At 45.3% G+C, this 140,546-nt stretch overlaps 5 protein-coding genes, 1 long non-coding RNA gene, 2 other non-coding genes and 1 pseudogene across 10 annotated transcripts; 4 read left to right on the forward strand and 5 right to left on the reverse strand.

The window, feature by feature from the left end:
• Positions 1–19,410: 19,410 nt before the first annotated feature.
• Positions 19,411–47,615, forward strand: WTAP (WT1 associated protein). Of its 3 annotated transcripts, none has more exons than XM_047733332.1 (8): positions 19,411–19,543; positions 27,651–27,688; positions 29,856–29,911; positions 33,623–33,681; positions 35,718–35,845; positions 39,442–39,620; positions 44,771–44,925; positions 46,357–47,615. In XM_047733332.1, exons 2-8 carry the CDS (start codon positions 27,659–27,661, stop codon positions 46,938–46,940), a joined length of 1,191 nt encoding a protein of 396 aa, XP_047589288.1. In that variant the 5' UTR covers positions 19,411–19,543; positions 27,651–27,658; the 3' UTR covers positions 46,941–47,615. The 3 variants fall into 3 exon arrangements, with proteins under 3 accessions (XP_047589288.1, XP_047589287.1, XP_047589289.1); XM_047733331.1 differs by lacking the exon at positions 19,411–19,543 and adding an exon at positions 19,680–19,872; XM_047733333.1 differs by lacking the exons at positions 19,411–19,543; positions 44,771–44,925; positions 46,357–47,615 and adding exons at positions 19,681–19,872; positions 39,838–40,662.
• On the reverse strand, positions 37,585–37,691 carry LOC125103452 (uncharacterized; annotated as a pseudogene).
• An 8,686-nt stretch (positions 47,616–56,301) lies between the features above and the next one.
• ACAT2 (acetyl-CoA acetyltransferase 2) lies at positions 56,302–70,316 on the forward strand. Its single transcript, XM_047732408.1, has 9 exons — positions 56,302–56,460; positions 56,991–57,125; positions 58,755–58,936; positions 59,839–59,956; positions 66,178–66,321; positions 67,172–67,294; positions 68,718–68,872; positions 69,392–69,502; positions 69,911–70,316. The coding sequence occupies exons 1-9, from the start codon at positions 56,406–56,408 to the stop codon at positions 70,079–70,081; spliced, it is 1,194 nt and encodes a 397-aa protein (XP_047588364.1). The 5' UTR covers positions 56,302–56,405; the 3' UTR covers positions 70,082–70,316.
• LOC125101879 (uncharacterized) lies at positions 62,306–62,587 on the reverse strand. Its single transcript, XR_007127963.1, has 2 exons — positions 62,446–62,587; positions 62,306–62,413 (listed from the first exon to the last, which is right to left on the reverse strand). It is a non-coding gene; the product is annotated as an uncharacterized LOC125101879 (long non-coding RNA).
• On the reverse strand, positions 70,223–81,416 carry TCP1 (t-complex 1). The gene is made up of 12 exons (XM_047732404.1): positions 81,177–81,416; positions 80,216–80,301; positions 79,884–80,012; positions 77,567–77,664; positions 77,062–77,172; positions 76,569–76,750; positions 76,061–76,187; positions 72,294–72,469; positions 71,789–71,912; positions 71,293–71,485; positions 70,997–71,160; positions 70,223–70,520 (listed from the first exon to the last, which is right to left on the reverse strand). Exons 1-12 carry the CDS (start codon positions 81,238–81,240, stop codon positions 70,304–70,306), a joined length of 1,671 nt encoding a protein of 556 aa, XP_047588360.1. The 5' UTR covers positions 81,241–81,416; the 3' UTR covers positions 70,223–70,303.
• On the reverse strand, positions 71,598–71,727 carry LOC125103440 (small nucleolar RNA SNORA20). Its single transcript, XR_007128426.1, has one exon. It is a non-coding gene; the product is annotated as a small nucleolar RNA SNORA20 (small nucleolar RNA).
• On the reverse strand, positions 77,260–77,397 carry LOC125103445 (small nucleolar RNA SNORA29). Its single transcript, XR_007128431.1, has one exon. It is a non-coding gene; the product is annotated as a small nucleolar RNA SNORA29 (small nucleolar RNA).
• Positions 81,417–82,161: 745 nt separating the features above from the next.
• MRPL18 (mitochondrial ribosomal protein L18) lies at positions 82,162–87,429 on the forward strand. Its single transcript, XM_047732409.1, has 4 exons — positions 82,162–82,363; positions 82,646–82,832; positions 86,320–86,551; positions 87,041–87,429. Exons 1-4 carry the CDS (start codon positions 82,312–82,314, stop codon positions 87,110–87,112), a joined length of 543 nt encoding a protein of 180 aa, XP_047588365.1. The 5' UTR covers positions 82,162–82,311; the 3' UTR covers positions 87,113–87,429.
• A 132-nt stretch (positions 87,430–87,561) lies between these two features.
• Positions 87,562–107,994, forward strand: PNLDC1 (PARN like ribonuclease domain containing exonuclease 1). Its single transcript, XM_047732407.1, has 20 exons — positions 87,562–87,838; positions 88,885–89,207; positions 89,641–89,698; positions 90,015–90,088; positions 91,348–91,387; positions 92,140–92,263; positions 92,424–92,512; positions 94,121–94,221; positions 95,888–95,964; positions 96,144–96,287; positions 96,775–96,844; positions 98,378–98,463; positions 99,576–99,631; positions 102,791–102,855; positions 103,246–103,299; positions 103,486–103,528; positions 105,227–105,326; positions 105,823–105,998; positions 106,127–106,225; positions 107,526–107,994. Exons 2-20 carry the CDS (start codon positions 89,132–89,134, stop codon positions 107,587–107,589), a joined length of 1,596 nt encoding a protein of 531 aa, XP_047588363.1. The 5' UTR covers positions 87,562–87,838; positions 88,885–89,131; the 3' UTR covers positions 107,590–107,994.
• The last annotated feature ends 32,552 nt before the right edge of the window (positions 107,995–140,546 follow it).

Genomic DNA, 140,546 nt, shown 5'->3' on the forward strand with positions numbered 1-140,546 from the left:
AGAAAGAAAGAAAATATAAATATTAGACTGGTGAAAAGAACAGAGTCACCCACTTACTTTTGGGAGTACTTTGGTCTCTTAGAAGAAACTCTACTTCCCAAAATTTTAAAGAAAGAAAAAAAATTAGATATATATGTATATATGTATATATATATGTATATCTGTATATATATGTATACATATATATGTATATATATATGTATATCTATATATATATACATACACACACACACACACACACAAATAAGGGTAAACACAATGAAGGGATGGAATATGACTATAAAGATGAAAATTTTTTAAAAATCTAAAAAAGGAGTTGAGAGGGGGCACCTGGGTGGCTCAGGGTGTTAAGGCCTATGCCTTCGGCTCAGGTCATGGTCCCAGGGTCTTGGGATCGATCCCCGCATTGGGCTCTCTGCTCAGCGGGGAGCCTGCTTTCCCCACTCTCTCTCTGCCTGCCTCTCTGCCTGTTTGTGATCTCTGTCAAATAAATAAATAAAATCTTAAAAAAAAAAAAAGGAGTTGAGAAGATAAGTTGGTTGGGAAAAGAAAGAAAAAGAAAGTGGAGAGAATTTGCTCAGGCTAGAGACTAGAACAAAGCCCTGTGCTAGATTTAGGGTATATTTTGATCTATTAGAAGTTGTATCCCAAAATTTTTTAGAAGAAAAGACCCTATGTATATATAGAAAATAAAGTTAGATACAATGAGGGATAAATATGACTATAATAATGAAGGTTCAAAAAGATTTTTTTATGAAAGGTATTGTTAAGATAAACTAGTTAAAAAACGTTAAAAGAGGAAAGAGTAAAACTTAAAAAAATTAGAATAAGAAAAAAATAAAATTAAAAAAAGTTAATTAACTTTGCAAAACTAAGGAATCATGGAGAGAAAGCCATGAATTCTATGCTTTGCTTCCTCCTCCTCTGGAATTCCGCTGTTCTCCTTGGTAAGTGAACTTGGTCTTGGCTGGATTTTCTTGTTGATCTTCTGGGGGAGGTGCCTGTTGCAGTGATTCTCAAGTGTCTTTGCCCGAGGTGGAATTGCACTGCCCTTGCCAGGGGCCGGGCTAAGTAATCTGCTCGGGTTCGCTTTCGCTTTCGGGAGCTTTTGTTCCCTGAGCGCTTTCCGTAGAGTCCGGAGGGCGGGAATGAAGATGGCGGCCTCCCGGTCTCCGGCCCGGAGGAGCCGAGAGCCCGGGGCCCCACTCCTCAGTGCGCCCTCACTCCTGTCTCCCTGGCCCTTGGCCATGCTCCGAGCTCACCCAGCCTGTGACCAAGCGTCTCTCTCTCTGGCACAAAGCCCCGCTTGGAGTCTCCAAACCCAGCAGATCCCTGCCATTCTTCCATGGGTGTCTTCCCAGATCTGCCATTTGTGGGGTCCCTGCTCACAGAGCAGTGGTCTGACTGTGCCACAGATCACAGTTCAAGGTAACCCTGAGCTGAGAGCTCACTCCTTGACTCTGTCTCTGTAGCCAGCTTCCCCGCTCTAATACCTGTGAGCTCTGCGACACTCAGACCCCCGATCCTTCAGTGACCCCGTGGGACCTGAGACCATGCTGTCCCCGCATGGGCTCCACCCTGGGTTAGCCTCTGGAGCGATGTCCCTCAGTGGAGCAGACTTTTAAAAGTCCTGATTTTGTGCTCTGTTGCTCCGCCGCTTGCTGGGAGCCGGCCCCTCCCCCCACGGTCTATCTTCCCGTCACTTTGTATTCACTTCTCTGCCGGTCCTACCTTTCAGAAAGTGGTCGATGTTCTGTTTCTAGAATTGCTGCTCTTCTTCTCTTTGATCTCCTGTTGGATTTGTAGGTGTTTGGAATGGTTTGATAAGCTATCTAGATGATCTCCTGCTACCTGATGTCCTCTCAGCCTGCTACTCCTCCGCCATCTGGACTCCTCCAGAAGCTCTCTTAATCTCAAAACTGACCCTGAACATTCAACTCTCCTTTGAGCAGATATCTTAGTTTTGTCCCACATCAGTTTAGTACTTTTTTTTTTTAAAGACTTTTTTTATTTATTTATTTGACAGAGAGAAATCACAAGTAGGCAGAGAGGCAGGCAGAGAGAGAGAGGAGGAAGCAGGCTCCCTGCTGAGCAGAAAGCCCGATGTGGGGCTCGAACCCAGGACCTGGAATCATGACCTGAGCCGAAGGCAGCGGCTTAACCCTCTGAGCCACCCAGGTGCCCCGATCAGTTTAGTACTTAATTCAGTTGTTATGGACTGCATTGTGTCTCCTCCAAATTTCTCTGTTCCCCCAAATGTTGTATGTTATAACCCCCAGCACCTCAGAATGTGACCATATTTGGAGAGAGGGCCTTTAAAAAGGTATTTAAGTTAAAATGAGAGTTTCGGGGTGGGCCCTAAGCCAGTGACAGGTGTCCTTATAAGGGGAGAGAAAGTCACACACGGGCTGAGAGATGACCATCTGCAAGCCAAGGAGAGAGCCCAAAGGAGAAATCAATCCTGCTGACAGCATGGTCTCAGACTTCCCGCCTCCAGAACCGTGAGAAAATAGATTTCTGTTGCTCCAGCCACTGCATCTGTGGTATTTTGCTTTACAACCCGAGCAAACTAATAATGACAGTTCACAGCTTTCTGTAATCCAATCTGGTTATCAAACTGTCAGCCACAGTTGGGTTTATAATCACAATCACTGGGTCTTCTTTGCACTGGGGACTTCCTCCCGTGGCAGTCCCCTCTGCTTTCCTCCCTGCCCTGCTCCTTCAGAGGGCTGGCTGGCATTCACCTACTGGGAGGGAAAGGGAAGTCTGTATCCAGGAGGGTTGGCCTTTCGCAGCTGGCTCCTGCTTTGGTGTCATCTGACCCCAGGTACCAGCTCCAGCTACCGTCAGGGGCTGAGAGAAGAAGTGCACTTTCTCTCCATTTGCTTCAACTTCATTCTAGTGGCCCCACATATGGACATTGTTGTACAGGTGACATAACCAGCTCAGCTTCCCCCCAGTTCGCTTTTTGTCAGGTAGATCCCCTGCCCCTGCCCAGATGTGGCCTGTCCCTTTTCTGGGTAAATGTTCCTTTGGTCAACATGCAGGGCTGGCGGCCTGGTTCGTGCTTCGTCACCATATGCTCCCTCAGAGACTGGCTGGTGCCTCCACCTTCAGAAATATCCTGACAAGGGGCGCCTGGGTGGCTCAGTGGGTTAAGCCGCTGCCTTCGGCTCACATCATGATCTCAGGGTCCTGGGATCGAGTCCCGCATCGGGCTCTCTGCTCAGCAAGAAGCCTGCTTCCCTCTCTCTCTCTCTCCTCTCTGCCTCTCCGTCTACTTGTGATCTCTCTCTCTGTCAAATAAATAATAAATAAAAAATATTTAAAAAAAAAAAAAAAAAAGAAATATCCTGACAAATGCCGGTAGCGGTGTCCAGGTTCACCCCCAAGGTTCAGGGCACATAGGCATGAGTGGAGAGCAAATTCAAAAAGGATCAAACCCAATACTCTGTTAAAGGCCAGAACACCTCTTCCTTCCCACCCCTTCTGTATTTCCCAGGGGGAAGCCGCCAAGCTCACACAGCCTGTCCACAGCATGAGCTTCTCCACCTTTGATCCAGGCTGGAGGGAACCCAGAATCTTGCTTTTGGTAGCAGCTGACTCCATTCATTGAAGTTGGAGGGTGGGTGAGAAAGGATTTCAACCGGTGCTTTAACCTCCATGTTCTGTTGTTGTTATTTAAACAATGATGTACCTACTGTCCTCTGGAGGCTAAGCTTGTTATAAGCTGTGCAAAGAACCAGCCATCATCCTTATCCCCAGGAGCTCTGTCACAGACCTGGGAAGCCCATCACTCAGGAAGGATGGTGGGATCTGGGAGTGCTGATGGGAAGGCCCCATAAGCCACCCAAACACAGGAGTCTGGAGTCAGAGACCAGAACTCAGAGAGCAGGGTGTCCCCCCAGCACTGTTGACATTTTGGACCAGACAACTCTGTTACGTGGGTTACCCTGAATGTTTAGTATACTTACCCTCCCCCTGACACCATGCACTAGATGTTATGCACCTCCAGCTTTGACAACCAAAAATATCTCAAACATTGCCAAATGTCCCCTAAGGGTCAAGTCCTCTCCAGTTGAGGGCCCTTGTCCTAAAGTAAAACTATTACAAAAATGTGAAACCGAGTGAGTCAGTCAGCAAAGGATGCCAGACCTTGGAAGGCATAGTGGAAAAGCCCATGCTTTTCCACCATACCATGCTGTTCCAGGCAGAATACATATAGTAGAAGCTTTTATACACAGTCCACCTCAACAGCTTTCCAGATTAACAGACATCTTTCCGTTCCTCTGGAGGGCATAGTGACAGACACCAGTAACCCATGAAGGATCAGGGCCAGACCCCTCACTACTGCCCCAACAGTTGAGAAGGATGCTTACCAAGAGGCAGCTGTATTTGTTCCCCCAATTTATGCCTAGTTTCACTTATTTACCATTTATTAAAATTATGTGATTTAATGAAGTCTTGTGTACACTGATAAGATATGAGAAAGCAAGTTATTTTCATGAAAACCAAAGTGAATACTTTGGAAAGTTTCCATAAAGGTGAACTGCTAATTATAATCACTGTTCAATTAGATGTGGGCAAAATGAGTAATATAAGATTGGGAAGATCATTGAACAGTGAAAGGGTTGGAATGCTTTTCTGGAATGCTCCACTCCAGAGAACTGACAACGGAAACCATAGACAATGCATGGTTAGTGTGGTCACGGGCAGCTCCAACAGTTCTCTGGCTCTTCATCTGAGAAGTACTGAATGGATATGCATTTGCATGTTTTAAGTTAAAATGCATTGTTCAAGGTAAGTATATGACTTTTTTTTATGACTCCAACTTTTTTGATCACATGGAATAAGAAGATGTCTCAGTGCTAAATGAAGAACACTTATCTCTGGGTATGCACTTTGGAAGTTGTGTTTAAAGACTGGTCTTTGGGGGCGCCTGGGTGGCTCAGTGGGTTAAAGCCTCTGCCTTCGGCTCAGGACATGATCCCAGGGTCCTGGGATCAAGCCCCACATCTGGCTCTCTGCTCAGTGGGGAGCCTGCTTCCTCCTTTCTCTCTGCCTGCCTCTCTCACTACTTGTGATCTCTCTATCCTGTCAAATAAATAAAATCTTTAAAAAAAAAAAAAGACTGGTCTTTGGACATACGCTCATTTTTGTTAAAATTTGACTTTCTGATGGTCTACTTTTCTTTCTGGTTCAGGATAAAGTGGAGATTTGGTTTTCTTTCCTTATGCTTCTCTGGAACACTATGTGGTCTCTCAGCTTTTTTTTTTTTTTTTCTTTTTTTAAGATTTTATTTATTTATTTGACAGAGACATAGCAAGACAGGGAACACAAGCAGGGGGATTGGGAGAAAGAGAAGCTGGCTTTCCACCACTGAGCAGGGAGCCTGATGTGGGGCTTGATCCCAGGACCCTGGGATCATGACCTGAGGTGAAGGCAGACACATAATGACTGAGCCACCCAGGCACCCCTCTCAGCTTTTTCACTAAGTTCTGGGTGAGAAATCCTCAGTGACAGGTGGTCTACAAACCACAAGAGTCAGTGTCAAACAACAGCCAGACAAAACAATAGTAGTCAAGTTAAGATTCCCCCACGGGCCCCTCACTCCACACACCACCAGCGTGAACCATAACCACACACACCTCCTCTCTCCTGCATCTCAGTCCCTGGAAAATCAGGAGTGAGGGTCAGCCTGGTAAGAGAGCAAGAGCAGGAGAACAAGGTCCGAGACTGGAAGAGCTCACCAGCTTCCCTCTCCTCCTCCCGCTGCAGACTGCCAGCTTGCCAGGGGCCTGCATTGAAGGACAAGTCTCAACTTAAAAGTCCATGACAGAGGTTTGTATGTAGAACTGGGCATTTAAAACTGAGCCTGTGTTCCAACGTAAAGTGATTATATGATTTATCACCTACAATTAAAAAAAAAAAAAAGTCCTAGCCACCAGCATTTTGGTCCAGGGGCAAAGAAAAAACCAAGCTCAGCAGGACAGCATAATGACACAGTGGAGTCACTGTATGATCACATCCCACAAGTCATTGCTACCCCATGTGACAGTGACACATCAAGACCATGTTTACCAGAGGGGCGCCTGGGGCGGGGGTGTTCAGTCAGTTAAGCCTCCAACTCTTGGTTTCTGCCCAGGTCATGGTCTCAGGGTCATGGGGTGGAGCCCTGTGCAGGGCTCTCCACTCAGCGGGGAGTGTGCTTGAGGATTCTCTCTCTCTCCTTCAAGCCCCCGACCAATTAAAAGAAAAAAAAAAAAAAAAGACTATGTCTACCAGAAATTCTCCCAGATATCTGGTTTTTTAGTGTACTTCAGATTTCTGGCAGTAATGTGGATGTTTTCCCCCCATGAGTTTGTCCCATGGGTCATTTCAGTGGGATTTTAGAGGGCAAGCCTGCACGCACCACTTTACTGAAGGGTACCCACCTCTAATCAGCCCAAACGTGACTTTACAGTTAGCAAGTAGTATGAAAAGTCGCAACTTCAGTTCTTCAAGACATGTTATGGCAGCCTGAGTTGTTTTCAAATGTTTCTTGAAAATTCCTTTAGAAAAGTTGAGGCATCTGGGTGGTTCAGTCAGTTAAGCACCTGACTCTTGATTTCAGCTCTGGTCGTGATCTCAGGGGCCTGGGATTGAGCTCCGTGTTAATGCAGGGAGGTGGGGGGCTCCGGGCTCAGTGGGAGGTCTGCTTGAGATTCTATCCCTCTGACCCTCCCTTTGCCCCTCCTGCCTCCCTCCTTGAAAAAAAGTTAAAAATAAAAAAAAAAAACATTTAGCAGTAGTTTGAATTTGACTTAATTAATTTTTTAAAGTATTTTATTTATTTATTTGAGAGAGAGCACAAGCGGGGGCGGGGGGAAGCAGAGGGAGAGGGAGAAGAGAAGAGGACTCCCCACTGAGCATGGAGTCCTACATGGGGCTCCATCCCAGGACCTCTAGATCATGATCAAAGTTCATGAGTCAATGTCAGACACTTAACCAACTGAGCCAATGTCAAACACTTAACCAACCCAGCCACCCCTGTACAAAAGTAGTTATTAAGAATACTTAGAAAGCTAGGGGTGCCTGGGTGGTTCAGTGGGTTAAAGCCTCTGCCTTTGGCTCAGGTCATGATCCCAGGGTCCTGGGATAGAGTCCCGCATCGGGCTTTCTGCTCAGCAGGGAGCCTGCTTCCCCCTCTCTCTCTGCCTGCCTCTCTGCCCACTTGTGATCTCTGTCTGTCAAATAAATAAATAAAATCTTTAAAAAAAAAGAACACTTAGAAAGCTAAATACATTTGAAAACAAGTTGAAGTTAATGAGAGTGTTAAATATTAGGTAGATAACTTTAGGAAGACCATTATATTCTTTTTGAGTCAATAAATGTTTATTTTTTAATTTTTTTAAAAAGATTTATTTATTTGACAGAGAGAGAGACAGAGAGAAAGGGAACACAAGCAGGAGGAGTGGGAGAGGGAGAAGCAGGCCTCCTGCCGAGCAGAGAGCCCGATGTGGGGCTTGAACCCAGGACCCCGGGATCATGACCTGAGCTGAAGGCAGACGTTTAATGACTAAGCCACCCAAGCGCCCCCGAGTCAATCAATGTTCATAAAAATTTAAATATTACACAGAAGAGAGATGTATTTAGCTCTTTTAAAGTTTTTGTGTAATGCATATACATTTATACAACTAACAGAACTTCAGTGAACACAAAACCCAAGATGTTCAACCTATGCTACATCTGCTACATCTATCTATTAAAAAGAATCTGGACAGCACGCCTTGATCCCATGAGTGACGTTGTTACCCCAGTGGAATATGACACTAACTGAAGCTATTACACAATCCCTTGTCTAGCACAAGGCCAGGGATGGTCCAACTGATAACAAAGTGAGCACTTGATTCCAGCTTTCCAAAGGCTGAGGCTGAAGCCACATATATAGTGGGTTTTGAAAAATACCTAAGTCAAAGCCACACCATGGTTTATCCTTTAAAAACTTATTTAATAGGAGTGCCTGGGTGGTTCAGTCGATTAAGGGTCTGCCTTTGGCTCAGGTCATGATCTCAGGGTCCTGAGATCAAGACCCACATCAGGCTCCCTGTTCAGTGGAGAGTCTGCTTGTCCCTCTCCCCCATTCTCTCTCTCTTGAGTAATTAAGTAAAATTTTGAAAAACGTATTAAGTATTTATTATCTTTGTAATGCCTTCTAGTAAGATTCCTATACAAAACACATTTATCTGCTGTGATTCCTCTTGTATATCTTATTCATTCCCCGTTTTCAATGTCTGAGGCCCATGGACACTTCCTGGCCCTTGCCAATCCCTTCTTCTAAAGGCCTGGATCCTGGGCACCTGGGTGGCTCAGTGGGTCAAGCCTCTGCCTTCGGCTCAGGTCATGGTCTCAGGGTCCTGGGATTGAGCCCCACATCGGGCTCTCTGCTCAGCAGGGAGCCCGCATCCCCCTGCCTCTCTGCCTACTTGTGATCTCCCTGTCAAATAAATAAATAAAATCTTTTAAAAATAAATAAATAAAGGCCTGGATCCTAATGCTCTTCTCTGAATCTGGGCTCCTGCTTGGGCTCCCACTTGGCTTATAATTAGCACCGCCACCACAAACTCTGTCCTGCATCACTTTCCACCCTGGGGACCCCTCACTGCTGATCCCTGCTCAGAGAATGGAGCTTTGGAAATGTTTGTTTGCCTAAACAATACCTAAATTTTCTATGCCTTCTGGACATGGCCTTGGACACATGGGTTTTCCTTATTAAGAAAGACCCTGTGGTCACTGCAGCCATTTTTAGATTGCCTCTTACCCAAATCTGCCCTCATTATCATTTGTCTATTCCTCTCTCTGGGGCAGAAGCACTGGTGGTGCTTACTGGTGGTTTGGGACTTGTTCTTCGGCACAGCGGTCTACAGGTATAAAATAAGGGTGTCTCAAAGAGAGACTCTTATTTTTATCATAATATGAGGCTGAGATTAAACATACTTTAAGTTATGTTCTCTGCAGTAGTTTTTACCTTAATTTTGCTGAAGGTTTCTTTTTGTGCATACGTTCCTGAGGAAAGCCTGTTGTCTATGTTTAGGACAGAATCCCTGAAATCAGCTTAACTTTGTCCAAGTTGAGGCTTTACCCCTTCTCACCTGTGCTGTTATTGAACCTCTCTGTGCCTCAGGTGTCCCACACTAAAACAAGACCTCACTTGCCTAGTAGTTGACTTGTGAAAACTAATGAAACAATGTATGTAAAGTATTTGGCATAGTGTTAAGCATCACTTTCCTTCTCTCTTTCTTCCTTATAACTTGCCCCATCTTCTTTTTCCTCTCCAGAAACCCAGGACCTCAGATATCCCTGAGTCCCCCACGGTGTGACACATCTCATACAGAATGTTCCCTCCTCAAGAGGGATGAGCCCAGCTTTGATCTGGAACATTGGGCTTCATCAGCCCCTTCTCCTGAAGGTACATTCCCCCCTTGGGAGTCATTCTCTAAGGGTCCACCTAGACTTGGCTTTGACCAAGGGCTTAGAAGCATGGCATTTAGATTGTTTCCTTTTCTTTCATCACAAGGTGGTGCACTTTCCCAGAGTGCTATAAAGCACTTCCTGTGCTGCCACTTGTTGAAAAGATGTAACAAATAACTGATTCAGAGTGTGAAGGTTGTGAGATAACTCCCGGATAATCTCCAGGATTAACCACATCCTGGCTCACCCATGCTTTTGAAATCAGTATCCTGTGCTGACATGGGTAGAGGTGTTGGCTGGAGAGAGTGGCTGCTGTATAAAGATTTTCTGTCTTGCTGGGATGCCTCTTCCCTGTGCCTTTGGATATAAGGAGCAGGCTTTTCTTGGGGGGCAAGGGGGGGTGGACATGTTTTGTCTGTGCCTGTTGGTATTTCCAGATTGCCTGCTTCTTTTAGCTTCTGAGTTTATGAAGCTAAAAGAAAGCCCATGGAACGTGGGACAAGCTTTATGTTGCTCTCCAGTCCTGATGTCCGTACTCTGTGTGCTTTCTTATGCTCATTTCATAGGTAAAATGCAGGATTTTTGTTGTGCTTAGTGAGAGGAACATGGAATAGTATGTCTGTTCCATAACCCCAAACGTGGAAATCTCCCAGAATTGCCGTGTGGACGATGGTTTTGATGGGTGTCAGGGAACCAACTAGGAGGTTGTTGGAGTTTTCCATGAGAAAAGATAAAGACCAGGATGTGGCCAGTAGCATTGGACACAGATGAGTGGGATAGAGAAAAGAGGTTAAAAAGGCAGGAAAGAGCAATGAAAATAAGTCTTATGTTGCTCCTAATAGATGTCTCTAGCAGGTGTTCAGCATGATGACTGAACAACTACTCTTCTCTGGCAGAAGTACAGATTTCATGGTCAGGAGTGAGTCAGGCGCATGGCTTTTGGATGGACTGTCTCCTGAGCTAGTGGTTCTTTCATTTGTGGGGAATAAAAGGCTGTCCTTTTTAAATAGAAAAATTAGAAGAGGTTTCATTGAGTGTTTGACACAACAGAACTTAACTGTTGTACCCATAGGTTGGCAAGCAGCAAAGGAAAATAGAATGGTAGTTTTGAAAAGTTCTGAAAATAAGATTCTTCAAGATCTTTACACGTTTAATGTAGCTAGGTCTGTGTCTTATACAGCTTGGGTTTCTGGAAGTAAATAATAGTATGTAAATTTATGTATTATCCATAAAACAAAGTGGTACAGGAATAACAACTATTTTGACGCATGGGTTCAGTAAAGCAAACACAATCCATATATTGAGACTTTTAAGTATTCAACTCTCAGCAGGTGAATTGTTTTATTATATTGTTCCCCCAAGAAAAACCTAGCTTTACTTGCTCTCTTTCCATTTTCTTTAACTTATTATTTAAATACTCTTTTTCCCTAACTGCCTAAGTCAGAAAATGTTTGGTGATGTGTTAGCAGGCATCCTAATGGACAGTGGTTTAAAATATAAGTACATTTCTATTTTACTTCATAAAAAGACGAACCCTGGGTTCATGTGGAAGCTTAACAAAGTCATCCTTGGGGCGCCTGGGTGGCTCAGTGGGTTAAGCCTCTGCCTTCAGCTCAGGTCATGATCTCGGGGTCCTGGGATCGAACCCCACATCGGGCTCTCTGCTCAGCAGGGAGCCTGCTTCCTCCTCTCTCTTCCTGCCTCTCTGCATACTTGTGATTTCTATCTGTCAAATAAATAAATAAATAAAAATCTTTAAAAAAAAAAAAAACAAAACCCAAAGTCATCCTTGATCCAAGAACTTTTCACCCCCTACTCTGTATTCTCAGCTGGCTGGCTTCTGTTTTCCCTCTGGGTACTTCCTGATTGTGAGATGGTTCCTACAGATGTAAGCATCACAGCCTCTTCCAGACTATCAAGAGGAAGGGAGGGGGAAAAACACTTTTTCCTCATGAACACCTCTCTTATCAGAAAGAAAAGCCTTTCTCCGATGCGCCAGCAGATTTCCTCTGGTCCTGGCCGCAATTAGCCAACTGACTAATTGTGCCTGCAGGAAGGTGGAGTGTCATGATTTGGTAAAGAAGATCCCAAAACCCCTCATCGACCAAAGTTCTCATCAGGGAATCCTCTCCATATAGAGGTACTGGAAATATAGAGGGGGCACTCTCAGTTGTCACACAAATAGACAGATACTATTGTATTTAGTGGGTTAGTCCTGGAATGCAGAATGCCCTAACTTGCACAGAACACTTTCACACACACAAAAATTCAACCTACCCCAAATATCAATAGCACTCCTGTTAAGAAATATTGGCCCATACCGGCCATAATTCATCCCCTGGGCTTAAGTTTTCATGGCTCAAACACCATCAGGGAACCATCAGCAAGAAGAGGAACATGGCTCCCGGCAGTGAATACCACAGTACCCTGATAGAAGCTGGAAGGAGTACAGGGATGCTTACTCATGCTGGCATACTGAATCCTTTCCGAAAGCATGTTATTTGCACTGAGTGGGTGACAAGGACAGAGATCATGATAAGGAAATTATCTCCAAGGTCGGCCTTTATTTTTTTTAAATAAAGGATTTCCCAGGAACTAGAAAAGCCTGTTTCCTAGAACAAGTGATTCTGCATTCCCCACACCTCTATTATCTCTGCTCCCTGTCCCCATCAAAGATTCAGAATGATTGAAACTCCACTGCAGAGCCACTATTTGGGGGATAAAATTTCCTTTGTACTCAGTGCAGTGTGGCAAGTATCTAATGAATGTTTCTTGGGTATATAACAAATACACTGATTCAAAACAATACAAGAAGGGGCATCGTGGTAGCTCAGTCAGTTAGGCATCTGCCTTTGGCTCAGGTCATGATCTCAGGGTCCTAGGATTGAGCCCTGCATTGGGCTCCATTCCCAACAGGGAGCCCTCTACTCCCTCTCCCTCTGCCCCTCCCCCTCCTACTCTATAAAATCTTAAAAAAAAAAAAAAATGCAAGGAAACAAAGCCTGGAAAATTGTTCAGTATTATATTCAAGGAGAAAGGTATGGTGAAATAGCATTTTTAAAATAATACTGGTAAAAATTATTATATGAATATAATTATTTTTAAAAACTTGTTTAAAGAGTACCAGTGGAGTTTTTTTGTGGTCTGTAAAGAAAGACTAAAGATCACTAGCTCTATGACTATAAATGTTAACTAAACCTGAAAGATTAAATACATTGGGTTAGCATATTGCATTGCTGCTCAAAGAAATACTCTGTAAGAAACTCACTGTAAAACCCACTAGCTTAAAAAGAGAAAATTGGTCTAGAAAGCTTTGTTTAGCTCCCATATGTGTGAAGCTGCAAATCTCTCTGATTGACACACACTAGGCTAAATAATGTCTCTAAAGCTGATTGCTAATGTGTAATAGGAGATAACCTGGTAAGGAAGAGTAGAAAGAGCAAGGCAGATAAAAAGAATGGACCCAATGAAAGTACTGACTCATGGAAAACTTGACACGCTCAGGGTCATGGTCATGCCATCTCTGAGCCTAGAAGAGCATCCATGAAGCACTGCCAACTTCTTTGACTGCCAATTCTGCCCATCTCCAAGCTCCTTGGACTTCTAATGTGCCAATGACAAAGGCCAGACTTACTGTGAATGCCTTTTTCTTTCTCTTTTTTCCTATTCATATTTTATTAGATGGTTCCTAAATCAAAGCAGTAGGAATACAGGTTATAGGCTAACTATAAGGCTGAGGGGCAGGAAGTGTCCAATTTACTTCACATCAATCTAACTCAATAGCATGTGCTATGTAAAACAGTCAAATGCAAGTAACATTCACCATACTTTGATACCTCTTTTAAAATTGTAGGTTGAGGGGCGCCTGGGTGGCTCAGTGGGTTAAGCCGCTGCCTTCGGCTCGGGTCATGATCTCAGAGTCCTGGGATCGAGCCCCGCATCGGGCTCTCTGCTCAGCGGGGAGCCTGCTTCCTCCTCTCTCTCTGCCTGCCTCTCTGCCTGCTTGTGATTTCTGTCAAATAAATAAATAAAATCTTTAAAAAAAATAAAATAAAATAAAATTGTAGGTTGAAGTTGGGTGGATACTGACCCTGAGGACTGGGCTAGACCTAACTCAGGTGTTCAATAAATAGTTACTGCTTACAGTTTCATCAAGGTTTGGGGGACTATTGGCTAGCGCCATTAGATTTGTTACTACTACTCTTTCTCCTGTATTTTCGGTGAATGGGAGATTGTCCCGCTATTACAGATTTTAAATTTGTTCATTTGGTTCAGATGGTGACCACCAGATGACTCCACTATACAAGTGTATTCTCTTTACAATTAGATAAATAATCTGAGAAATGATATTTTGGTTCCAAATGTATACTTTCGTTTCCCAGCAATCTGTCATCTAAATGTTTTAAAGTCCACTGATGACTCTTGCCTGAATCAATTATTTCTTTAGATTTGCATACTAGTGGGGCACCTGGGTGGCTCAGTGGGTTAAAGCCTCTGCCTTTGGCTCAGGTCATGATCCCAGGGTCCTGGAATCGAGCCCCGCATCAGGCTCTCTGCTTACCAGGGAGCCTGCTTCCTCCTCTCTTTCTCTCTGCCTGCCTCTCTGTCTACTTGTGATCTCTGTCTGCCAAATAAATAAATAAAATCTTTTTTAAAAAAAGATTTGCATAGTAGTTATTCGCAAATTTCATTATTTATTCTACCTTTATTTGCTAGCACCCTATTGTGAGGAAGAGGTTTTTCTCATTAACCGGGAGTGAACCACAATTCCTGTTTTCTTTAAAAAAAAAAAAAAAAAAAAAGGTAGGGCAAATACTATGTTCCCTTTAATTGTTCATTTTCAGAGCAAATCGTCCTCCACTCCCTCTCTCATCAAGTGTTACTCTAGGGTCATAGATTTTTATCTATTCAGTATTTACAATTAATTGTTGCCATTTTCCTTTTGATGTAAAAATTGCCCTGAATACGTACATATGAGGGTTAATTTATATGAACTATATGTATGTGATAAATATATATAACTTATATGAAGTAAAACTGACATTAAGTGTGTCCATTTTAGTGATACAGTGTGATGAATGTTTACATATATGTCTATATAATATATCTATAAAGCCTGGGTAAGCATCACCTTAATCATGATGTAGAATATTTCCATAACCCCCCAAAGTTCCCCATTTTCCTTTCTAGTTGATTCATGCTCCTCCCCCTTACCCCCAGCCAAGCACGGATTTGACTTCAATCCCTATAGATCAGTTTTGCCTGTTCTTCTGAGTCTGGTTGACATATCTTTATTAGCCTAAGCACTTCCTCTGCATTCAGACACAAAATGTCTGACTCATCCTGTACTTTCTTTGCCCCAGTATGGAATCAGCCAATTCTCCAAAAAGAGTTTTGGATCTATTTAGTGAGAAATGGAATTTAGAAACCATGATCTGGAGGGCAAGTGTGTTCATGGTTCCTGGAGGCGACCAACCATCTTGGTTTGCCTCTGACAGTTCCAGTTTTAACACTGAAAATGCAGCATCTTGGAAAATCCCTTGGGACAGTTTGTTAACCTAGTGCTTCTTGGCCATTTTAGTGCACAGAACTAGGAAATGTACTTTTAGAATCATGTGCTCAAATTGATACCTATAATTTAAGTGTATTACAGGCTTTTTATGAAATTCCTTGATTTATATTTGTACCTCATTTTCTCTTCTGCTTAAAAGTTATACATTACAATAATACTCCCATTCTCCTATAATATATATAGTTTCAAAACCAAAGCAACAGTATTGCCATTAATTGTAAACCACTTAGAGAAGCTTAAGATTCCTTTGTTTTTCTTTTTCATCCTTAGAACATATCCCACCACAGATGTTGCCTGAGTACTATGTTCAAAAGCCATGGAGGAATATTTCTCTCTGGGTAACAACAATAATTATGTTACCAATTTAACTTAAAATTAAGTTTGTTTCGATTTGCTTTCAATGCTGGGTTTACTTTGTTTCCTTTTTTAGTTACTTTTTGGCTTTGTAAAACTTTAGGTCAAAATCAGATGTCTGGCTTCTACTCCTTTCCCCTGCACCTTTCCACAATCCCCTGTAGGTAACCATTTTTGTTTCTAGGATATCCTTCCAAATATCCTTTATTTATTTTTTTTTTTAAGATTTTATCCATGCTCCTGGAATGGAAGAATAAATATTGTGAAAATGTCTATGCTACCTAAAGCAATCTACACATTTAATGCAATTCCTATCAAAGTACCATCCATTTTTTTCAAAGAAATGGAACAAATAATCCTAAAATTTATATGGAACCAGAAAAGACCTCGAATAGCCAAAGGAATATTGAAAAAGAAAGCCAAAGTTGGTGGCATCACAATTCCGGACTTCAAGCTCTATTACAAAGCTGTCATCATCAAGACAGCATGGTACTGGCACAAAAACAGACACATAGATCAATGGAACAGAATAGAGAGCCCAGAAATGGACCCTCAACTCTATGGTCAACTCATCTTCGACAAAGCAGGAAAGAATGTTCAATGGAACAAAGACAGCCTCTTCAATAAATGGTGTTGGGAAAATTGGACAGCCACATGCAGAAAAATGAAATTGGATCATTTCCTTACACCACACATGAAAATAGACTCCAAATGGATGAAGGATCTCAATGTGAGAAAGGAATCCATCAAAATCCTCGAGGAGAACACAGGCAGCAACCTCTTCGACCTCAGCCGCAGCAACATCTTCCTAGGAACATCACCAAAGGCAAGGGAAGCAAGGGCAAAAATGAACTTTTGGGATTTTATCAAGATCAAAAGCTTTTGCACAGCAAAGGAAACAGTGAACAAAACCAAAAGACAACTGACAGAATGGGAGAAGATATTTGCAAATGACATATCAGATAAAGGGCTAGTGTCCAAAATCTATAAAGAACTTAGCAAACTCAACACCCAAAGAACAAATAATCCAATCAAGAAATGGGCAGAGGACATGAACAGACATTTCTGCAAAGAAGACATCCAGATGGCCAACAGGCACATGAAAAAGTGCTCCATATCACTCGGCATCAGGGAAATACAAATCAAAACCACCATGAGATATCACCTCACACCAGTCAGAATGGCTAAAATGAACAAGTCAGGAAATGACAGATGCTGGCGAGGATGCGGAGAAAGGGGAACCCTCCTACACTGTTGGTGGGAATGCAAGCTGGTGCAACCACTCTGGAAAACAGCATGGAGGTTCCTCAAAATGTTGAAAATAGAACTACCCTATGACCCTGCAATTGCACTGCTGGGTATTTACCCTAAAGATACAAACGTAGTGATCCGAAGGGGCACGTGCACCCGAATGTTTATAGCAGCAATGTCTACAATAGCCAAACTATGGAAAGAACCTCGATGTCCATCTACAGACGAATGGATAAAGAAGATGTGGTATATATACACAATGGAATACTATGCAGCCATCAAAAGAAATGAAATCTTGCCATTTGCGACGACGTGGATGGAACTAGAGGGTATCATGCTTAGCGAAATAAGTCAATCGGAGAAAGACAACTATCATATGATCTCCCTGATATGAGGGAGAGGAGATGCAACATGGGGGGTTGAGGGGGTAGGAGAAGAGTAAATGAAACAAGATGGGATTGGGAGGGAGACAAACCATAAGTGACTCTTAATCTCACAAAACAAACTGAGGGTTGATGGGGGGAAGGGGTTGGGAGAGGGGATGGGGTTATGGATATTGGGGAGGGTATGTGCTATGGTGAGTGTTGTGAAGTGTGTAAACCTGGCGATTCGCAGACTTGTACCCCTGGGGATAAAAATATATGTTTATAAAGCTGTAAAAAAAAATAATAAAAAAAAAAAAGAAAGGATGAATACCCAAGTTTTGTAGCAACATGGACGGGACTGGAAGAGATTATGCTGAGTGAAATAACTCAAGCAGAGAGAGTCAATTATCATATGGTTTCACTTATTTGTGTTGCATAACAAATAGCATGGAGGACAAGGGGAGATGGAGAGGAGAAGGGAGTTGAGGGAAATTGGAAGGGGAGGTGAACCATGAGAGACTATGGACTCTGAAAAACGATCTGAGAATTTTGAAGGGGTGGGGGGTGGGAGGTTGGGGGCACCAGGTGGTGGGTATTGTAGAGGGCACGGATTGCATGGAGCACTGGGTGTGGTGCAAAAATAATGAATATTGTTATGCTGAAAAAATAAAAAAATTAAAAAAAAAAGATTTTATTTTTGGAAAGAGAGAGAGAAGGCAGTGGCATGGGCAAGAGTTGGGGGAGGGGGCAGGCAAGGGAGAGGCAGATTCCCTGCTGAGCAGGGAGTCCAATGCAGTACTCCATCCCAGGACCCTGGGATCATGACCTGAGCTGAAGGCAGATGCTTAACCAACTGAGCCACCCAGCCTCCCTATCTTTCTAATTTTTCTTATAACCTGGGACTCATTCCAAAGCAACCCATTCTTTTTTTATGGCTACATTGTACTCCACTGCATGGTTTTATCATGTCCAACCACTTCCTTATTAAAGGACATTGGCGGGGCGCCTGGGTGGCTCAGTGGGTTAAGCCTCTGCCTTCAGCTCAAGTCATGATCTCAGGGTCCTGGGATCGAGCCCCGCATCGGGCTCTCTGCTCGGTGGAGAGCCTGCTTCCCCCTCTCTCTCTGTCTGCCTCTCTGCCTACTTGTGATCTCTGTCTGTCAAATAAATAAATAAAATCTTAAAAAAAAAATAAAGGACATTCACCTTATTTCCAAACTTTTGTTGTGACAAATGACACTGCAACAAGTAATCTTGCCTATATTTGTTTCTATCTGTGGAGGTGTATTTTCAGAATACGATTAGAGTTAGAAGTAGAATTCCAAGATATAAGAATAGACGCAAATGTCATTTTGGTGCTCAATAGAGCTTGAATCATTTTCCCGTTGCCACCAAGAAATTTATGAGCACGGTTTGTCCAGAGTTTTGCAATTTCAAAGTGTACTTCCATTATAAGTGAGGACAAACAGCTAAGGACCACTGCTATTCTTTTGTGAATTGTCTGTTCACGTTCTTGCCCAAAAAATTCTCTCTGGATTTTTGTCTTTTTCCACTTTTCAAGACTTCCTTGCTGCAAGTTGCAAATATTTTCTCCAAACCGATGTGACTTGCTCGGAATATACCACGAACCCTTTGACCATCAGGAGAACACTTTAATCTTATCTTTATAAATCACCTCATTTCAGGGCAGTTCCTTTAGCGATAAACACTTTCAGAAAAGCCGGGTAAGGAAACATCAGTCAAGAGTTGCCCGACCCCCTGTATTAAGTGTTAGAGATTGTTTCACGTTTAGCAGGTAACACCATAGTTCTTACGCAATGGTCCGGGTGACACCAAGTCTCGCGTAAGGGAGCATGTTCAAATTACAAAACGTATTTCATAAGGTTCATTAACAACTCACTGGGTTCGCCTTCCCCGCGTTTCTGAGTTTGCAAGGTGCCCCTAGAGCTGTTGACAGAGGTACAACCCCCATCAGCTACACAATAGCTCCTCCGTTTAGCCTCGGGATGTTAAGTTGGGGATGAACCAAGAAGCCGGGAGGCTGCGTTTCAGAAGCTAGAACACTGGTTTCTAAGTTCGCAAACAGCAAGAGTATGCGAAGCCCGAACTGACCCTACTCCCCGCACAGCTCCCAGATCCTGAGGTTGCACCTGGCCCGCCAACGCGCGGAAGCATCACCGATGGACGCTGCACCACAAAGCGGCCAATCACGCGCCGCCTGGCCCAGATTCCTCCGCCAGAGGCTGCGCCGCAGCCGCAGGTGGCCGGGCGAGAGCGTTCAATCCGCGCCGCCAATCGCGACCCCCGCCGCCCTTCCCGTGATGCCCCGCGGCTGACCTCTGACCTCGTCGCCCACCCCTCCCCTCGGTCCGCTTCTCCCCCCGCCCCCGACAAATTTGCAGAGCTCCGGATCTGCGGGGCGTGCCACCCACGCGCAACTCCTCCCTTAGGGCCTGGAGCCTCCGGGCGGGTGCCGTCCCTTCGCTTTTCCTCCCTGCGGTGGGGCGCCGTGACGGACCGGTGGCTGCGGCCGCGTCCGGGAGGCGACTCAGTGAGTGGGCCGGACGCGAACATGGCGGGGCGGCGACGAGGGCGGGCGCCGGCTGCGGCGCGTTGGGGCCCGGCGGTGCCGCGGGCGGGGCGGGGCGGGGCGGGGCGGCGGGAGGAGCGGGAAGGGGGTGGGGCGTCGGGGCCTCGCGTCCTCCCTCAGCGCCATTTTGTGGCAGCGAGACCCGCAAATAAAGGGGAGCGCCGGGGCTGCGGCGGGAGGAGGAGCGCGGGGGCTGGGGGTAGTGCGGTCTGGAGGTCCGGCTGGGGAGCGGGCAGCGCAGCCTTGGCCTATGTGACTGGGCGGCGCTGGCGCGGCCTCCGTCTGGAGAGGTAGGTGCGGGCCGCCGGCGGGAGCGGCCGCGAGGACCTTGGGGTCCCTAGGGCTGAGGCGCGGTCTGCCGGGGAAGAGGCGGGCAGAGCTCCCAGGGCGAGTCGGGGCTCCTGGGCCCGCAGGCCTCCCGTTAGCTGCATCTCCTTCCCGCCTGTGGGGACACTTCCGCCGCCCCGAGGCCATTTTGCCTCCATCCTCCGTCCTGGGGGCGAGGTGGGCGCACCCGCGGGCCGGCCAAACCGGGAGGCCGCCCCCTCGCTGCGCGTCGTGTCCCCGCCTCTCTGTGGCCCCCTCCCATCTCTGCTCTGGACCCGAGGGTTGGCGGCACTAACGAGTTCAGCAAGGGAAGGAGAGCCGTGTTCGCTGACCAGTTTTCCCGTCGCGCAGTAGGTTATTACTGCGGCTGCATCCTCCTGAAGACTTCCATTTTTAAATGATGGCATACGTTCTGAGTGAAGAAAGAATTCTTTACAGTAGAGGGGGGTTTTCGTGCAGTTTTAAAGTCTCGCCTTGGGTCTCTTTAAGGCTGTTACTTGGTTTTTGAAAACCGTATTTCATTAGTCAGTAGAGGACACAGTGGAAAAGTCCAAGTTTTTGTTTTGATGAAGTCAGTTTGATCTCAGAGGACTGTGTTACAATCCTAAATAACTGTTTCGAAAGTAAAGAGACTGTTCTTTTGCCCTGAGAAGAGTATTTCCATGAGTGTATTTATAGTCGTGAATTCTCCCGTCTAGTTTTGTATCTCTTAGAATTTAGTTAATTCTGTTACTGAGAAAGGTAGTGGAAGTCACGAGTCAATCACGAGTTCTCGTTTTTTAATTTTTAAGTTCTGATCATTTAAGTTTTTTACGGTAGGGGCATATATCGTCGTCATTCATGCCCCCATTAAGGAAAAAAACCATGTGGGAACATCCTTTCAAGATAACCTAAATTTTATTTAATACGGCCGTTCAATAGCACCTGATGAGGCAAGTCGGGGAAAGAAATTGCAGTCCACCAGGTGGCATGAGATAAGGGTGAAGTTAATTTTAAGGGTTTGGGTGGGTGTATTTGGGGAGTTCTTTCAGAGCTTACCTTGTGTGAAACAGATGGCTATAGCCAAGTGGTCAGTATTTTCAATTCTCAGTGGCGGAACTTAAGAATGAATTTCCAAGTCCCAGAGGAGGAAAGTAGTAATAAAAGTGTGTCCCAGCCACTGCTGGTGTTTTACTGATCAGCTCATCAGAACCTAATAATACCTTGTTTTCCTGATTCAATTTTGGGTCATGCCTGCTCCGTATTTTTGTGTGTTAGAAATGAGTTGGTTTGTATGATATAGAAAATCTGTAGTAGCTCTACAGTGTGGAAACAAGAGGTGTAATAATTATATTTGTACAGGATGTTACAGCTTTCAAAGACCATTGTGTTCTTGTATGTATGTAGTATAGAATCCCCTTGAAAATATCCTGTACTTGGTGATCATAGCATTTTCATATAATTGTATGTTATCTTGCTTGTGAAAAAAGTAGTTTACTCTAAAAATTAAGTTGATGGGTGTTTTACCAAAACTAGACCGAGGTAGTGTTTGGTTTTATGCTTGTTTTTATTTTTTAAATTATTTCCTACATTTTTGCCTCTAAATATTTTCTGATATTCAGCCTCTTAGAACAACTTTTCAGTGTTCCCATAACCGTATATCCCATTGGATATTAAGCTGGTTGATCAGGCTAGAACTGGCCGTTATGAATAAATACTCTTTGGTTTTAATTTTTTAAATGCACATTAAAATTATCTCTTGATGTTGATATTTTATTTGCAAAATCCTTTGTATAACATTTTTATGGCTCTGGAGCGTTGAGATTTGCAGCACTTTGTAAGGCAGGCAAAATTGGTATCTTTTTTTTTCCCCCCTCACTTGGAGACCGCAGCCCAGAGTTAAGTGACTTGCTCAAGATCCATTGACTGATGATAAGAGTCCGGAAAGGTTGGGCATCTGATTCCTAACCAGAGCCAAGGTTATATGCTGTCAGATTATTTTCTTGAGTTTACTTAAAATTACTTTCAATGAGGCACATGCTTTCTCAAATTGTGTTGGCTGGTGTTCACCTCTCTAAGAGAGAGCTGAGTTGCGTAACTTAGGTCATTGTGCTAAGAGCCGTGGAAGTACTGGGATCTGGGATGCTAGGCACCTAGCCAACCAAATCCAAACTCTCCATCATAAAGTATTTCTCAGTGTCAAAAGCATCAAGAGTACATGGTGATTCTGAGATCTGAATTTCAGAGATTATCTGAAATGTGAATAACTGAAACCTTTGAATAATTTTAAGACCATGTTTTAACGAGTCCTAAACCTCCTAAAAGGTAGCCAAATTGGCCAATTTTAAGTTCTTTTCTCTTTTGCTTTTCTGTTTTTTAGCAAAGCTTATTCATTATTGAGAATGAGAGAGTAGAAGAATAATACATCTCTATAAGTTAGCAACTTTAGAGAGATGCTGTGTTTGGGATCCTAACGGCCGATTTATTAATGGTGTTTTGACCAGAGTTAATCATTTAGTGACTCATAATCATTTTCATCATCTGGAAAATGGAGGCTAACTTCGACTTTGAAAAGTTGTGATTATTAAGTGTGTGACTCAGTAATGAGTGTATACTCCTTCCCCCCCCCTCCCCTTTTCAAGATTCAGGATTCAACTCAATATTTTAGTTATTCAATTTTTCTATTCTTTTCTTTTTTTTTTTTTTTTAAAGATTTTATTTATTTATTTGACAGATCACAAGTAGTCAGAAAGGCAGGCAGAGAGAGAGAGGGAAACAGGCTCTGCTGAGCAGAGCGCCCAATTGAGGGCGTGATCCTAGGACCCTGTGATCAGGACCTGAGCCAAAGGCAGAGGCTTTAACCCACTGAGCCACCCAGGTGCCCCTCTTTTTTCTTTTTTAAGATTTTATTTATTTATTTGACAGAGAGAGACACAGGGAGAGAGGGAACACAGCAAAGGGAGTGGGAAGAGAGAGAAGCAGGCTACCCGCAGAGCAGGTAGATGCTTAGCGACTGAGCCACCCAGGGGCCCTTAGTTATTTGATTTTTCTGATATAAAAATAGATCTGAGAACCTGGGATATTCACTGTCTTCATGAATCTGGAATTGATTTTAGATGATTATTGTGCTTTCAGTTGTAATTTAAAGGTTGCCTTGGAGTGCCTGGGTGGCTCAGTGGGTTAAGCCTCTCCCTTCAGCTCAGCTCATGATATCAGGGTCCTGGAATTGAGCCCCATGTTGGGCTCTCTGCTCAGCAGAGAGCCTCCTTCCCCCATCTCAGTGCCTGCCTCTCTGCCTACTTGTGTCTCTCTCTGTCAAATAAATAAATAAAATCTTCAAAAAGAGTAAAAAAAAAAATTGCCTTGGGGAATAATTTTCTTAGTATACTCATGCAATGTGAAAATCAGATTTGAGAACCAAGTTCTATTTTGACTAAATAGTTGAGTGTTGATACTTTTAAATTTAAACCTGTTCTAATTTGCCTTTTGCCAAACTGTTTATTTAACTCTTACAGCATATATGGGCTCTGAAGGAGAGATTGACTTTGAGTGGCTAAAAATCAGGGAGGAATTTTTCGAAATGCTTAACCTTTGAATTCCCATGTCACATATTCTATAACGTGTGAAATGACATGACTCAGAGTCAACGTGAAATGCAAACCTTTATGCAAAAACTGCATTTATCTTTGACATATGTCACAAATCAATAAATTTATTTTTATAAAGAAAATATATATATCCTCAGAGTGATATGTAATTGAAGTTTGTCCACCATCAACCTTTTTAGAAGAGAATATAAACCAATGTTTAAAAATTTTTTTTTAAATTTTTTTTTTTTTAAATTTGATAGACAGAGATCACAAGTAGTCAGAGAGGCAGGCAGGAGAGAGAGGAGGAAGCAGGTTCCCTGCTAAGCAGAGAGCCCAATGTGGGGCTCGATCCCAGGACCCTGGGATCATGACCTGAGCCGAAGGCAGAGGCCTTAACCCACTGAGCCACTCAGGTGCCCCCCAATGTTTAAAAATTTTAAAAACGTGCTCTTTAGAGTTTTAAAAATTCGAGCTTGGGACACCTGGGTGGCTCAGTGGGTTAAGCTGCTGCCTTCAGCTCGGATCATGATCCTGGGGTCCTGGCATCGAGTCCCGCATCGGGCTCCTTGCTAGGCGGGGAGACTGCTTTTCTCTCTGCCTTTGCCTGCCACTCTGCTTGCTTGTGCGTGCTCGCTCTCCCTCCCTCTGACAAATAAATAAAATCTTTAATAAATAAATAAATAAATAAACAAACAAACAAACAAACAAACCAAACTCGAGCTTACCAAGAGTTCTGCAGTGGGACTTAGAGCAGTGGGGCTTAGAAACAAAGACAAGAGCAGGCAGGTCATGATCCCTGGGGTCCTGGGATCAAGCTCCACATCAGGCTCCCTGGTCACCAGGGAGTGTATTTCTCCCTTTCCCACTTTCCCAGTCTCTTGCTGTCTCTCTCTCTCTCTCTCAAATAAATAAATCATTAAAAAAAAAAGAAAGAACGACAGGAGCAACAGGTCTTCATTGTTATCTCTGCTTTTGAATTCTCCCTTCACTTTCTTCAAGAAGTAGTAATTGAGAGTCTTTGTTTTTTGATGGGGAGAAGGAAACTAATAATTGCTTATTTTGTGCTAGTCACCATGCTAAAGATTAATGTTTATCTTTAGAAGTAGCTCAGTCATTTTGAGCCTTGGTGATACTCCTTTTGGGGTTGGGGAAACTGAGGCTCAGGTTTTGTGGCTTTTTTTTGTTTTTAAAGTATGCCACCCTCTTATAGAAAAGCAGGATTACTAGAACTTCTTTCCTGTGTTTCCTAGTCCTTTCAATGCCTTTTAAAAATAGTATCTTACTTGTTGCTAATTAAGCTTGCAGTTAATTTTATTTTAGTGGAATAACCTGAATATGTATTAAGAAAAGAATGAACAAATAAACCTAGGGAAAGTGTCATGTTATAGAAGCATTTACTAGTTTATAACTGGAATTTATATTTCTTAGGTTTTATAACTAAAATTTTGAGTAGCTATAGTGCCCATTAACTAGTTAACAGGTGGACTATCTGTAGTGGAAAATTTAACTGTTTATACAGCATTCTTACCACAGTATTTGTTATATTAGGTTTCACATTTATTCTCAAAATTTTACAGAATGTCATCTTCTTTATTTTGGGGGGAAAATTAGATTGGCTTATTTAGCTTACTATTATGATTTCAGTAGTAACTGAAGCAAATTCGTTTGTTCATATTTCCATTCAGCATATGTTTGAGTGCCTACTGTGTACTGTGGCATCAGCAGTGAATGAAACAGCTCTCATGGAGCTAATTTTATAATTGGGAGAAGCAGATAAGTATGTAAAATATCAGATAATTATAAGAATCTGTGAAGAAAAATAAAGCATGATGTGAGGGGATAGCAGAGGATTGGCATGCACTATTTTGAGTGAGATGGGGAGTTTAGTTTAAGAAGGATTTAATCAGATTAGTGGCATATTAAATTGGATAAAAGTTCCAATGGCTAGAATCCATGTTTACCTAGTATATTTAGCTCAGACAAGTGGGTTATTCCAAGGAAATGCCAAGCTTGATAGCTGGGTTCCAGTGGGTTGTGGTAAAGTAGAGTGAATGTACTTTAAACATACTAAAACAGAAGTAGATCTCTGTGGGGATAAACAAGGTGAAGGTTTGTTTCCCAAATGATTGTAATCACTGGTGTCATGTTAGGATAGTCACTAAGTAGCTGTCCATTATTTCCAACAGAGAATATAAACTGGGCAATAAGAAGTCTAAAGTAAACAGAGACCCATTTAAAGGAAAAAAATTAGGAAAATGTACAGACCTTAAGTTGTGGAGATACGGTATGTCTTCATAAATACTGGTCAGAGGCTTGATCAGCTTCATTAGCTCAGAAGAAAATGACATACTCAGGTTTTTGCTTGCTGTATCCAATGATAAGATTATTAAAGATGGAATAAGCCAGTGATGTATGATCAATTTATGGTTTTTTTCCCTAAAATGTACAGTATGTCTAGTCTGAAAATGAGGTTTTAGTGGCAGTATATGATTGGAATTTCTGATTTACAGAATTGGGACAGTATGTAGCATAAAAAATGGTATCAGAAGATTGTCTTCTTTTGAGGAATCTCAAATAATACGAAGTCCATTATCTTTTAAAAATTCAGTTTTTCACTCTTAGTTCTTTGGCTAATTTTTTAAAAGTTCCGGTATAATTGACATGGAAGGTCAATTAATTTCAGGTGTACAACATAATGGTTGGATATTTGTATATTCTGTGAAATGCTCACCACTTTAAGCCTGGTTACCATTTGTTACCACATTGTTAGAAAAATTATTTTCCTTCTTTCCTTGTGAAGACCTTTAGGATTTATTAGCAACTTTCAAACATGCAATACAGTATTACTAATTATAGTTACTATGCTGTGCATCTCCTTGACTTATTTCTCTTTGGTTAAATGTTTAATAGTTTGGGATTTGTGATAAGTATGAGTAAGCAAAGTGAATATCAAGGAAGTGTAAAAAATAGGAAGATTCATCACAGTGCTGTTGGAAATAAAATCTAGGAATAAATTTAAATTAGCTTGTGTTCTTATTTGAATATTAGGAAGTAGAAGTGTTTTCAGTGAGCATAATAAAGTTAATGATAGTTTTTCTATTGTGTAACGTATCTTTTGCAATAGAGTTAGTAAATTTTGTATAAAATTACAGAACTAATTTGAGATACAGATTCTGCAGCATGAAATTAAACAGTATAGGAATTTTTTTTTAAGATTTTATTTATTTGACAGATCACAAGTAGGCAGAGAAGCAGGCGGGGGGGGGGCGGGGGGGGGCCTGGGGGGCGGGAAGCAGGCTCCCCGCGGAGCAGAGAGCCAGATGCGGGGTTTGATCCCAGGACCCTGGGTCCATGACCTGAGCTGAAGGCAGAGGCTTTAACCCACTGAGCCACCCAAGCGCCCCTAAGAATATTTTTATAAAGGTTAAATATCATATAAGTGTTGCACAGTAGTGAATTATGATGATAGATTCTATCTACCTTACTATAACAACATGATGCTGTAAAAGGAAAGGCTTAGCAACTGGAACTATACTTAATATCCTTTCAGCATGATGCCTGGGATACTGCCTGAGGTAATTGTCTGACTTTAGCACAGTGATGTCACTTATGTAAGATTTGTCTTTCTCATGGGGCGGTTATAAGAATGCATTGAAAAGTTACATTTCAGTCCTTTATAGAGCCATCAAAAGGAATGATTAACTTTTTTACAAAGGAATTTTTTTTTTTAAAGATTTTATTTATTTATTTGACAGAGAGAAATCACAAGTAAGCAGAGAGGCAGGCAGAGAGAGAGGAGGAAGCAGGCTCCCTGCTGAGCAGTAAGCCCGATGTGGGGCTCGAACCCAGGACCTGGGATCATGACCTGAGCCGAAGGCAGCGGCTTAACCCACTGAGCCACCCAGGCGCCCCACAAAGGAATTTTTTTTAATAACTTAAAAAAACAGTGGTAATGTGTTAGCAAAGGAGAAAGTGGGTGTGGAGTATACAGGAACCCTGTAATATTTTTGTAACTTTTTTGTAAATCTAAAACTATTATTAAATAAATAATCTAATGATTTGGTTCATACTGAGTTCCCTAATAAATTGGTTTGGAAAAGCCAGTATTTCTTGTTCCTGCCTTAACTGAAAGAACATCAGTTGAACCTCTTCTCTCTGCCCCTTTTTCCTAGGATTCAAGATGACCAACGAGGAACCTCTTCCCAAAAAGGTGTGTTTTTTTCCTGTAGTTTCTAAGTCCTTGGGGGGGGCAGTTAATAGAGATGAAAGGACTGTCTTTATTTGCTTATCTTTCACTCTCTTGGTTTATAACACTACTAACATTGTGGGTGTATAATGTGTTAGACATTGTATCTTGTATACAATGTATTTTTAGAATATTTTCAGTTTTTGAAAAACTTGTATAATTATATCTCTGTGGTCTGCTCTTAATCTTTGCCATGTGAATATTTCCACCTGCATAACTGTAAACGTGAAAAAAGATTTCTTCACAACTTAGAAGTTACTTATTCTTTTTTTGTACTTTTTAAATCTTTTTGGTTGTAAGGTAAAACCACCTCTTTATATATCAACAAAGGGTTATATAGCTAGTTCTTAGATTCTGTCTTTTCCTCTGAAGTTTTTGTTTTCTAGTCTCATTTTCTCCGTTCTAGTTCCCTAACTTAACTATTTCCCTAACTTAATTTACTGTAGTCACTGTTACACACACACATGCACAAAATTGCAAAATAATATAGTTTCTGAAAGTAATTTATACTTCAAGTGGAGGGTATGAGCTTATTAACCAGTGAGTATTTAAATGAATAGTTTAGATGATAAGTATTATGGAAATTTGTCTTAAGTTTTGGAGTCCAATTATTCATGAAATAGAGTTTTACTGTGTTTCAATAATCAGAATTAACTCTGTGCTTTCTTTTAGACTTTTAATATATTTTGGTACAGGGATTTTCCCTCTTCCGTCATAGTACTATGTTACAGTTAGTGTTGTAATTTGAAACAAGTTTCTTACAAAGGAAACCTAGGAAATGTTAATTTCATACTAAAGCAAGAGAGGTGCCTCGCCTTTACAATCTTCATTTGGTATAGAGAAACACTTAATATTTCTCAATTTACAGAACAGTTTCAGCTAGAATATTGTACCTTTTTTTTTTAACTTTTTATTTTGAAATAATTGTTGATATACCAGCAGTTGCAAAGAAATGTACAGGGGGGTTTTGTGGCACTCCTCATCCAGCCTCCTTCAATGTTAATCTTGCATAACTATCAGACATCTCATATAACAATATCAAAACCAGGAGCTTGACATTGATACAATCCACATGTGTGGATTATATGTGCAGTGTGTGTGTTTGTGTATGTTAGCTTGGTGTAGTTTTATCATGTGTAACTTAGTGTAACCATCACCACAATCAAAATAGGTAATGGAAGCATTACCATAAGCTTCCATTTTGCCATTCCTCTGTAACCCCATCCATCGCAGACCCTTGGCAACCACTAATAAGTTCTCCATTTCACTAATTAATGCTATTTCACAAATGTACAAATGAAGTCATACATTATATGTAACTTTCTGAGATTTTTTTTTTTCTACCCAGTACAGTTTCCTGGAGGTTTATCCAAGTTGGTCCATAGGCTGTTTCTTTTTAATGGGGAATGTAGTATTCCAAGGATATGATTAAATAATAGTTTAACTACTCACCAGTTGAAGGACATTTGGGTTGTTTCCAGTTTGGGGGCTACTACAAATAAAGCTGTAAACATTTGTGTACAAATTTCTCTGTGAAAATATTTTTTTTTATTTCTTTGAGATGTATCCTTATGAATGCAACTGCTGGGTTGGTTGTATGGCACATCCATTTTTAGTTTCAGAAGGAATTACCAAAATATTCTCCAAAGTAGCTGTACCATTTTACATTCTCACCAACAGTGTGTGAAAGTTTGGTTTCTCTACATCTTCCCATCTACAGCATTTGGTGTTAACACTTTATTTTTTTTTTTTTAAGCCATTCTAATAATGTGTATCAGTAGCTCATTGGACTTTTAATTTGCATTTCCCTAAGAATGATGCCTGTATTAAAGATAAGTAATGTGCCTTTTAAGAACAATAAGAATTTTTTAAAAACAGTAATATATACTGAGCCATTTAACCTGGGGCTCTGGAGAGGTTTCGTATGATTCAGCACGGTGGTCCTTTGGGAGGGACTTTGTGTGTCTTCAGTAGTTAAGGATATTCCCAATACCAGAAATGAGCAGTTAGGGGACAAAAAGGTTAAGATTCTGTCTATAAAAATATGAAGAACATAAGAGCCAGTGGTATTTAATATTTTAAAGTTTTAGGAAAAGCAGTCAGTTCATATTTTAATTCTCTTTATATATAGGTTCGGCTGAGTGAAACAGACTTCAAAGTTATGGCACGAGATGAGTTAATTCTAAGGTAAAATGTTCTTTTTATCAAAAATATAAAATACTTTCTATAGAACATATTGTGGTTCTATCCTATAATTATTTTTAAGTTATATTGTTCTGTTTTTAACATTAATACATTCTCAAATCATTTAGTGTACTTTTTGACCATGTTTTCTATGGTCTGTCTCTTTGTTATGTAAACATTGAGGAAAACATAACACTTTAAAGAACTAAAAAACATTTTTAACACTTTAAAGTACCAGCTTGGGTAACTTCTAGGTGGCTAGGAAAACCTAAGTTTTTCTTGCAGAGGGAAGATACTCAGAATTTTAACTTTAAGCATTGGTACTTCATGTGTAGAACTTGCTGTGGGGAAAGACCCTACTCTCAGAAAGCTTTCAGTTGATCAAAATGTAGACTCGTTTGGATGTCATTATTTTTTCCTTTTCTCTTTAATGTGTGAAAAAGTTGTAGTCCTAAAGGGTGCCATGTTTAGTTATGGAAGAAATACATTATTTACTGATAGCAAAGTTACTCTTTCTTATAACTGTGACCTTGGTCAGTTCATATAACTTTGTATCATTTTCTCCTCTGTAAGTTAGGGAGTTGAGTTAAATTACTTTCAAAGGTTACTCCAAGCTCGGAATTTCTATGGTTAACTTACAAATGTCTTGAAAAGCCAAGAATCAGGAACAGCATTAACGTTATTTATTTCTTTAGCATAAAACGGGATCAATGCATGTTTTGTATTGTCTAACTTAAATTTGTTCTTTTTACATTTTATTACTTTGGGTGATAAATTTTTTAGATGGTAATTTTTAGATGACCAAGTCTTTCTGATTTATTTATTTTGAGAAAGAGCGAGCGAGCATGAGCTGGAGAGGGGCAGAAGAAGCAGCAGACTCCCTGCTGAGCAGGGAACCAGAATCTGGGCTCAGTCCCAGGACCGCGGGATCATGACCTGAGCTGAAGGCAGATGCTTAACCGACTGAGCCACCCCGGCTCTCCAGAAGAGGTGTTGTAGAAAATAGGCAGATGCAGATGGCATGTTCCATTGTTAACTGGAGTTTGATAATTTCCCACCTTCCTAGCTGTTCATATTGTGGACAAGCTCTTTATCTTCTTCATGCAAAGGACTGTTTTTTCATTGCATGCATTTATTTTCCCATACATGAAATTTAAATTCTTAGTATTCTAAAACACTTGTCCTCCTGCTGAAGTGTAAACCCATGCTTGTGCTATACTGTCACTCACATGTTGATACTCTCTTTGTATCTCTGGTTAGTGTGCCCAGTCTTTTTCTTGACATACTTGTAGGGAAAGAAATCAGTAATATAATAAATAAAATTCATAGGAGTAATTTTTTATATTAATTTACCTTTAAGGTTTTTAAGTTCTGCAGTTTATATTCTGGAGGTCAGTTCAAATTCTTTTAGGGGATTCTCATGTATGACTTTAAAGTGTGTTTTTTTTCCCCCTCATTAATTCTCTTGGTGATTTTAAATCAAGTGCTACTTATTTAACTGTTCTTTGTTTTCTGTCATCCTGATAAGGATGTTCTTGGTTGAGGGATGCCTGGGTGGCTCAGGTGGTTAAGCGTCTGCCCTTGGCTCAGGTCATGATCCTAGGGTTCTGGGATCAAGTCCCACACTGGGCTCCTTGCTCAGTGGGAGCCTGCTTCTCCCTCTACCTGCTGCTTGCCCTGCTAGTGCTTTCTCCCTTGTTCTCTCTCTGACAAGTAAATAAAATCTTTAAAAAACAAAACAGGGGCACCTGGGTGGCTCAGTGGGTTAAAGCCTCTGCCTTCGGCTCAGGTCATGGTACCAGTGTTCTGGGATCGAGCCCCACATCGGGCTCTGTGCTCTGCAGGGAGCCTGCTTCCCCCCTCCTCTCTCTATCTGTCTGCCTCTCTGCCTACTTGTGATCTCTGTCTGTCAAATAAATAAAATCTTTAAAAAAAAAAAAAACAAAACTGGTTGAACTTTCACGTTTTTCTGTTCCTCTAAACGCATAGTTCTTCCTTTTTTAAGATTGATTTATTTTAGAGCGAAAGTATGCAAGCGAGAGCAAGCACGAGTGGGGGAAGAGGCAAGGAAGAGAGAGCGAATCTCAAGTAGACTCCCCATTGAGTGGAGCCTTACACAGGATTTAGTCCCACAGCCCATGAGATCATGACCTGAGCCAAACCAAGAGTCAGACGCTTAGCTGACTGAGCCATCCAGGCATTCCTGAAATAGATCTTAATTTAGCCTCCACAAAAGACCTTTATTCATCCCAAACACTGAGTGAAATTCCTGTTTTGTGTCCTCGGGACCATAAAAGTAAACATGCCAGTGTGCCTGGGTGGCTCAGTTGTTAAGCGTCTGCCTTTGGCTCCCAGGGTTCTGGGATCAAGTCCCACATTGGGCTCTCTGCTCAGCGGGGGTACTGCTTCGCCCTCTACCCTTACCCCTTGTTAATGCTCGCGTGCGCGCACTTTCTCTCTCTTTCTCAGGTAAAAAAATAAAATCCTAAAAAAGCATGCCTTTGATTGAACAGTCTTTATATAAAAGGTGGATTAGTTTGGTATTATGGGAATTTTTTTATTATGGTATAGTATTAATACATCTCATAGCAAAGTTATCAGAGTTATTGAAGTTTTATAGAAAGATTTTCTAAAATCAGAGGTACGTTGACCCTTGAACAACACAGGTTTGAACTGTGTGGGTCCGTTTAATGTGCAGATTTTGTATAGTATAGTACTTCAAGTGTATATCGTTTTTTTTTTAAATGTTTCCTTTCTCTAGCTTTATTGTAAGAATGTAGTGTATAATATATATACATAAAATATGTGTAATTTAAGTGTTTATATTATCAGTAAGGTTTCCTTCTGGTCAGTAGTAGGCTATTAGTAGTTAAATTTTGGGGGAGTCAGAAGTTATGCACAGATTTTTTACTATAGGGTTTGTCACCTCTAAGCCCCCACCCTACATGTTCACAGATCAACTGTAAATTTTGATAGCTGTAACGGAAGAGCAGCTGAAAAGCATAGGTTTTTCAGGAAGCAGGATAGCAGACATTCAGGGCATGTTACTTTCTGTAAGTTGCTTAAACATAAGACTGGAGACCTTGTTTTCAACAGTAATCACCAGGCTCTAGCATAGCCTGTATTTTGAGGGTAGAGGAATATAACAAGGAAGAAGGATTCCTTCATACTCAGATAGTATACGTCGTTTATGCAGATTGTTTCTGCCAAGTAGGTGTTTAAAGAATTGTCCTGGAAAATAGTATATTCTCCCTTTTTTACAGACAAAAATAAATACTGCTTTGAACCACTGCTTCGGTTTTATGGTATTTTCATGAAAGAGCTAAGATAAAGAACCTTTTAGTCCTTGATAATTAAGCATGTTTCTTAGGTGCCATTTGTTTGAGGTAGACAGTATATTTGAAAGTAGTAAGTTTTACTTCGCTTTTGTAATCAAGGCATCGTGCTGAGACTCAGTGATACAAAGTCCTGTAAGGTGTGTGAAGTGACCCAAAGGAGCATACTTGGTATATTCTCAGCAGAGGATACTTTTTTCTGTATTTTCTTTTACCTAGTTCCTGTAAGTTGAGAAGGAATAAAGAAGTGGCTAATTTTATTATTGGTTAAAAATCATAGTGAAATTCTTGTCATTACTTAAATTTATAAGTTTAGGTGTGGTGATTTTTCTGGGAGTATTAATGTGACAACTAATGTACAAATTTATCTTTGTACTAGATGGAAACAATATGAAGCATATGTCCAAGCTTTGGAGGGCAAGTACACAGATCTTAATTGTAAGTTTGAGTTTTACCTTCCTAAAGATTATGTGAATATCTCCTTTTAGATTTTTGTTATAGACACAGGGTAATTGGTTTTACTAAGCAGTTGTAATGTCTGCACCCGGTGTGGGTCTTAAACTCATGATCCTGAGATCAAGAGTCAAGCTTGGGGAGCCTGGGTGACTCAGTCGTTAAGCTTCTTTCTGCCTTCGGCTCAGGTCATGATCCCAGTGTCCTGGGATCAAGCCCCGCATTGGGCTCCCTGCTCAGTGGTGGGAAGCCTGCTTCTCCCTTTCCCACTCCCCCTGCTTGTGTTCCCTCTCCAGCTGTGTGTCTCTCTGTCAAATAAATAAATAAAATCTTATTTTAAAAAAGTCTCACGCTCATCCAACTAAGCCAGCTAGGTTCGCCTAAGCAATTGTAATTTTCATTGAAGCATTTTGTTAAAGAACTCTCCCAAGCACTCACTTTTATTGCTGCTATGAAATAGATGAATGAACCCTGATCCCTTTTCTTGAGGAATTCCTACCCAGTCATTTGGGGAAGACCGATATATAATAATTGTATAATAGCATAATTGTTTTAGTAGAATTACATACAGGTGTCTGAGAGTAGAGATGAGGAAATGTACAACTACTTGAAATTTTCCTTGATGTGTCCATAAGTCTTTCCACAGAAGAATTGGAAGTGAAGCATGAGTTATTAGTTTAAGAAAGGAGATACATAGAAGCAACACAGGATAAATTCTGAGAGTTTAATGTGTAACAGTAGGGTATAGGCACATATATACAGATTTTTCAAAACCTGATGAAAAATAATACCAACAAAGTTTAATAATTTCAAACCATTTTAGTTTCTGTCACTTTTCACTGAGTTAGCAGTAATATACTATTTGTGAGTATACAAAGCAGTATTGTTTTCCAAGTTCAGAAAGCTTAATACCCTGAAATTTCAATTACTATATGACTATATTATAATCTATAGGTATTAATATTGTGAAAGGTTTTTTGTTTTTTTTGTTTGTTTGTTTTGTTTTGTTTTGGTAAGATTTATTTAACCGACTCAGAGAGGGAGAGAGCAAGCACAAGCAGGGGGAGTGGCAGAGGGAGAGGAAGAAACAGACTTCTCTGCTGAGAAGGAAGCCTGACACAGGGCCTGATCATGACCTGAGCTGATGGTAGTTGCCTAACCAACTGATCCACTTAGGTGCCCTGGAAACTTTTCTTTTTTTTTTTTTTTTTTTTAAGATTTTATTTTAGGGGTGCCTGGGTGGCTCAGTAGGTTAAGCCTCTGCCTTCAGCTCAGGTCATGATCTCAGGCTCCTGGGATTGAGCCCCGCATCAGGCTCTCTGCTCAGCAGGGAGTCTGCTTCCCTGCCTCTCTCTCTGCCCGCTTCTCTGCCTACTTCTGATCTCTCTCTCTCTGTCAAATAAATAAATAAAATCTTAAAAAAAAAAAAAGATTTTATTGTAGAGAGAGAGTGCCTGTGCATGTGCTTGAGCAAAGGAGGGAGAGAGGGAGAAGGAGAGAATCTCAAGCAGACTCCTCCTAGAGACCTGAGTCCCATGTGGGCTCAGTCTCATGACCCTGAGATCATGACCTAAGCCAGATGCTGAACTGACTGAGCCACCCAGGTGTCCCAATATGGTGAATGCTTTAAGTGATAATTGTTTATGCAGTTATTGGCATGTTTTCATCAGATAGGTTATGAACAATATAGTCAGCACTTTGTGGACACACTATGGTATAGACAGATACAGATAATTAAGTTCCCGTGTTCTGTTGGAGGTAGATTGTATAATAACATAATTCTACGTAGTATTAGGTGGCTTTAAACCTCTTAACACCACTCTCTCCTAAAAACACTAATGATCAAGAACAAATTTCTTTGTTATAAAAGTAGGATAGAAACAAAAGACTCAATGAATTTTTTTTGCCTTTGTTTTTATTATTCTTGATAAAGGCAGTCAGAACTTTATTTTGGGTATGTCATTTTGATCCTGAAATTATATTTCATAATATTCTGGAACTTTTTTTTCTTTATTCATCAGCTAATGATGTCACTGGGTTAAGGGAATCTGAAGAAAAATTAAAGCAACAGCAACAAGAGTCTGCTCGCAGGGAAAACATCCTTGTAATGCGACTAGCAACCAAGGAGCAAGAGATGCAAGAGTGTACTGTAAGTATTTCAGATGTTTCAAGTCTTTTTGAGGAATTGGATTTTAGTCTGCATTATTACGTGTATTGGTATTTAGCTAATTTTACAAACTTAATGTTATAAGTGAATATCTCTTAAACTATAATTATGCTAAAATTTTGGTAGATCACCCCATTGTTGGATTTAAAAATACTTTTTTTGGCCAAGAAGTTACAAATTTTAAGTTATTCTCTGAAATTTCCATGATAGGAGAGTTAGTATATCGATTCAGATATTTTTCTTGATGCCTGAGGGTATAAGAAGCACTTGCTCGTGGCTAAGTGGACTGTCTTCTTTCTCTTCTGTCTTGACCTCTCTGTGTATAAAATTTTTTTGTTAGTATCAGTAACTTCTTCCATATCTGCTTTTAATGTTACAGCTTTCATTTGTAGTATTTGCCATGTCTACATGGATCTGAAGTCCAGTGACATATTTGGTCATTCAGCTCTGGTTGAGTCTAGGTTCAGTTATATGCTATCTTCAGTAGTCTTATCTGTTCTTTTTTTATTAGTGTTTACATATATGTAAAGTAGAGGTAGTTTTATCTATTCTAATTTTGAAAATCTGAGGTTTAAAAAAAATTTATTTCTTTAAAGTTATCTCTATACCCAATGTGGGGCTCTGCATGCTTGCTTTTTTTTTTTTTCTTTAAGATTTTATGTACTTATATGCAAGAGAGATCATAAGCAGTGGGGCAGGGTGGAGGGACAACAGACTCTGCTGAGCAGGGAGCCTGATGTGGTACTCAATCCCAGGACCCTGGGATCGTGACCTGAGCCGAAGTCAGACGCTTAACTGACTGAGCCACCCAAGGGACTGAATTGCATGCTCTTTTGACTGAGCCAGCCAGGCACCCCAAAAATCTGAAATTTGCTTGAATTCTTTTGTGTAATCTCCGTTGGTCTGATACATTGTTTATTAAATCTAATGCAGAAGGCAATGTTCTGGTCATTGGAGACTGATAATATATGGGACACAGTCTTACTCCCAGTTCATTTCTCACCAATATAGTGCTCTTTAGGGCTCAGTCACAGTCCTTTTATTTTTTATTTTTTTAAGATTTTGTTTATTTGACAGAGATCACAAGTAGGCAGAGGCAGGCGGGGGTGGGGGAAGCAGGCTCCCCGCTGAGCAGAGAGCCAGATGCGGGGCTCAATCCCAGGACCCTGAGATCAACCTGAGCCGAAGGCAGAGGCCTAACCCACTGAGCTACCCAGGTGCCCACAGTCCTTTTATTTCTTAAAATTACTTTTCTCAGTAATCACATACCTTTACTTTCTGCAATTTCAACTCTTGACCATCCCAGCCTTTGGTTATTTTTTTAATCTGGACATACGGTTCTAGGAAGTCTTGCCCAGTAGTTTGAATATAGTTTTCTTTATTTGTAATACCCACTCTATCCCTTCAAAAGAAATTTTTTTTCCCTCTTAGATTTTCATATCTAATGGAGTGGGCACATTGTCTCTAGAGTTTCACATTTCTTTAATTCTTTTCTTTTTCTGTTACTAAGGATTCTAGATTCTACCCAGTTTTAGGTGTCTGTTTGCATGGCATTCTGCTAGATGCTTGTCACACATAAAGGATGGTCTTACTTTCAAAGGGCTGACTGCTGATGAGAGTGTGAGTGGATTGTGCCAATAGTTACATCTCATAGCGCCAGTGTCTCTTGAATTCTTTCTTCTTGAGTCCTACTCTTGCTCTCCTAGTTCATTTCTTTTTTTTTTTAATGATGGTTAGATACCGTGCAGTGGATGGCAATGTTACCCCTATGTCAGGACTGAGGGCCTGTTGGATCCTTGTCAAGAGGGATGCTCCTTTCAAACAACACATAGTCCTTAGACTTCTTAACACTTACCTAGACAGTGTATGCTGTTGATACACTCTGTGATTCTCCAGCAATTTTATATACACTCTGGCAGTTTTGATCATATCGTGCCTGATCAGAGCCTTTGGTGATGCTCTATCACCCTTTGTCTTCTCATCCCAGGTTTTTAAGGCTATTTGAACTAGAACCTAACCATTTCTAGTCACATTTTTTACAGCTTTTCCCTGCACAGATAAGCTGAACAACTCATTTTCAGTTACAGAGAAAGGTTTTGCAGAAAGGGCAGCAGGAGCAAAAACACAAGGAAAGGGCAAGATTATATGTGCAGATGAGAGCAGTTCACTTTGTAAGCCTAAATACTAACTATGTCAGTGTTGTAGAGTTGTGTTTTCTTTAGGGATCCCAGCCTGTGGTGTATATAACTCCATGACATGCTTTATCCCTATTCGGTTATCTTCGAAACTGGTCTTACATTGAATAAACAGTTGTAGTTTTTTGTTTAAGATGAGTTACTTAAGAAAATCTCATTAAGCTAAATAAAAATTACTTCTGTTTGCTCAGCGAAACAGTAAATATATTCCCAATCCAGATATTTGTATTTTTTACTTAAATTTATGGTAGAAATTAGCAGTTTATAAATTAACTTTAATCCTATTTAAGCCTTAGTGTGTAGCAGGATGTTGAACCAAATCTACTGTGGGTGTGAAGAAAGTGATGCATTTAATGCTAATAAACTGTATTTCATATTTTAGAAATGTATTTTTAGTGTGCTAGTAAGTAATACAACTGAAGTGGAAATTGAAGGTTTCATATGTAAGTAGTGGGGTTGTGGTGTGGTGGAAAAAGCCCTAGATTGGGAGTCAGGAGGCTTGAGAACTATTTTCTAGTCAAAGTTCTGGCACTGAATTAACTGTATCCTTGGACAGTTAGCTTATGTAATTTCAAAAATAAGCAGTTTGGACTTGATCAGGCACCTTCCACCTATACAATTCTGTGATTCAGCTCCACTCAGAAGGAAAAATGGAATACATACTTTTATTTTGACTTAACAGTGCTTTTATAATGCTGTAATGGCAACTTACATAAATATAAGTATTATGTATTTTTAAATTTGGAAATACAGATATGTATTTTAAGTACAGTGTGATACAACTAGGTGTATTTTTAGAAGACTTATACATAGAATAATTTCCATAGATACGAACTGGAAAGAGTAAACCACTGTATTTTTTTCTGTTTTTAAGACTGACTTTGAGAGAGTGCGAGTGCACAGTAGGGCAGAGCAGAGAAAGGGGGAGAGAGAAACTTCAGTGGGGCTTGACCTCATCACCCTGAGATCACAACCCTAAGCCGAAACCAAGAGTCAGATGCTTAATCGACTGCATCACCCAGGCACCCCTCCCTGTACTCTTATTTATATAATATTTTATATATGACTTTTTTCTAGTGGGTATCAACATTTTTAGTAAATATAACTGAATTTTGGGGGCGGGGGGTATCGTTTTGGTTGCAAAGTGGGATGTAGCCTCTTTAAAGATTCCATATATGGAAATGCAATCATAGCCTTGATTCCTACATGGATAACCTTAAATAGTTGTTTGTAATTTGTACTTTTCCTAGAGGATGTTAAGCTCAAAGAGGGAAGGACTTAACAAGTTGGTAAATTCTATGAACGAAAGGGATTTTATCCCACCTTCCTATGTATATATTTTTCTTTGATTTGGTAGTAATTGTGTTTTTTTGCTTTGTACAGACTCAAATCCAGTACCTCAAGCAAGTCCAGCAGCCTAGTGTTGCCCAACTGAGATCAACAATGGTAGACCCAGCGATCAACTTGTTTTTCCTAAAAATGAAAGGTGAACTGGAACAGACTAAAGACAAACTGGAACAAGCCCAAAATGAACTGAGTGCCTGGAAGTTTACGCCTGATAGGTAAACAAATCATACTCCCCAGTCAAGACTTCCCTGACAGTCCCACTACGAGAAAGCTGTGGTGGGACAGCCAAGTACTCGTTTCCACACCAAGACTCAGACTTTTTGAGCCAAAAAAGCCACATTCTTATACTATCCAGCTTGTAATGGTTAATGTAAAACTTACCAGATGAACCTTGTGTTTCAGCTTTTTTCTCTTCCCCTCCCCTTGCTTCAGAGGCCTGATGGCGTCGGACTATTCCGAAGAAGTGGCCGCCTCCGAAAAATTCCCCTTCTAGAACATGTAGACACTTGAGAAATGTTTCTGTTTGAAGAAAATAGAGAGAGAAACAGAAGTCTTAAGTCTGTGGCACACTGTGTCTTCAGACAGTTTGGAGGAATGAAAACCTAGAGATTTAAAATCATGAATTGAACATGTAAAATTCCAGTAAAATGTAAAAATGGAATATGCATCGCTCTTAACCTTGAGCATAGTGACTTAGAGACACTGTATATCAGTTTTGCCAATAAGACTGTGGACTTCGTGATTGTTGTTGAACTTCTGGGTCAAAACTCAAATGAGGTGAATTTTGCCTTTAAAGAGTTTATTTGCTAAGAACCAATTTAATAGTCATGAGAGAAATAAGGGATTTCAATACAAGTAGTTCATATATTTAACCATTTAGTTTGGGGCTCTATATTACTTGATTGAGCCTTAAATCAATGCGGTTTTAATCAATGGTTTGTTCTTTGAATGGTTGCTATTGCTGTAGATCATCTTACTGAGGACTGTACAAACAAAAAGGTGTGGTATCAAACTGCAGGTTGAAACTGTTTGAAGCATTATAAACATTCATTTCACTACTAGATTGTATAAGGATATTGGCTGTGAAGAGACTCACTGCATTATTTTTTTTCAGTAGTGAAATTAAATCCCCATTCCATTCAACAGGCACATGTTGAAAGAGCATTGTCGTTGGTATTAATGGGGGAATGTGTTTCCTTCATTGTATTTGGGGCTTTTGTATTGCACTCTTGATATTAAATTAAATGTGCCTTGAAATAGTTGTTTTTTTTTGTTTTGTTTTTTTGTTTTTGTTTTTTGTTTTTTTTTTTTTTAAGTTCAAGGAATACTATGATGATTTTGTTGTACTTTTAACGTTTTGATTTTCGGGGGCTGTGCAGAGCAGACTGATTTTGGGAAAAATTGTTGCTGTGCTCATCAAAGTGAAGGAAAAGGCTCCGTGTCTCATTTTTAAAGACCTACATTTTTCCAGCTGGTATCGTAAAAGACAAGGAGACTTGACACTTCTTACTTTTTGACACCTTGTCCCAGGATATTGAAGTAGAAATTAATGTGGGACAGCTTCACAGGGTGCCTGCCAGAAGATTGGGGAACTCATGTACTGGAACTGTGGGCTGGGCTAAGTGAGATATTTTGTGAATTGAAAAAAAGGTATAGTGATCATTTCTAGCAAATTCATTTAATCATTTAGATAAATGAGGCATTATTTTCTTCATGCTTCCATCCAATCGTGGAGGTGAATTTTTTTCGTCAGATCATTCTATAAGTCACCAGTGCGAATTTTCACTTGGTGATAATGGAGTCTAAGATGTGTGGAAGATATATGTTCCAGATTGTCCCAACGTTTAAGTGCAGTTTTAACAAGGGTGACTTAAGTTCTCTCTTAACCATTCAAATCAATTGTAAGTATCTTGTATGTTTGTGCTCTAGGGAACTGATTGTGGGGCAGAGGGTGGGTTGAAGAAGTGGTTTGTGTGACTTTACAGCAAGAAATCCGCTTCTCAAATTCTCACTATTTGTGGGGTTGGAGGGTAAGTAACCAAATCTGTTTGAAATTAGCTTATATTGCCACATTAAGGCATTTGTTTATATTTTATGCCATTTAAGATTACAGTAGAAATGGCCTACGTATTTTTAGCAGGTCAAGAAATAATTCATAAAATGTATTATTAACATGTACTCAGATTTGTTAGCCAGCATCTTTCTTTGCCACGTAGGTAAGAGTCACTGTGAGGTCTGTGGGTTTTCCTCTTCTTACTGTTAAAATGTTTTTTAATAAGGTAATACATGCTCATGTATAAAATTGGAACAACATGAAGAAAGATGGAGACAAAAAGTGAGAGTCACTCCTGGATGTGACCTTTCCTTCCCCAGTCTGTTCTCTAAGAGCAGTAGCCACTGTTAAATTTCTTGGGTATCATCAAGATAATTTCTATGCATATACAGTCATCTTATATATATTGATTTTAAATGTGAACATACGTAACATAGATGATTGAAGTTTGGCGTCCTCCCCCCCCCACATCACCACCATACATTTTATCCCTTGCAGTTTTTTTTAAGTACATTTAGATTACTTCATTTTTAATGGTTATATAATATTTTCTTTGTATTAATAAATCATAATATATTTTAATCACCTGTAAATGGATTTTTGTTCTGTAAAGAATAGGTTATAAACGGTATGATAAATACATCGTTAACTTGAAACAGAATAGTGCTCAATCAGTATTGTGTTTGGAACAATTCAAATAGAATGGGTTGTGGGCCCTTCCCACACACTTTCCTATTCTGTTTTAATTTTGAAAGAGAAAGATTGAGTTATCTAATCTGCTTTAGTTAAGATATCCCATACATGTAACAGTGAATATAGTTTAAGAGTATTTAAGAGCAATCTATTTCAGTTGTTTTGACAGTTCTGTTTTGCATTATAATCATTTAGGTAATTGTGTGTACACCTCTCAGATATCCTAGCCCCCTTCCTTGTGATCGGAAAGCAATGTATAGCGTCTGTTCTTTTTTATAAATCTTTCTCTCAAAGTGTTTTCTTTCATATTTTCTTTGGAGTTATTTGATTTTAGGAATGGGTTGGGAGGGTTGTAATTAAAATTATTCCAAAGACAGTTACTTGTAATTGAACTCTTCTCATTTTGGGGGATGTGATGAACACAACATAAATCTTACTACATGACATGATAAAATGACAAAATGTGTAAAGAACAGTTTTCTTAAGACTTGTTTGAATGATCACTAATTTTAGAAGTGATAGGATTGTCTTAGAACAGGCATTTGTGAAAAGGTATAACTAGGAATGAAAAATTCTGCATTCAGTTTATGACATACTTTATATGAGATTAAGTCAGGTCACAAATTAATGTATTGGTTTTATAGTATTTTTTCTAATCTCTGTTAAATTCACATAGAAGGATTTTCAGGTTAGTTGGAAAACACTAATGCTAAATAGATTTTGTAAGGAAACAAAATGTGGGATCATGGACAGGAAGGTGGGAGGAGTGCCACTGCCTGACAGTGGTACCTATCTCTGAACTCCTCATGGGATTTCTAAACTCATGTTCATTGAGGCCAAAGTGTGAGGATGCTAATGGGAAATGGTGGGGAGGGCAGGTGTCTGGAGCTACAATTGCAATGAACAAGAACACCCGTAAATAAATTTGCCATATAGAGAATAAAACCCTTAGCGAGTGCTTTCACCTGAGGCTGCTTTGAGCAGCAGTAACCAGGTTTTACTGTACAACAAATAAATTTAAATTACAAACTTCTGCTTGAATTACATCAGGGTAGAATATGTACTATGGGTTACTATGGGTTAAAAAATATGTACTATTTTACAACACTGAGTGAAAGAATGAGAATTAGTTACAAAATGCTCTCATTTTAATTTGGAAGGCCTTGCATCTGAAGTAATACATTGTCAATTGAAAGCCCTAGTAAGTGAAGAAAAGAACAAAGTGTCAACAAAAAAATTTTTTAACCAGTTAGGTTAGATCTTTCTGAACTTCATGCCATCACGAGAATATCAGACTGTCCCCGATGGAGCATGTGACTCTTGATCTCAGGGTCGTGCATTCAAGCACCATGCTGGGTGTAGAGCCTACTTTAAAAAAAAATTTTTTTTTTTTTTTTTTTAGAGTATCAGGGTGTCCCTACTCAAGTATCAGGTCAGATCACAATTATGTAATCAGATCCCTTTAAAAGTGATCATTTCTCTTGTTAAGGCTAAAGAAAAGACCTAAGCTTCATTAAGGACTGTTATCAAGGCTTTTGATTGCATTTTTGCCGTTGCTGTGTATGTGTGTGTAGGTTCTGTAGAAGGTTGCACTAATACTTGGTAACTAATTTGTGGAAAGTTTGGTGCTCCTAGTTTGGTGCTCCTAGTTGGCAGATACTTAACATATTTGCATTATTTGTGACAAATAACCCTAGTCTTATTTTTCTGTTCTAAAGATAATCTTTTATAACATGAATAAAATCTTAACCACATATCAATATTAAATTTTTAAAAACTTGTGTTACAGTTTAAGACAGCTCAAAAGTATATAAAAAAATGAGGGGAATGAAGACTACCACGATAGAACATATTAGCTGAAAAAGGACAAAAAATTAACTGCATCTACACAGATGATAAAAGGACAATAAAATTCAAAAAAAATGAGGGATTAGTGGATGGAAATAATCTTAAGGCTCTTTTTTAAAAGTTTCTTTAAGGGTGTCTGGCTGGCTCAGTCAGTAGAGTATGTGAGTCTTGACCTCAGGGTCATGAGTTCAAGCCCCATGTTGGGTGTAGAGATTTCTTAAAAAAAAAAAAAAAAAATCTGTTAAAAGTCTCTAAATAAACAATTACTGAATATGCCTCACTTACTGCAATAAACATTCTTATGACAACTGCCTGTGAAGAGGCACCCTCATCAAATGCTACTTTAGCAACAATAAATATATTCTACGTTACTGCTTTTACCTTTTCAAGAACTTTCCTGTTCTATGAAGTTAAGTACCTTAGTGTTTTATTAATATCAGTATATCTGAGGTTTGCATTAGTTAACTAGCTTGTTTCCATTTCAAATGATAATTTGGGATGAAACTAGATATCAGAATCCATTATTAGTGTAGTAGAAGGTGTGGCCATTTGGGTACTTTTTGTTAAGGGTTTATTTTTGCTGCTGTATTGGCAAAATACTGAAATGCAGAAGATGGACGTGTTCCAGAAAAGAAGATGGTAATTATAGGGAGGCATCTGCTGTGACAGTTACATTCTGTACGTGTTACATCTATTGCTGTAATAATTGTAAGCAAACAAGGTTGTAGACACTTGTCTTCATTTTGTGATGGATGGCTCTTTCCTTTGCAGCCAAACAGGCAAAAAGTTAATGGCGAAGTGTCGAATGCTTATCCAGGAGAATCAAGAGCTTGGAAGGCAGCTGTCCCAGGGACGTATTGCACAACTTGAAGCAGAGTTGGCTTTACAGAAGAAATATAGTGAGGAGCTTAAAAGCAGTCAGGATGGTAAGGGGTTTTTTGGAAAGTTTGGTTAACTTTGCACTGGCTTTAAAAAACCTTGCCAGGCATGAATATTACAGATGAGGTTCTGTATGTACTAATCTGTGCCAGTGGGTCTGAAAAATTACAAATGAAATATTTCCAGTTGACTCAGCAAAGCCATTTAATTTTAGTGGATCCCCCCCACGCACACTCTTGTTTATTGTACAAATTTTGTAAGTTTTTGGTTTTGGGGGCATTGGAATTTGGTGAAAGATAGGCTGTTTATTACTAAGGCATTACATATACAAATTTATATTCAATATTTAAAAGGGGATTATCTTCATTTAACCAGTTTCTGAGTGTAAATCTTGAAAGTATTAGGCTATCCAGTGGTCTAAAAATACAGAATTAATTGTACCTGTTATGGTCCTGTTTAGTAAATAAGATGTAATGTTTAAATTTGCTAAAGATAAACTGAACTGAACTGTCTGCCCCTTTTGCCCTCCCCACATTTTTGGGGGGCAAGTATAGCTGCGTCCCTTCTGTTTCTCTTTTTGTGGAAGATGAATAGTAACTAAAATATCCGAACTCTGGAAATTAAATTGAAAGTTAAGGGGCGCCTGGGTGGCTCAGTCAGTTAAGCATCTGCCTTTGGCTCAGGTCATGATCCCAGGATCCTGGGATCAAGCCCCGTATTGGGCTCCCTGCTCACTGGTGAGCCTGCTTTTCTCTCTTGATCCTGCTGCTTCTGCTCTCTGTCCAATAAATTTTCAAAATAAATGGAAATTAATATATTTGACAATTGAAAAGATCAATCAATAGAATACCTTTTAAAGTACCTTTTCAAAGTGATAGTTATTAGCTCTTAGTATTTGTTAACATAGTGACTAGGAGATTTTGTGTAGTAGCGAAGGACTTTACCCTCTGTCAAGCGTTTTTTTTAAGGACTTAATGGACATGTGTTTTTTATCAATTTTCAAGAGTGATTTTTCTCTGATTTTTGTTTTCATTATAGCATGGGCCTCTTTTGAGTGTTAGATTAGAGGACCCACTGCTCCCTAGGGCTAGACCTGCTGTGGAGCTGAGACAAACACTGGCTGGGGGGGTAAGGAGGAAGGGGACCAGCATGTGGGCCCACAGGTAAACATGTTGAGTGGATTTGGGGGGCTATAATCGGTTATATATGGCTAAATGGTTTGAATCAGTTTTAACTTGGTTGCTTTAAGATAATTTAAGCGTGCCCCCCCCCATCAGTCATTCTTCAATGACTATTTTTTAAATTCCAGGCCAAAAAAAATTAAAAATGTTTTGTGATTTTCAGAATTATATTCATTCACTTAAACATTTATTGACTATCTGGCTTTGTGACAGACACTAATATTTTAAAATATAAATCTTTAAAAAGTACAATATGTTTAAGAGATATTAAAGTAGGTTTGACTCTCCTTTGCACAGAACTGAATGACTTCATCATTCAACTTGACGAAGAAGTAGAGGGTATGCAGAGCACAATTCTAGTTCTTCAGCAACAACTGAAAGAGACTCGCCAACAGTTGGCTCAGTACCAACAGCAGCAGCCTCAAGCTCCAGCCCCAGGTACCAGCAGGACTACATCTTCCGAGCCTGTAGGACAGGCAGAGGCCACAGGTAAAGACTGCAGTCGACTGGCCAACGGACCAAGTAATGGCAGTTCCTCCCGGCAGAGGACGTCTGGGTCTGCATTTCACAGGGAGGGGGACACAGCCGAAGATGACTTTCCTTCTTCTCCAGGGAATGGTAATAAGGCCTCCAACAGCTCAGAGGAGAGAACTGGCAGAGGAGGTAGTAGTTACGTAAATCAACTCAGTGCGGGGTATGAAAGTGTAGACTCTCCCACGGGCAGTGAAAACTCTCTCACACACCACTCAAATGACACAGACTCCAATCATGACCCTCAAGAGGAGAAAACAGTGAGTGGGAAAGGTAACCGAACTGCGGGTTCCCGCCACGTTCAGAATGGCTTGGACTCAAGTGTAAATGTACAGGGTTCAGTTTTGTAATATTTTTTCCAGCAAATTTTTATACAGTGTCATTTAATTTGGGAGAGGATGCTGTCCAGAAAATTAACGCATACTTTTTGTCACAATTTGCCTTTTTTTGTGGGTGTGGTTTTTTCCTCCGCCCCCTTTTTTTTCCCTTCCCCTTCTTTGCTTCAATACCTCTGCCACTTTGGAATTGTAACAGTTAATTACCTTGAATGTTGCTAAAAGGACATTTTGTGTAGGGTCAAGTTATTTTTATATGAGTTAATGTGAAGTTGTAAATGGAAATCTTTCCTTAAAGTATAACACAATGATGTCTGTATGAATCTGTGTCTCTCCTAGAACCTGTGCTGTGTAAGGGCATTCTTACTCATGCTGTTAGTATACTTATGCACATTCAGACTTGTTAGAGTAGTAGATGTGGGTTTATGACTGCCAAGTTTGCCCAGTACAGTAGTTTTATCACTAAAAGTTGGACTTGCTGATGGAGTCCTATAGTAGTTTCAGTGTTAGATACAGTTTTTCCACCATACATCTGTGCATTTTCTCTTTAGGTGACTGAATGTTTAAGAAATTTGTGTGCATAGTTACTCAGTTTTTATGAACTGTTGTATCCTGTTAATGCATATTGCTCTGTGACTCCAGTATATCTTATCTGTACTGACCAAACCTAAATAAAGATTTTTATTGTAACCACTTGCATTAGTTTTTTTATTTGCTTGTATCTATAGGTTTAGTATTTGTCACTTCTCTTCATTGAACAGCTGAGTTTCTACTCCTCATCCTTCAACATACCACAATGGTGAAGCTTAAGTTCACGCATCAGTTTTGATTGTGCACTTAATTTTTAAGGAAGGTATGCTTTGTGGAGTGTGGCTGGCTCAGTGGAGCGTACAACTCTTGATCACAGGGTTGTGTGTTACAGCCCCACAATGGGTATAGTAATTACTTAAAAAAATAAAATCTTTTAAAAACAAGTATGCTTTGTTTTTTTTTTTTTTTCAAATGAACATGGAATTTAGGACTATAAATGTTTTTTCTGACTTGTAAAAATAATTATAAAATACTCAAATATTTTAAATATAAAGAAAAGTATAAAGAAGAATAGTTACGTATTAGTGTTTAGTTGAAAAGTAGATTTATTTTTGCGAAATGATTTCAGGTAACTAGGGCATCTGTATAGTCAGTGATTTTTTTTTTTTTTTAAGATTTTCTTTATTTGGGGTGCCTGGGTGGCTCAGTGGGTTAAGCCGCTGCCTTCAGCTCAGGTCATGATCTCCGAGTCCTGGGATTGAGCCCCGCATCGGGCTCTCTGCTCAACAGGGAGCCTGCTTCCTCCTCTCTCTCTGCCTGCTTGTGATCTCTCTCTGTCAAATAAATAAATAAAATCTTAAAAAAAAAAAAAGATTTTCTTTATTTGACAGCACAAGCAGGGGGAGCATCAGGCAGAGGGGGAGAACTAGGCCCCCTACTAAGCAGAGAGCCTGACAGTGCTTCATCCTAGGACCTGAGATCACGACTGGAGCCGAAGGCAGATGCTCAATCGCCTGAGCCACCCAGGGGCCCCAGTGATGTTCATTTTAAAACACTGGCCACATTCAGGTCATGATCTTGGGGTCATTAGATCAAGTGCCACATTGGGCTCTGCGATTACCACAGTCTGCTTGGAATTTATTTCTTCTGCCCCTCTCCCTGCTGCTCGCTTGCTTACTTGCTCTTCCTCTAGAGTAAATCTTTAAAAAACAAAAACAAAAAACAACATTGGCCACTGCTATTATAATATGTCTGCTGATACTACCGGTAAGGCTGTGGGGTGTTAAAATGAAGGAGAAAATGATTTTGACTCAAGTTTGCTTCATTGTCTGATTTTATTTTTTTTTTTAAGATTTTTATTTGACAGAGCAAGACACAGCGAGAGAGGGAACACAAGCAGGGGGAGTGGGAGAGGGAGAAGCAGGCCTCCCGCCGAGCAGGGATCCTGATGTGGGGCTCAGTCCCAGGACTCTTGGAATCATAACCTGAGCCAAAGGAAGACGCTTAAGGACTGACCCAAGCAGGCGCCCCATTGTCTGATTTTAAACAAAGTCTATGGTATGGAATGGCTTTAGAATCTGTAGCTCTTCGTATATGTGGTTGAGATGAAATGTGATTTATGCTGGAAGCAAAATACTTCCTTGTTTTAGGTATTGTAACATAGGGCACCTCAGAAGTGGAATTATGATACTTGAAACTGAGGTACAGCTTATTTAAAAATAGCTTTTTTTTTTTTTATGATTTTTTATTTATTTGACAGAGGTCACAAGTAGGCAGAGAGGCAGGCAGGGGTCGGGGGTGGGGAGCAGAGCAGAGAGCCCAACTTGGGCCTTGATGCCAGGCCCTGAGATCATGACCTGAGCGGAAGGCAGAGGCCCAACCCACTGAGCCACCCAGGTGCCCAAGTCCTCTTTTTTAACAAAAGATTTTATTTATTTATTTGACAGACCGAGAGATGGAATACAAGCAGGGGGAGTAGGAGAGGGACAACAAGGTTCCCACCGAGCAGGGAGCCCAATGCGGAGCTCCATCCCAGGACCCTGGGAACATGACCTGAACTGAAGGTAGATACTTAACGACTGAGCTACCCAGGTGCCCTCCTGAGTTTTTGCTTGTTTAACTGGCATACAGATATATCTTGTCTTCATTGATGTGTTTAAGATACTGCCCTCCCCGACTCTTGATTAGCCTCTCCTGTAGTCTCAAGTAAATAGATCCTACACAACTTTAAATACATTTATTTAGGATAATTTAACGATTTGGTGTATATTAAAATGCTAAATATTCCCTTGATTTATGAAGTACTTTTGACTTTGGTTTTTCTCACGTATGTCCTTTTTTAACTTGCCCAGTTTAAACAAAAATGGAATTTCTTTCCTTCTATGTTCTGTAATCTTTGGTGTACAATAGGAAATTTTCAACAAGCGATAGAAGTTTTATGACTAAATTTAATGTAGACCTGTTGTATGTCATTACCAATTTTCAAGTTTCTGTTGTATCTGTGTTAGTTGATGAGTAACTTGGGCAGAGAACTTTGGATTGTACAGAGTATTCTTCATTTTTGGAATTGGATACTTTTTTTGCTAGTATGACTGATAAGAGAGGTGGTAAGTCATAATCCAGGATGAGAGAGTGACCTCTGGAACTAATGGATTTAAATCCTGGCTTTACCACTTAACCTGCTTTATGGCCTGCAGAAACTCCTTTCTCTGTCTGTGGCTCAGTTTTTTCCTGTAAATTGCATTACGTGAGTTAATACATGTAAAACGCTTATGACAGTGCCAGACACAGAGTGACTGTTCAGTAGATATTAGGCATTACTATTATCTCAAAGTTTCAGTCCTGATGACAGGCCATCTCCCTTGATCAAACTACTTCAAATATAAATTTGTATTATTGGATAGAAAAGAAGCTTACTTTAAATGGATTGTGATGTCTTGGATGTAATAGTGAAAAGCTGTTAAAAGTGTATTACTTCTGGGGCGCCTGGGTGGCTCAGCGGGTTAAGCCGCTGCCTTCGGCTCAGGTCATGATCTCAGAGTCCTGGGATCGAGCCCCGCATCGGGCTCTCTGCTCAGCAGGGAGCCTGCTTCCTCCTCTCTCTCTGCCTGCCTCTCTGCCTGCTTGTGATCTCTCTCTGTCAAATAAATAAATAAATAAACTTAAAAAAAAAAAGTGTATTACTTCTCTTCAAGTGGGGCGAGTGGGAGTGCTGAGGCATTCTTTAGATGACTCCTGGAACTGAGAACCCCACCATTTGGCAAAAGCTTGAGTGTACTGCCAAAGAAGGTTAATTTTAAGGGCAGTCGATTTGGATAAAACCCAAAAAGTTAGATAGTTTCAATGTCTCTACTTTAGCATCATTCCAGGGATATTTGTACTATGAAGATAGTAAAAACAACAACAAAAAAAAAACTTACAAAATGCCAGAAACTGACACATACTTTATATTCAATTTCACTATCACCCCCTTGATAGGAGGCACTTGGGTGTTTTACAGAAAACAAAATGAGTTTCAAAAGGTTAAGTGATCCCCCAAGGGTTGCTAAATGTTGGGTCAGCCCTTTAGGTGCTGTCATCAAAGCTTCCGGGACAGTACCCACCTCAGAGCTGGCAGCAGAATCGTATCTGATTCCAAGAGCCCAGGCTTGGTGCTGTGTCCTCCTGTCTCATCCGCTGGAGTAGGAGGAGGAACTGCTGGAGCTGAGCGTGACATCTCGCAAGCAGTTTGAATGGTCGCTGTGCCAAACACGTAGGAGCTGGAAACAGCCAAATGAACCAGCAATGCGGCGATGGGGAAAAATGCAAATTATAAAAATTTTGAATATATAGTTGAAGATGCTGGCTAAAGTAGGAGGCTTTAGTTAAGAATAGTCTTAGAAGTGGATTGACTTTGGAAGGATGCACCAGTTTGTGGACGAGAGGGATGAGAACATTTCATGAGGGTCTGGCATGACGGGAGGGTGGTGTACCAGTTGCCATCTCTTCACATAAGGTTCAGTGGATGCTGCTGCCGGGAAGGTTGTAATGAGAGCAAACGTAACCATGCTTGGTGCAGAGGGCTCTCTAGATGTTTGTTTCCTTGGCCTCTCAGTTATATTTGATGCAACGGAGCCCTCTAGCTTCTGAGAAGCTAGAGGGCTCCGTTGCATCAAATGAGTTGCATCAGTTGCATCAAACATAAGGCAAAGCCATTCTTTCTCACAGTTTTCTCTCAGATATTCTTTTTTTTTTTTTTAAAGATTTTATTTATTTATTTGACAGAGAGATCACAAGCAGGCAGAGAGGCAGGCAGAGAGAGAGGAGGAAGCAGGCTCCCTGCTGAGCAGAGAGCCCGATGCGGGGCTCGATCCCAGGACTCTGAGATCATGACCCGAGCCGAAGGCAGCAGCTTAACCCACTGAGCCACCCAGGCGCCCCTCTCTCAGATATTCTTTATTTTTCATTAGCAGTTTGTCCTCTAGACCATTGCCCCCTCCTTTGTTGTCTCTTTCCTTGGAGTTCGTCTATCCCCGTGGTTATAATGAATACTTCTTACAACCCTGGATAATGTTACTTTTGATCTGGAGCCACCATGGGGGATGTGTGCCAGGAAAGAATGGAGCTCCCACTACTGTCAGGAGTGCACCGCAAACCAGCTGTGGCCAGTCCACAGTGTTGAGTCACTGCTCCCTCCAGACTAACCGGGGAGTTTGCTACATGGGAGGTTGTGGGAATTTACCTCCCTGCTTAAATCTGGCCAGTACTCCTGCAACCCTATTTGTGAAACTTAACCCAGAATGGTTGCAAGGCTCCTTCAGGAGAAACTGGCACAGTAGCCCTGCTGTAGCCGTGGCCCCTCACTTGCACTTGGAGATGATGGTGGCTGCCCACCCACTCCACCAGCCTAGGTAGCATATGACTGTAGATCTGATGCCATTTTCAAAATGATGCTCTACTTTTGCCTATTTATTGTTCTTCGTTCCTTTCTGGCCCATACAGAGCTCTGAATAGAGCCTGATGAGCTACAATAATGACGAACCCCCTGCCACAGATGCTGTGTAGCCCCTCAACAGAAGCAAGCAAGTATCCTTTCGGTTTTGCTCTTAACTTGGTTCTTGATCGAGCCTCTAGGTAGGAAACAGTTGAATACATTCCTTGCATCCAGAAGAATAAATTCATATTCATTTGTGTTAGGCACTGGGCATAGAGAATACATTATATTCATTCATACTCAATTCCTGCAATGTTTTAGGGGCTATGCATAACACAGTGTAACAAGATGATCTTGCAAAGCTTATGTAGTCTACTAGAGGCGACAGGATGAAACTACGAATTTTAACATCTGGTAAGAAGACAAGTTAGGTAGATGATGGCAATGGGCACCAAATGCAGGAGGTAGGAAGGCTTCCTGGAAGAAGTGATGCCTTAGTGGAGTGCTTGCTACCCAGTAGGCTGGTTGACAGGAGATAAGTTACACCTGAGATTTTGAACAGAGATGAAACAAAGGCTAGAAGAGGTGGATATATAATGAGTTTGGTTTAGATGTGTTAAACTTGATGTGCTTCTGGGAGATTTTAATGGAGAGGGCATCTGTTCAGGAGACAACTAGATGAGAGAGATTTCAGGGTGATCAGCATATAGGGGTAACTGAAGCCATGGGAGTGGCGGGTATTACCCAGAGTGCTGGTGCAAAGTAACAACCTGGGGAAAATATTAAGGGGCAGTCAAAGTAAGCCCACAAAGGAGACTGAGTAGCCTCAGATGTAAGGGGACACCGCGGTAGAACAGAGCATGAAGCCAAGGCACAAGTTCCGTACATTCCTTGAACTCGTATGTTTCAGAACAGGGAACACAGTTCAGACAGAAGGATCTTAGATTTGCTGCTGAATTCTTAGGGAGGACTGCTGGTAATCACTATTCCAGACCAAGGACCTTTTCCAAAGAAGACACTTAACCAAGCTATTCCTACTGCGGGGCCAATGCTCTAGCTGTCTTCTCCGGTTCATTTGGCCCGTCCGCATACCTCTGCAAAGTCTTAATATCCATTCCTAGGGCCTAATGAGTTTTCAATCTGCTTGAAAGCTCTTCAGGAGGAGGCTTGGCAGCAGCTTCCCTCACACAACCTTGTGACAAATTTCTCTTGTCCTAGTGTTCTCAACAGGTTGCCCTGCCTGCCAAGAAACCCCTTTCCTTCCTCCCATATCCAGAAATCTTACCTTCCTCCCAGGAATTCAGTGTGGATAAATCAGGATGCTCTCAGTGGCATGTGTTAGTTTGTCTAATTAAAGCTGGCTTGGACAAGGAGGAATATTTGTCTCACATAGTTGGAAAATCAGAGGTTGGATTCAGACAACCTGGGTTGACCAGGTTGGGTTGGGTTGACCTCAGAGAGATGCCCTCAAAGGCTGTACTCTCTCCATCTCTGTTCTGCTGTCCTCAGTGTGTTGGCCTTGCCAAGGGTCATGCTTGTAACCGTCCTTCAGAATAATACACTGCTTAAACTATAACTTTAACCAATGAGGAGTTGTCCTGGTCACGCAAGCATACTTAAAGATGACCTTGAGAGGGGCACCTGGGTGGCTCAGTGGGTTAAGCCGCTGCCTTCGGCTCAGGTCATGATCTCAGGGTCCTGGGATCGAGCCCCGCATCGGGCTCTCTGCTCAGCAGGGAGCCTGCTTCCTCCTCTCTCTCTGCCTGCCTCTCTGCCTGCTTGTGATCTCTCTCTGTCAAATAAATAAATAAAATCTTAAAAAAAAAAAAAAAGATGACCTTGAGAAAAACATGTCCTAGCAGCAGGCCTCTAGTGGAGGGGATGATACACGTCTTGGAAGCCGAGTAGCTGGAACGCCGGCCGCTTCCCTTTATCGTCGTCTCCCCCACGTTGTCGGAGAAAGCCTCCTGTTACAGTTACCCCTTTAAGTGCATTTGCACAACTGTGAATCATGCTGCTGGACCAGACATGCCCTGCTTTTCTTGTTTACTTCGTTTACCTCTAAAACTTGTGACCTACGTATGACTCACATTCCTCCTTGCTTACCTACTAGACATATGGCTAATGTATAAACTTCTTTTCTTCTCCTTTGTTATCTTGTATCTAATAAATACGGGATTGAGGAGTTGTTCAGACACAGTCCTTCCAGCTGTTGTCCCCTGCCTCCATTCTCTTACAGCTGACTTGTTTGTACCTCATTCTTCCCCCGTGTGCTGTTAGCAAAGCAGCAATACTGGCTCCCCTCTTGCTCAAGGCCTCGCATCCAGACACTGTCCAAAGGAAAGAAGGATCCATCCTCCTGTTTCTTAGAAGTGAGAATATTGTTCCCAGAGCCCAGCCAGCCAGCTTCCCTTCACCCTTCTGGGTCACGTATCTATTCTGAAACCATTGCCCAGGGCTAAGATTGATTGATTAGAGTAAAATGGATGTTGGGAATCAATCACTGCTCTGGCCAGTCAGTCTGACTTCTAATGCTTGGCATAGAATAGAGCTTTGCATAACTTTCACCTTGTCTCAGTCTCATTCCCCTGACCGATCAGTCTAACTTCTAATACTTATCATAAAATAAAGCTTTAAATAACTTTCACTTTGTCTCAGTCTTGTTTCGTTTAATAAAGGACCTAACAATTTGAGAGCCCGTGGGCGCACATGAGCAGGGGAAGGGAAAGAGAATTTCAAGCAGATGCTGTGCTCTCACCGAGCCCAACTCGAGGCTCAATCTCACAACCCTGAGATAATGACCTGAGCAGAAACCAAGAGTCAGATGCTTAACCAACTGAGCCATCCAGGCGCCCCTAAGATTTTATTTTCAAGTAATCTCTACCCGCAATGTGGGGCTCGAACTGATAACCCAGAGACTGAGTTGCACACTCTGCCAAGGGAGCTGCCCCAATTATTATTCAAATATTTAAGTTTCCGTATCTGTGGCTGACTCTAATCTCTATATGGGGTCTTAGGCAACCCTAGGGGATTGTTAAAGCTTTTGGATAATATCATGAAAATTCATTAATATTTATTAATGCATTAACCCCTTGTGGGTCCAACACTGCCCTGAGGGCTAGAGAGGAGACAAGGCAAGGTCTGTCTCTGGAAGGGTGGGCTATACTGTGGGGTGTGTCTAGAAGAAAACACCCAAACCGGAGGCTGAAAAGTGAAGGGGTGGGGGAGGGGTGGGTATTAAGGTCCTAGACAGCTCTGAGAAAGTCTGAGCTTTGCCGGGTAAGAGGAAGTCATAAAGGGCTTGAAATACGAGTGGTCCGGCTTGCTCCATGTACCCGCTTTTTGCAGATTTCTCCAAACTGTTACCTGGAGGAAATCCTTTTGTCTGTGGGATTAAGACACTCCGACCTCCTCACACATCAGCGCTGGAGCTGATCTGCCAGCATGATTATAAGGCAAGTGGTGCCAACCCCACAGGAAGGCACGGAGAAGTGTTTGCCCAGAGGAGAACCCAGTTAACCCCTAATGAATGGATGATCACTGGCGCCCGGTCAAAATGGAGAGGCGCTTTCGAAGCCACCAGAGCAGAAGCACACAGAGAACCGCCTGCAGGCCTGCAGCTGTCAGGATTAGTAGCCACATTCTCGCCAGTGGGATTTGAGTCCTGGGTTGAACGTGGGGTATTACTGTCACCCCCACTTTCCAATGACTCGAAAAACACTGGGTTCAAAAAAACCCATCCCCGGGCCCCAAAACAAAACACCAAGATAAACTACAAGGCGAGCGTTCGGATAAAGGCCTGGTGGGGGGGGGGGGGGCGGGGCCCGCGGGTCCGCCCACTGCTTCGGTCCGCACCCAGTCCACCTCATCCCCGAACGCCCCGCCGTCGCGCCTGCGCACTAGCGCCCGCGGAGACGGAGGCGGGGCGGCCTGCGGCTCCGCCCCCCGGCGCGGCCTGTGAGCCGCCGAGCAAGGCTTTGCCTCCGTCGCCCACAACTGCAGGCGGGCAGCAGCTCGAGAAGTGGTCGTGCGGCAGGATGAGTGCAAGCTCTGATCCCGTGGTCATCGTCTCGGCGGCGCGGACCGCCATAGGTAAGTGGCCGGCGTTGGCTCAGCCGCGAGGACCCCGGAACCTCTGGGACCTCCCGGAACCCGCACTCCGCGCCTTCTCGGGCCGGCCGGCCGACAGTCCCACCCGTCCTCGCCCGCGGTGCCCACTCCGCCTCGCGTGCTCTGATTCAGTCCGCGGGTAGAACCACCGTGCCGCCCTGCTCTCCCATTGGCTGGCGAAGGGAGGTGCTCTCTTTCGAGTCCTCTGGTTGGCCAGCTCCTGGAGGAACCATGTCAGCCCTATGGCCGCAAGGGCGGGGTCGCTGGTGGTCCGAGCAGGGCCGCGCAGCTGAATGGAGGATTCCTGAGAATTGCCTCCCGGTGCTTAGTGCGGCAGAGATACCAAAGCCTTGGGCGCGCGGGACTGTCGAGCCCTTTTGTTAGGGAAGTGTGGGCCGACCCGGTCTGCTGGCGCTTAGGAGATGGATGCGAGGGTTTCCCCGCGGGTCCGCTCCGTACCCAGAAGAGCGGCCTGGGCGCCCTCGTCGTGCCCGCCTTCCCTTCTGCCCTAGGTTCCTTCAATGGTGCCTTAGCCGCTGTCCCTGTCCGTGACCTGGGCTCAGCTGTCATCAAAGAAGTCCTGAAGAGGGCCGCTGTGGCTCCCGAAGAGGTGTCAGAGGTCATATTCGGACACGTTTTGGCAGCAGGTAACTCCTCGGAGGTCAGGTTCATTGGAAGCAGCCCGCCAACACCCCTCTCACACCTCCTGCTCCCGAAACTCAAGTGTTCAACTCCGGAGATCTGCTCCTGGAGTTACCTCTGTTGGAATTCTTCCTGTCGCTCCCCTGCCATGCCCCTGTCGATAGCTTCTGTCCAGCTTGATACCCTGCGACTTTCCTAGGCGTTTCCTGATGAGCCCAGGCTAGACCACCGCCCTCCACTGTCTTTTCATTCTTCCTTTTTTTTTTTTTTAAGAGTTTATTTATTTGACAGACAGATCACAAGTAGGCAGAGAGGCAGGTAGGGAGAGAGAGAGGGAAGCAGGCTCCCCGCGGAGCAGAGAGCCGGAGGATCATGACCTGAGCTGAAGGCAGAGGCTTTAACCCACTGAGCCACCCAGGCGCCCCTGCCTTTTCATTCTTTAGAACCAGGCCCATTGGAGAGTATACACAGCCCTCTATGTGCGCCTAAAGTGTCACACATTGAACAAAAGTGGATGAATTCCTCCTTTGTGACCTGCACTGTGCCAGGTGCTGGGAATAGGGCTCCAACAACACAGGTAAGGTTCGGGCCCTTAGGCCTGGTAAGGCTCACTTCCAGCTCCTCACAGGGCTGTCAGTCCCTGGATGGAGGCAGGTAAGTCACCAGAGTGCTCCAGTCTCACTTCCCACTGAGTTTCTAGATCCTTGACCACTGACAGTTCTTAGACAGTTATTAATAACTAGGTTCATGCGCAGGCAGCAGCATAAATTCTGATCCTCGTGGTAATTGGAAATGCCCACTTACGACCAACTTTTGTCCTTACCCTGTCTGAGACCTGGCCCTTTTTTGCATATATTCATTTTATAGTTTTGTAGTTCTAATTCCTGATTCTCCTTTCTCATATTGTCTTGAGGGGCCATAAAGTTGGAGCCTACCACTTTCTCATGACTCTCAAGGGCTTTAAAATATGTAATATTCTCAGACTGGCTGTCTTCAGCCCACATCCTCCTTCCTTCTCAGACCCATGATTTAGACTTACTCAGATGCCATAGGGTCCATCATGCCGGATGGACCATTATCTCTTCCACATCTGTGCTCCCTAGTATCTCCACATAATTATAAAACAAATAATAGCTATGTTCATTGAGGGCCTGCTGAATGCTGGGCCTTTAAAGCACTTAGTGCTTTTCACTGCTTTACTGAGTCCTGTCAGTAAGTGCGTTGAATAGTATTATCTCCGTTTTGCAAATGAGTAAGTGAGCTTTTGAGGGGCACAGTTTGAAGTGCAGCTAGTATTTGAATCCTCATCTGTCCTACTCCCTAAGCCTAGGTACACTCCACAATCTTGTTGAAAGATCACTGGAGGAACATTTCCTCCTCCTTATGATATTAATAACTTCCTTGTAGAAAAGAAAGCTTGTATCCATAAGCACAGACTAATCCGTATTCAGGGGCTAGACTGGCAGGTATAGAACGAACACGGGCCTTTTTCTGTCTGGTTGGGAGTGTGGCTTGGTTCAGCTTGGCTGGGAAGTGATAGGAGCCCAGTTGCTAATCTTATATCTGTGCACTTTCATCTAAATATTTTCCCCTTCTGTTTGATTGCTGAGCTGTCTCTGTGTTCCCTCTGCCAGGTTGTGGGCAGAATCCGGTTCGACAAGCCAGTATGGGTGCAGGAATCCCTTACTCTGTTCCAGCATGGAGCTGCCAAATGGTCTGTGGGTCAGGCCTAAAAGCCGTGTGCCTTGCAGCACAGTCCATAGGGATAGGAGACTCCAGCATTGTGGTTGCAGGAGGCATGGAAAGTATGAGCAAGGTAAGGCCTCTGGAGAGATGGCTGTCACTGACCTCTTGCCAATAGACTCACGTCCGTGCCATAGCAGAGTAAACTGACACATAGCAGAGCTGAAACCAAACAGTAAACACAAAGAAAATGGATTCAACCTTGATCTCTATCTTGATGGTTTTATTTTTATATTTTTAAAGATTTTATTTACTTATTTGAGAGAGCGAGCAAGAGCATAAGCTGGGTTGGAGGCAGGGGAAGCAGAAGGAGAGGGAGGAGCAGGCTCCCCGCTGAGCAGGGGTCTGACACATCCATGGTTATACAGTCACATAGTCACAACAGCTCTTAGAGGGTAGGAGGTATCATTCCCAGTTTACAGATCAGGAAACTGAGGCCCAGATCCAGAATTCGAATTCAGATCTTCTGACTCCAAGTGTTTCCTTTCTATTATAGCTGCTATTGAATTGGTAGGAGTTAAAAAGATCCCCACCTAGAAATCCCTTTCCATTAGTTAGTTAGGCCACCTGATGATTCTCACTATAGGCATTATGTCTTTTATCAGAGGAAGTTACACACTGTTAGCGTCATTTATGCCTTTAGATGAGCTCCTCATTTAACAGATAACTAGTTGCCTCTTTGGAAAGAATAAATGAGGTTTTTAAGGAAATCAGAATGGAGAGATTTGGTGATAAATGGAAATAGGGTAGGAGAGTAACAGCTTTTCAGGGGTAGAAATGATAGAGTAGTCTGCTGATTCCAGGGGTCTCCAGGCCCCAGACCTGGGTGGGGCAGAGGATGGGCCAGAACTGGGGAGAAGGGTCACAGGGGGGTCTAGGTAAAGACTGAGTAGCCACTGGGTAGTTTTGAGTGGGATCACAAGGACAGAGCTAGTGACAGACAATCCCGAATCCATTTGTATTTCTTGTGTCCAGGCTCCTCACTTGATTCATCTGAGGGCAGGAGTCAAGATGGGGGAAATGCCCCTGACAGACAGCATCCTCTGTGATGGGCTTACCGATGCATTCCACAACTATCACATGGGCATGACAGGTAAGGCACCCATGGCCGAAAACACACTGAGTGCGGACAGGTTTCCAGAAGGTCCTATAACCACTGGCTTTGCAGGTGTTCTCTTCTTGAAGGGCAGAGACTGTGTCCTGATCATTCTGTCTTTCTCTCATATGGAATGTAGAACTCAAGCACAGAAGGGACACTTCATTTTAGACTTGAAGAAACAAGCCCTGAGATGTTACGTGCCCTTGCGTAAATGTATGTGGCAATGGCTCTGGGTCTAGGAGCAGTAGAAATCAGGTGAAAGTCCCATGAGAAAGTGGGGGAAAGAGCAAGAATCAAAGGAGAGGGAACAGTGTGTGTCAGGCTGAGGCAGGGCAGCATGGAGCCGTGGGGAGCAGTGAGAAAAATGGGCATCTTGGCCACCGCGAGCGAGAGTGGCAGCAGGGGTGGCAGGAGAGTGTTGCCACACACCAGCAGCCTCTGTGGACGCCGTGCCGGGATCTTCCTGGTTGTCGAGTCCAGGCCAGAGGTTCTCAAAGTGGGACACGACAGCCGACAGTCTCGATGTCACCTGAGGCTGTCACTGAAAATCCAGCTCCCGAGCCCTTTCTGAGGTGTTCCGGGCTGAATTATGACCTTTGGAAAGTCCTGTGTTGAAGCCCAAACCCCAAGACCTCAGAACATGACTGAATTTGGAGTTAGGGCCTTTTTTTTTTTTTTTTTAAAAGATTTTATTTATTTATTTGACAGAGAGAAATCACAAGTAGGCAGAGAGGCAGGCAGAGAGAGAGGAGGAAGCAGGCTCCCCGCTGAGCAGAAAGCCCGACGCGGGGCTCGAACCCAGGACCTGGGATCATGACCTGAGCCGAAGGCAGCGGCCTAACCCACTGAGCCACCCAGGCACCCCAAGTTAGGGCCTTTTAAGGAGTAATTAAGTTAAAGTGAGGCCTTTACCGTGGCCTCTAATGCCGTCTAACTGGCAGCCTTGTAAGAAGAGGACAGAATACAAGAGATGTGAGCTTGGGAGAAAGACCATGTGCGGACACAGCGATGAGGCAGCCGGGAGGAGTGAGGCCTCAGGAGGAAACAGACCTGCTCACCGGGGACTTCTATTCTCCACAATATGAGAAAATAAGTTTCTGTTGCTTAAAAAAAAAAAAAGGCCTCAGGCTGCCATGATGTAGTAATTAGTAAAGACTAGACTCCCTAATACAGACGAATATACAACTGGCCAAAATCTTTCAAGCTACTGCTTTCAAATGTCGACCACCAACAATCACGTAAGACTGAGATTCCTTTTTTTTAAAACCCTGCTGGGGCCCTTATTCACGAGGACCTTCAAGAGCCCTCCATATTCCCACTCAAGGCTCAGCCCGCAGCACCCCGCAGCTCACACTCCTGCAGGCGCCTGGTGGGGGGTGTCTGGAACAATCCAAATTAACAACCACCCCCCACCCCCATTCTCTCTGGCTTTAGACAAAGTCTGTCACTCCTGGGAAGATCCAGCATGTTCTCCACAGTGGTGTAGGCATCGCCAGTGGCTTGGCCTCAGGGGCAGGTTGCAGGGGACGGTTTCACTGGCTCCTCCCCCATCTCTTGCTGGTACCTCCTCTGCTCCTGGGGCGCTTGTTCTAACAGGGGTAGATGCATTCCTTCCACACAAACCGGTACCCAGGCCTTCCCCATGGAGCCCCCATCTGATGCCTGTCCACTCATTCCTCCTATCAGCCTTGGGAAACCCTCCCTTCTAGATTTATATGGAGGAGTGTGTTATGTTGTTCCTCCACTTCTGGTGTTCTAGCTCCCCAAGGACAAGGTACAGGGAGTCCACCTGGAACGGCTCTGCCAACTTGGTGCGGACCAGGATCTTGTGCTTCGGGTCCGTGCTGAGGCCTCAGAATCACTTGGGATTGAGTCATGTCAGAGCCACAGTCTGCCGAATGTTCTCAGTGTGCCCATGTCTGGATCTTGGCCCACGGGACGTAATAGACCCCAGGTTTGGGCAGGATCTGAAATAGTTGAGAGGGATGTTGGAAGATTCCTAATGGGGCATTGTCACCTCAGGTTCCCTCTTTCTGCCCCACAGGATCCTGTGATGAGGAAGGGGCGGGTTAACAGAGCACCTTGCTTTCCCCTACCCAGGGCAATTTCTTGCTGTTCTTCTGGGGTCCTCTCCCCAGGGGACCACTCTAGAGCTCCCCTGAGTGAGAATGGGGGTTTTACCCATGCCAGCCCCACCTCTACCTCAAATGCAGTCAGTCGTAAGACAGATTCTTCTTCTTCTTCTTCTTTGCCTTCTTCTTCTTCTTCTTCGTCTTCTTCGTCGTCGTCTTCTTCTTCTTCTTCTTCTTCTTCTTCTTCTTCTTCTTCATCTTCTTTTTTTTCTAATAGGCTCCACACCCAGCATGGAGCCCAAGGTGGGGCTTAAACTCTTGACCCTGAGATCAAGACCTGAGCTGAGATCAAGAGTTGGATGCTTAACCGACCAGGTGCCTCGAGATTCTTGAAAGAAGGGAAAACCCCACTGTCACTGAGTTTCTACCTGGGGGGGATAGTGGCCACTGAACTGGGGAGGCAGAGATCAGAGTTTGGAGCTACTGAGATGCCTGGAGTCTGTGGGGCAGAGTACTGGACAGAAGGCAGCTAGGAAAGGAGCTCCGGAAATCTCCATAAGGGTCCCCTCAACTCTTGGGTCAAATACTCAGCTGTAGAGGACAGCACCCTACAAGGTCTAGTAGAAACAGCTGTAGAGAGTTGTGAATTGATTACTTGGAGACCTAGGAGTTCTGACCATGCAGAGTAGAAACTTTACTGAACCCACTGGACACTCTACTGACATCTCAAAGAACCCACAGTTTAGTGGCAGGGGCACTCTAGCCCCAGAGTAAGGATGATGCTAGACCCAAACTAATAAGCTTAAAAAATAAGCTTCGAAAGGATCCAGATGATCTGCTAGTAAGTTACTGGGAACGAAATTCAATATACTTGCTAAGGATAACAAAATCCAGATGTTCAACAGTATCTGCATACCTAATACACTTCAGTATAGCAACTGTAATGTCCAGCATGCAATAAGAAATTTCTAGACATTTACACAAGTAGGAAAATGTCGCCTATAAACAGGAGAAAAAAAATGGTCAATGGAAACTGATCCCTGCAATTACAAATACCGGAATCAGCAGACAAGGTGCTGTTTACCTGTGCTTAAGCATATAAAGGAAGACATAGGGGAAATCTCAGCAGTAAAAGGGGAACCAGGTGAAAATTAGAACTGCAAAGCCCACAATCTGAGATGAGAATCCCACTGGATGGCCCTCAGGGGAGACTGGAGGCAGAAGACAGTCTCAGTTGATCTACAGATAGAGTAGGTCTTACAACCTGAAGAACATAGGGATCAAAGATGGAAAAAAAATCGAGCCTCAGTGACCTCTGAAGCAAAATACACACACGGAATGGGAGTCTCGGAAGAAAGAGATAGGAAACAGAAAAAATATGGAAGAAATAACAGCTGAAAATGTCCAAATTTTGTGAAAAACATAGTTCAAGCACCAAGTCCTGGAAGAAAATCAGCAGCCCTGGGGTGGTCTCATACATCGAGGCATAAAGTGGTCCAACTACTTTGGAAAAGATTGGACAGTTTCTTTGCCAAAGACCCATGAAAACATGATCACTGAAAGCTTTGCACGAGCAAAGCAGTTTTATTCATTAGAGCCAAGACCTAGAAATGGCTCAGGGAATCCATCAGCAGGAGAATGTGTAACAAATAGTTCTGTATTCTTACCACAGAATACCACTCTGCAAGAGAAAGGAACAGACTTTAAGTGATCAACTTAATGGTATGAGTAAATATGATAAACAGAATGCTGAGCAAAAGACACTAAGTTGCACTTATAATTTATGCTGAAAGAAATCAAAACATTTGTTTTAAGGAGGGCGAGATAGGTAAGGGGCATATGAGAACTTCCTGGGTGATGGAAATATTACATATGTGGGATATGTGGTTGCGTGCATTTGTCAGAACTCATTGAATTATACACTTCAGGTTTTTGTTTTTCACTCTGTATAGGTTTTACTTAAAAAAAGAAAAAAACTGTAAACAAGTACTGAGCTCTAGTTATGTTTGCTTTTCCCAGTGTTGTGGGACAGCTCATTCGGAAACTACCTTGTGTGTATTATAGATTCAAGCAGATGAGTGAATATATTGAGGCTAATGGGAGCCAGGTTTCTCACTACTATAGAAGGGAGTTCAAGTACGGCAAGTGGGAAGCGTGCCCTTGTGGCGTGAGAATGTAAGCCGAGACATCATTGTGAATGTGTGTGAACAGTCCTGAATTACATGTATAGAATTCCCTGCTAAACAGGCATGGAAATGGTGACATGCCAGGCATAGTGAGCAGTCCTAACACCCAGATCTTTGTCTCTAAATACTTTCTCCACTAAAGGAAACTAAGGTTCCTTTGAGAAGTGGTTCATTCCAGGGTGGGACAAAATAAGTCTCTTCCCTAGCATGGCCTGTGGCGGTGGCAGCCATCTCCCGCTTGGCATCTTGGCTGCCCTCAGACCTCAGGTCATTAAAAAGAGGCCCAAGACGGGGGCTTGGGTGGCTCAGTCTGTGAAGCATCTGTCCTCGGCTTAATCATGATTCCAGAGTCCTGGGATCGAGCCCCATGTCTGGCTTCCTTCTCAGAGGGGAGTCTGCTTCTCCCTCTATCCCTCACCCCGCTCATGTTCTGGCTCTCTCTTTCTCAAGTAAATAAATAAAATCATTAAAATTGAAAAAAAAAAAGAAATGACCAAGAAGTTCACTGGGCACCAGTCAGACCAATATGTCAAAGTTAAGTGCAGCAAGTAGAAACCCAGAGGCACTGACAGTAGGGCACACAGAATGTTCAGGGACCAGATCTTGACGCCCAGCTCTGGTTCCAGAAGTAGCCGGAAGACAAAGCCCGTGCTGCCCAGTGGCTCCCGGAAGTTCCTCGTCCAGTAATGACAGTAATGGGTTATATGATTTGTTAAATGAAGTGAAAATACTTGAATCCATACTAATGTCAAGATGATAAATGGAGAGAGGGAAAAGCTCTTTATAGTAGATGCCAGAACAGAGGAAGGCTGGAGTTGGAAAATCGTGAATGCGAAGAGAAGCGGGTAAAATTGGGTGAGGAAGACATTTCTTTGTAGTGTCAAAATAACTTCCCCTGACTTTCTGATTAATTATAAATGGAGGGTCACCTGGGTGGCTCAGTCAGTTATGCATCTGCCTTCTGCTCAGGTCATGATCTCAGGGTCTTGGGATTGAGCCCCACATCTGGCTCCCTGCTCGGCTCAGCAGGGACTCTGCTTCTGCCTTTCCCTCTGCCCCTCCCTTGTTTGTGCTCTCTCTCTTGCTTGCTTTCTCTCAAATAAAATCTTTAAAAAAATTATAAATGGAAAAGTAGTAACTTTACAGTGTAGAGAGACTTTAATCAAGTGGTCAAAGCTTGCACCAACCACCTGAGATAAACCAGTGAGGTTCATCGAGATGGTCAGGTCAGTGGGATACCTGCTTTTCTGCAAAACCTTAATCTAATCTTGAGGAGACCTCAAACGTAAATTGGAGACGTTTGATAAAAGAACTGGTCCCTTCAAGAGTATCAAGGTAAAGAAACACAAAGGTAGTATGAGGAGCTGTTCTCAGTAAAAGGCACTGATGAGACTGGCAGTGAAGATCCTGGTATGAACATACGAATGAGCCACAAAGGACATCACTGGGACACCAGGTGAAGCTTGACGATGGACCAAAGATTAAATAATAGGATTGTGTAAGTGTTAAATTTCCTGATTTTGAGAGCTGTGCTCATGTAAGAAAATGGCCGTTCGGGGGAAAGATACAGTGAAATTAAAAATTGAGGGATAAAGAGCCATGATTATAACTTTTTCTCAGATGGTTCAGAGAGAGAATGATGAAGTGAATGGGGCAAAACCACAAACAGTTGGTGAATCTGCATAAAGGAAATTTCCCAAAGTTTATAGTTCCGTAGGAAAAGAGAAGGCAGGAAGGAAGCAAAGAAAGCAAATGACTTCTTAAGAGTCCCTGCAGCCTTCCCAAATTCATCGCCAGTGGGAGGCCAGAACCATCTCAGACTGTCATTGGGCCTGCTTGGGGCGCGGCGGGGCGGGGGGGGGGCAGTGCTGGGTTACAGGTGAAAAACTTGAGCTTCTAAAAGCCAGTTCCTGAAAATGCTTATCTTTTGCTTTATTATTACTATTTTCTTTCAAAGCTGAAAATGTAGCCAAAAAATGGCAAGTGAGCAGAGAAGATCAGGACAAGTATGCAGTTGTGTCCCAGAACAGGACAGAGAGTGCACAGAAAGCTGGCTATTTTGACAAAGAGATTGTACCAGTTTTTGTATCTTCTAGAAAAGGTGAGTATATAGAATACAATGGTTTGAACATTGGTGTACCTATTTATAGATAAGAATGATCCAAAAAATAATATACAGGAATGTTTATACATCATGTCTTAGGTCTTTCAGGTTGCAAAGAAAAGGTTGATCTTGGGTACATCTGAAAATGGCGGGCTGGGGGCCATGTTTATCGGGTGCTGGAGGGTGAGAACATGGGGCACTGTGTTGGCTCTGAGCACTCCTGGTCCCAGAGTGTCCACACTGGTCTGTAGATAGAGCAGGTTTTGTGTGAGAAACTGGAGCATTGGCTTATCATTGTTAGGAGGCAACAGCTGACCTTTTGCCCCTACAGGCTAAATCTCCTCAGAATCGAACACCCACTACTTCCTATATATGTCTGCATACAATTCGTGTTTCTTGAGGGTGCATGTTTTTGGGTGCTTTGCTGTTATCTCATATGGAATGTTCCGGTCAAAGAGCTCTTACTGATCAACTGTTCTGTTACCAATAACTGCCACTGCTTACGTCCACCCTTATGAGATTGGCTTTGACGTTCCCTGATCCTGTCAGTTGTAACCAGCTAAGTCCTACACCCCACACCTTTATCACCTTTTGCACAAAGAACTGCCTTCCTCAGAAAGGGCTGTGGTTGTGGAAAACACAACACTCATGTATCTCATGAGGACAGTGCTTATAAAATCTGGGAACATGCACCTTTTATTATGTGTACTTTCCTGTTGGAATGAAAGTATTTTTTAGTAAACCTTCTTTCCAAATTTGAAGCCTCGTGTCTGAGGACTGCACCATTCCTGGCACACTCACTGCCATCTTGGTACTAATCTTGGTTAATTCATTTTCCTTTGCTCAGGTCTCACTGAGGTGAAAACAGATGAGTTTCCTCGCCATGGGAGCAACATAGAAGGCTTATCTAAGTTAAAGCCATACTTTCTTACAGATGGAACAGGAACAGTCACCCCAGCTAATGCTTCAGGTTTGAGTTCCCAAAGGGCAGTTGAGGGGATCCATCTTCTGCTAGGCCTACCAAATTGATGACTTTTTCATTTCATTTATTATTTATATGCAAATTATGCTAAGACCTTTAGTTGCTTGAAGGGAAGATGTAGTTTCTCTATATTTGATCATTACTAGCATCGCCCAATTTTTTTTTTTTTTAAGGTTTTATTTATTTGAGAGAGAGAGAGACAGAGATCACAAGCAGGCAGAGAGACAGGCAGAGAGAGAGGGGGAAGCAGGATCCCTGCTGAGCAGAGAACCTGATGCAGGGCTCGATCCCAGGACCCTGAGGTCAGGACCTGAGCTGAAGGCAGAGGCTTAACCCACTGAGCCACCCAGGGGCCCCTAGCATCGCCGTACTTTTGACTTAACTTATAAAGAATGGATTTGACTTCTCAACATCCGAACTAGACATATAGATGAAAAAGCAAATTAGGGAACCACAGAGTTTGATCTTGTCTCTCGATGCTTTTCCAAAACCAGAAACTCCCGATGCCTTATATGAGAGCGAGGCTATTTCTTTTTTTTTTTTTTTTTTTTTTTGAAGATTTTATTTGACAGAGAGAGAGACAGCAACAGAGGGAACACAAGCAGGGGGAGTGGGAGAGGGAGAAGCAGACTTCCTGCAGAGCAGTGAGCCTGATGCAGGGCTCAATCGCAGGACCCCAGGATGATGACCTTAGCTGAAGGCAGATGCTTACCCGACTGAGCCACCCAGGTCCCCTGAGCAAGGCTATTTCTTCTTTTTCTTTTCACTACTGTTCCCTCCCCCAGTCTTTCGATCTTTCCACTTTCCTCAGTTAAAATGTTCTGTGGTCAATTATGTCCTATTGCCAAACTTAGCATTTCTTTTTTTTTTTTTTTTAAAGATTTTATTTATTTATTTGACAGAGAGAGAGATCACAAGTAGACAGAGAGGCAGGCAGAGAGAGGGGAAGGGAAGCAGGCTCCCTGCTGAGCAGAGAGCCCGATGCGGGACTCGATCCCAGGACCCTGAGATCATGACCTGAGCCGAAGGCAGCGGCCTAACCCACTGAGCCACCCAGGCGCCCCAAACTTAGCATTTCTAATTACACTGGAAAATAGGAATTATGGGGGCGCCTGGGTAGCTCAGTCAGTTATGCACCTGCCTTCAGCTCAGGTCATGATCTGAGTCCCGGGATTGAGCCTCGTGTCAGGCTCCTTGCTCCACGGGGAGCCGGTGTCTTTTCGCTCCCCCGCTTGTGCATGTTTGCAGTCAAATAAAGTCTTAAAAAAAAAAAAAAGGCATTATGGCAACTGACTTTGTCAAGATTACGTATAAAGAATAATTGAACACGTGTCTTCAGGTGTTTGAGAAAGTAGGCACAGGTATAGAACTCAGTGAGCATTTCAAAAGCGAGGACGTTCGTATTTTACAGGAATAAATGATGGTGCTGCCGCTGTGGTGCTAATGAAGAAGTCGGAGGCCGCTAATCGAGGGCTCACACCGTTAGCACAGATCGTTTCCTGGTCACAAGTAGGCGTGGAGCCTTCCATTATGGGGACAGGACCGATTCCAGCGATAAAGCAAGCTGTGAGTTTAATTCTGAATGTTGGCACCAGTTCTGTTGGGAGAACGAACGTCTTTGGGACCAGAACACCACGCTGTAATTCACTTTTCAGTTACGCCTTCTCAAACCTTGGCTCAGATCCTCCACCCCAAAATGCCAAGGTTGAGCTTTTGTTTATTCCTCTCAGATTTCATTTTTTTCCCCCTTTTATGAAAGTTTCCCCATTAGTCTTCAATGAGCTTTTTCATGTTAGTTATATCTCTATTCTGCTTCCCTGCCACAAAGAACAGCCAAGAAGATTTGAATCTTGTTTTTTAGCGGAACCGATAAATCACATAGATCATCTCACCTACACTTAACGTGTTACTACTTCAAAACTTTGATTCAAGAGGGATGTTTTCTCTGTGTCTTAGAATGGTATCACTAGGTTCATGGAGGAACCCTTAAGAGATCCTCTGATGTCACATAGTGTATGTTCTAGTATCTACAAGGAGGCGGCCACGTGGGTGTTTAGGCCTCTATTCCATTAATCTTCCCCTTAGGTTGCAAAAGCAGGCTGGTCCCTGGAGGATGTGGACGTATTTGAGATCAACGAAGCTTTTGCTGCCCTCTCCGTGGCAATAACTAAAGAACTTGGATTAAACCCAGAGAAGGTAAACCCGAGTGAGCAGTCCGGTTAGCAGATGTGCGTTTGCAGTGCAAACCTCATTGTAAACAGCAAACCCCAAGCACACGTAGCTCTGTAGTGTGGCAGGCAGTGGCCATACTGTTACTGGGTGGACACTGGGAAGCTCCACTGGGACTTAGGAGTTCTTTTATTGCTTCCCAGGGCGAAACCCCTGGACTCTCTTCATTTATTTCTGTCGCAGAGCAGCCTTGACTTTTCTGAGCTAGTAATGTAGTCAGGGTGGACGTCACAGGGTATCAAGTTCCTAAGCAGTTAAAATGAAAGCGGAACTTGAAAGGATAGTTTACTGGTGTTAACGTTAAAAGGGAAAAGATAATTTAGGATTTTTACTCTATGTCCACAGAATAAACGGTATATATCTTTTTCCCCTTAGGTCAACATTCAAGGAGGGGCTATAGCCTTGGGCCATCCTCTTGGAGCATCCGGCTGTCGGATTCTTGTTACCCTGTTACACACGATGGAACGGAAGGGTGGACACCGTGGTGTTGCTGCCTTGTGCATTGGGGGTGGAATGGGCATAGCAATGTGTGTTCAGAGAGGATGAAATTACTTAACAATTAATCATGCCTAAACACAACTGGACCTTACCCTCCTTTTAAACTAGTACGGTACTAAATTACAGTATGTGAGATCATAGGACCAACCAAAGTGAGGATGGAAACCATCTTTCATGAGAACCCAAGCCTTGACAGTTTACTTTTTTTAATGTGTAATACTCAACAAGAGAATTGCATCCAACATTGTTATAAATAAAGGATAAAGCAGATTAGTCATCAAGGGCTCCCGAGTGAACGGCATCTTCGTAACCTCCATGCTTGTCATCTTTGCTCTCAGGGTGTAATTTGATGAGATCATCAATTCGAAGAATGGTAATTGCAGCTTCTGTTGCAAACTTCAAACTCTTCACTTTCACTATGGTTGGTTCGAACACCCCTGCTTGCTTGTTGTCTCGGGGTTTACCATTAACCAAATCAAGACCAATCCTGCAATTTAGAAAAAACTATTCAATGGCATCTTATATAACGTACACCTATCCCATTCCAGCTCTTTAAATCTGGCCACTCCACTCCAGTGTTCATCTTGGGAAATGTTGGGACCTTATGGTAGACCCCTGAAGACTACAGTAGCTGATTACCAATAATGAGAAGTACTGAAAGAGTTGTAGAAAGGTTAGAGGATAGTGAGGACACGGTTTCTAAACATCATTTAACATCTTAAACAGGGACTGCTTAAGAAGATTCAGATCACCCCAAAACAATCCCCCCTGCATCTGTGGGACCCTTATACAGGTAGAGGGATTACCCAGAGAAGCAGGAAGAGATCTGGGAGTCAGAGATGCTCATTAAAATACACCCATGCGAATATAATCACTAGCTATCAATCTTTCTGGAGTTTAAAGTTAACTACCACACAGGATACACAGATGACCATGAAAGAGACAAGGAAATTGTCTGCTTACCATTTTAGATTTTTGCGTTCTGGATTAACCTGAGCCTCATTGTGGAAAGCTCTTAACTTTGCAACCAGATCTGTGGAGTCCTGGGCGGCGTTAACTGCCAGTGTGTTCGGAATAACAAGAAGCGATCTGGCAAACTCCGCGATAGCAAGCTGTTCCCGAGACCCCTGGGAAGAAAGACAATGCACTGTCTTCACAAAACCCGCAGCAGCAGCGCAGGTCTCAAGGGCATAGTAACCAAATGCCAAAGATGGGGTCCCAGGCCCTTCTTAAAAAAACATGTTATTAGATGTTCTCACCATGCTGGTTGCGTAGTTCTCAAGGTATATGGAGAGGGCTGCTTCCACAGCGCCCCCACCTGGAACCACGGATTTTGACTCCAAAACTCTCTTCACCACACAAAGAGCATCATGTAAAGAGCGCTCCATCTCGTCACACATGAAATCGTTTGCCCCACGTAAGATAATTGATGCAGATGTGCGAGCCTTGGTGCTATTAAAAAAAAATAAGTTTTGTATCAGTATTTTTATAAAATAAATCTACCTACAAATTCACTGTAAGCACCTTAACTGAATCCTGCTCACAGTTCATTCAGACACAGAAGCAGTGTCTGGGCCGGGCAGAAGAGATGAAATGGTCACTCCACCTCCATTTACCACGGCCTAACATTGTTCTCTCCCATGCGTATAACCGCTCCTATCACTGCAAGACTAGAGCAGCAAATCAATGGGAAGGCCATCTACTTCTACTCATCAATAAAATCTGTACAGCTTCACAATTTAGAAAGCAGCTTACTTTTTGATCAAGATCAGCTCATCATCACAAATTCTCTCCTGTACCACCTCTTCTGCTTGCCCCAACATTGAAGCTTCAAAAGTTTCTTCTCCCTCCAAATTGGCCAGGGTTGACAGAACAGTTGCTATTAAAATAATGACAAAGATATGTAAGTACTGTTTTCCCATGAACGTTTTCATACCTGGTCTTAAATTCAGAAACATTTATGATAGAAGTAATACACAGATGCAAGTTTAAGGTTTACAGTTAGGCATCAGACAAACCACCGTCCTTTTATCCTGACAAGGAACTATGTCATTTTGAGGTAAAGAAATTCAGCAGAACTTTTCCAGTAACATGAAAAGTGACTTCATAAGATCTCTCTGTCACATGAAGCGTTAAGGGAGTAAAAAGTAAAAACTTGATGTTTTCTGAAGCTGCTTAGTGAGGACTTTCCAACGTAAAGACACACACTGATACTTATGGTAACGTGACACACCACAGCTGGAGCCAGCAGAGGCCCTACCTCCAGAAGCTTTAGCGATGCGTTTAAGGTCCCTTTTTAAAACTCTTCTAACTGCCATAGCGCCTGCCTCCACAAAATACTTCAGACACATGTCATCAATTCCACCGGTGGTTAGAATAACGTTGGCACCAGTAGCCAGGATCTTCTGGATCCGCTCCTTGGTGATATCGGATTCTCTACAGAGAAATGAGAACCCAAAGTCATCTTCTGTGTTTATCTAGTTCTAACTTCCATTACGTACTTCCCACAAAATAAATGCACATTAAATTACCTCATTCTTTCCCTTCTGTGGCCAAAATTTAAATCAATTTACAGAAAAGTTCAAAAAATTTAAAATTACCACTTGTGCCCTCCACCCCAATGGGAGTTCCTAACCAAAAACTGTGGTTAGAAAGGAAACAGTGGGGCGCCTGGGTGGCTCAGTGGGTTAAGCCACTGCCTTCGGCTCAGGTCATGATCTCAGGGTCCTGGGATCGAGCCCCGCATTGGGCTCTCTGCTCAGCGGGGAGCCTGCTTCCTCCTCTCTCTCTGCCTGCCTCTCTGCCTGTGATCTCTGTCAAATAAATGAATAAAAAAAAAAAAAGAAAGAAAGAAAGAAAGAAAGGAAACAGTGACCCTGTCTTTAGGGATCTGGCAGGTGAACACTCAGCCATGCTCTGGACAAGACGTACTACAATGGAATGCAGAGATGGTGAGAGGCCAAACTCTAGCCTGCAAGGTGACATGAGGAAAGCCCGAAGGCCCGGAGTTAAGAAGGGTGCAGCACTGAAAGGGCCAGTAGGACCAGAAAATGGAAAACCTTTTGTAGGGATGCTAGTATGTGGACTGCTAACAAGTATAGTATTTTTTAAAAAATTAATTAATTAATTTATTTATGTTTAAAGATTTTATTTATTTGACAGAGATCACAAGCAGGCAGAGAGGCAGGCAGAAAGAGAGAGAGAGAGAGAGGAGGAAGCAGGCTCCCCGCCGAGCATACAGCCCAATGTGGGACTCGATCCCAGGACCCCGGAACCACGACCTGAGCCGAAGGCAGAGGCCTTAACCCACTGAGCCACCCAGGCGCCCCAAGTTTAGTATTTTTAAATAAGAGTATTATCAAATCGGTGTCTTCAAAAGGGTCCCCTGACATCAGGGTGGAGACTGCACCGGAAAGATGGAGGAATGAGGCAAAGAGGAAGTAACCTGGAGATCAAAGACCATGTCTGATGAGAACAGATGGTCTGAACAGAAGTCTCGGTTTATGGCCGAGGTGATGGAGAGAGTCAGCCAATGACTCCTGGAGTAAAAATGGTTCAGATGACAGAGAATTCAGTTTTTGAAAGGAGCATCCTTCACGCGAGCTGCCAGGAGGCAGGCAGAACAGGACGGAAATCATTAAGCAAGCTATGAGAAAGGGAAACAGATCCCAAAGAGGCAAAATACCCATCACTGAAACCATCTCACTTACCATTCAAAGAATTTTTAAAGTAGAATGAATTCAAGATGACCTCAAATTAACCTCCCCGTGCATACAGAGCTAGATGCCACACTGCAGGCAGGAGCTGCGAAGCCAAGCACATCCTTGGGGCTCCGCCTCTGAAGCTTAAAGTCTGAGTCCTACAAACACACACAAAAACTGTGCAAGGCCCAGGAAGATCAAGTGGAGGAACTCACAGCAGAACGGAATTTAGACTGACGGAGAAAGAAAAGCTTTTTTGAGAGATGACCAGCTAAAGAGTAAGTAAAAAGTTAACCAGTCAAAACCAGTAGGGAGAGGGTAGGTACATCACAGTGCAGGGAAGAACATTGTTAAGGACCAGTGGGGGAAGAGTCTGGTGGATCCTAGTTCCAGGTGTGGCCAGACCACAGAGGAAAAAAAAAATTGAAGAAATTAAAAAATCTGTTCCAAGGCAATAGGAAACCTACAAAAAGCTCTGCCCTTGGAAGTGATGAGGTCATTGTAGCTGCTGTGTAGAAAAGTCTGGGAGAGGGGGCAAGAGTGGAAACCAGGTGGCCAGCTTGGCTGCCCCAACAACAGTGGGCAGGAGAATGGAAAGTAGATGAATTTGAGATTTAATTTGATGATAAAAATCAAGTGGTTTTAAGTGAGAGATTAGAAGAAAAAAGGCATGAGGTAAAAAAAGGAGTTAAGAATATTTCCTAGTTTTCTCCAAGGGTCCTCATCACTAAAGCGGCACTAGCAGATTTATGTTCAGTTTTAAACACCGACTCTGCGATGCATACAGTGTTCATAGGTGTTTGAAGCTCTGAGAAACAGATTTGAAGTTTCCAGCACAGACATAGTATCTGCAATCCTAGAAGTGACAGGGAGTTATCCCAGGGACAGCAGAGCAGAGCCCGGGGTTGCCCAGGCATACAAATACCGAGGGGGCAGTACCATAATGCCATGGCCGTCTCTTCAAGTGTTTCAAGAAGCTAGTGACTACTGTCACTAGCTTGATGATGGTCAAATGAAGACTCAAAGTGTCTAGTTTTCTAGAATTTTACTCTAGGGGCCAATAGTGACCTTAGCAAATGGTCCTCCACTGGAGAACAGATTAGAACTGAGAAGGAGATGAGAAATAAAATACCAGCAAACCATTTTTATGTAAAAAACTTGGGACATCCAGCAGTGAAGAGATGGGGAAGGCTAGAGAGTAAGTGGAGCAGGATGTGAGTAGGAGGCTTTTATCTCTGGTTAAGAGAGCTACAAAGTGGCTGCAAGTAGAATTTAGCAAAAGAATGAGAAATGAAATTCGTAACTGGAGATGCAGCTTGAGTACACTTACACTAGAGGGACTGGCCTTTGGTGAAGAAAGGATACTTTGTCTACTGGGAAGAAAAAAGTACATATGCAGATCTAAAGGAGAGAGCCACATCTTGGCAAAGATTTCTTGTAGGTTTGGGTCAGTTACTGTGTTTTTTAACAAAACCAACTAATCATTAAAATATGTGAACGACAGGGGTCCAGTGGAAGCAAGCAGTCAAACTGAACTCTAGCTCTCTAGCATGCTAACTGATCAGTAACTATGTAGCATCCCCGAGCTCCTGGCATACAGGAAGCATTCAATCAACACTACGCTGTTTATTTGAGAAATTTTGTTTGTGGATATATCTTTAGCGATATCTTCATGCATCAAATCAAAATTTTCATCGAAGTTATATCACCAAATCGATCTTAAAACACCAAGTCACCACCGCTTTCTAACTTTCCAGAGAAAGTTTGACTTTGGTAAAGATTAAGTTTTCGGGACACTTAGGTGGCTCAGTTGGTTAAATGTGTGCCTTCTTTGCCTCAGGTCATGATACTAGGGTCCTGGGATTGAGTTCCACGTTGGGCTGCTTGCTCAGCAGTGAGCCTGCTTTTCCCTCTGCCTCTCCCCTATACTCATTCCGCCCCCCCAAATAAATAAGTAAAAATTAATTTTTCAAGTCCTCCAAGACACCCACACTTAAATAATCCCATTGCCCTATCACCGTCCTCTGCTACCTGGCAGCTGGTTGATTACTTGCTGTTATCTAAAAGTGTAACATTCCTTGTTTTTTTTTTTTTTTTTAAAGATTGCAGAGGGAGGGGCAGAGGGACTTACAGACTCCCTGCTGAGCGCAGAGCCCATCATGGGGCTCCACCTCAGGACTGAGATCTCCACCCAAGTCCATGTCAGATGTGTAACTCACTGAGCCACCCAGGCGCCCCACTCCTTGTTTTTGTATACTTTTTTTTAACTGTCACCTGCTCTAATAGAAGTCTAATTTACAAACACCTCTTTCAAAGGTCAACATACCTCTGTCTAATCTGGTCCAGTTTCTCAGGGTCTGTAATAACCACCTGTACACCAAGCTTCATTTTTGTTTTCTGCAGGCTGAAGTCAAGGCAAGCAATTTTTGCATTGACTATTCTCTTGGTCATGCCTATAATTGAACACATTAAATTCCTTTATAAGAACTGTAACAATGTTACATTTTATAAAATACAACTATTCTTAAAGCATAATGAAAGTAATAAATATTAAATTATACCAACTCTAAAGTTAGATAAATTTACATTTTTATTACATTTAACCTTACAAATTTTTATGGCCTCTACCTTTCCTTAACTTGCATTTTTCCCAAGTTTTATGTGCTTACATTACACAAGCGACACTGAAAACCTGGATGTATACTTTCCTTTTCCCCTGGGCTTTCCTAAAGAACAGTAAGTGCTGGTCTTGGATAGATCACCTAAAGGATATATATAGTACACAGTCTATAAAAAACAAATTTTAGCCTATAGTATCAAATCCTAGGCCTTACCCTGGGATCCCACCACACAGTTGAGTGCATAGCCACTGATGAGCAGACTCTCCGTCTGACTTCTCCCATGGGCTTTCAGAATATTAACGGAATTGACTGGGTAGCGAGGCTGGCCTCTTACATCTGTGTATTTCACTGCCAGGACAGCATCTACTACCATATTGGCGAAGAAATCACCATTTCTAAGCCAAGAGTTAAGGAGAACAAGAGCATGGAATGGATAATGGGTGCACACAAAAATCAAGGGACTTCAAAGGCACTTCCTTTCAGCAATCTCATCAAAGAAACAAGCATTAACTATGTCTTCAAAATGCTGGAATAGTATTTATCATTGCTTGCAATTCGTATTACTGTGACACTTTATTATTATCTCTCCCCCTAGAAAAGCAAAGAAGGAAGCAAACAATTTCAATACAGTATCACTCAGCACAAAAACTAACCAAGATCTTACTTTTAAAAAAGCCTAAACTTAACTGAACAATCACAAGGATACATTCCAATGATTTTGGAAGACATCGATGTCTTAGCAGCATTGATCAGGCAATCTCTTCCAAGTTCATCTGTGTTAATAATTAGATTTTCACTGATGTATCGCACTGCCTCCCTGTTTGAAGTGTATGGGAGAAAACACTTATAAGTTCACTACTCAAACTTTTTTGTTTTATCACTGTGTCAAAATGTCTTAGGCACCCATTTTCTGTTTGGCCATTTCATATAGGAGGAGGACACAATAAATCCTCCCTCTTCAGATCATGGCAATTTTATCTATCCCATAAGCATAGCCAACAAAATCTATTATTGGGAGAAAATGTGGTAGTCAAATGGGAAAAAACAAAGAACAAAAAACAAACCACCAGCCCTACTTCTTACTTCAAATATTACTATTAAAACAGCACTTTTTCAAAATAAAATTTAGTCATTAACAAGATTTAAAGAACACTGCTTACAACTATAACATCGCATAATGTAAAATTTTCTCTGACTGCAAACAATCTTACTTGCAAGCAAGTCGATAGCCACTAATAACTGATGTGGGATGAATTTTCTGTTTGACCAGTTCATCTGCATTTTTAAGAAGTTCGGCTGCAATAATAACCTGTAGAGAAAATATTCATTGCTCTTGGTCTGACAGCATGTGAAATGCATATGTAAAAACTACACAAAAATCAGCTATTATCAACCAGAATGCTACTGATGGTGAATAACTGGTTATTGGGAATCTGGAAAAAAAAAAATTGTGCATTTGGTTTTGAGAGGGAGAGAGAATCTTAAGTAGGCTCCACGCCTAGCATGGAGCTGACATGGGCCTTGATCTGATAACCCTGAGATCATGACCTGGGTCAATTAACCGACTGTGCCACCCAGATGCCCTATACACGTACACAGTACTTTACATGCAAATGGCCAAAGGCTGATAGCCAGAAAAGTGTTCTTTTACAAACCAGTTCTGTGGACAACAGCAGAGAACTACACATCCACTACCTTTAAATATTAAGTGCTCAACAGAAACCAACTGAAGACTCTACTCCTCCTATAACCTATACTATTTTAGATTATTATTTGATTTTAAAAACCATCCTTTTATGTAGTGTATGTACACACACACACACACACACACACACACACACACACACACGAATATTACTCAGCCATCAAAAAGGGAAATCTTGGGGCACCTGGGTGGCTCAGTGGGTTAAGCCACTGTCTTCGGCTCAGATCATGATCTCAGGGTCCTGGAATCGAGTCCCGCATCGGGCTCTCTGCTCAGCAGGGAGCCTGCTTCCTCCTCTCTCTCTCTGCTTGCCTCTCTGTCTACTTGTGATCTCTCTCTGTCAAATAAATAAATAAAATCTTTAGGGGGGAAAAAAGAAAAAAAAAAAAAGGAAATCTTGGGGGGACCTGGGCAGCTCAGTGGATTAAAGCCCCTGCCTTCGGCTCAGGTCATGATCCCGGGGACCTGGGACTGAGCCCCCATCGGGCTCTCTGCTCAGCGGGGAGCCTGCTTCTCCCTCTTTGCCTACTTGTGATCTGTCAAATAAATAAAATAAAATCTTAAAAAAAAAAAAAAATTAAATCTTACCAAGGACAAGGACATGGATGGAATCAAAGGGTATTATGCTAAGTGAAATAGCTCAGTCAAAGACAATTATCATATGATTTCACTTATGTGGAATTTAAGAAACAAAACAGGATCACATGGGAAGGCAGGTTAAAACAAAATAAGATGACAAAAAGAGGGCGACAAACTATAAAAGACTCAATCTTAGGAAACTGAGGGTTGCTGGAGAGGAGGTGGTGGGTGGAAGGGGTAACTGGGTGATGGGCATTAAGGAGGGCACGTGATGTAATGAGCACTGGGTGTTATATCCAACTGATGAATCCCTGAACTCTACTTCTGAAACAAGTAATACACTATAGGTTAATTAACAGAATTCAAATAATCATTCTTCTAAAGACATTAACAAATCAAAACTCTGCTTCTGGGGAAATTATAATCACTTTATTTTTAATATTGTGAACAAATTACTTAGAAATTGTATCTGTCATTTCAGAAGAAGTAGATTCCGTTTTTTTCATGGTTTGGAGTTTAATCTAGAAATATAAAAATTTCCTCCACAAACTACTGCCTGTGTCTTTAAACCAAACTATTATTTGTTCCTTACCAAATAATAGTGTTTCTATACTACAAAACACACTACATCAGTTTGTTGGATGATCTGAGAAGTTTGTTATTGTTCACATTTACTTTCTTGCACTCCTGTTTTGAACTCACGAGATTGCCTATCAGCATTTGACATAAAAACATCTTTGGAAATAAAAAAAAAAGCCAATAATATTCTTCCCCTAGCTAGTTATAAAGAAAAGATTTTAAGTTATAAAGTTATAAAGTTATTTAAGTTATAAAGATAAGATATAAAGATAAAATAAGATAGGATTTCTGGGTTTCAGGTAGTGGCAGAAGAAAACAAAACTTTTTTTTTTTTTTCTTTTTAAGCGAGGGGCCTGAACACAGGACCCTGAGATCAAGAGACAGATACTTAACTTACTGAACCACCCAGGTGACACAGAAAAAGAACTTAAAAACAAAAACAAAAACACAAACCTCTGAAAAAAACAAAAACAAAAAAACACAATCCCTCTGTATGTGATATGTGAATATTTTTATAGCTGAAAAACTCATGAAATTTTTCTCCCTCCTAAGTATGGAGCTTATTTGTGACTCAGAAACAAATGACTTACTTATGGCTTCACTTTATCGAAGTTTAATTTTAGGAAAACCATCTACAGCCATCTACCAGGTGACAAACTACCTACCACTGAGGTGGTCCCATCTCCCACTTCTTTGTCTTGCAGATCAGCTAGTTCACAAAGAACTTTAGCGGCAGGATGTTCTACCTCCAATAACTTCAAGATGGTTGCACCGTCATTAGTAATAGTTACATCCTAAGAAATTTACAGGGAAGAAAAAAGACAACACAATCACCAGCAAACACAGCATCTCTTAAGTTAACAGATACCCATCAGAAACCCATTATCACCTTTACTACACCTTCCCGCACCAGCACTGCGATAAAAACAGAGAATTCACATAGCTCAATGTTTAAGCACTGTTATTTTCCTGTAAAGTAACAAACAGGCGTACTCACACCAATATCATCCACCAACATTTTATCCAAGCCAACTGGACCAAGAGAGCTTTTTACAATATTGGCAATGGAAGCTGCAGCCATAACTGTAGAAATGAGAAAAAAAAAAAGAAAATTAAATCCACTGCTCCAAATGACAGCCATTCCGGCTTAAAGTAAGTAAATGACACCCAACAGCCTCCGGATTTTCCAAATCTACAAATCTATCCTAATTACTTAAAATAAGATGGACAGACATCCATAACTTCCAGGTGCACACACTCTCAAGAGGTTCAACAACAACAAATGTCTTAATTCGTAACGTTTGTTAGGATAAACTCATCTTAAGTACCACTAAGGCTAACGTCCAACCGAAATTTCCTCATCCAACTTCACTGTAAAAACCTGTCAGCGATGGGTGGGATCAGAATGGGAACTGGACACGGAGCAGCCGGCATCTACTGCAGGTTCTAACCAGTGGTGTACAATGGGCAAGTCATCTGGATCGCGGCCATTCGCTCATCCGTAAAATGAGCACTTAGGACCAGTCTTTTCTGGGTAATGGTCCTAAAACGAGGCGCAAAGGTGGAGATACACGCTTCCGCTAGTTAGAATCGGAACCTAAGACCCGGACCAAAGGGGACACGAGGCGTGACCGGCACGTGTCACTGCGGGGAGCTGGCTCTCCAGGCCCGGGAGCGCTTTTCCAGTTCCAGGGCCTGGGCATCCACGGCTAGCCACGCGCAACGGGACAGATCCCCAAACCTGCAGGACTCTCGGGAATTCCTCGCCAGCGGGGAGAGGGCGCTGCCGCCCCGCCCCGAAGCTACGAGACCCGCGCGGTCGGACCCCGGGCCCTCTCCCGGGAGAGAAAGGGAAGGCGCGGCGCCGCGGCCGCGGCCCGAGCGGGGCGGGGCCCCGCACCGCCCTCGGCTCGTCCCCGCACCGCCGTGGGCTTGACCCACGCCTCGTTCGTCCTTACCGTTCTGGGAGCGGATCGCCTCCCCAGTGCTGCGGTCTCCGAACACCGACAAAGGCCCCTCCATCTTCGCGGCGGGGTACACGTCGAGTTTCACTCTCACCGCGGACAACCAGTGTCTTGGTCCCAAGGCCCGGTGGCGGCCACAACGGCGGCGGCGGCTAAGGCGTGGAACAGGCCCGAGCGAGGCCGCGGGGACTGCTGGGAACACCGCTCCCCCGGCCCGGCCGCGGGGCAGGGCGGGAAGGAAAGAAGAGGTCGGGGGGGGGGGGGGAAGCGAGCAGTGCTTAAGAGCAGGAAGTGAGGTGCCGAGAGAGGGCGGACTCAGCATTTTCGCCCAATTAGAGAATGAATAAGAAGGGCGCGAAGGCAGGAGAACGGAAGTCAAGGTCTTGCACTGGAGAAGGAAGGAGGTGCTCGGCTGAAGCTTCTCCTCCCCTCTTCCAGGCGCGGGTTGCGCGTGCGCCTTTGCACATTCTAGTGCCTTCTAGAAAAGGGGGACGGTAGGGCGGAGTTTGGAGTTGGGATGTGACGAGAGAGGGCGGGCTCTTCACGGGAAAGCTGGGCTTCTGAGTGAGTTCCGCGTGTTTGCTTTTAACGGTCTTCGGCGAGCACGTGGCGAGTCACGAGCTTGGTTCCTGCGCTCACGGGCCTCGGCTTGTGGCCCGGAACCTGGGTTGGACGGGAAGAGCTTTATATGGGCCATATGGGAAAAATGGCAATTACGGTTTCTGAAAAGAAACTCCCATTGTCCCCCATTGTCCAGCGGGGCTGCATGTGGATCCCACAGCGACCGGCGGTCGCTTTGCGACCAGACAAAGCAACTCGACCCTGGCGGAACACGGAGCCCGAACTAGCGGGTTGCGCCCCGCCCGCAAGCGCGTCGCTGAGACGTGGTTGGCGGGCTGCAGCATCACGTGGACGCCAGCGCAGGCAGTGATTGGAGGAGCCTAGGTAACAGATCGGCAGGTCAGCCGCTGGGCGGCGGGACTTGTTAGTTCCGGGTCGAGGTGCAGGTGACCTCCGGATTCCAAAAGCTTTTCCCGGAGTTAATATGGCTGCTGCCGGCGAGCGGCTGGGACGCCGATGAGGGAAGGGCGCGAGGCTTTTCTGAGGCTTCGCCAGCGATCCCTCAGCGATGGCGCTCCGGTCGCGGCTCTGGGAGTGGCTGTCGGTTTGCAGGAACCCTGGTAATTCTCGCTTCTCCCAGATGACACCCCCCCCAGGGCCTGCACATGAAGTGTGCGTTTGCAAGCCGTGTTTTCTGTTAACCCCCCGAGCAGGGAACTGGCTAACAGCATTGCAGAGACAATAGGAAATTAAGAACCAGGGTCTGTGATGACTGTACTTTGTGACCAGACTTATCTCTTCTCTCCCTTCCGGGGCGTGGATGGGGACAGAGGTGGGGTCATAGTCCTGTTTTGTCCGTGTTTGTCGTTTCTCAAGATACGTGTGGTGGTTCCCATTCTTAGGGTGTGGGGTCGCAGCGTTCTCAACCAGTTCCAAGCCAGCGCCGAAGCCTGACGTGGACCCTCTGGAAAATGCAGCTGTTGCCCCAGAGTTCACCAATCGGAACCCCCGCAATCTGGAACTCTTAGGAGTGGCCAGGAAAGAGCGGGGTTGGGGGACCGCGTGGCCCTCCCGTGAGTTCTGGCACAGGTAATTAAGGCGGCTGTTTAATCGATCCTACAGAGCAGTGCACGGTACCCTACAAATTGTTTTCATCAGTTCAGTCAACCGGCCAGGTATTTCTGGAGATTGTCTTCTCAGGAAGCAGCCATTTGGTGGCGGAGGGGTTAGTGGGCGGGGATGGGGGTCGGGGGACATTGCGGGGAGGCGGGGATGGGCCCGGAGAGACAGACAATAAATAGGTGTCAGGGTCAGGGAGAAAATTTAAAGAGGGTGATGTTCGGAGGGGGAGACTGGGCGCCTGCTAAGGTCCCTTCTGAAAGACAGTTTGCCAAGAAGAGCATTCCCGGCAGAGGAGATGGCTAGGGTGGGAATGGCTCGTGTGTGTGAACCACAAGGCCAGTGTACCTGGAGCTCAGTGTGCACGGGAGTGAACAGTGTAAGATGGAAATGGTGAGGTAGGTGGGAGACATCATAAACTTTGTAAATTGAAGTAAGCACTTCACAGTTTTTCACAATAGTGGGAAGCTGAGAGAATTTAATAAATTTTGAACTTGAAGACCATTCTCGTTGCTCTGGGGAGAAGTTTGTAAGGGGGGGAAGAATAGAAGCAGGGAGACAAGTGAGGAGTCTGTTCTTTGTTATAAAAATGGTTATTTATTTATTTTTTAAGATTTTATTTATTTGACAGAGAGATCACAAGTGGGCAGAGAGGCAGGCAGAGAGAGAGAGAGGAGGAAGCAGGCTCCCTGCAGAGCAGAGAGTCCGATGTGGGACTCGATCCCAGGACCCTGAGATCATGACCTGAGCTGAAGGCCGAGGCTTAACCCAGTGAGCCACCCAGGCGCCCTAAAAATGGTTATTTATTGAACACTTTGTATTTACCAGGAACCCTTAGTTGCTTTTTGTGCACTTCCTCATTTAACCCTTAAAATTACCTTATGAAGCAGGTACAGTAATTTCCTCCATTTTGTGGGAGCAAGAGAATCGAGGCTTAGGGGAGACAAGGTTAATAAGCTCTAGAGCTAAGTTATAAGCATGTTTTTGTCTGACCTGCCTGAGAGCCAAGACACTATAAATTGTTACTAATGTGCTGCTTTATGTTATTTACTTGGTTATTTACTTAGTAAGCATTTGTTAAGAATGGAGTATTTCTTACAGACTATATAAAATTGTAATTGGAAGTTACATAGAAGTCATAACTGTGTGACACATTCATTCAACAAACCTTAGGCCTGTGGCACTTCAAAGGCATTGCATGTCATCCTTGTTAGCAAAAATTTTATGTTTTGTTGTAGAAGATGGAATTAGGTTAATAAAATTTTACAGTTGCTATGATGCATTTTTACTTAGTGTACATAGAAAGGAGTCAAAGGGAGTAGTAGGCAGATCACTTGAATTAATCTAAAATTCTTTTGACACATTCAACCTATTTACTTAATATTGGATCATTTAAGTAATTAGAGATCTATTTTCCCACTTCTTTTTTCCTATCTAGTATATTCACAGTATTATCAGTATAGAATTTTGGCATAATAGAAAGTGACCTTAGAGAGGATGAGTCCTATGCCTTTGTTGAACAAATGGTTTAAGACAAGGATTAGCAAACTATGGCCCATGGGCCAAAGTTGGCTTGCAAGCTAGAAATTTCCTTCCTTTAAAATGTGAAAAAGAATCCCAAAGAATAATATTTTGCGATGTGAGAATGATATAAAATTCAAATTTTATTATCCACAAAGAATGTTTTATTGTAATATACCACCACTCATTTTCACCTGGCTGTTCTAGTATTATTATGGCTGGGTTGAGCAGTTGCAGGAGACTCTAGGGCTTACATACCTAAAACATTTACTATCTGAGTCCTAATGGAAAAGGATTGTTGACCTTTGATTAAGAAACTGTGATTTTGGGGGCGCCTGAGTGGCTCAGTCCTTAAACGTCTGCCTTCGGCCCAGGTCATGATCCCAGGGTCCTGGGATCAAGCCCCACATCGGCTCCCTGTTCGGCTGGGAGCCTGCTTCTCCCTCTGCCAACCGCTTCCCCTGCTTGTGCTTTCTCTCTCTGTGTCTCTCTCTTTCTCTCTGTCAAATAAATAAATAAAATCTTTTTTTAAAAATTAACAAATATTAGCATACCACGTACACTCTTTTTCATCTGATCTTTTTCATCTGAATCCTCTCTGCCCCCTTCAGAATACATCTTTGTGTTGTTGAGGAACAGTGGCTCTGGAGCCAGACCCCTTGATTGAAGTACTAGTTCTTTCACTTACCATTAGTTGTAATCTTGCTGAAGTTCCTAAACCTTTCTGTGTCAGTTTCTTTGACCTTAAAAAAAAGAGAAAGAAAAAGAAAAGAAAGGAAAACCGTGAGATCATTTTGAAACAGGAGCTCTGCCTGTAAGCAGGAGGACAGTGCCTGGCACAGTAGGTGCTCAACGAACGGCAGCAGAAGCACTGCTACGTCATTCTTTCTGGTGGCTGTATAGAATACCACCGTATGGCTGTCTTAGGGAGCTAGCTTCTTACTGATGGTTACCTTAATGATCCTAAACAGGGTAGCAATGAATTGCCTAGTCCATGCATCTCATCAGTGAGATGGGCGTATTTTCATGGGCCCAAGAGTCTTTAATATTTTGTTGCTGTGAACGGTCTGTTCAAACCTTTTGCCTGTTAAGGTATTTTTTTTTTTTAAACTAATTCTAGGAGGCTCTCATACATATGGAAATTAGCCCCATGAATAATATGTGTTTAAAGTATTTTTTGTTTCTTGCTGCCTTTTGACTTTAGTTTACTGTTTTTTTAACTGTAGAAAACTTGGTCGATTTTTTCTTTATAAAGGTTGGATGACATGGTTTGATGTCCTATTTAAATAGGCTTACTTTAGACTTAATCACAGGAAACAAACTGAGCATTGCTGGAGGGGAAAGAGGTCGGGGGATGGGATAACTGGGTAGTGGACATTAAGGTGGGCACATGATGTAATAAGCACTGGATGTTATATAAGACTGATGAATCACTTTGAAACTAATGTTACATGTTAATTGAGTTTAAACTAAATAAATAAATAAGACTTAGCTTGACGTTGTAAAAAAATCTGCTTGCTAGTATTACAGTTTCAGTTTTTAATTTAAATCTTTGATCGATCTTACATTTATTTTAGTGTTAGCTGGAAAGTAGAAACATAACGTAAGTAAATATCCTTACTCACTGGAGGGTCACAGAGCTTAGCTCTGCCTCCTGAAATCCTTTTTTGAAGTGATGCTGTGTAATTCTCACATCTCAAATACCAGAGTTCTCCTGGATATTTGAGGTTAAGTGGAAATGTTTGGTTTATTGTTATTGAGGATATGCTCATAAAGACAGAGGAAAAACAGCTTTTTCAAGTCAAATCCAGGTTAACTATGTTGAAGTAAGTGAAACAGACATTGTATTCTTGAGAAATATGTAGGCATTTATTCACCTGAGGCCTTTTACCTTTAGGACCCTTTTGTGATTTTCTTCTCTTCTCATCTCACTTAGGTTGCGAGTTATCAGGACTCAGCATCACGTAGAAGCATGGGTTGAGCATTGCAGCGGCCGGGTTGTGGTTTCAGCATCCACTCGGGAATGGGCTATTAAAAAGCACCTTTACAGCACCAGAAATGTGGTGGCCTGTGAGAGTGTAGGACGAGTGCTGGCAGAGCGATGCTTAGAGGCAGGAATCAACTTCATGGTCTACCAGCCCACTCCTTGGGAGGCAGCCTCAGACTCGGTATTTTGGTTTTCATGTACTTATTTTTAAAAAAGTAGGAATTCCCGACAGCAGGTCCTTACACAGTAACAATAGTCGCATTTATTAAGTTCTTTCCATGTGGCAGATGCTGAGGTGGGTATCCTGACATGCGTGACCTCATTCCATTCATTGTAGCCCAGAGGTCAGGAGTCGTATGCCCAGGTCACTTGAGGCTGGGTTGTCCAGAGTGAGTCCGGGGTGACTGACTCTATAACTGTGACGTCCCCCACTGTGTTTCCCTGTCCACGTGTTAACATCTTGTCTGTATGATGAAACGCTGCTAATCTTTGACATCTCTAGAGTCTCTTATCTGTGTCATTGTTACCACTTTCTGGAAGAATCCGTGCAGGCTGAGAGTTAGCAAGGAGCAAATCAGCTCTTCTAGTTCTCTTGGGAAGTGAACTGCTTATTGTCAGCCTCCTTGTTGTGCTGACTAACTTTTTCCTCTTTTCGGATCTTCAAAACCAGATGAAACGACTGCAGAGTGCCATGACAGAAGGTGGTGTGGTGCTGCGGGAGCCTCGGAGAATCTATGGATGAGAGAGGAGCATTGTTCCGAACCTATGAATACAAAAGCTGTGAGCTGTCCTGTCCTCCAGAAGAGAGCATTTGGAAGAGCATCCAGTTTGGAAGTTTTGTCTAATCATGTTACTGTGAAGTGTTGTCACTAGTTAAGGTCCTCCCCTCCTCCCCTTGTGTGTGTATTGAGGGGGCGGTGGTTTAATCAAGGGCTAAATTCTTCCCCTCTCTTGGACAGAAGTATCTGAGAAAAAGCTGTTGGCAGTTATGATTAACTTTGCAAGGACAAATTAAATGTTGTTTATAAGTTAAAGAATAAACACAGATTATGAGCTGTTTTTGGTTACGTGAAATCTTTGCCTTTGAGCCCTCTGTGGCGCGAGTACACATACGAGGTTTGTACAGACTGCTTGTTACCATGTCCAGCTGATAGTGGTTGATCTGAATAAATGAGAGCTATTGCTGCAGAGTGTGGACCTTTTTTTAAAATAGGAAATGTCCTTTTCAGTTAATTATTATAAACAGTGCTGTGAAGATAAAAGGGACAAATCATGACCTTATTTGGGCTCTTGATCCCTGACATGCAGGACCAGATGCGAAAGAAGAAGGAATGCGGTGAGGAACCGAAAGTGGAGGTGGACGAGAGCAGGGTTGGCTTATGCTCAGTTCGGCTTGAAGTGAGAATTTGCTGGGTAGGAGAAGAAGCTTGAAGTGCATTCACCGGAATCTAAAATGAAGCTGGGCTAGGTGGGCATCACTGCAGCTCTTTGATAGGATTCAATTAAATCAAAAGAACTGTTTCTGGCTATTTAAGCCCGGTGCGATGAGAAAGAACCTGTAAGCAGTTAAGATGGCTTCTAGAGCTTTCCGAATTTTTAAATGGGTGGCCTAATCTCATATTTATCCAGAAATCAAATAACATTTTTATTTCTAATCTGAGTGTTTGGTATTTTATTTTTTTAAAGATTTACAAGTGTTTGATATTTTAAAAAGATGGGTATGCACCAACATTTTTTTAAAAAGTATGATTGGTTCTGAGAGGCCTTCAGATCATATTTATCCAGAAATCAAATAACATTTTTATTTCTAATCTGAGTGTTTGGTATTTTATTTTTTTAAAGATTTACAAGTGTTTGATATTTTAAAAAGATGGGTATGCACCAACATTTTTTTAAAAAGTATGATTGGTTCTGAGAGGCCTTCAGAATGCAGTGACTTAGTGGTCCCCTTGTGACCAATAAATACCCCAGTGGAGACATTTAAAAGTGTTTCTTAAAGGCCTGATATATCCTTGCCTCATCTTAAAGATTGGAGCATCTCACTTTGAAGACTGTAATTGTAGAAGGCTTTTCAAACAAGTCTGGTGTCCAAGGGAAGATGTAAAGACCAAAGACTGAACTAGTGATTTTGGAAATTGGCAATGACAAAAATAGGATTCACCTGGACATAGGGGTTTTCTCTGCAAGGAATAGGATGGCCCTAGATCATCTCTTCACCAGATTCCCTCAGTTTGATAGGCAGTTCCTGAGGGTCTTTGGGGCAAGTTTGAGAGAGGGTATTACAGACGATGTTGCAGACCAAAGTGAAGAAATAGGTGGGGTGTGGGGGAGGGGACCGGGCCAGCTCACTAGGGGCGAAGTGCCAAGCTGCGCTGATTTCAATGTGGATGAGATGCGGCCCCTCCCCTCGCCACAGCTGCTGTGATTACCTCCCTACTGCTGTTCGGGTGCTGCTGGCCGGTCTCGCGCACCCTTCTCCTGCACTGTTTTCTACCACCCCTCTTGATACCTTAGGTCTACGTAAGTGGCCCCTTCCAGCAACTGCAGAGAAATCGCTGCGGCCACGGTAACTGGGCTCTGGCCGTGAAGGCGGGATCTCCGGCAGCCCCAGGGGGCGGAGGTGTGCAAGCAGACACCTGTGGGCGGGCAGGTGGCGGCGCGCAGCCAATCGCCGCGCGAGCTCCTTAAGGCCGGCAGCGGCGGAAGCGCGTGGCAGCGCGTGGCCGCACGCACCCGGCGCCCAGGGCGGAGCTGCGTGGCCATGGATGTGGGCGCCGACGAGTTCGAGCAGAGTCTCCCTCTGCTGCAGGAGCTCGTCTTGGGCGCTGACTTCGTGGGTAAGGCGCGGGGAGTCCCGGCAGTGTCGCCGCTCAGCTCTGGGGGCTGTGAGCCTGCGGGGAAGGGCAGGGGCGGGGCAGGACAGGGCAGAGAGGTGTGAGGCCCAGTAGGGACGGGCGCCAGGCCTCGGGAGGCTCCAAGAGGGCCCCTCCGAAGGGCGGGAGAGTCCTCCTCCCGGCTGGGCGGTGGGACGTTAAGCAGCACCTACGGCCTTGGCCTTGCTCTGGCCCCAGTGGAGCCCAGCCCATGGGATGACCGGCCTGGCGTGTCCTTGCTTTGGCTTTCTCCTTTTCGTCCCCTTGACCCCGCCTGGCCTCTTGAGCACCGACGGTGAGCCCAGCACGTTTGCCACCTGCAGCATTGACAGCAAGAATAGTGGGGCACTGGTCAGTGTCTGGGACTCTTTTTTTTTTTTTTTTTTTTGGCTCTCAGGTCTGGACATAGAGTTCACGGGCCTTCGCTCTAACCTGTCGCGTCCCCAGCAGATCAGGTAAAGCCAAAGCTGCCTTACAGCTGGGCTGCGGGGGGGTGCGCTCACCTGTGCCCTTGAGACTAGCATTCCAGCCATGTCCACTTCTTTCTCAGCAGGCCCCTTATTGGCTTTGAGGGGGCAGGATGGCACTTTGGGGCAGGGAGGGGTGTCTGGGGACCTGACCTTTGTCCTCAAAATGCCGGTTAGTCTTCCCTAGTGGTCACAAGGTAAAATGCTCCCTCGGGCTGAGAGGTGCCCATCCAACGGTGAGGCTGTGGCACCTTCATGCCCTCTCCTTGCGTGTGGAGTGAAATGCCTGTTATTTTTCCCACAGTCTCTTTGACTTGCCCTCGGAGTGGTATCTAAAAACCCGCCACAGTGTCCAGCAGTTCACAATCTGTCAGATTGGTGAGTGTCCTTTTCAGCCGTTTGCTAGGAGTCCCTGCAGGAGGTACCTGTGTTGTCTTTGTGTTTCCTGCTGGTAAAACAGCCTTGACCCCTTTTGGAGCGACTGGCTGTGGTTTAGGATGCTTGTTTGGTTTTTGCCTGTGTTTTGCCGCTGGGCCTCCCACTGTGCAATGCAGAAACCTAGTGTAGCAGCTCCATTCTCCTGCCTCAGTTTGTCAACATGAAGGAGTCTGTACCATCTTTCAAGAAAAACTGTGTATGATTTTTGTTTACAGAAAACTTAAACAAGATAATGTTATAAGTATTTTGCCCTGCAGCCTTTTTTGTTAATGGGGCTTAGAGATCTTTCTCTATGGGCATAGACCGCTCTCCATTTTTAACAGTCACTTACTATTCCAAACTGAATGTATTGATTGACTCCGTTTCCTGATGATGCACATTTGGGTGACCTTTTGTGTGTAATAAAACAAGTTGTATTGATTGTCCTGCTGTGTACGTATGTATTTGGTATACTTCCAGCAGATTTTACCGACTCTTGCTTTTTCTATGAATGGTGAACATCTGTGTGTGTGTGTTGCTCTCTCTCCTTGTCCTTTGCTATTCTGTTGTGGTTTTTTACTTAATAGTAAAATCTCTATGGAAAGTATATGAAACAGCATGTGGATATGTTTCTGTTGTCCTCCCCTACTTTGAAGCCTTCTTCACTTTGTGTAGGGTCTCTTTAGCAATATGGACATTTTGAAGCCACTAATTGTATAGATTTTCATGGTTTTTTAGCATTTACTCTGGTTAGTTTTTTTAATTTTTATTTATTTATTTTTTTACTCTGGTTAGTTTTAAAACTAGAAAAAAGGTCAGTATTCTGTGTTTGAAGAACCATTCACCATTCTCTTTTAATAATTTCAGTGTGAATTATAATTTGACAGTTCTCCTGTTCCAAGTCTCTGTTTTCTTTTTTTTAAATTGTATTAGAGCATGAGTCAGGGGAAGGGCAGAGGGCAAAGGAGACGTAGACGCCCCATGAGCAGGGAGCCCCATGAAGGGCTCACTCCCTGGACCCTGGGATCATGACCTGAGTGGAAGGCAGTTGCCTAAGCAACTGAGCCACTCAGGCTCTATGTTTTTTTTCTTTAGGAGATAATCTTATTCTAAAGGGTACACAGTATCTTTAAGTGCAAAGTATTGCTCAAAGTGTTTCCTTTCTGAAGCTCACTTCTGGGACGTTTTCTTTGGTATTCATTTCCTCCTCTTTCTTCTAGGATTGTCTGTGTTTTCCAGTATTGAAGGAGAGTCAAACAAGTACGTGCAAAACACCTGGCTCTTGCCCACTGATCTTCTCCACCTGCTCCCCTGCAACTTCTGCCTCAGGGTCTGAACCAGCTGGCCCTGGACACTCCATAGTCTCCTCTGTTTCTGTGCCCTTCCACACCGCTGTCTGCTGCAGCTTCTGGCTCATCCGAGTCTCTCCCTGCACAACATCTTTCCTGGGGGCCTTTCCCAGCACTTAAGTGCTCCTCTCCCCATTTCTGTGTCCGTGCCCTCAGAGTAGCAGTTAACATGGTGTCAGAATGAGGGCGTTGTGGCTCCAGGCATCAGCAGTCAGAAAGCGTGCTGAACGGTGGCATCAGGATGGGGGCTAGACTCTTCCCTGTTGGCAGGACCTCTGCCTTTTTCCTTTGGCCCCAGGGCTAGTTAGTGCTAGAAACAGCCAACATTCAAATACTCTTAGAATGAAAGGAGCAGCCTGCTCCAAAGTCAGCTCTGTGAGCTAGAATTTTAAAAATTGTTTCAGCTTTTCATTCTTAACATTTAAATTTTTTTTTAAAGATTTTAATTATATGACAGAGAGAGACACAGTGAGAGAGGGAACAGAAGCCGGGGGAGTGGGAGAGGGAGAAGCTGGCTTCCCACTGAGCAGGGAGCCGGACGCGGGGCTCAATCCCAGGACCCTGGGATCATGACCTGAACCGAAGGCAGTTGTTTAATGACTGAGCCACCCAGGTGCCCCTCTTACATTTATTTACTTATTTATTTATTTTATTTTTTTATAGGTATGTAGCCCATTCGTGTAACTTCTTTCTCTTCCCGACGACATTTGGGATATTGGATTCAGAATTCTCTTTCCAGGCTTCTAGTGTTCAGTTTTTGAATCAATATGGCTTCGACTACAACAAGGTATGACACAGAGGAGGGAAGTGGGAAGGTTTTAAAGGTTCTCTGGTCCAGCTGGGCTGAGTCCATTTCCTGTCCACATGAACTGTACAAGGAAGGCGGCTTTTCCCTCTGCTCCCCTGCCCAGAGGATGCCTCTACTAGTCTCCTTGTTCCTTGTCTAGTTTCTCAAAAACGGGATCCCGTATATGAATGAAGAGCAGGAGAAGAAAATTAAACACAACATTCTGACTGGAAACTGGAAAGTTCGCAGGTAAAGCTTGTTTCTCTGGGGCTTCGATAGTCTCTGGGCCGCTGTTGTTCTGAGCTTTCTGTGGGTTGGTGTGCTGGCCAGGGTACGGGTACGGTGGCTTCAGTCCATCCTCCTTAGCTGTGGCTTTGGCAGCGTGCGATCCGCCCAACACGGCAGCTCAAAGTGCTGATGGTTCTGTTCCTCACCTGAGATGAGAGCCGTCCTTCTGCACTGAGTGTGACTTTCATGTTGAAAAGTGAAGGGGAGATAAGGAAAGGCACCGGCTTTTCACTCCGTACTCAGATGAAAAAGCAGGAGCTTCATTCCAGTGCTGCAGGGGAAAAAGCAGGCTCTGGTGGACTCCCTATGAGAGGTTGGTCTGGCCTTCAGTGCCATCTCAGGGATGTCTTGGGGGTAAATTAGAGGTAACCTTGATGACCCCGGTCATGTGCCTTGGCCCGGACGTATTGCCCTGTGTTCTTGAATCTGTATGCTCCTGAGGGTAGGTCTCTGCCTTTAAAAAAAAATCCTTTATTTATTTTTAAGGATTTTTATTTGTTTGACAGTGAGAGACCACAAGCAGGGGGAGCAGCAGAGCGAGAGGGAGAAGTAGACTCCTTCTTGAGCAGGGAGCCTGATGCAGAGCTCGATCCCAGGATTCTGGGACCATGATCCAAGCCAAAAGCAGATGCTTAACCAATTGAGCCACCCAGGCACCCCTCTGCCTTTTTTCTTGAGCTCCCAGTGCCAGTTATCCTACTTAAAACCACTACTACTACAGAGCTAGGACCAGGTGATGGAGTGACAGCATTGTGGTCCCCTGGGCCCCAGGCAGGTCGTGCTCACAGAGTCTGGAGCTGAACCAGTCATTTCAGCTCTTTGCACTTTAGATTTTTTGCCTTTATCAGGAGGAGAGGTTAAGTTAGACCAATTTTAAACTCTGGAATGTTATGATCGAATATTGGGTCCAGATAGCTATGTAGTATTGGATGGTTTCTTTTTTTAAATAGGCTGTACGACCAATGTAGGGCTTGAACTCAATCCCAAGATCAAGAGTCATGTGTCCCACTGACTGAGCCAGTTAGGTGCTCCTAGAGGTGACTTTTAAAATTTTTTCCTCCCCTGAAATCCTTATTCTTGGGTTTTCACATAAAAATATAGCTTTTTGTAAGAGAAGATCTATTTGAATTTTTCATCTTCTGTTATTTTCAAATGTTGGAGAAAAGTCTTTCCTCATCTCAAAATAACACCGTTTTCTTCTATTTCCAATGTAGAAGACGTGCTTACCAGAGTTCTGTCTTTTCCTTATTCCACCAGACGGTGCTTTTTCACCCCCAAAGCTGAATTAAGCACAGGCCTGACAGTAGTGTTTAGTGTTGGCTAGCTCCCATGCAACCCAGTGAAGCAGAAAGGGGTGAAACTTCCTCCCGCGTTTGGATAGGAGAGAATCGGCCGAGTGTTTGGTTCACTCTTGCAGACAAGACTCGGAAAATAGTCTTTTCTGGGTCTGTTTTGTTGCTGAGATCCCAGCGTTAAACCTAGAGTCCTCCAAAACTCTTGTCGTGTTAACATCGCTTGAAGGTTCTGGTGGTTTTCTCTAGCATCCCACTTTCATGTGCCTGTTTCCAGTTCTCTGGATAAAGACCAGATCAAGGTGGTGATCGATGAGGTGACGCGGTGGCTGGACTTGGCAGAGGAGGGCGACTGGATGACTCTCCCTGGTATAACTGGTACGGAGGAGGCTGCTCGCCCAGCCTGGGGGTGTTGGGGCTGGTCACTGGCACATGCAGGTGTTGTTGGATGTGTACGCTCTCCTTCCTGGGGATCCTGGGCATTGGCTCAGCACACGTGTTGTCCCTGGGGTTAGATAAAGCCCTGACCCCAACTCAAAAGCGGGAGGCTTTTGACCTATTTTGACTTTTTTTTTTTTTTTAAGATTTTATTTATTTATTTGACAGAGAGATCACAAGTAGGCAGAGAGGCAGGCAGAGAGAGAGGAGGAAGCAGGCTCCCTGCCGAGCAGAGAGCCCGACGCGGGGCTCGATCCCAGGACTCTGAGATCATGACCTGAGCCGAAGGCAGCGGCTCAACCCACTGAGCCACCCAGGCGCCCCAACCTATTTTGACTTTTAAGGTTGAAGACGTCCAGTCCTATTCAATGTCCTCCTTTTATCCCAATCCTGAGAGCCCGAGTTACTCTTCTTTACTTGTGTTCATCTCTGGACTTTTTTACCCTCCTGGCACAGTGTAGAATCACAATGAACCTGCCCTCAGTTAGTGGTTCTTGGGCCTGGTCTCTGGACCCCTGGGGTCTCAGACCCTTTCTGAGGGGTCCACCAGCTCAAAAGTATTATCAGAATCTCACTCTGTGGTCCCTTGCCATTGTTACCAGGCATTTGCACGGATAGTGCTGTTGGGGGGGGTGGCGGTGGGTAAAAGTGCACGTTGGAGCAGGTCTTCCCAGCGGTCCTTTTCTTCATCACCACTTCCGGTTTAGAAACGTGAAATTTAGTTTTTATGAACTACTTTTGTGGTGCAGTAGTCACCTTTATTATAAAGAAGAAGTCTTTATTTTATTACATCTCAGCCTTTGCTCATCATTTGATTTCACTGGGTCCAAATACATGTGCGTAAAACCTTGCTGTTGTAACCGCAAGGCAGCGCTGCTCTGGAGGAAAGCGCTCATGCACGTCTGAGCTGGGAGCTCAGTCTGCGCCTTTTCTTTGAATGGAACGTCTTTTTTTATAGGAAAGAAGGGACTGTGGTTATTCTGATTTGGGTATTTCAGTCCTTTTCTCAAGTGAGAAGAGTAAGCCTGTCACTTGCAGGAAAATAACTCACAGAATTTGCTAGTGATAAAATTTGAGCTTTCCATCAAACCCCCAAATTTTGGAAAACTCCGGTCTGCCACCATGAGCTTGACAAGCTTCCCAATACTGAGACCGTTCTGATGGTCCGTGGCTGTAGGTACAAGTGTCTTTGGTTGATCGTGTATAACGTGTGAACATCAGAAGATTCCAGTAACTCCGCAAATCAATATTTTTCATGTAACCAATGCACAGCGTTACAAAATCATGGGCAGCAGCATAATGGGTTTATTATTTTAAAAGAGAACTTTACACTGTTCAATGTAATTGTTCTAAGGCAATGAATGTCAAAAGCTCTAACCCCCACACAAAGGGTCACCAGGATCATCCATCTCTGAGTGGCTCTGGGATAGACTTCCAGAATGGACATGAATCCTGTGCTGTCTCTCTCGTGGGGGCTCCTGGGCTTGGGTACACCTAAGATCTGTCTCTCCTTTATCTCCATGCATCTCTCAACTTCTGCTTCCTGAGAGGAAGGTGAACCACCATCTAGGTGGTTCTGTGCCAGCCTTGTGTTTCCTTGCCACAGGCTTCCAGGCTTTTGAGGTCCAGCTGGTGCTGAGGCAGGCCCTCCCCGACATCTGGACGGTCCCAAGAGACCAGGGGGTGAGTTCCCACCTGTGAGCGGGTGGTCCAATGGCTCCTTTCTCACTCATTCCACCAAATCTGGCTTCTGTGAAAGGTTTTCTCCCGTCTTCTCCCCTCTCCTTTCGAGGTGAACCTCTTCTTTGGCTTCTTTCCCAAGAACCCAGGATTCAGAGAACTTGTCTCTACTCTTGTCTCAGATAATAGTGAAAAAAGTGAGCAAACAGCATCGGTGGTATCTTGAGAACACCTCCTGTGATCGAGCGAGCTGTTGGAAGGAGAAGATTCTTCTCTCTGCCAGGGGTTTTTCAGTGTTTTTCCAGATGCTGGTGAAAGCCCAAAAGGTAGGGAAAAAAAATCTTTTTCTTGCTCTCTAGCAAGTATTTTTGACCATAAAAATAGGCTGGGTCCTCCAACAAAAATAAGATTCCTTGAGATAAGTAGTTCTTTCCTGTCAGCAACTGGCTTCCTAGATCTAGCCTTGCTTTCCCCAAACAGTGACGGGGAAAGTTCCTGGGACAGGAACGCTGCATTCCTTCCCCCGTTAGGCACACGGCCACTGCACTACTAGCCGACCTCGGACTACTGGGGGACGGTCTTCAGTTTAGAACCTTGGCAGGGACACCCTGCCCCACATCCCTCCTGCGCCCCACTAGACATCCTGGCACTGGAGGCACTGGGCCACCTCTCATGAGGGTGCGTGAAGCAGGGGTGGACTGCCGTGTGCTCGGATCGCCGTGGGTTCTAAAGATACCCCCTTCACGGGAGTGTGTTCACCTTGGATGTCTGTTTTTACACCTCGTCTCTGCACCTGTCGATTCCTCCAAGTAGCCCTTAGTGGGCCACAACATGATGATGGACCTGCTGCATCTCCACGAGAAGTTCTTCAGGCCACTCCCAGGTATGGGCACACCTGCCATCCCCCTCTCTGTCTTCACTTGCCACCTTGCGAGGGGGTGTGGGCCAGAGTCGTCCTCTGCTGTCTCCCCACGATCCGTCGGCTTCTGCAGAGTCCCAGCACCTCTGTGCCTGTTCCCATCTTCCCGGAGTGGAAGTCAGGTGCTTTTCTGGCAGAAAAATATACTTTTGAATGGATACTCTGACCCCTGTTATGGATGGTGTCCCAGATCCTTCTTTAAAACCTTATAAAATCAGAAATGTGAGCAGGAGAGAAGCTGCCTTCAGTCTCTGCTATAATCCTAACTCTTTGCTTTTTTCTCTGAGTTCTCACAGATTAGATCACACTATATAGTCGATTTTGTTTGGGTATATTTCCACGTACCCAAAGCATTTGTGTCATCGACCTAATCAATGCCGTGTCAGGGGCTGTCTCGTGGCTGGGCCGTACTCTTCCATGACCAATAGTTCCCTGGCTGGATGCACGACAGGGTCGTGTAGCCATAAAAACATGGACTTGGGAGCCATACTTGGGTCCTCGTTCCAGCCCTGGTTACGTTGTGAGCTCCAGCAAGGCACTTTCTCTGCTTCCTTGCCTATAAAATGGGTCATAACAGTACCAACATCCTAGCATCAGGGGATTAAAGGAAGAAACGTACACTATCTAGACGAAGAGGGTGAGGTGGTTCTAAGATTTCCCCAAGAAATGAATTGACAAAACATCTTAGTTGGACCACATTGAGAAAATCAGGCGAGAAGTAGGAATAAAATTCGTAAGCTGTGACCCGAAAAACTAAGATGACAAAACAAAATTGCAGGGAGAACAAGAGCTGGGTAAGAAAGGGAAGGTAGGGAATGTGGCCTGGTCCATGAGAGCGAGGAGGTGTGGGCCCGGGGCTGAGTCAGGAGTTAAGCTGTCCCCTTATGCAGTGGGAAGCCACACGGAGGTGCCGAAACCTGGGGAAGTTGTCCACAGCACAGCCCTGCCCGCTGAGCAGTCTGGGAACACATACCCAGAGAAAAGCACTGGGAAGTTGCTTGTTTAGTGAGTGGAATGAGGAGAGCAAGACTTGTGTTGGTTGGTTTCGCAACAAACTTCTTGAAACTCTATCTAGGCAGGACTTGATAAGTCAATCGATAGCTTAATTCCTTATTGGGTCACTTCCCTCATCGTTTCTAGCTGAATTTTCTTGGATCTTCTCTCAATAGTCCCTTGCAAGTGACGATTTCATGCCTGCCTTTTCAACAGTACTTCTTTCTCCCGTTTTCTGTTGGCTAGAACCTTGCGAGCCACGTTAACGTTGACCGTAGACAGTATCCCGAATTGGATGGGAAGCTGGTTGGCCTGGACCACCTTGAATGGCGATGGCAGTTTGGCTTGATCTATCTGTTCTCAATAATCAGGGGAAAGGAAGTTTTTCACTCCCGTTTTGTTCTATTTGTTGCTTTATTTGTTAGTGTTGGGGACAAGCTAGGTTGGAGACTCTCCCTGCCCATGTTTACCAGCCAACTCCTTTCTCTCTGGTCTGTCAATCAGAAAGCTATGATCAGTTTAAGCTGAACATCCACAGCCTGTTTCCTGTTCTCATTGACACCAAGAACGTGACCAAGGATATCTGGAAGGTAACGAACGGGACTGCTTTGGGTGAAGGAGTGCTCTGTTCCAGTCACACTTTACTTTGTCTCTTTTTAAAAATCGTTCCTGGAACCCTTCTCTCCTATTTTACAGCCAGTATTGGCTTCCTTTGTGTGTTAGCATTGGCTCGTCCTGTTAGCTTCTGTTTTCCTTCCCTCATTCAGGCTCCCATGTTTTGAATGAGTTACATGGAGCGTGTCTGATCTAAATCAGCACTCCGCACGACACCTTGTGCGGGAGCTCCATGTAAGCGCGAGGACTGTTTGCAGCCCGCTCCAAGAGCATCAGGCTGGAGGAGGCCCCGAAAGATCTTGACCGAGGCGTAAGGTCATGAGTTTTCCACCCTGAGCGCATTACAGTCCCCCAGGGAAGCCAATCCTGACACCGGGGTCCCACCACCAGCTCCCTGTGGTTTAGAGGGATGGGGGAGGGGTGGTATTTCAAAAGCCCCCAGGTGGCTTGTGTTGTGCAGTTAGGGAGTGAACCACACATGAAGAAGAGCGGCACCCAACTGGATTAAATGCTTCTTCGAAGTTAAACTGAGGAACAGAGAAAGGGGAATCAGATCAGCATTTTAAAGCATCCTCGCCCAGAGTACGTTCGTTACCGCACTGCCCGGGTGTCTAGCTCTTGCACGCTTCTGTGACGCTGCTCGGGTAGCAGAGTCCTAGCGTGAGGCAGGAAGGACATGGACTGATCTGAGGGGACCCAGGTAGACTCCTTGCCACACAAGAGATGAGCTCTAGGGTGACCTGGCATTGCCCAAGACTCTCTGGTTCTTGGGGCGCCTGGTGTCCTACGTGTGTGTCCTTGGCCATGGCCTGGCACCTCAGAGGCATACGTATGTGGAACCCCTTAAACACTTTTTGAAGGAAGGCGGTAGGGGTTGTTGCAGTTTTTCTAGCTTCGGTTTTTGGGGACCTTCTAGGAAACCCAAGATTGCTAGGTGCCTGGACATCCTGATCAAGGAACGAGGACCCTTAGAAAGGGGTTTGTAGGAATTATCTTGCAGGTTCTTTTAAGGACCATTTGGTGATACCCAAAGCACATAAGAAAAGCACAAGTTTTATTCTCCCTGATTTGTTTTCCATAATTTTAGGAACTGAATTTCCCAAGGGTTTCAAATCTTTCAGAAGTTTATGAGGTCCTAAACAGGTAAGGAAGGATTGTTTTTGTTTTGTTTTGTTTTGGAGCTGCCTGTAGAGCAGGGTTCTCATGCTGGGGGAGGATTCATTCCCCAGGACACACCTGCCAGTGTGGGGGCATTTTGGGTTGTGACAAGTGGGGCCGTACTGGTATCTGGAGGAAAGGTCAGGATGCACAGAACAGCCCCCCACGGCCTAGAATCCCCCAGCCACAGCGTTGCCAGTGTTGGGGAGGGTAAACCCTGTCTGGAGGGCCAGGAACCCGTGAGATACCGACAGCTGTTGACTTGGGTGGTGGCTTCATTTCTCTTGGATCTGTGTCTGCTTGCTGGCGGGGTAGGCTCCTGCAGATTGGACGGTTTCCTTCCGCACCCTGGTGTGTGTCATGGGCCTGCCGGCGGGCTGGTCGGTGCACCCCGAACACTTGAGTGACTGAATGACCCCAGTACTAGGGGTGACCCTGACCTTTTTGTAGGAGAAGCAGCTCCTACCTGTCCTCACAGCCCTGACTGACTGAGGCCTGGGTTGTCTGATGGTGGGGGTGGGAGACGGGGAGAGGCACCGTGCCTGGGAAGCACCAGGGTCGGGGAGCTCAGCAGCTTCCTCCCCGGCTGGGAGGACCCGCAAACCCAGCAGCAGAGAGAGCGGGCGCCACATCGCGGCAGCTGAAGGGGGCACCTCTCTGCAGGAACAGATCTCATCCTCTGGTGGTGGTGGTGGTGGTCCTCTGACCTCCCGCGTGGTGCTCCCCTCCCCGCAGTCGTCTCCTCTGGGGCCTCGTGCTTCATGTTCTCCTCCCTACAAGGGTCCCCCGAGTCCCCATTTCCTGAAGCAAATACAAGGCCAAGTGCTGGTGATCTCTACTCCCTGCTCTCCCCCTGGAGACATTCACGGTGTTATCTCTGTCCGGGTCTCTCCCAGCAGCCAGCACACACAAGCACCTCCTGCGGGGCCCAAGGGAAAGGGCTGCCCTCCGCCTGCCTGTCCAGCATCCTGCCCCGTGGTCCTCCCTCCCCTGGCTGGGCAGTGTCCCTGGCGGGGCCTCCAGGCTGGCCCTCTCCCCTCCCTCACCATCATCCTCGTTCTCTGGGCCCAGAAACCGCAGAGCCTCCCTCCCGACTCTGCTCCCTCCCTCCCTCCTCAGTCTTCGTTCTTCTCTTTGTGACACGCTTCTTCAGGGGCCTCTATGTGGCCTTGGCCCTCGGAGGTCGGGTTATCTTCCCTCACGGAACTCGCTCTCTTGATCTCACCTGGTGCAGGCTGCTCCGTCGTCTCAGTCAAGGGCCGATGCATGAGGCACGAGGCACATGGAACAGGCCTGCTGACTGCTCTCTGGTGCCTGGCACCCTAGCCTCTCCCCACCCGTGTTTTGGTGGTTCCCCTCCCTGGACTTCTGGTGGGTTTTATAGTTTTCAGCCTGTTCCTTGTGGGCGCTTGTCCTTCTAGCCATTTCTTAAGTCCCTTCAGGGTTGCTCCTTGGCCCTCTTCTTGCTCATTACTGTGTCCCTTGGTGACCTAAGGTGCTCCCTTAGTGTCAGCTACCACTGCCCGTGACGGTGACCGTTCAGATCTCCAGGACACCCCCCCCCCTTCCTGCCCACACGGCCATGCGCATCTTTAACTTGGCATTGTTCTGGTCCCTCAAACCCACCTCTGTGCCTGGAGCAACTCACACAAAGGCCTCATATATGGCCGTATATGGCCATGCTGAGGGCTGTGTGCAAATGTGAAGGTTTTGCTGGAAATCCACAGGATCTGAATCCAGATGTCCTGGGTTGAAAGCCTGGCTTTGCCCCGCCCCCCGCCAGCTCATGAGCACCCTTGAAAGAATGACTGCATCTCTCTGAGCCTCCGTTCTACCACCTGTGACCTGAGGACGTGGCTGCAGGGAACTCGCAGGTGCCGTGGAGATGAGCGTGCTCGGCCACGGGAACGGACTCAGACCACGGCCTGCACTCAGCCCGTGTCTATGCGGTGTCTGCTGCACACACCCTGGTTCTAAGAGGTTTTGTCAGGAAATGAAGGGAAGCTTTCCTCACTGAGCGCCCCCACCCATGCCAGAGCTGGGAGCAGGCCAGCCACGCCTTGTAGTCAGCGGACTCCTGTCTGTCTGGGCGTTCTCAGCGTCTCTGGCGTCTCTCCGGTCTGCCCTTCCCCTGTGCGCCCAGCATCCTGGCCTCTGCCCAGCCTCTTTCATTCCAGGGATGGTAGAGGCCCCATGGGTATCCTGTGGCCTGTCCTGGCTCATCACCCCTGCCGCTGGAGTGAGGTTTTATTTTTTATTTTTTTATTTATTATTATTTTTTAAAGATTTTATTTATTTGACAGAGAGATCACAAGCAGGCAGAGAGGCAGGCAGAGAGAGGAGGAAGCAGGTTCCCCACTGAGCAGAGAGCCAGATGTGGGGCTCAATCCCAGGACTCTGAGATCATGACCTGAGCTGAAGGCAGCGGCTCAACCCACTGAGCCACCCAGGTGCCCCTGTAGTGAGGTTTTAAAATGTGAACCCGATTAGGCCAGGTTTCTGCTCTGTTTTCCTGATGTTCCTGAAGATCCTCTTTTCCCGCCCGGCCCGGCCCTGCCCTGCCCTGCCCGTAGGGGCTTCACCGCACCTTGTGCCTCAGCCTCGCCACCGGGCCTTGCTCCCTTTCCCTCGCTGCCTTTGCGTGTTCCCCATGCTTGAAGTGCCGGCCACCTCCACATGGTTTCAGTGGCCCGAGTTCCTCTGGTTTGGGACTCCGGGGGTACCGCCTGCGTCGGGAAGCCCTCCCGCCCTCCTGCCCATGACCTCTGTGTCCTGAGTGCTCCGTGTGGGCCTCGGGCACTGCAGCAGCGGGCCGAGGCTTGCGGAAACCCGTTGGACCGTGGGGTAGCTCTGTGGTCCCAGCTGGTGTCGTGCATGTCCCAGTGCCTCGGCTCAGCTCGGCATGGGGCAGGTGCCCCGAGCGACCCGGCCGCAGCCTCTAGCCCTGCTGGGCTGCTCCACCTGCCCTGGTGCCCGCCTACCAAGACCCAACCTGCCTGGTCCCGTTTGTCTTTTGTTTAAAAGGCACCCCAGTCCTTTTTGCTTATATGAGGACCCTTTTTGCTTATATGAACGCGGTGAGGAGAGACCAAGAAGGGCTTATTTGCAATGAGTCTTCTTTATCCTGTTTTTCTTCTCTACCAGTGACTTGAATCCTACCAGAAATTCCGGGCCAGTGGTCATTCACGCGAGCAAGTGTGAAAAATACGGTACGTTCCTGTGAGCATAAGCCACGCCACGGTCAGCCAGTACTGAGGTGGCAGAATGAGGCCTGGCCCCACCGTGGGCAGGTGTGTGGGAGGGTCATGGGGGGGGCTCCGTGTACCCCTCCTCACAAAGGAGCCACCCCAGAAGGCATCGCAGCTCCTGGGCTCTTCTGATCCCCTTGGGCATGTGGCTGGCCTGCCGGGAGGCTCTCTGCCTCGGCTTCCTGCTGCTGCGGGGGCGCCGGGCTGAAGACGGGTGTGTGTGCCCTTCTCCCCACCCGCATCTCTGGAGGAATGAGGGTGGTCGGTGTGCAGCTGGGTGGGGAGGAGACCCCTTGTCCAGGCCGTGTTCTGATGGCTGCTCTGCTCTCCTCTTCTGGGGCGCCGCTGCAGTGGAGACCAAGTACCCCCACGAGGCCGCGTACGATGCCTTCCTCTGTGGATCAGGTGAGAGTTGCTGCCCTCTGAAAGGGGCCTCCCTCTTTATTCATGGTACTCCCCCACCAGCCCGAGGCTCTCCATTTACTTCCAGGTGGGTTGTGCGTCACGGAAATAAAGCAGAAGTTGGCATCTTGTGATGAGGTGATCTGGTTGAGCCTGGACGTGTATTACATCTCTAGCTTTTCCCCCCAGTTCTTCTGAAAGTGGCCCACTTGCTCGCATGGAGAGTACACGGGTGAGTGTTCTTCCTTCCATCCTGCTCACGGAACGGCGGTCTGAACCCCTGAGCCCTTGCTGTCAGCTAAGCCCTCGGGGCTCCTGTGGCTCCCAAAGATGGGAGGGCACCGAATGTTGTGGTGCAGAGACCGTCGCTGACTGGGCAGCTGGCCTCCTCCTCGGGATGGCATTTCCTACCGTCCCGGCCTGCTCTGTGCTGGCGCGGGGCCCTTGTCTCTGCATCGGGAGGGGTCGTGTGGCGGGAGGCCAAGGCAGTAAGGTCAGGTGCAGGGCCTCCCCCTGCCTCGGGCCTTCCCAGTGTGGTATGCTGGCTTTGTCTGTCCCCCCCCCCCCCGCCGCCCCTGTTTATCATAACCACGGAAATCACTGTGAGGTGGAAGGACACCTCCTTGGGGTCCACAGAGTCGGGCTGGGGAGAGGGGTAGTGAGGCGGACTAAGGTGGATAAGGGAGAGATTCTTAAAATCCCAAACTGAAATCGCAAATGCACTTCCCTCATGGCAGCATCACCCCTGATGCCCGCAGCACCGGGCCCTGAGGCACCAGGGCCACACTTGGAATATGAATTCTAGAGCATAATCCTTGGTGTACGTGTTTGTTAAATAGGATTTAGGTCTGATGGAAGAGCAGATCAAAATTGTAACAGGGTCTTCAAGGCTGATTTGGAAACCTTTTCAGACTAATAAAATTAGTAATGATTGTGGACTTATTTATTAGCTTTGGTATTGCTTAGGTTTTTTATTCTAGTGATGGCTATTATGCATAGAAATAGCCTATGACCTACTGATGTGAGACTTATAGCTTACATAAGGAATCAAGCTTAAATAAGAAATCTGCCCCCTCACTCTTTCCTGTGCTTTGACAGCATCCGAGTGCTATTGGGGAGGCACATGTGTGCCTGACGGGGAGGGCCACTAGCTGCAGGGGAGCCCCTATGCCCTGCACCTGGCGCCTTCCATCCTTGCGTTCTAATCCTCCTGTCCTAAAAACCCTCCTAGGTGTAGTGAAGTTCCGTAGCAGCCCGGACCTGCCTGGCTGTGAGGCTTATGGTTCCCCCCCCCCCCCCCCCCCGCCCAGACCTGGGCTCTGGTGTGTGGTCGTGTCTGCACTGAGGCAGGGCACGCGAGGATGAAGGGTGAGGGACAGCCATTCGGGGTGGAGGGCGATGTCCTGTCACGTGGGCCTTTGGACCGTGTCCTCTCACTAACTGTCTAAACCACTGCTGATGTTGGTCAAGGAGTCTTTTTTTTTTTTTTTTAAGATTTTATTTATTTATTTGACAAACAGAGATTACAAGAGACCGAGAGGCAGGCAGAGAGAGAAAGGAAGGGAAGCAGGCTCCTTGCTGAGCAGAGAGCCTGATGTGGGGCTCGATCCCAGGACCCTGCGACCATGACCTGAGCCGAAGGCTGAGGCTTTAACCCACTGAGCCCCCCAGGCGCCCCGGTCAAGGAGTCTTTACCCAAGTGTCCCCGACGGGTGGTGACCACCTGAAGCTCTACTGTGTCTGCGGCCCCGGAGAGTGCTCTATGGGGTCGGTGGGTTGGGGGAGGCCTGCAGATTTGAGGGAGGGAGGGGGAGAGTGGTCTGAGGTGGCACCCGCCCCTGTTCCATCCCCAGACCCTTTGCTGTGGCTGAGGACGTGTGCTTGACCGCTGGTGTGTCTGAATGCTTTGGGGTTTTCTCTGTCTCTGTAGTGCCAGCCCCATGCCAGAGCCCTCCTTCCCTCTGTACCTCAACGTGCTGGCTCCCTATGTGAACCAGGTGAATCTGATCCGAGCCGGGGTCCCTAAGATTGTGAGTAGCATTTCTTTTGCTCCTTTGCCCTACTCAGGGAATCAGCCTGGTTTCCTTGGGGGCCTTTCCAAGGTGGACTGGAAACCAAAACCACAGCAAGAGGAGCTCCCGTCCTGCTAGGCTGGCTCTTTCCGTGTGTTTCCTGCCTCAACCGCCGTGGCTGCGCACCTTCCTTCCGTCCCTTCCCAGCCCAGACACCGTCTCTCTTAGCCTCTTAGGGTTTTCTTTCTTTTTTTTTTTTAAGATTTTATTTATTTATTTTGGCATACAGAGATCACAAGTAGAGAGGCAGAGAGAGAGGGGGAAGCAGGCTCCCTGCTGAGCAGAAAGCCCCATGTGGGGCTCGATCCCAGGACCCTGAGATCATGACCTGAGCCGAAGGCAGAGGCTTTCATCCACTGAGCCACCTAGGCACCCCCTCTTAGGGTTTTCAAACCAGGAAGGTTGCCCGTAGGGATTGCAGAAAATCTTCTCTGCTCTTCTCCTCGCCTTCTAGAATTTCTCAGGTCCAGATTGCCCCAGTATCCGACCTCCCATCCTCCTCCTCCATGTCCGGAAGTGGCCGGGGGTCAGCGAGCAGCAGGTCTACCGTGAGTTTCAGAATCTCTGCAAGTTCGATGTGCGGCGACTCTCGCGGAGCCAGTTCCTGCTTTTGACCAATAAGTTTAAGGAGTAGGTGCCTCTGCTCTCCGCATGTCCCCGCGCCCTGCGGCTGCCCCTGCCCTTTGCAGCCGCTTGGAGCCTGCTTGGAGCAGCAGGCCTGACACTCGCATGCCTCACCTAAGAACGTCTCTCGGCAGTGCTCGGAGCATCCTGAAGGAGTACCGGGGCCACCCCACCCTGCAGGTGTCCCTGTACCGGTACTGGAGGCACTCCCCGAACATCAGTTGCCTGTTGCAGTGAGTGACCTGGAGCACTGTGCGGGTCCTGCCGGGGCGGAGCAGGGGCGGAGGTCACTTGCTGGGGGCCTGTGTGTGTTTAAAGATGGGTTTACTTGAGAGTGCACAGGAGTGGAGGGAGGGGCAGAGGTGGAGAGAATCTGAAGCAGACTCCCAGCTGAGCGCAGAGCACACGTGCCGCAGGGCTCGACCTCGACCTGAGATCACAGCCTGAGCTGAAACCAAGAGTCAGATGTTTCTCTGGCTGAGCCAGCCGGGCGCCCCACCAGCATGTGTTGTAACGGAGTCCTCGTCAAGCGTGGTGACCTGAATGTCCTTCAGTAACACCAGACGAGCATTGACTGAACGTCTGCTGGGTCGGGTACTATCGCAGGTTCTAGGCTTCAGCGAGTAAAGCAAAATCCCTGCTCTCCTAGAACTCACGCTCCAGTGGGGGGTAACCGCGAACAAGTGAATTGCAGGATAGGTCAGGTGACAAGTGTTTATTAAAAACAAGAACAGATCAGGAGGTGGGTGTGGGGGGTGGGTGTGGGGGGGAGAAGGAGGATAAGGGAGAAGTGGGGACCCCATTAAGTCTCTAAGGAGGTAAGGGAATGAGCCAGGGAGAGCACTGGGGAGCCCTGTCCAGGCAGTGGGGCAGAGGCCCTTGTGGGGAGGCGTCCGGGTGCCATGGGACTGTGAGAAGACCACGAGGAGAGGCTGGGGAGGAGCGTGGGCCCGAGGGAGGGGAGGGCCGTGGGCGAGGGCTGCGGGAGAAGCTGCAGGTGGCCAGGGATTTTCCTCAGAGGTGACTCTGCGTGAGGCAGACTGCACAGGACGCAGAGGGCCACGGAGGCAGGCGGGTGGGCGGTCCGGTTGGGGCTTGGGCTGTGTGGTCTGAGAGACCCTGTGGTCAGAGTCGGGTGCCGTAGGGGGTCACGGCCCACCAGGAGCAGGGTCGAGTTTGAATCAGGGTTTTTGGCCTACATAACTGAAAGATGGGATTGCTCTGAGGGTTTTGGCCTCCTGGTCAGGAGCCATATCTATAGAAAACTGGACGCTTGAAGAAAAATGTTTGGCTCCTAGGCAGTCTTTTCTCCGTCTGTCAACCTCTGATGTAAATCACTAGGAAAATGACTTGTGTGCGTGTTTCTGAGAGCCATTCTGCCCTCGAGGCAGAAGTTCATGCTGGGAGAGTGAAGGGAAGACAGGAACATTCGGGTGAGCTGCTTGGGGGCCTGTGCATGTGTCCGTGCTTTCGGACCTGCCCGTTCCCCAGCAGCCCGCTGCCGTCCAGGACCGTGACACCTCTCTCCTGCAGGGTCTGTGGCGTGGTCACCACCTGGGCCCTCCTGGCGCTTCTCCTCGGAAGACCTGGCCACTGAGGGCAGCCGGCAGCCCTTTCCCATCACTGCACCTCCCTGGGACAGCCCTCCGTTTGGGCTTTTTGCGGGTTTTGTTTGGTTTGCAAGTAAAATAGGATTTACACAATCTGTGGTCCTTATGAGGAACTTTGTTTTGAAGGTGAAATTCTGTAATGATTATCAACGATAAAGAAATCCTTAGATGTGGTACTTTTGTGGCCAGAACTTTTCTTTCTATAAATGGAGAGATGTCCGCATCTCTGGGAATTTCTCTAGACCCCCGGAGGGTCTCACGTGCAGACAGACTAGTACGGGAGCTGGACAACAGGTGAACCAAAGGCTCTGTTATTTCTGGGAGAGAAATTCTTGGCCATTAGGCCATTTTCCAGACCTAAACCCCTACCAGCCTGAGTTTAGTAAAGAGGAAAAAAATGAAGCTAAGTGTCCGTGTGCATTTGTGATATTTTTGGTAATGTTTTTTGGGATATAATATTTAACATGCACCTCAGAAACAAAGATTACCCGTGCCACAGCTGTGTACCTTGCCAAGGCCCAGTGTGATCTGGTTACTGTATTCCCTTGTGATGGGCCATGCTGGGGGCCACACCAGGGCCATGCCGTTCCACACCTCACCTTGTGTTTTGTTTTTTTTTTAAGATTTTATTTATTTTATTTGACACAGAGAGAGAGAGATCACAAGTAGGCAGAGAGGCAGGCAGAGAGAGAGGGGGAAGCAGGCTCCCCGCTGAGCAGAGAACCCAATGTGGTGCTCAATCCTAGGACCCTGAGATCATGACCTGAGCCGAAGGCAGAGGCTTAACCCACTGAGACACCCAGGCATCCTCAGCTTGAGTTATTGTAGCTTTTCTCTATCGGGAGCTGAACTTGGCTGGGCTGTTTGCTCAACTGTGAACCTCACTTACTGACTTAGCAAAGCCTCCGTAAATTTGGGGTGAGGGGTGGGGTATAGAGTTTTTCTCTGAAAGACAGAAGCATTAGTGGCAGCAGCCGTCCCAGTGGAGGGTGTGGGATCCACCATTCCAGAAGTCCCAGGCCCGTCCTGAGGGACAGGTGACCAGCGGGCTGCTGTGCCTGGAGGTTCGGGGCAGCTCGTGGTAGGACCAGTGAAAGCACACTCTCGGGGGTCGGTGGGGGGAGGAAGTTTTATCCTTTTGTCCAAATGGCATCCTAGTGGGGTCCCCCTGCCCCCCATTGAATGTAACTTTGTATGCACTGAGGAGCACCCCCTTTGCTCTTGTGGGCTTTTGGGGCTCGGTCTCGTTAGATGAGCTCCGTGTGCGGTAAGCAAACGTGAGGTGTGAACACATGCTTGGCGGAGTGTACGGAGTGACCCTTTTAACTTCCAGGGTTGGAGCAGGACCTGAACCCTAGGAGCTGGTTTGTATAGTTCTGCAGTGAAGGCTGCCCTGAGGGACTTGATGGGACTTGACTCCTGTAACCGTCTTACCAGTTTGCGCGTCTTTACCGGCCGCTGCTGCACACACCCGCAGTGGGGAGTGTGCTGGCCCAGATGGTCTGGGTCTGCCGGTCGCCCTGTGGGGACGCTGGCCACGCTGGCCACGCTGCCTCTTGTCCCTGCTGCAGGAGTGGGGTGGGGAGGGCGGGCAGGGGTGGCTGAGCTGCTGAAAGCCTGTGGTTGTGATCAGCTTCGTGTGCTGAGAGTGGGGAGAGCCCTAGACTGCCCTTTGCCCCCCCGGCCCCGCTTTCCCCTCGTCTTCCTGGGTCTTCATCCCGTTGCCTTCGTGCGGCAAACCCCTCCCTCTGTCTGCCTCCCACTGTGGCTCTCGCCCATCCTCCCCTTTGGGCCGCCTTTCCCTTCACCATAAGCTGCCTCCAGCCGCCTGCCCTCCCTGCACCTCTCTTGCTCAGGGTCCTTCCCCGGACTCTGCACCCAGGTTCCCGAGCCCCTCACCTGCCTGCTGGCTCCTGTCCTGGAAGCCGCGTTGAGCACCCTTCCTTGTCCCTCAGCCTGGCTCATTCCACTCATCCCTGCGACTCCATTCAGCTGGCGTCTCCTCTGGGTTCTGGATCTGTGCTGTCCTGGTGGCCCCCTCAGGGGTCGGGCTTCTCCTGCCTCTGTTGGAATGCCTGCGCTGTGTGGCCGGGCGCCTGGTCTGTCCCCTCGCAGGTGGGCACTCTGCTCTCTAGTCCACAGAACCTCTGGGGCTCTCTGTGTCCTCATGAGCCAGTGTTCCTGTGCTACGGGAATGGATTTTGAATTCTTTGGTGCTGCTCATTGAGGCACCTGAAAAATGGGGAGTCGCCTCATTCTGCATAATTGACTTGGTTCTGCCTCTACAGCTGAGGAAAAGGACACATGGCTGCTCCTGCCCCGTCCCGGACCGAGGATGTCCTCATGACCCCTGATCCTATAGAAGTGACATGACTCCAGGCCTTGCTCTTAAAATGTCGGAATCCTTTTTGTAAATGTTGAGATTTTTAGTATTAGAAAGCTCATAGTGGAAATAGCAGTCCTAAAATGGTCATCTTAATGTTAGCCTTTTTGTATCTTCCAAGTACCTTTTCTCAGATAAAAGTTCATGTCATTTGGGCACCTGGGGTGACTCAGTCGGTTAAGTGTCTGACACATAGATCCTAGCTCAGGTCTCGATCTCAGGGTTGTGAGTCAAGCTCCATGCTGGGCATGGAGCCTACCTTAAAAAAAAAAAAAAAAAAAAAAAAAATTCATGTCATTTGTGATCACTTATGGAATCCTTCCTAAGGACCAAACAAAGCCTGTTACTTTCTTTTTTTTTAAATTTTTTTATTTTTTTCAGCATAACAGTATTCATTATTTTTGCACCACACCCAGTGCTCCATGCAATCCGTGCCCTCTACAATACCCACCACCTGGTGCCCCCAACCTCCCACCCCCCACCCCTTCAAAATTCTCAGATCGTTTTTCAGAGTCCATAGTCTCTCATGGTTCACCTCCCCTTCCAATTTCCCTCACTCCCTTCTCCTCTCCATCTCCCCTTGTCCTCCATGCTATTTGTTATGCTCCACAAATAAGTGAAACCATATGATAATTGACTCTCTCTGCTTGACTTATTTCACTCAGCATAATCTCTTCCAGTCCCGTCCATGTTGCTACAAAACTTGGGGATTCATCCTTTCTTTCTTTCTTTTCTTTTTTTTTTACAGCTTTATAAACATATATTTTTATCCCCAGGGGTACAGGACTGCGAATCGCCAGGTTTACACACTTCACAACACTCACCATAGCACATACCCTCCCCGATATCCATAACCCCACCCCTCTCCCAACCCCCCCCCCCCATCAACCCTCAGTTTGTTTTGTGAGATTAAGAGTCACTTATGGTTTGTCTCCCTCCCAATCCCATCTTGTTTCATTTACTCTTCTCCTACCCCCTCGACCCCCCATGTTGCATCTCCTCTCCCTCATATCAGGGAGATCATATGATAGTTGTCTTTCTCCGATTGACTTATTTCGCTAAGCATGATACCCTCTAGTTCCATCCATGTCGTCGCAAATGGCAAGATTTCATTTCTTTGATGGCTGCATAGTATTCCATTGTGTATATATACCACATCTTCTTTATCCATTCGTCTGTAGATGGACATCTAGGTTCTTTCCATAGTTTGGCTATTGTAGACATTGCTGCTATAAACATTCGGGTGCATGTGCCCCTTCGGATCACTACGTTTGTATCTTTAGGGTAAATACCCAGCAGTGCAATTGCAGGGTCATAGGGTAGTTCTATTTTCAACATTTTGAGGAACCTCCATGCTGTTTTCCAGAGTGGTTGCACCAGCTTGCATTCCCACCAACAGTGTAGGAGGGTTCCCCTTTCTCCGCATCCTCGCCAGCATCTGTCATTTCGACTTGTTCATTTTAGCCATTCTGACTGGTGTGAGGTGATATCTCATGGTGGTTTTGATTTGTATTTCCCTGATGCCGAGTGATATGGAGCACTTTTCATGTGTCTGTTGGCCATCTGGATGTCTTCTTTGCAGAAATGTCTGTTCATGTCCTCTGCCCATTTCTTGATTGGATTATTTGTTCTTTGGGTGTTGAGTTTGCTAAGTTCTTTATAGATTTTGGACACTAGCCCTTTATCTGATATGTCATTTGCAAATATCTTCTCCCATTCTGTCAGTTGTCTTTTGGTTTTGTTCACTGTTTCCTTTGCTGTGCAAAAGCTTTTGATCTTGATAAAATCCCAATAGTTCATTTTTGCCCTTGCTTCCCTTGCCTTTGGTGATGTTCCTAGGAAGATGTTGCTGCGGCTGACGTCGAAGAGGTTGCTGCCTTTGTTCTCCTCGAGGATTTTGATGGATTCCTTTCTCACATTGAGATCCTTCATCCATTTTGAGTCTATTTTCGTGTGTGGTGTAAGGAATGATCCAATTTCATTTTTCTGCATGTGGCTGTCCAATTTTCCCAACACCATTTATTGAAGAGGCTGTCTTTGTTCCATTGGACATTCTTTCCTGCTTTGTCGAAGATGAGTTGACCATAGAGTTGAGGGTCCATTTCTGGGCTCTCTATTCTGTTCCATTGATCTATGTGTCTGTTTTTGTGCCAGTACCATGCTGTCTTGATGATGACAGCTTGTAATAGAGCTTGAAGTCCGGAATTGTGATGCCACCAACTTTGGCTTTCTTTTTCAATATTCCTTTGGCTATTCGAGGTCTTTTCTGATTCCATATAAATTTTAGGATTATTGTTCCATTTCTTTGAAAAAAATGGATGGTACTTTGATAGGAATTGCATTAAATGTGTAGATTGCTTTAGGTAGCATAGACATTTTCACAATATTTATTCTTCCAATCCAGGAGCATGGAACATTTTTCCATTTCTTTGTGTCTTCCTCAATTTCTTTCATGAGTACTTTATAGTTTTCTGAGTATAGATTCTTAGTCTCTTTGGTTAGGTTTATTCCTAGGTATCTTATAGTTTTGGGTGCAATTGTAAATGGGATGGACTCCTTAATTTCTCTTTCTTCTGTCTTGTTGTTGGTGTAGAGAAATGCAACTGATTTCTGTGCATTGATTTTATATCCTGACACTTTACTGAATTCCTGTACAAGTTCTAGCAGTTTTGGAGTGGAGTCTTTTGGGTTTTCCACATAGAGTATCATATCATCTGCGAAGAGTGATAGTTTGACTTCTTCTTTGCCGATTTGGATGCCTTTAATTTCCTTTTGTTGTCTGATTGCTGAGGCTAGGACTTCTAGTACTATGTTGAATAGCAGTGGTGATAACGGACATCCCTGCCGTGTTCCTGACCTTAGCGGAAAAGCTTTCAGTTTTTCTCCATTGAGAATGATATTTGCGGTGGGTTTTTCATAGATGGCTTTGATAATATTGAGGTATGTGCCGTCTATCCCTACACTTTGAAGAGTTTTGATCAGGAAGGGATGCTGTACTTTGTCAAATGCTTTTCAGCATCTATGGAGAGTATCATATGGTTCTTGTTCTTTCTTTATTAATGTGTTGTATCACATTGATTGATTTGCGGATGTTGAACCAGCCTTGCAGCCCTGGAATAAATCCCACTTGGTCGTGGTGAATAATCCTTTAACGTACTGTTGAATCCTATTGGCTAGTATTTTGGCGAGAATTTTTGCATCTGTGTTCATCAAGGATATTGGTCTATAGTTCTCTTTTTTTGTTGGGATCCTTGTCTGGTTTTGGGATCAAGGTGATGCTGGCCTCATAAAATGAGTTTGGAAGTTTTCCTTCTATTGCTATTTTTTGGAACAGTTTCAGGAGAATAGGAATTAGTTCTTCTTTAAATGTTTGGTAGAATTCCCCGGGAAGCCGTCTGGCCCTGGGCTTTTGTTTGTTTGGAGATTTTGAATGACTGTTTCAATCTCCTTAATGGTTATGGGTCCTGTTCAGGCTTCTATTTCTTCCTGGTTCAGTTGTGGTAGTTAGATGTCTCTAGGAATGCATCCATTTCTTCCAGAATTGTCAAATTTGTTGGCGTAGAGTTGCTCATAGTATGTTCTTATAATTGTCTGTATTTCTTTGGTGTTCGTTGTGATCTCTCCTCTTTCATTCATGATTTTATTTATTTGGGTCCTCTCTCTTTTCTTTTTGATAAGTCTGGCCAGGGGTTTATCAATCTTATTAATTCTTTCAAAGACCAGCTCCTAGTTTCGTTGATTTGTTCTATTGTTTTTTTTGGTTTCTAGTTCATTGATTTCTGCTCTGATCTTTATGATTTCTCTTCTCCTGCTGGGTTAGGGTTTCTTTCTTGTTCTTTCTCCAGCTCCTTTAGGTGTAGGGTTAGGTTGTGTACCTGAGACCTTTCTTGTTTCTCGAGAAAGGCTTGTACTGCTATATTATTTTCCTCTCAGGACTGCCTTTGTTGTGTCCCACAGATTCTGAACTGTTGTGTTTTCATTATCATTTGTTTCCATAAATTTTTTCAATTCTTCTTTGATTTCCTGGTTGACACCCATTCATTCTTTAGAAGGATGCTGTTTAGTCTCCATGTATTTGGGTTCTTTCCAAATTTCCTCTTGTGATTGAGTTCTAGCTTTAGAGCATTGTGGTCTGAAAATATGCAGGGAATGATCCCATCTTTTGATACCGGTTGAGACTTGATTTAGGACCAAGAATGTGATCTATTCTGGAGAACGTTCCATGTGCACTAGAGAAGAATGTGTATTCTGTTGCTTTGGGATGAAATGTTCTGAATATATCTGTGATGTCCATCTGGTCCAGTGTGTCATTTAAGGCCTTGATTTCCTTGTTGATCTTTGCTTGGATGATCTGTCCATTTCAGTGAGGGGAGTGTTAAAATCCCCTACTATTATTGTATTCTTGTCGATGTGTTTCTTTGATTTTGTTATTAATTGGTTTATATAGTTGGCTGCTCCCACATTAGGGGCATAGATATTTAAAATTGTTAGATCTTCTTGTTGGACAGTTCCTTTGAGTATGATATAGTGTCCTTCCTCATCTCTTATTATAATCTTTGGCTTAAAATCTAATTGATCTGCTATAAGGATTGCCACTCCTGCTTTCTTCTGATGTCCATTAGCATGGTAAATTCTTTTCCACCCCCTCACTTTAAACCTGGAGGTGTCTTCGGGTGTAAGATGAGTTTCTTGTAGGCAACATATAGATGGTTTTTGTTTTTTTATCCATTCTGATACCCTGTGTCTTTTGATTGGGGCATTTAGCCCATTAACATTCAGGGTAAGTATTGAGAGATATGAATTTAGTGCCATTGTATTGCCTGTAAGGTGACTGTTATTGTATATTGTCTCTGTTTCTTTCTGATCTACTACTTTGAGGGTCTCTCTTTGCTTAGAGGACCCCTTTCAATATTTCCTGTAGAGCTGGTTTGGTATTTGCAAATTCTTTCAGTTTTTGTTTGTCCTGGAAGCTTTTAATCTCTCCGTCTATTTTCAATGATAGCCTAGCTGGATATAGTATTCTTGGCTGCATGTTTTTCTCATTTAGTACTCTGATATATCATGCCAGCTCTTTCTGGCCTGCCAGGTCTCTGTGGATAAGTCTGCTGCCAATCTAATATTTTTACCATTGTACGTTACAGACTTCTTTTCCCGGGCTGCTTTCAGGATCTTTTCTTTGTCACTAAGACTTGTCAATTTTACTATTAGGTGACGGGGTGTAGACCTATTCTTATTGATTTTGAGGGGGGTTCTCTGAACCTCCTGGATTTTGATGCTTGTTCCCTTTGCCATATTGGGGAAATTCTCTCCAATAATTCTCTCCAATATACCTTCTGCTCCCCTCTCTGTTTCCTCTTCTTCTGGAATCCCAATTATTCTAATGTTGTTTCGTCTTATGGTGTCACTTATCTCTCGAATTCTCCGCTCGTGGTCCAGTAGCTGTTTGTCCCTCTTTTGCTCAGCTTCTTTATTCTCTGTCATTTGGTCTTCTATATCGCTAATTCTTTCTTCTGCCTCATTTATCCTAGCAGTGAGAGCCTCCATTTTTGATTGCACCTCATTAATAGCTTTTTTGATTTCAACTTGGTTAGATTTTAGTTCTTTTATTTCTCCAGAAAGGGCTTTTATATCTCCCGAGAGGGTTGCTTTAATATCTTCCATGCCTTTTTCAAGCCCGGCTAGAACCTTGAGAATCATCATTCTGAACTCTATATCTGACATATTACCAATGTCTGTATTGATTAGGTCCCTAGCCTTTGGTACTGCCTCTTGTTCTTTTTTTTGTTGTGAATTTTTCCGCCTTGTCATTTTGTCCAGATAAGAGTTTATGAAGGAGCAAGTAAAATACTAAAAGGGTGGCAACAACCCCAGGAAAATATGCTTTAGCCAAATCAGAAGAGATCCTGAATTGTGAGGGGGGAGAAAGGGGATAAAAAGGGGTTCAGAAAGAAAGAAAAAAAAAACTATTAAAAAAAAGAAAGCCGATAAAGAAAAAAATATAAAAAAAGGAAAAAATATATATATATTAGATAAACTATTTAAAAAACGTTAAAAAAAAAGAATGGTAAAAGTTAAAAAAAATTTAGCAGAAGAAGAGAAAAAGAAAAAAAAATTGAAAAAAAAAATTAAATTAACTGCAAGGCTAAAAAATCATGGGGAGAAAGCCATGAGTTCCGTGCTTTGCTTTCTTCTCCTCTGGAATTCCGCTGCTCTCCTTGGTAGGTGAACTTGGTCCTGGCTGGGTTTCCCGTAGATCTTCTGGGGGAGGGGCCCGTTGTAGTGATTCTCAAGTGTCTTTGCCCCAGGCGGAGTTGCACCGCCCTTCCCCGGGGCCGCGCTGAGTCATCCGCTCGGGTTCGCTTTCGGGAGCTTTTGTTCCCTGAGCGCTTTCCGTAGAGTTTCCGTAGAGTCCGGAGGACGGGAATAAAGATGGCGGCCTCCCGGTGTCCGGCCCGGAGGAGCCGAGAACCCGGGGCCCCACTCCTCAGTGCGCCCTCAGAGAACAGCGCCAAATGACTCCCGCCACCCTGGCCTCCGGCCGCGCTCCGAGCTGACCGAGCCTGCGACCGGTTCAAGGCAACCCCGAGCTGAGAGTCACTCCTCGGCTCTGTCTCTGTACCCGGCTTCCCCGTTCTAATACCGGTAAGCTCTGCGACACGCAGACACCCCCGATCCTTCTGCGACCCTGCGGGACCTGAGGCCGCGCTGACCCCGCCTGGGCTTCACCCCAGTTAAGCCTCTGGAGCGATGTCCCTCAGCGGAACAGACTTTTAAAAGTCCTGATTTTGCTCCGTTGCTCCGCCGCTCGCCGGGAGCCGGCCCCTCCCCCCGCGGTCGATCTTCCCGTCGCTTTGGATTCACTTCTCCGCCAGTCCTACCTTGCAGAAAGTGGTTGATTTTCTGTTTCTGGAATTGCTGTTCTTCTTCTCTTCAATCTCCCGTTGGATTTGTAGGTGTTTGCAATCTTTAGATAAGCTATTTAGCTGATCTCCCGCTACCCGAAGTAGTCTCAGCCTGCTACTTCTCCGCCATCTTGACTCCTCCCTCTCAAAACCTGTTACTTTCTAACCATTAAGCATCTCTGGTCCAGTTTTCCATCCATTCATCTGGATGTCTGAAAATCCTGTGCAATCTAATTAGAATGCTAAGTCCCTTTTGCCGCACACGATGCCATGATCCCACGTTCTGGGATTAGGATGTGGGTGTGTCTGGGGGCCAGTGTTCTGCCCACCCCATTCTCCAGCAACACTGGCCTAGTTAGCTCACCACAGTCCTGCTGGGTAAGTGTGTGTATCCCCACCTTACGATGACAGAGGAGAGGCAGAAGCAAGCTTTGCTGGAGGCCACACTTGCAGGCAGTGACCCACAGTCTTCGTTGGGGACCCGACATTGTCACCACGGTCTCTGGAACCCTGTGGTGTTTCAACCTGCGGCAGCTCACGCATGCAGGTTTCCATCACCCCAAGCCCTCCTGGGTGAACTATCATTTGCCTTGCCCCCTTTTCCTAAAGAGAAGTACCGGATCCTAACATTTGGGAAAGAGGGGCTGCAGGGGGAGACGTGGGCTCAGCCTGCTTTGTTGTTTATACTGGACCCTGCTCAGAACGCGGGGTCTCGGGGTAACACCCACACGGCTGCCACCCTGACACCCTAGCCCACACTGTCCTTGTTTACACGGGAGGGTGGCCCTAGCGCCTGGTGTAGACTTGGGCCCCCATCCTCCCAGGAGATCCCCCCCAAGGTGTGCACCCCACCCCAGAGTGGAGGAACAGAAACGAAGTGCTCTCAGGACAGCGGGAACCCAGCAGAGGTGGTTCCAAGGTGAGCTCCGACCCTTCTGCCAAGTGCACGGACACTTCTGCTCATGAACTTGTAAGGATAATTCCGTTAGCCTCCCATGTACCAGCCCAGCCTCCTGCCCCATCCTCAGCCATGTGGAGAAGCACGGGCCGTCACTGCCCGTGGGATCCTGGAGAGAGCCACGCTCGTGTGGTGTGTGCTGCTCTGAACTCTGTAGAAGCCAGAGTTTATACATTTTTACAAATAAAATGTGGATGTGGCAGAAAACAGAAAAGGCAGGCACTCATTCTTTCTCTACCTTAATACCATTTTGGACTTGTTCTTTGAAACCTATCTGTTCGAGGCCGGTACGCATCTCAGAGACCCTGTTCTCTCATCACAACCCTTGCTCCCCGGCCGGTCTGTGGCGGCTGCCCTCCAGGAAGGCATAGGCGGACATGGCCAAGATGAAAGGGATGTTCCGTTCGGGAATTCAGAGCCGGCAGGGGAGAAACTGAAAGACGGGGGTAGGTTGCAACCTTAGAGTGTTTGGGAGGCTCGTGGAGGTGCTGTGTGAGCAGGGTCTTTGCTGCAAAGGCCCTGGGGTGGGGGAGTGCCTGCCCACGGTGGAGGGTGGGGGTGGGGGGGTGACGTAGGAGCTGAGGGCGAATCAGGTGAGCCCTCATGACGCTTTTTTTCAGAGGACTGAAGCCAGGGAAAGTTCTGAGCCGGGATAGGGTACGGCCGGCTTAGGTTTTATTTTTTTATTTTTTATTTTGATTCCAGTTTCAGTTGTAAAGGGATGGCTTGGGCTGTGTGGGGCAGAGGGTGAGGGGTTAGGAGGCTGTTGCCGTGGCCCAGGGATGGAGCAGGGGAAGCGGCAGTGGTGGGAGGCTGTGGACTCTGCATCCAGGTGCCTTTCGCCGTTTAGAGCCCCTGTGCTTCCCGACAGAATGAACGTGGGACTGAGGAGCGAGTGGAGCCGGAGATGTGTGGTCTTGGGCCTGAGCAGCTGGAAGTGTGGGTCGCCGTGTGAGTGTGTTGAAATTGCGCTCTTACAGTGCCTGCGACGAGGGGACACTTGTACTGTCATTGTCAAGACAGTGTTTGTCATTTATCCGTGGTTAGTGACTCAGGTGAGGCAGCAGAAGGTGAGTCTTGCCCCAGGGTCAGGCTGGGGGCCAGGGTGGCTGGACTGCATACCAGAGCTCTTCCCGCCACGCTGCTGGGCCCCGAGCTGCTGCTGCTTTGCCTGCTCTCCTGGCACGTACTTCCATTTTTACAGGATGCTGTGTGGTTAGTGTGCTGCCCAAGGAATGCTTCGGTTTTAAGAAAGGCTTCCGGGGGAGGAAACCAAGGGCCGCTGCCGTGCGGGAAAGGAAAGTTCCTCCAGGAGATGCTGCTGGTTGCTGAGTGGGTTGCTGAGGAACTGCTCAGCTGCCTGTACCCTGAGGGGGCCTCACGTGCTCAGGGACCAGAACGAGCAGCAACCCCTCCCCACCCCCCGCTCAGGGCACATCTTAGCTTCTCTGCTGGTTCCCATAGGCGCAGCTGGGGTTTCATCACGGCTGCCCATGTGGACCTGGCCGCCAGCAGGAAGGAGTGGGGGGCCAAAGTCCCAGCAGCATTCTCATCCCCCAGCTGTGTACTCTGATGGCTGAGATGCTGCATCCCTTGGAGGAAGGGGACCATGTCTGAATCCGCACAGAGCACCTGGGTGAGTCCAGAGTCGGGGAACCCAAGGAAGCCTGCCCTGCTGCGGGGCTCAGCCCTGGGGCCTGGGGCCAAAGCACAGCTCACAGAGAGCTCCTTCACCGCCGGCTCTGCAAGGATCCCCTGGCAAACCCAGGGAATGTCACCGGGCAATGAAGTGTCCCATGGTCCCCGCATTCCTTCACCAAATGCCTTCATACCATCACCCTGCAGTCACACCCAAAGTTATTTCTAGCAGAATTCTAGATGCTTGGCCGTTAAGTTGCAGGCCAAATGGGGTCCTTTCCAGCGCCTTAGAAACTGCCCACACTGGGGAGTATTTATTTACCTGGGGGTCAAGCTTGTGCTAAAACCCAAGACCTACATTGGCGTTTGGAAAAGAAATAGGAGAATCTTAATTGTGTTTATTTTCCTTATAGGTCTCATTTTCTTGTGTGCATGTCAGTACATGGAGCTCAGTGCACAGCTTCTCAATAAATACGCACATCTGGGTTAATGCTCAGTCTTGCTAGTGATAAGAGCAGAGAGCTGACATCATTTGGGGACTGACCATTTCCCTTCCGATGTCAGTGTTGACTTTGACAGGGATAAAACCATCCTTGGGAAGCCGGCCATCCAGGCAGGACGCTTGAGGATGCAGAACACTGATGCTCCCGGTGTTCTGGGCGGAGCACAAGCCGCGTCACCGTGTGGCAGGTGGATGTGCCCACACTCCGGGGCGGAGTCCTCCGTCCTCAACTCTCCAGCCGTAGGGGGTTCTAGACCGTCTGCGGCGCGATGCTCGGCGGGCACAATTATCGGGTCTGATCCGGGCAGTCGTGTGGGAGAGAGCTGGAACCCACCAGTGGGCAGATTCCGAAGAGCATGAGCTGTCCTTCCAAGTGCTGAATGTTGTCCGCTGTCTGAGGGGCTGCTGTGAGAAGCCCGGGGACCTGCAAAGTTCAGTTCCCCGAAACCGGAGCTGCAAGCTCCCAGCTGTCGTGGACCCCACGCCTCCACCGTGTGGCCCACCAAATCCATACACCATGAGCACCTTCCCCTGAAATCCACCTAACTGTGGTCTGGTGGCCAGTGTGAGAGCCTCCACAAAGCCTTCCCGGGGTGTCTCAAGAGTGGTTACCATGGGCACGTGCAGACGGGGTACGCATCTCCGTTATGTCTGGAATCCCACTCAAGTCCCTGCCCCAAGCTCTTGTTTAGCTCCGTGCGAAGGGGAACCCATGACAGGAGCAAGGAAAGTCTGACACATTTGGGGCTGTTTCCCCTTTGTCTCCCCTTCCTTGCCCCTCAATCCCTAGACAGGCTCTGGGAGATAGAGGCTGATAGAACACTGACCTGTGGCCCTGGCATCATCAGGAGCCCCAGCCAGCTTCTGCAGGGCCAGGCCCCCTCCGTGGGCGCCTCTCTATAGGATGGCTGGGCATCCCGGCTTCTTGGAGTTTCCTGCATGCTCTGAGCAGCACCTCCGCGCTGGTGCCCCAAGGACTTCCCCTGATGCTCCGACGTCCCACCTCCAGTCCTGGTTCCTCCCTTATTCCCATAATGCTTTTAGTAGCTCAGTTTTTCAGGCTGAACCCTGCCCTAGCAGACATGCTCCATTCCACCGCTCCATCACCCTCACAGCTCACGCCTGTACCTCCCCATCGCAGACCAGCCAGAGCCCCTTCCAGTCCTTGGGGCTCTAATGCAGCTGCAGGCAACAATTCCTAAGAGACTTCCAGATCCAAGGCCACGTGGCTCTCTTCCTTGCCTCACTGGTCTCCGTTCAAGGTCACGTCTACAGGGAGGCCGCCACCACCACCACATCTAGTACATAACCCCTCCCCCCTCTTGTCCCTCTGCTCTGCTTTGTACTAATTAGCACTTTGCACACACTTCATTGTTTATTGCTTGTCTCCCCACTAGCATGTGGGCTCCGTGGAGGCAAGGTCGCTGTCTTGCTTACCATTGTGTCCCTGGTGCCGACACACAGGGGCTCGGTGAGTATTTGTTTAATGAAGAATCAAACTCCAGGCCTGCAGCATCTGATGGGCCAGAGGGTCTTTGGCTGCTGGGACAAAGGGTCATAGACTGAAATGAAAAATATCCTCTTGTATTATTTAATCACAAGCCAGGAGTTCAAGTACTAGGTAATTGACCCTCTAACCTGAGCACTGTCAGGAAGAAGGACTTTAAAGTCACTTAAACCAGGGACACCTGGGTGGCTCAGTCCAGTAAGTGTCTGCCTTCAGCTCAGTTCATGATCCTGGGGTCCTGGAATCGAGACCCGCATCGGGCTCCCTGCTCGGTGGGGAGTCTTCTTCTCCCTCTGCTCCCCCCCAACTAATACATGCACGCACTCTCTCTCAAATAAGTAAAACTTTCAAAAAATCACTTAAAACTGGAACAATTTTTTAAAGCCAAACTGATTTTTATTTTGCCAAATAATTTCTCCAAATTTAACTGGTCTCTATTCATAAATATAGTCAGCAAGGGAACCAATGTCTTTACTCAGAGGTTCATTTTGCAACCTACTCGTAGTAGTGGCTGGTTCCCATGGATGAGCTACGACTAATCTGGCATAGTGGTGGGTACTTGCTTACTTTGCTCTGAGAGCCTTCACAGCCCCCCGAGATGGGCTCTCTGGGGCGACTTTGTGGTGTTGATCATTTCTTCTTCACGTGTTGGGGAAGATCTCCTACGCAGATAGGATAGTTCTCTTTCTAAGTAGGAATCTGGGTTAGGGTCCTCAATTACTGCAGAAGATCCTTAACCCTGGCATCTGACCACTCCATTTCAAAGTCCGTGTGTCCGTCCTTAACCAGCTCAGATCTGTTTTGCCCGTCCCAGCCTTTTCAGGCAGTGCGCACTTGGGCTGGTCCCTGCTCACTTTCGACCAAGTGCCCATCTGGAACGAAGTCGCAAACATAATTTGAAGGACTACCTGTGTATTTCATTTCTTAGATATGCTGTGAACTCCACTGGACCCAGCTGGATTACCAGAAGCCTCCAACTTGATATCTACACCCCAGCATCATGCTCTCTGCTTAACTTTACAAGAGACATAGATCTATGGATACAATAGAATGTTATTTGTCAGTAAAAGCACTGATCTATGCTACAATGTGGATTGAAAACCTTATGCTAAGTGAAAGAAGCCAGTCACAAAAGATCGTATGTTGTATTTATAGGAAGTGCTCAGAGTATGCAAATCCATGGGGACCTCGGAGAAAGGAAGGGGAATGGGGAGCGTGAGCTAAGGGATACAGGCTTTCTTTTGGGTGTGATAAAGGTGTTCCAAAAATAGATGGTGGGGATGGTTAACACAATTCTGTGAACATACTAAAACCCACTCAATTGTACACTTTATTTTTTTTTAAAAAAACATTTATTTATTTTAGAGAGAGAGGGAGAGAGAGAGCATGCAGGAGTTGGGGGGAGCGAGAGATTGAGAAACCCAAGCAGACTCCATGCTGAGCACAGAGCCTGACGCAAGGCTTGATCCGGCAACCCTGAGATCAGACGTAAGCTGAAACCAAGAGTCGGTGCCCAACTGATCGCGCCCCCTAGGCACCAATGAATCGTACACATCAAGTGGGTGAATGTGATGGTATGTGAGTTATATCCCAGCAAAATGTGTGGAACAACAGAGGCGTAAAAAACGCCACCTGATGACTGATCTCAAAGTCTTTGCTCACCGCAATCCCCGGGAACAGCCATGGTAGAAATTCTGTTCAGACCGGCGTATGTGTGCGTCCTCCATCCCGGCACTGTGGCCCACCCCCCAGCTTGGGACTAGTCAGCTGACACAGAACACAAGTCATGGACTCTGTTGTTTTTTTCTCTTTGTTCTGATGCCCAGGAGCTTAGCGCCCAGCAGCTGGTGTCCCGATGACTCCGGTCTGCGTGTTTGTAGCACGTTCCCCTTGACCCTCCTCTCCTGTGCTGCGTGTGCCCCCCTGACTTTGGCTTTTATCCTTGTCCACGTGTTTACTTAATTTATGGGCCTTCGCTGCTTTGTATCCTTTGTGGAATACAGGCAAGTGAAGCACACACACACCCCCCTGTAGACATTTCCCGAGGGCTGCATACAGGTAACAACTTCCTCGAACCTTCCACGTCCTCTGTGATGCACCTGGTGGGTGAACCAGGGTGACTCCCTCTTCAACATCTGGTTTTGGAGACCCAGTGGCAACTCTCCCTGGAGTGCTGGGGTTAGTCAGCCACTAGGGACCTACTGGTAACGAAGGCCCCAGCCCCCTCTTTACACGCCCCCCACCCCCGACAAAGGAAAGGAGACTCGGATATGGATGACCCCCCCCCGTATGGAATTACCAGGGGTCTGGCTTAGAACTGGGCACTGTAATGTTAGGCCTTTCTACCCAAGAATCATGTTTCAAAATGCCATTAGAAAAATCTAGTGAGTTGACAAATTTGTATCACGTATGGCTAATATTTCCGGTGGAGCCATTTGGCAACTGTACCCTGAGACACATAGACGCCCTTAGAAAAGTTCTGTACTTTAAGGAAGGTTGTCAAAATCAGGCTGCGGTCATTTTAGTTACGTTCGAGAGAAAGATGACAGGCACTAGAGTGACGACTACAATCATTAGAACCATTTGTCAGAAACAGAAAAGACACATAGTGGCAGCAAAACTCAGAAACCAAAAAGGGGTTTCCACTGGTCAACGACTTTCTCTCGTATGTTTGGAATGTAGGCCTGTCCTACAGGAATCTCCTTTAAACGATATGCAATGGACAAAAACATTCAAGTCCCAAACTTCCATTCTTCCCTCCTCCTTGTTTCTTCCCAGATACGTTCATAAAGAAGGTAACAGGCTTGTTTTCTTTCCTCCTCCTCAATCGTTTGTGTTGGGCTTCCCTTTGCCTTCGGTTGTCCTCCTGGACACGGCCCCTTCCTTCATTACATGCCCTTGCAGGATTCCTTTCCCCTGGTCCCCACACGGATTTGCTCTCTCTGAGCGGGAGCCAGAGGCGCTGGTGGCAGGGGGGGGAGTGTCACAGACAGCGGGATGACGCTTTTGTTCCCCAGACGCGGGGCCACGGTTGGGAGCATCAAATTCATGGAGAAGGGTTTGAAGAAAGCTTCCTGACGCCATCCCTGTGTCTGTCAAAGCAAAGACAGAATTGAGTTGAGTAAAATGTCTCTCAGTCTTTTAAAAAAAATCCACACTGGGTGGTACATCTCTTCCTCCGTATCTGCATATCCTCGCCAGCCCTGAAAAAGTTCTTTTTATTTCATTTTATTTTTTATTAATCTATAATGTATTATTTGTTTCAGGAGTACAGGTCTGTGATTCATAGTTTTACACAATTCACAGCACTCAGCATAGCACATACCCTCCCCAATGTCCATCACCAGCCACACCATCCCTCCCACCCTTTTCCCTCTGGCAACCCACAGTTTGTTTCCTGAGATTAAGAGTGTCTCATGGTGGGGCGCCTGGGTGGCTCAGTGGGTTAAGCCTCTGCCTTCAGCTCAGGTCATGATCTCAGGGTTCTGGGGTTGAGCCTGTATCAGGCTCTCTCTCAGCAGGGAGCCTGCTTCCTCCTCTCTCTGCCTGCCTCTCTGCCCACTTGTGATCTCTGTCTGTTAAATGAATAAATAAAATCTTAAAAAAAAAAAAAGAGTGTCTCATGGTTTGTCTCCCTCTTTGGTTTCATCTTGTTTCATTTTTCCCTCCCTTCCCCTATGATCCTCTGTCTTATTTCGCAAATTCCTCATATCAGTGAGAGTGTATGATGATTGTCTTTCTCTGATTGACTTATTTCACTTGCCATAATACCCTCTAGTTCCATCCACATTGTTGCAAATGGCAAGATTTCTTTTTTGATGGCTGCACAGCATTCCACTGCATATATATACCACATCTTCTTTATCCATTCATCTGTTGATGGACATCTAGGTTCTTTCCACAGTTTGGCTACTGTGGACATTGCTGCTATAAACATTCGGGTGCACGTGCCCCTTCGGATCACTACATTTGTATCTTTAGGGTAAATACCCAGTAGTGCAATTGCTGGGTCATAGGGCAGCTCTATTTTCAACTTTTGGAGGAACCTCCATGCTGTTTTCCAGAGTGGCCGCACCAGCTTGCATTCCCACCAACAACAGTGTAGGAGGGTCCCCCTTTCTCTGTATTCTTGCCAACACCTGTCGTTTCCTGACTGGTTAATTTTAGCCATTCTGACTGGTGTGAGGTGGTATCTCACTGTGGTTTTGATTTGTATTTCCGTGATGCTGAGTGATGCTGAGCACTTTTTCAGGTGTCTTTTGGCCATTTGGATGTCCTCTTTGCAGAAATGTCTGTTCATGCCAGAACAAGTTCATGACCCTCAGGTAGTTTGTAGGGTGAAAACAAAGGTTTCACTCAGAACATGAATGGTGATTCTTACATGAACTTGGGATTAGAATTTTATTTGATTTTTTAAAGGTCTTTTTAAAAGATTTTATTTATTTGAGAGAGAGAGAGAGAGAGAGAGAGCATGAGCGGGGGGAAGGGGCAGAGGGAGCGGGAGAAGCAGGTTCCCTGTTGAGCGGGGAGTCTGATGCGGGGCTGGATCCCAGGACCCTGAGGTCATGATCTGAGCCAAAGGCAGATGTTTAACTGTCTGAACCCCCTGGGCGCTCCAGAGATTAAGATTTTAAATCTCCACAGCAGGGGCTATCAGTCCTGGCAGTCGCTTGCAGAATGTCGCCTGTGACAGTCACTGGGACAAGCTTCTGTGCCAATCATCAGAGGCGCCCACAGCAACCTCACCCGGCAGAGGGAGGAGTCGCAGTGCTGGGAACTGAAGGTGCCTGCTCAGAGCCACAGAGCCAGGGGATGGTAGAACCAGATAGGATCTGAGCCCGGGACAGCTGCCAGGTGGAGGGCAGGGAGATGGGGGCAGTCGCCTTGCTGGGGACGGGCTCGGGGCAGCCGGTGGTGCTGCGGTCCCTCAGCGAAGGGCGGACAGATCTCGTGTTCTGAAGGCTCTAGAAGCTGCAGCATCTCCCGTCTTGTGAATTCAGAGCCACCAGTTCCACCCCTCCTGCCCCTCATGGCTCTGTCTGTAGGGGACAGCGGCTCTCTCGCTCATGGGCCTTGGATACCCATCCCAGCAGCCGCGGGTCGTCCTCTGTGTCTTCGTTAGAGCGTGTCCTGTTTGATGGGAACGTGGTCGCTGTCCAGTGTACGTGGTTTATTAGTGCCACTGGGTGGCATCTGTGTCACGTCAGAGCCGTAGAGAATATCTCCTCTGTGTAATATTATTACTCACACATGGGCCAGCGCCGGGTGGGCTCCTTTAGAAAACTGGGAGTCGCTGCCCAACTGTTCTGGGCGGCTGCCGCGGACGCCCTGCAGATACCCGGGACTCCTGCACTGTTGTTCATTTAGATTCCGATACAGAACAAAATAATTGCCTGGGACTGTATCCTTGAACAGCCTGATGATCTACTTTTATCAAGAACCTACCTAGAGAAATCTGAGTTTATGGAAAATATTTTGTGAGGATTGTCAGCCCGTTCCTAGGTGATGTAGCCTTTGAAGCGTATTCTAAGCTGGACCTCTAAAAAGCTGCGTACTTGGGCTACAGTGTTTTTATGCTATAAAAGCATTCATTATTCCCTCCGAAGACGACCAGGGGAGAAATTATATTCAGCTCTAAATGCAAGGAGAGCTAAGAAAAAAACATCACTGTAGTCTCCTTTTGGAGAATGCCAACGACGTTTCCTGTTTGCTTTGACCACCAGGAAGCACAAATCAAAATCTGTAGATAACTGTGAATTCATATTAGTATCTGTGAGACTACAGTCTGGAGAGCTACGTGCTAATTTGTCCTTTGGACTCAATCTTACATCTTACCTGTGCTTCTAAGGTCTTAATTTTATCTACATCATTTATAAGCATTCATTAAAGTCATCTCGAATGTTTTATGTAGTTGAGAAGGCTGGAGACAAAGTAGTAAATACATACTTATGGACAGACATGTCTTTTTAAAAAAATTTTATTTGTGGGGCACCTGGGTGGCTCAGTGGGTTAAAGCCTCTGCCTTCGGCTCAGGTCATGATCCCAGGGTTGTGGGATCGAGCCCCACATTGGGCTCTCTGCTCCACGGGGAGCCTGCTTCCTCCTCTCTCTCTGCCTGCCTCTCTGCCTACTTGTGATCTCTGTCTGTCAAATAAATTTAAAAAAAATTTTTTTATTTGTTTGTTTATTTATCTATTTTTAGTGGGCTCTATGCCTGATGTGGGGCTTGAACTCGGGACCCCAAGATCGGGAGTTGAATGCTCTATTGGTGGAGCCAGCCAGGAGCCCCCTTGGAGGGACATTTCCTACAACTGCGGGTCTGTAGGGGTTTATCGTGTTCCCCTTCTTTTTCCTTGCAGCCATGTGACCAGGGCTATGGGAACAGGGCTAATATTCCTGTGGGTCACCACAGCGGCTGGGGAAGAGAGGGCAGGGGACGAACGTACCCGCCCATCCAGGAACTCTGGCCCTGTTTGGCCCTGCGAGCTCCCGTTTGCCTGATGGCTTCCACTCCTGGAAGATGTGGGGGTGGCCTCACCTTCAGGACTGCCAGTCTCCGGTCTTGAGCCACGATCCTCTGCTTTTGTGTTTTCTACCTGAGAAATGCATTGAGAAAATATAATATAGATAAATGGAAGAAGTTTGCTTTTCATGTGCGGAACGATAATCAATTTTGCCTAGTGTTTTAAGACATCCAGCAGCCACATTCACAGGACATGGGGCAGCCCCAAGGATCACTCTGAGTTTTTTGGTTACCACAGGTGTTCCTGGGACCCTGGGCAGAAGCAAGCAGGACCCCCGCCCGAACCTCCCCGGAGAGCCAGCCCAGCAAGGCCCCAGAGGTCCTCCTGGGGGCGCTCTAACGAGAAAGCAGAAAAAGAACTCTTCTTTGGTCTCTAGAGCCTTCTTTATGTCATGATAGCTTTTGTGTGCTTGTCTTTTTCATCATGGCTCTGTTAGTGATGTAGGAGCCCACCTTTCAGTGTCCCCAAAGGGAGAGAGGGACAGTTGTCATTGGCTGCCTTCATTGTCAGCCAGCTTGGGGCATAAGAGAGGAAGTCAGGCCATCTCACAAAAGGGGAGCGGGGCTGGGCCGGGTCCAGGCTTCGCCCACCCTCATAAGTCTCTGCTCGAACTTTTGGAATTCAAGGAGGAAACATCGATGAGGTGTGAACTGGGGCGATATATGAATAGCGTGATGGTGTCTTGTGTGGGAGACAAAGGGACTTCGTTAAAACCCCTTTTGAGTGCTGCCTCTTAGAAATTCAGAATCTCTCACTTGCTTAAAAACAGCCTCTCTCTCACTCATTTAAAACAGCAGATTTAATTTGGGGTCTGCCAAGGTAAGGGGATCTTCCTTGGTTTGGGGTGGTGAAATTCCCTTAAAAATAGCTGCAGAGATAAAAATACCTCTTCTTACAGAAGCAGGGAAACCGAAGAATACATATAAAAATTACGAGAACGATTTCCATTTTTTGAAAACCTGAGTCACCACTTGAGGGCACCAAAAATTAAGAAATCCAAAAGGGCTTCTCCTTGCCTACAGGTGGAGCCGTTTAAAACTCAGTTTTTTTTCCCCAAATGGAGGGAGGGATGCTATTTTTTGAACCTATGTTTTGATGTATTTTTGTTCTCTGGAGGGTTTGCGACCTGTGTCTGTCTTCCTCTGCCTGAGACAGACATCACTGCTCACATGAGGGTTTAAACCAGTTGGAAAAAGCTTTCTGAGACGCTCCAAGGAACGGCTTCCTGTGGGCTGTTTGGTGGGGCTGAGGGTATCAATAGCTCTGGCCAGGAGGACAGGACACAGAGAGTCTATTTTAAGATACATTGGACATTCAGGGGCTAATGCGGGTCGTGAAGCCCCTGTTGGGACCGGCGTGGGGCCTGGGGACGAAGGCTGGAACGTGGGATGCTTGACACGGTGCGCGGAGTCCGGCGGTGGAGCGCCCCGGGAGTCTGAGAAGGTGCAAGAGAGGCGGTTTGCCCCGCTTCGGGTCTGGAACCCTGGGTGGAGGGGTTCAGGGTTCTCCAGATACCATCCCACCTGGCTGTCGGCCTCTCCTCACATCCTGCTCGACGCCAGCCCTCAGGCCATGGGATCCCTTTGCTGTCTGTGCTCTGCAGGGGGAGGGAAGGAAGGGGCTCTTCAGGGAGGGACGGCTGTGTTCGGAGTGGGTCTTCAAAACAGCTGAACTGAAAGTCTTCTTGCCTTCCTACCAGAGAGAAACTATTTAAACTGGAAGAGATGAGTACTATTGGGGTGCTGAGGTTAAGGACCCCTCCTACCCAGGGCAGGAGGCCATGGAGATGGAGACAAGAGGTTGGGGATGTGGCCTGAGCCAGGGGACACTTGGAGCCAGCAGACGATGGAAGAGGCAGAGAAGGACCCTTCCCTAGGGACTTCGGGGGGGAGAACTGCCCCAGCTGGTATCTTCCGGTCTGCGGAACAGTGACAGGATACATGTCTGTTGTTCTAAGCCCCCAGTGTGTGGTGGTTGTTTCTCTAGGAAGCGAATGCACTCTCCAGTGTAAATGGTGAGGGTAGGCCCAACCCCAGCGATTCTGGCTCAGAGAGGAGCGCACACAGTCTGCAAATTGCGATCTCCACGTCCTAAAACCAGATACCGGCCCCCCACCCCAGGCTGGCTGTTATTAAACACACAAACACACAGCGAGGACGTGGAAAGATCCAAGCCCGCCGCCGTTGCCCACCCGGCCAGCACCCGGCCCGGGGGTCCCACTGCTTAGGAACAGACCCCAAAACCCACAAGCGAGGGCTCCACACCATGTTCACAGCCGCTCTGCTCACAGCAGCCGAAAGGGGAGCGGCAACCAGGAGTCTGTGGCCTGAAGACCGGGTAACAGTGTGATGTCCCGTCCCCCCCCTCGCCCCCGCCCAGTATGATGCGGCTGCCCAGTATGATGCGGCCTCGGGGAACTCAGACACTCGCTGCAACGTGAGCGGACCTGGAGGAGTCGGCAAACGGGGAGACGCCGGAGCACAGAATGGATACTCTGTGCGGCTGCCTCCAAGGGGCTCCTGGAGACAGAGCAGGGCTGAGGTCTCAGGGGGTGCTGGGCAGGGGTGGAGCCTTTCTGCTCAACAGGAGCAGGGTTTCTGTTTGGGAAGATGAGGAAGTTCCAGAGAGGGTTGGTCGTGGTGGTTGCCCAACAGCGTGACTCCGTAAGGCTGCTGAATGGTGCCCTGAAAAGGGGGGAACGCGATCAATTTTATGTTATGTCTGTCTTACCCCACACCCCCAGCTGCTGCACTGTTCGCTCCGCTCTGTCCTTCTCCCTTGACAAATCCACCTTTGTCACAGTTGGAAGGCCAGCTTGGAGTTCTGCGCAGAGACACCGTGGCGCGGGGCATCTGGCCCCTTGGCCTGTGTCCCGCCCTGTTCCCTGCCTGCACTTGGCCCTGTCCCTCACCAGGAGCGGCCTCACGGACACAGGCGTGGGTACCCTGGCAGCACGCTGACTGCACACAGCCTGGTTTGGGGGCCCCTCCCAGCAGCACCGTTCATCCGCGGGAGGGTAGACCCAGGGTAATGGTCTCTGCACGCCCTGAAAGCAGGCCGAGTGCTGCCTAGCTGATGGCACCCAGAGTGTGACCTCCAGGAGGAAGACACAGGCCAGGCACACTGCTTGGTGGCCATGGACTATGGTGAATGGGATATGATGGAAGTGAGCCACGGGGGGTTCAGGGCCAGGGTCCCACTTAATCAGGCCAAAGTCCTTATTGGATGGTTTGGGACACCTGCTACCTGGGCTGAGGCTTGCCATAGGCCCGGAGAGGCGACTAAAAGCTGACGTGGAACTTCATCCCTCCTTCTGGCCGTGCAGAAGCCGGGCAGTTCCCATGCCAGGAGACAGTCCACCCTGGGAGATCTCACACTCCTGGCCCACCTCTCTCGGGGCTGTGGGCATCTGCCCTTAGGGCCGCCAGCCAGCCAGGTCTGGTCTGACTTTGCCTCAGCTGCTGGTGACAAGAGGGAGCAGGGACACCGGGAATACGCTCTCTGGTGGGGGCGACTGGTGGCCGGGGAGACCCCGACGAGGCCAGGGCGGCAGGACCGCGCCCAGTGTCGGGCGCTTTGCTGGTGAAGGAGACACTGAGTCATCAGAGGCTTGGCTGAGCAGCCGTGTCCTGACCGAGCTAAAGCGGCCTCACGATTTTCGCAATCATGCAGTTGTTTTTGGCACCCTCGCCGAGCCCAGAGTTTTCTGTCCTGGAGATTCTGTGAGCTAGCTAGATCTTTGAATAAATCCCCTTTCCCCTCAGATTAGCTGAAGTCTGTCTCAAGACCCTACCCAAACAGGTCCCCGGGCGCACCCGTGGTTTCCGGGCAGCAGGATCTGCAAGGCACCTTCTGGGTGTCCTGACGGTGGCTTCGGAGAGGGGTCCTAAAAACTAGATGGAAAGAAGGGGTTTAGGCATGTCCCCCGGTTCAACTCTTCAAAAGGACGTCCTTCAACAACCCAAGCTCAGCGACAGATAAGTGTTGCGATCACATTCCGCTCCATACGATGGGGTCTTAGGGAGCCGTAAAAAGGAAGGCGAACCTGACGCACACGACGAGGGGGCCGGACCTCGAAGAGGTCATGCTCTGTGAAATAACTAAGTCACAGAGGGACAGATACGGCACTCTCCTGCTTACAGGGGGCACTTCGGGTGGTCGGACTCAGAGACAGAAGGGGCCGAGGGGAGAGAGGGACACGGGGTTCCTGTTTCATGGGGATAGAGCTGAAGTTTGGGAAGATGAAAAACATCCTGGAGGCGCGGAGGGTTGTGTGGTTGCACAACGCTATGAATGTGCTTAACACACTGCATTGGGGGCTTAAAATGGTCAACGTGCTAAATTTTATGGTAGGTACATGTTAACATGGAAAAAGTACGTGGAAAATAAGAGGTTTTCCAAAGAGCTGCTTTCGGGTTCATCTGTCTGATGATGAGACTTGAACCTGCATCAGGTTGCATTTCCTAGTCCTCAGGGAGGCCTTGGCAGGCCGGTCTCGGGAGTAGGGGTCTCCTCATGGCACTGCTCACCGGGACCGAAACTGAGGCTGGTGGCCGGGTGCACGGCCTTCTCTGCTGGTGGTTCCTCATGGATGGTGTGGACGCTCGCTCCTGCAGGGACCACGTATCCAGGACCCCAGGGAGAGCTCGAGAAAACTTGAGGGGTTAGCAGGGGTCTGCCATGGGGAGAAGCCTCCCGAAAGGGGCAACCAGAGTGCTCGTGGGAGAGGAGCAGGGTCACAAGCCCATGGCCCCAGCGGTGGACACGTGTGTGTTGTGTGTGTGTGATGGCACACATGGGGCCACATCTTGCTGGAGAAAGAGACTCAGGACAGAGTCCCAGCTCCTCTCTTGTGGAGGGAAACCAGGCATAGGGCACCAAGAGGCTCTAATATTTCCATTGTCCCTCTCTTCGCCATGGTACCTTGAAGGCTCTTCCCCAGCCCCCTGCCTGCATTGCTCAATCATCGGAGGCAGTGACAGGGGAAAAAAAAAGGAGGCTGCAATTTGCTAAGATGGAAAGAATCAGGCACGTCCTTGCAGAGCAATTTTTCCACTGACCGTGACTGGGTGAGTGATAAGGGGCTGGAAAGAAGGGGGAGAAGAGCCATGAGGACCGGCGAGGGGCAGGGCGGGGGGTGTGTGGGCTGGAGGGTGTGGGGGGCCACCCCTTCTTGCTGTTGACGGCCCCTGAGGTCAGTGTGGTGCACAGCCCAGCTCGGCTCTGCCCAGCTGGGCCAGACTCCCCCAGCAATGCCACCCCCTTGTTGAGGAGATGGCCCCTTGCTCCACAGTCCTCCAGAGCAGAGCTGGAGACTTGGTCATCCTCAGACTGATAAAGGGAAAGGCTCGATCCTTGCTGGAGGGAGGACAATTTTACACACCGACAACATGAATGCTATAAAGCCATCCGCTAAAACGCCCAGTGCATAATAACGTTATACCTGTGTTTTCTATCCTCTCACTCTTTCTTGTTTCCGGACATTTTGGTTTTGTGTTAGTTTCAAAGAAAAAAAATTTTTTTTGTGGGTATATAATTTGCATACAAAAAAGCAGCACATTTTAAGTACCCAGCTTGGTGACTGTTAACAAATGCATACACCTGTATAACCACCACCCTATTCAAGAGGGAGACATTTTTTCTTTGTTCTCTCTTATGTTTATTTTTTTCTTTTTAGTTCCTTCATGTGAGTTCCTTGTACACATTTTAGAACTACACATTATTTTATATGTAGTGTTTTGGTATGGCTGTTTTAGTAGTTGCTTAGATTTATTTTATATATATATATATATATATATATATATATATATATATATAAACCCAAGGCTACTCACGTCATCTTTTTAAAAATTCAAGTATAATTCACATGAAGCGTTATGTTAGTTTCCGGTGTTCAATATCATGATTCAGTGCTTCTATACATTGCTCAGTGCTCCTCGTGATAAGTATCCTCTTAATCCCCTTCACCTAGTTCACCCGTCCCCCCCACCCCACCCCGACAACCACAAGACACTTTTCTATTGGGATGTAATTGACATAGAACACTGCAGCAGTGTTTTTTGTTTTTGTTTTTTTAAAGTAGGCTCCACACCCAGCATGGATCCCAATGTGGGGCTTGAACACACGACCCTGAGATCAGGACCTGAGCTGAGATCAAGAGCCAAACGCTTAACTGACTGAGCCACCTCGGTGCCCCATGACAGTGCATTAGCTGGTTTTAGGTGTGCAATGTAAGATTTTTTTTAAAAGATTTTATTTATTTATTTGACACAGAGAGAGAGATCACAAGTAGGCAGAGCAGCAGGCAGAGAGAGAGAGGGAAGCAGGCTTCCTGCTGAGCAGAGAGTCCAATGCAGGGCTTGATCCCAGGATCCTGAGATCATGACCTGAGCCGAAGGTAGAGCCTTAACCCACTGAGCCACCCAGGCGCCCCCAACGTAAGATTTGATATATGTGTGTATTGCAAAATGATCACCACCACAAGGCTAGTTAATATCCATACCACACGTAGTTACGTCTTTTCTTGTGGTCAGAACTTTTAAGATCTTAGCAACTTCCTTCTGTACATTACGATATTGTTAACTATCATTACCTTGCTTGCCTTACATCCCCGGGATTTAATTATCTCAGAACTGCAAGTCTATCCCTTTTGACCTCCTTCCCCCATTTTGTCCACCGTCCACCCCCAGCCTCTGGTATCCACCCATTCTCTGTTTCTGTGAGTTTGGCTTTTTCTCCCACATGTAAGTGAGATCATGTAGTATTTGTTTTCTCTGTCTGACTTACTTCCCTTGGCATAATGCCCTCAAGGTCCATCCATAATGCCCTCAAGGTCCACCTGTCCAACCATCTGGTTGCAGATGGCAAGATTTCCTTCCTTTTTATGGATGAATAATATTCCACTCTGTGTGTGTGTGTGTGTGTGTGTGTGTGTGTGTGTACAAACAACAATGTGGAATATATGTAAATGTGCTGTATAATACATTTTCTTTATCCATTCATCCATTGAATATTTCGGTTATTTCCATAGAAATGGCTTAAAAGGATAACCACTTTCTTTCTTAACGAATCCCTTTTCTCCCTAGTCACCAGCCCTCAACACGCACGTGAGATTTTTCAATAATATTAAAATGCTTTTGTGTTCCATGAGCATGCACCAGCGGAGGGCTGGGTTGGGGTCCAGAGCATCCCAGTGTCAAGGACAGCTGCTCACGGCACACAGGACACCCTGTACCCCTGAACAGAGGTGTTGGTGTCCCAGAGCTCCCTAAGCACTGGCCAAAGGACAAGTTCCATATCATCCTGGGATGTAGGAGGGCAGTAAAATTCAACTCTGTAAAGCTGTTGTTCTGAGCTGAGTCATGTGCCCCCAAATACCGGTTGATGTGCTAATGCCCCAGTACCCCAGAACGTGACCTGATTTAGAAATCAGGTCAATGTAGGCATAATTAGTTCAGATGATGGAATCCAATATGACTGGTGTCTTCATAAGAACACAGCCACATGAGGACATCTAATAATGGAGACAGAGATTGGATAATGTAGCTGTAAGCCACAGACAGTCACGGATTGCCATGGACAGTCACAGATTGCCATGGGGCATCAGGGATCACCAGAAGGCTGGAGGAGTTTGGGAAGGATTCTATCTCCAGAGATTCAGCACAAGGTCCTAGCAACACCTTGACCTTGACTCTCAGGTCCAGAACTGTGAGTGAATCCATTTCCGTGGTTTGAAGTTCCCCAAGTTTGTGGTATTTTGTTACCATGGCCCCAAAACCATGCCACCTACCATGCCTTCCCATTCTGTTTTCACTGCATCCCATCGGTAAAAAAGACTCTGCTAAACCCTAGTTTTTATAGTTTGTATTCTAAAAACAACTCGCTGACTTCTTGAAAATTTAGGCTGAATTTTAAAGGACACATTCTCTGAGTCACACTGACCCAACCCCACTACAGCCACAGAAGCAAAAAGAACAAAACAGCTAAGACTTACAAACACTTGGAAGATTCTTCCTGCATCTCCCATTTAATGCCCACAGAGCCTGATGGAGGGAGTATGATGCTGTCCCCATTTTACAGGTGAAGCAGTTGAGGCTTTGGGAAGTTAAAAAAGTTGTCTGAGGACTCCAGAGGTGAAGTGAATTGAAAACCTGGATGGTGTTGAACATGAAGTCTGTGGTATGACATGGGCCTGCTTGTCCCCACTGCTCCTTCCCTTTCCCCTGCTCTGTGCAAATGTTGCCCAGCCCCTACCTTACCAGCAGGAAATCACCATGTTAAGGTCTGTTGGAGGTTCATACAAGGAGCAAGACTTTACTCTATGTGTAACTGGACTTGTTTCTTTTTCTTTAATTTTTATTTATTTATTTTTTAAATTCCTTTTTTAGTGTTCCAGAATTCATTGTTTATGCACCACACCCAGGGTTCCATGCAATATATGCCCTCCTTAATACCCACTACCAGGCTCACCCAACCTCCCACCACCTCCCCTCCAAAACCCTCAGTTAGTTCCTCAGAGTCAGTCTCTCATGGTTCTTCTCCCCCTCCAATTTCCCCCAATACTCCCTTCTCCTCTCCATCTCCCCATGTCCTCCATGTTATTCCTATGCTCCACAAATAAGTGAAACCCTATGATAATTGACTCTCTCTGCTTGACTTATTTCACTCAACATAATCTCTTCCAGTCCCATCCATGTTGATACAAAAGTTGGGTATTCATCCTTTCTGATGGATGCATAATACTCCATAGAATATATGGACCATATCTTCTTTATCCATTCGTTCATTGAAGGGTATCTTGGTTCTTTCCATAGTTTGGTGACTGTGGCCATTGCTGCTATGAACATTGGGGTACACGTGGCCCTTCTTCTCACTACATCTGCATCTTTGGGGTACATACCCAATAGTGCAATTGCAGGGTCTAGGGTAGCTCTATATTTAATTTCTTAAGGAATCTCCATACTGTTTTCCAAAGTGGCTGAACCAACTGCATTCCCACCAACAGTGTAAGAGGGTCCCCTTTCTCCACATCCCTCTCCAACACATGTTGTTTACTGTTTTGTTAATTTGGCCATTCTAACTGTGTAAGGTGGTATCTCAGTGTGGTTTTGATTTGAATCTCCCTGATGACTACTGATGATGAACATTTTTTTTTAGAGAAGTGTCTGTTCATGTCTTCTGTCCATTTTTTGATGTGATTATCTGTTTTTTTGAGTGTTGAGTTTGAGAAGTCTTTTATAGATCTTGGATATCAGCCCTTTGTACTGTCATTTGCGAATATCTTCTTCCATTCCGTGGGTTGCCTCTTTGTTTTGTTGACAGTTTCTTTTGCTGTGCAGAAGCTTTTGATCTTGATGAAATCCCAAAAGTTCATTATCGCTTTTGTTTCCTTTACCTTTGGAGACATATCTTTTTTTTTTTAAGATTTTATTTATTTATTTGACAGACAGAAATCACAAACAGGTAGAGGCAGGCAGAGAGAGGAGGAAGCAGGCTCCCTGCTGAGCAGAGAGCCCGATGTGGGGCTCGATCCCAGGACCCTGGGATCATGACCTGAGCCGAAGGCAGAGGCCTTAACCCACTGAGCCACCCAGGTGCCCCTGGAGACTATATTTGAAAGAAGTTGCTGTGGCCGATGTCGAAGAGTTTACTGCCTATGTTCTCCTCTAGGATTCTGATGGATTCCTGCCTCACGTTGAGGTCATTTATTCCATTTGAGTTTATCTTTGTGTATTGTGTAAGAAAATGGTTTGAGTTTAATTTTTCTACATATAGCTGTCCAATTTTCCCAGCACCATTTATTGAAGTGGCTGTCTTTTTTCCACTGTATTTTTTCCCACTTTGTTGAAGATATTTGACCATAAAGTTGAGGGTCCATATCTGGGTCTCCCTTCTGTTCCACTGGTCTATGTGGTCTGTTTTGTGCCGGTACCATACTGTCTTGGTGATCACAGCATTGTAGTAAAGCTTGTGTTTGGGTCACCAGGAAATCAAGAAGAACTTAAACAATTCATGGAAACCAATGAGAATGAAGACACTTTGGTCCAAAACCTATGGGATACAGCAAAAGGCGGTCCTAAGGAAAATACACAGCCATCCAAGCCTCCCTCAGAAAACCTGAAAAATCCAGAATACACCAGCTCTCTTTATACCTTAAAGAACTGGAGAATGAACAACAAATAAGCCACCCCATACACAAGAAGGGAAATAATCAAGATTAGAGCAGAGTTGATCAATGAGATAGAAACTAGAGATACAGTAGAATGCATCAATAAAACTAGAAGCTGGTTTTTGGAAAGAATCAGTAAGATTGATAAACCATTGACCAAACTAATCCAAAAGAGAGAGACGAGAGAGAGAGAAGGCCCAAATTAATAAAATTATGAACGAAAAGGGGAAAGATCATGACTAACACCAAGGAAATAGAAACAATCATCAGAATTATTATCAACAGTTATATGCCAATAAGTTAAGCCACCTAGATGAAATGGATGCATTCCTGGAAACCTATAAACTTCCAAAACTGAATCAGGGAAGAAATTGGACAACCTGAATAGACTAATATCTAGTACAAGATTGAAGCAGTGATCAAAAACCTCCCAAAAACAAGAGCCAAGACCTGACAGATTCCCTGGGGAATTCTACCAAACTTTCAAAGAAGAAATAATAGCTATTCTCCTGAAGCTGTTTCAAAAAACTGAAGCAGAAAGAAAACTTCCAGACTCTTTTTATGAAGCCAGCATTACCCTGATCCCCAAACCAGACAAAAACCCCATCAAAAGGAGAATTTCCGACCAATGTCCCTGATGAATATGGATGCTAAGATTCTCAACAAGATCCTAGCTAATAGGATCCAGCAGTACATTAAAAAGATTATCCACCAAGACCAGGTAAGATTTATCTCCATGGGATGCAAGGGTGGTTCAACATTCGCAAATCAATCAATGTGATAGAACAAATCAATAAGAGAAGAGAGAAGAACCACATGTCCTCTCAATTGGTGCAGAAAAAGCATTTGATAAGATACAGCATCCGTTCCTGATTAAAATGCTTCAAAGTATAGGGATAGAGGGAACATTCCTCAACTTTATAAAATCTATCTATGAAAATCCACAGCAAATATCATCCTCAATGGGGAAAAGCTGACAGCCTTCCCTTTGAGATCAGGAACATGACAAGGTTGCCCATTCTCGCTACTCTTGTTCAACATAGTACTAGAAGTCCTAGCAACAGCAATCAGACAACAAAGAGAAATAAAAGGTATTCAAATTGGCAATGAAGAAGTCAAACTCTCTCTTTTCACAGATGACATGATACTTTATATGGAAAACCAAAAGACTCCACCCTCCAACTACTAGAACTCATACAGCAATTCAGTAATGTGGGAGGATACAAAATCAACGCACAGAAATCAGTTGCCTTCTTATACATTAACAATGAAAATACAAAAGGGAAATTAGAGAATTGATTCCATTTACTATAGCACCAAGTACCATAAGGTATCTGGGAATAACCCGAACAAAAAGGTAAAGGATCTGTACTCAAGGGAACTACTGGATTGTTTCTTGATGTAGCTCAGGGCACAAACAGCATAAGAAGCCAGCTTCCAGATGCAGCACTTAGAGACCCACCTTCAGGTCATGGCAGGCGTAAGGTGCCGCCTGCTCTGAGGCTTTCTGATGTATTAGAGTTGAAAAAAACCTCAAATTTCATCCCTAGGAAGATCCCAGGGAGGGCCCCTCGCCCCTGGGAAAGCAATGAGTCAAATGGCGTGTCATCTTGTCGAGACTGCACCAGGTGTGGGGTGAACACAGTATCAGAGGATCTGTGTCTGTGGAGTTGGTCAGGAAAGACTTTCCTGTTCTAGAACTTTCACCTCAGGTTATTCCTTTTACAGTTCCAGGGGATCAGCCCTATTAAGGGATTTGACAGTAACACAGATAAGTGATGGCATCAACCTAGGTTGGGCTGAGCCCGACCTATTAATAGGTCCCTGCCCATGACCCCTGACCTCTCCCTGCAGGCTCCAGGGAATCCCTGAGGGATGGAGGTGCACTTCTCAGGGGTCACTCATTTTTGCTTTGTGTTTGGAGGCCTTTTGCTTCCTTAATCCTCCATACCTCTCCTCTCAGCACTCAGCAATCCCCTTCTGTACCACTCCCTTCACCCCTGCATCTTCTCGACACATGGACGGCGACCCACCCACACATCCTTGTCATCAGAGCACAGGGAGAAGAGAGAACTGTTCAATGGAACATCTGAAAATCCCTCAATCTCATTTTGGCAGATAGTACAACCTCCCTCTCAGGCACATTCTCCCAAAAGTATGGTGGGCATACCCTTCTCTTGTTCCTCTGGCTTGGCTTTATACGATGATGGGTCTGCAGGACGAGGATGGAGCAAAGGCTGTAAGGACCAGGTCAAGGACTTGGAGAGCCACTGACCAGTGGTTCAGTCCGAATCACTAGAACTTGACTGTACTTTCCTCTTCACCCTGAACAATGATTGAAGTTGGGCCAAAATTGAGAAGG

The sequence above is a fragment of the Lutra lutra genome, chromosome 6 (assembly GCF_902655055.1).
Source record: "Lutra lutra chromosome 6, mLutLut1.2, whole genome shotgun sequence".
Taxonomy (NCBI): domain Eukaryota; kingdom Metazoa; phylum Chordata; class Mammalia; order Carnivora; family Mustelidae; genus Lutra; species Lutra lutra.

What these genes read in the sequence shown, in the direction of transcription:
- WTAP (XM_047733332.1), top strand. Translation starts at nt 27,659, where the DNA reads ATGACCAACGAGGAACCTCTTCCCAAAAAG. An exon ending in AGGAACCTCTTCCCAAAAAG is followed by an intron (nt 27,689 to 29,855) that starts GTGTGTTTTTTT and finishes CTTTATATATAG; the next exon opens with GTTCGGCTGAGTGAAACAGA. An exon ending in TGGAAGTTTACGCCTGATAG is followed by an intron (nt 39,621 to 44,770) that starts GTAAACAAATCA and finishes TTTCCTTTGCAG; the next exon opens with CCAAACAGGCAAAAAGTTAA.
- ACAT2 (XM_047732408.1), top strand. Translation starts at nt 56,406, where the DNA reads ATGAGTGCAAGCTCTGATCCCGTGGTCATCGTCTCGGCGGCGCGGACC. An exon ending in CGGACACGTTTTGGCAGCAG is followed by an intron (nt 57,126 to 58,754) that starts GTAACTCCTCGG and finishes TCCCTCTGCCAG; the next exon opens with GTTGTGGGCAGAATCCGGTT. An exon ending in TTCCAGCGATAAAGCAAGCT is followed by an intron (nt 68,873 to 69,391) that starts GTGAGTTTAATT and finishes TCTTCCCCTTAG; the next exon opens with GTTGCAAAAGCAGGCTGGTC.
- TCP1 (XM_047732404.1), bottom strand. Translation starts at nt 81,240, where the DNA reads ATGGAGGGGCCTTTGTCGGTGTTCGGAGACCGCAGCACTGGGGAGGCG. An exon ending in GGCGATCCGCTCCCAGAACG is followed by an intron (nt 80,302 to 81,176) that starts GTAAGGACGAAC and finishes TCATTTCTACAG; the next exon opens with TTATGGCTGCAGCTTCCATT. An exon ending in GAACGCAAAAATCTAAAATG is followed by an intron (nt 70,521 to 70,996) that starts GTAAGCAGACAA and finishes TCTAAATTGCAG; the next exon opens with GATTGGTCTTGATTTGGTTA.
- MRPL18 (XM_047732409.1), top strand. Translation starts at nt 82,312, where the DNA reads ATGGCGCTCCGGTCGCGGCTCTGGGAGTGGCTGTCGGTTTGCAGGAAC. An exon ending in GTCGGTTTGCAGGAACCCTG is followed by an intron (nt 82,364 to 82,645) that starts GTAATTCTCGCT and finishes TCCCATTCTTAG; the next exon opens with GGTGTGGGGTCGCAGCGTTC. An exon ending in GGGAGGCAGCCTCAGACTCG is followed by an intron (nt 86,552 to 87,040) that starts GTATTTTGGTTT and finishes CTTCAAAACCAG; the next exon opens with ATGAAACGACTGCAGAGTGC.
- PNLDC1 (XM_047732407.1), top strand. Translation starts at nt 89,132, where the DNA reads ATGGATGTGGGCGCCGACGAGTTCGAGCAGAGTCTCCCTCTGCTGCAG. An exon ending in ATTGAAGGAGAGTCAAACAA is followed by an intron (nt 91,388 to 92,139) that starts GTACGTGCAAAA and finishes ATTTTTTTATAG; the next exon opens with GTATGTAGCCCATTCGTGTA. An exon ending in TTGACCAATAAGTTTAAGGA is followed by an intron (nt 105,999 to 106,126) that starts GTAGGTGCCTCT and finishes GTCTCTCGGCAG; the next exon opens with TGCTCGGAGCATCCTGAAGG.